The 144179-nt window shown below is 40.3% G+C and overlaps 1 protein-coding gene across 2 annotated transcripts; it reads right to left on the bottom strand.

Moving 5' to 3' along the window:
- Positions 1–40307: 40307 nt before the first annotated feature.
- Positions 40308–137443, bottom strand: Nectin3 (nectin cell adhesion molecule 3). 2 transcript variants are annotated; one of them, XM_052158675.1, is made up of 9 exons: positions 137054–137443; positions 109212–109553; positions 104913–105209; positions 103259–103376; positions 99695–99846; positions 84897–85035; positions 83310–83394; positions 42608–42670; positions 40308–41806 (listed from the first exon to the last, which is right to left on the bottom strand). In XM_052158675.1, exons 1-9 carry the CDS (start codon positions 137211–137213, stop codon positions 41627–41629), a joined length of 1536 nt encoding a protein of 511 aa, XP_052014635.1. In that variant the 5' UTR covers positions 137214–137443; the 3' UTR covers positions 40308–41626. The 2 variants fall into 2 exon arrangements, with proteins under 2 accessions (XP_052014635.1, XP_052014634.1); XM_052158674.1 differs by lacking the exons at positions 40308–41806; positions 42608–42670; positions 83310–83394; positions 84897–85035 and adding an exon at positions 92737–94222.
- Positions 137444–144179: the final 6736 nt, after the last annotated feature.

Genomic DNA, 144179 nt, shown 5'->3' with positions numbered 1-144179 from the left:
TAGGTGCAATGTGTGCTTTGAGCTTTAGTAAAGTTTCTTTTATGAATGAGGGTGACCTTGCATTTAGTGCATAGATGTTCAGAATTGAAAGTTCTTCTTGGTGGGTTTTTCCTTTGACCAGCAAGAAGTGTTCTTCCGTGTCTCTTTTGATGACTTTAGGTTGAAAATCAATTTTATCTGATATTAGAATGGCTACTTCAGCTCTTTTCCTGAGACGATTGGCTTGTAAAATTGTCTTCCAGCCTTTTATTCTTAGGTAGTTTTTGTCTTTGGTACTGAGGTGTGTCTCCTATATGCAGCAAAATGTAGGGTCCTGTTTCCTTATCCAGTCTGTTAGCCTATGTCTTTTTATTGGGGAGTTGAGTCCATTGATGTTAAGAGATATTAAGGAATAGTGATTATTACTTCTTGTCATTTTTGATGTTAATTTTTTATTTGAATGGTTATCTTCTTTTAGGTTTGAGATAACTATCTTGCTTTTTCCAGGATGTAGTTTCCCTCCTAATATTGGAGTTTTCATCCTGTTATTCTTTGTAGGGCTTGGTTTGTGGAAAGATATTGTATAAATTTGGTTTTGTCATGGAATATCTTGGTTTCTCCATCTATGGTGATTGAGAGTTTTGCTGGGTATAGTAGTTTTGGCTGACATTTGTGTTCTCTTAGAGTCTGCATGAGATCTGCCCAGGATCTTCTAGCTTTCATGGTCTCTGGTGAGAAGTCTGGTGTGATTCTGATAGGTCTTCCTTTATATGTTACTTGGCCTTTTTCTCTTGCTGCCTTTAATATTCTTTCTTTATTTAATACATTTGGGGTTTTGATTATTATGTGATGAGAGGTATTTCTGCTCAAGTCCAGTCTGTTTGGAGTTCTGTAGGCTTCTTGTATATTCATAGGCATCTTTCTCTTTAAGTTAGGAAAGTTTTCTTCCATAATTTTGTTGAAGATATTTGCTGGCCCTTTCAGTTGTAAATCTTCACTCTCATCTATACCTATAATCCTTAGGTTTGGTCTTCTCATTGTGTTCTGAATTTCCTGGATGTTCTGGGATACAAGCTTTTTCGCATTTTGCATTTTCTTTGACTGTTGAGTCAATGGTTTCTATGGTATCGTTGGCATCTGAGATTCTTTCTTCCATCTCTTGTATTCTGTTTGTTGATATTTGCATCTATGGCCCCTGATTTCTTCTCAAGGTTTTCTATCTCCAAAGTTGTCTCCTTTTGTGATTTCTTAGTTGTTTCTACTTCTGCTTTTAAATCCAGGATGGTTTTGCTCAGTTCCTTCATTTGTTTGTTTGTGTTTTTCTTTAATTCCTTAAGAGATTTTTGTGTTTCCTCCTTCATGACTTCTGCCATTTGACTCACTTTCTCCTGCATTTTTTTTTTTTTTTGCGTGTGTTTCTTCTTTATTGGCTTCTATCTATTGAGCCTTATTCTCCTGAATTTCTTTAAGTGATTTTTGTGTTTCCATTATACAGGTTTCTAGCTTATACATGTTCCCCTGTATTTCTCTAAGAGATTCATTTATGTCCTTTTTGTGTTCTTCTAGCAGCATCATGACCACCGATTTTAAATCCAATTCTTGTTTTTCTGGTGTGTTGGTGTAACCAGGACTTGCTGATGTTGGAGAGTTTGGTTCAGACACTGCCATATTGCCTAGATTTCTGTTAGTAGCGTTCCTGTGTTTGCCCTTTGCCATCTTGTTATCTCTGGTGTTAGTTGGTCTTGTCTCTGGCTAGTGTTTGAGCCTCCTGTGAGGCTGTAGGGCTATTTCAGTTAACACTGGATGGCTGGGTTTCCCCTGTCAGAGACTGCTGATGTACTGCCCTCCTCTTGGGTGCTGTTGGAGCCCTGGTGTGTCCTGATCCAAGCAATGTTATGCTTGGGTTGTCTCTGTGGACTGAACCTGGTACTGCCTGTCTGCTCTGTCAGAGAGTGAGGATGGCAGCGGAGATCCCTCAGGGCACTGGCCCCATGACTGGCTGGCACACAGAGGAACCACTGCTCTCCCAGTTCCTGGGCACAGGCGGCAGCCAGCAGCTCAGTTGCCTGCGTCCCCAGAGGTCTTGTCTCAGGATAGCTCAGTGCCTGGGGTGGCCTGCTAGTCTGGCTGGGGACAAAGATGGCGGCTCTGCCTTCTCCACAGGGCAGAGTACCTGCGTCAGGCTGGCCCTCAGAGTAACTGCTGCTCTCCCAGTTCCTAGGCACAGGCGGCAGCCCGTAGCTTGGTTTTCTGTGTCCCCCGAGGTCTTAAACTTGGGATAGCTCAGTACCTGGGGTGGCCTGTCTGGTCCAGCTGGGGACAAAGATGATGACTCCACCTTTTCCACAGGGCAGAGTACCCGCGTCAGGCTGGCCCTCAGAGGAACTGCTGCTCTCCCAGATCCTAGGTGCAGATGGCAACCCGCAGCTCAGTTGTCTGCCTCCCCCGAGGTCTTATACTCGGGATAGCTCAATACCTGAGGGGGCCTGTCTCCTGTGACTGGGGACAGAGATGGCGACTCTACCTTCTCTGCAGGGCAGGGTACCCGCTTCTGGAAGCCCACGGAGGTACTGCTGTTCTCCCAGATCCTAGGTGCAGGTGGCAGCCTTTTCCCCGAATTCTAAGGTTAGGTCTTTAAGTTTCTTTACTGGATGATAAGACGAAAGACTACCGTGTCCCACGTCCTATGTACCATGCAGTAGGTGCATTGGCCCATCTCTGTGCAGTTCTCCTGGAGTCTCAGCTTGCATATGCTTCCTTGTTAGCACACAGGTTGGGTTTCTTTCCACTTATTGAAACCTGAACTTGGACTTGTTCACCTTAAAAAAAAAAAAAAAAAAAAAAAAAAATTCGTTTTCTATATAGAGTCTCCAGGCAGAAAACATGGGTTTTCACATTTAGGAAAGGGATTGAATGTGCCACAGAAATTGCTTAATTACATCTGCAAAAGGTATAATACCCATCCCCCACCAAAGACCCCCCCCATATCCTAATACCTTAAAATTTGTAGAAATGTAACCTAGGAAGGAAAAAAAAGGACTGATGTGATTAAGTAACAATGTGTAGTGAGTAGATGACCCTGATTTTCAATAAGGTCTTCACCAGTGGGCTTTGGAGGCAAGGATGGAGTCAGGTTTGGTCATGTGACACTACTGGCCTGAAGTCAGAGAGCCCAGGTATGCCAGAAGCTGGCCTAAGCCTGAAAGGGCAGAAAATCTGATTTCACTAAAACCTGCAAACAAATGTTTCCCTGCTGATATCTAAAATTTAGCTCAGGGAGACCCATTTCAGGTTTGTGAACTCAAGACCTGTAAAATACTAAGTCGGAGTTCTTTTGAGCCAAGAAGTTGTAATAATTCGTTGCCCCAGGAACTGGCAGCTACTACAGAACTCAACTAAAAAGAAATATTGAATAATTACCCAATGAATTTATCCCTCACTTTCCTCTTTAAAGAGACGATTAATAGAAAAGAAAGACAACCCCAGAGCCTCTGTTGAACCCTCTACTGGTGGTTTCCAAGAAAGCAGTGGGGCAATGACCCCCCCAGGGATGAGCACACAGGTTCAGGCCACCCTCACTGTGCCAACTTGCGTTCCATGGAGCTACAGGAAGTCAGAACAATCATTTCCAATTATAGACCCCTTTTACTCTGAAAACCAAATCTCCAGCGTCTTTTTCTCCCCTCTCCAGATTATAACAAATTCAAATACCTCAGCAGTGCACAAAACAATGACATGGTCTAGTATATAATCTGGGAGGGGAGTTAATGATACATCTGTCTGTTTTGACAAAGCATACTCCTGAAGTATCTATTTAAAATCAAATCAGCAGATTGGCAGCGATTAAAAATGAAAGGCTATAAAAAGTTTAAGGGGAGAGAGCATTAAAGTCTAATGGCTCTTGGTTTATGTGCCAATGCGAGAGTAAATATTTCTAACACAAAATTTCTGTCCTGAAATCTAAGCATCCGCTACAGCAAGAAAGTACACCATTAAACTCATACTAAATATCCATCTTTTATAAAGATGAAGCAATGAGACCATATGGAGCCTAATTTTAATTTTTTCAGATCTTATTTTTAATGATGCCTCTTAAACACATTAATCTCCCTTGTAGCCCACCACCTACTAGAGGTAGTAGAAAACAAAAGGATACAGGGGCAGTGGACCTGATTAGAAAGGTTCTTTGGTGCAACTGCCATCTGTGTTGTCTGGAAATTGGCAGTTCAATTCATAGGTTAGCGGACAGCAGCGACTCAGTCCACTCGCAAACACTTCATGGTTACACCAGCAGTCCCATTCAGTAGAGTCTCATTAGCAACAGTGGTGGCATGACCTCACAGAGACAGCCAGACCTCAGTCTTGGCTTGGGTCAGCAGGAGGGACCAGCAGGAACACCAGGAGACATTCTCAGCTGTGCCTCTCTGAGGGAAGTGAAGATCAGCGAAGACTCGAGACCCACAAATGTACCAGGAAGCCAAGCTCTGTCTCCCTCACTCCATGGAGTCCTATTTACACCCTCCAAACATCGTGTGTCTTCCACGTGCCTTGCCTCAGCATGGCTCTTGAGTCCCAACAAATGGTGCTCAACTATGCAATGTAAGGTGGACCAATACATGTGTGTTTTTAGCAAAGAATCCTTCATCACATGTTTGCTTTAGCAGAACATCCTCTCTCCTGTGTCTGCTTCAGTGAAACATTCCTTCGGGAGTCTTCCTTAGTCTTTCACCTGCGTCTACTTCAGGAAATCACTCCTTCACCTTTGCCCCAGCAAAACACCGTGCAACACAACTGACTCTCCAAAGAATCCTTACGGTTTCCACTTCAGCCTGCTAAGACTGAGTGTATACAATACTTCAGGCTATTTTTCTGGACCTTGCTGAGTATCGTCTCTCAAACCTATAAGGTTGGCACCGTATGCTATTACTTTGCTTAAATTGTCTTGAAATCTTTCTGATGCTATGTTAATGCTATTTTGCCTGAACAATTTAGTAAGGGATTTGGGAAGATGGAGAGATCAGGTTGTTCAAAATGATCTCTTGGAAGAATATTTTCTAGCCATATCATATATTTATATGCTCTCCCAAAAACTTTGCTATAGTTTATACCATAAGCACTCTGTAGAGAGGAAAGGCAGTTACTATAGTATATAGATCTATAGTATAGATTTTTTAAGTAAACTTAGTGAGGAAGTTCCAGAATTGCCAGGAACTGAATGATACTTGTAGGGGCTCTAAGTTGCAAAACACCTACTGCTAATCCTGCATACTCATCCCCAACACTTACCCCTTGAACTGACTTCAGAGACTTGAATTGTAGTCGAATGGTCACCTCAGGCAAAACATATAATAAATCTTTCTCTACCTCTGGATCCAACCAGACTTTATGTCTCCCTAGGACCTCTGCTTTCTTCTCTAAGCGTGCTTAATGAAGTTTTGTTTTGTTTTGTCTTGTCTTGTCTCTGTCCCTCTTTGTGCCTCTCTGTCTCTGTCTCTGTCTCTGTCTCTGTCTCTGTCTCTCTCTCATATATATAGTGTGTCTGTACTAACATAAACTTTCTTACATGAGTTCCCTAGGCTTACACTCAGTATCTCCCAAAAATAACTAATGAGGACTTCAAGAGAGTCATATAGTTTATATAACTGCATGATTTGTGGCTTAAAAAAATATAGGTCATTGGTATCTATAGAACCATAGCTGCAGTTGTTTCAGTATCCTCCCCAAGATGGAAACACAGGCAGTAGAGAGAATAACAAAAGAAATTATGAGGATGAATTTATTCAATGTGCTGTACACATACTCCATGCCACTATTATAATGCATACTGAAAACACAGTGGAGATAAAATGCTCCTCTTCCTTATAGTCTAAAGTGACTTCTAGAGTTCCACTCATTATAATTTGTGCATTGCAAGCAATAAGGTATTGAGAAAAATAAAGAAGGGATGTCTTTTCCTTTGAAGAGAGTAGTTGCCTTAACTATCATCTAAAAAGCCATTGTCCAAAACTTATCACATATTTATAATAAATTGCAAGGGAGTAGTAAAAAATAGACTTTTGGCTGTGCAATCTGCACTCACTTCAAACACAGCTCCTATAGGTTAATATATTTCAATGCTTAGTGTCTTAGTTAGGGTTTTATTACTGTGAACAGACACCATGACAAAGCAAGTCTTATAGAGACAACATTTGTGGCCTGTTTACAGGTTCAGAGGTTCAGTCCATTATCATCAAGATAGGAACATGGCAGCTTCTAGGCAGGCATGGTGCAGGAGGAACTGAGAGTTCTACATCCTCATCTGAAGGCTATTAGCACAATACTGGTTTCCATGTCACTAGGATGAGGGTCTTATTGCCCACACCCACAGTGACACACCTATTCCAACAGGGGCCACACCTTCTCATTGTGCTACTCCCTAGGCCAAGCATATGCAAACTATCACACTTTGTCATCAGGGACGGGCACTATTTGGGAAGGATTAGGAGGTGTGGCCTTGTTGGAGGAAGTGTGTCACTAGGGTTGGGCTTTGAGGTTTAAGAAGCCCAAGCCAGGTGCAGAGGCTTTTTCTCTCTCCCTGCTTTCTGGTGATCCAGATGTAAAATGTCTGCCTGGGTGCCACCACGCCCCCCTCTTCATAGCAATGGAATACTGACTGAGACACATAGTTTCTTTACTTGCTTTGTTGTCAACAGCAGATAGTTGTCTTCGAGCCTAGAAAACACTCTAGTTTGTATAATCATTGTGATAATCTTTGAAATAGCTCTGTAATTTACAAATTGCCACATTAACGTAAAGTATTGTTGTTGAAAATTTAAAAATCTATTATATGGTACTTAAGAAATGTGGTACTTTCAAAGAGGCTCTGAAAGGTGTACAGGGAAGGACCTCTATGAACCTTAATCTCTTTTCTGCTAAATTAAATTGTTCCCTTTTCTGATTTCTGTGGTTGTTAATTTTTGTGGAGTTATTTTTAACAATAGAATGTTTTTCTTTGTTAAGTATTGTTGTTACATAAAGCCTCTCACCTTGGGGATTTCTTTCCAGAATAGTTTCCATACTCTCATTTAAAAAAATTATTCAAAAATGAACTCATTCATTTATGTATTCAATACACATTCATTGAATGGCCACTGTGTGTGAGACTCTATTTTAAGATCCATAATTATACAGCATTCAATACTATATCTCTGTATGTATATAATATATACTGTATTTTATAGCTATAGTATATAATGACATGTACACACATATGCACAGTTTAAGATTTATTTATTATTTATTTATTTATGTAGTTCATGTATATGAGTGTTTTGTTTGCATGCACATCTGTACACCAGAAGGGTATTGGCTCCCCTGGGAACCACAGTTACAGATGCTGCAAGCCTTTGGAGATCCTTTCTTCCCAAGTTTACATTCAAGTCATCAACATAGTTTCTTGGAGTTGGAGAAAATTGGAATATTTACATTAAAGAAATTGGCAAAAGCTACAAACCAGGTTTTTAAACATTTACCAGCACTGTATCACTTTTATATCTACTAATGTGAAAATAGTTATGCAAGAAACATCTGGGACAAGGCAATAAAAAATAGCAATTTACTGACTCAATTCTACTGAAATTTTTGGCAAAATATTTTAGTAATTTGCTACTGGTTTAATGGCTTTCATAGAGAAAATGTTAAGGTTATTCTGGGAACAAACTGGTACATCATATATAAGTATCCTAGGACTCAGGACATTTTCAAGTCAGCTGGAATGAGATTTAACAAAAAGTATTTAAATATTGGAAGTCTACCCATGTGAATAAACAGCTCTGAGATGTAAGAAAGATAAGCATAAATAAAATGGTAAAGACTGGCAGACCTCAATGAGAACTTGAAGTGAGGTGAATTATGAAAGGGGTGTGGACATTTATTTTATTATTGTAAGTAGTATCTCATATTGCCAATGGGGATGTAACATTGCACAGTACTCTGGGAAAGAGTATAGAGGTTAGTTACACTATTAAGCAAGCACTTATAAGAAAATCCAGGAACTGTAGTACTCTTAAGTGTTTATCCCAGAGAAAACTTGTACCCAGTTCGTGGCATCTTTATTAATAATAATCTCAGACAGAGAATAGGCCCTATCTTTTTAAATCATTTACTCTTTCACAGAAAAAGGAAATCAGTAAACTGTAGGCCTGCTTTTCTGTGAAACACAACATAGCTAGGTCTTCAGAGAATTATGTTCAACCAAAAAAAAAAAAAAAACTGAAAAGATTACAGATCACAGTCTTCACGTTCACACATTACAAACTGCAAAAGGATGCTACTTTTATAGCTTTCTTGAAATAGTAAAAGATGGAGCTGTAGAACAGATTAGAAGTTATCAAGGACTTGGGATGGGAAAGGAGAGAACTGGCTTCGGCCATAAGGAGAGCATGAGGGATCCTTCTGAGAAACTCTTCTGCACTCGACTGTGGTAGTCACACAAATCTACAAACATGGCAGAAAATTTGCGTCCAGCTAAATGCAAACATACCTAAATGAATGCAAACAAAACTCCAGTCTTGACACAATGCACTAAAGAGCCCATGAATCTTGCTGAGGTAAGCCCTTTGAAACAACATCATATCACTGCTTTTCAAGATGTCCCCAGTGGAGAATGTTAATGAAAGGCATGTGGGGAATCCCGTGTATTGTTTTCTCTAATTGTAGGTAGTTATCTCAAAATAAAATGTTTGCCAAAAATAGTCATCGCATAATGGTAAGCAAGAAAGAGAAAACTGTCTCCAGGATGCCTGCCACAATGCCACCACAATAATTTCTCTTCCATTCCTGGGTGGGAATGGGTGGGTAAACAGAAGGGGTGGTTAGTAAAAGATTTCTTAGAAAATTTCAAGTGTATGACTTTTCTGAGACAAAAATTTTAATCGTAATTTCTGAAAGTGTGAAATACTGAAGTGCAACAAGAAAATCATACAGAATTCTGTGGTACTAACTTAGTTTCCATTTTTATTCATCCTATTCCTGTTTTGATCAGGACTTGATCTTGCTTCTATTTTGTCTGCCTCCCCTGAGAAAAATGGTACTTAGGCTAATATCTATACCAGCAGACAACCATTTAGGACAAATGCCTCTTTTTCTACCTTTTCTTTGCTCTTTAAGATAACACTGATGACCAGACATTCTAGAGTAGTACAAATTCCAAACTACTGGTCTGTGGTATTTTTTTCACTAGGTAAGTTGTAAAAGCCTATCAGTAATTTGTGTGATTGGCTATAAATCAGAATTGTGAAGGTGGGCTTTTTACACCATACCCCAGTACAGACCTAAAATATGTGTATCTTCAGTTTTTATAATAACGGAACATAAAAAATTACGCAGAAATCACTGGTGAAATTGTGCTACAAGTTTGATATTTGAATGCTCTCTTCTGTTGAGAGCCCCAGGTACCATCCAAAAGCCACAACTTAATTGGGGACCAAGAGTGGAAAGGTTTATAGCCAGTTATTCAAACAAACACATGTTGCTGTGAAATACCACCCTGACTGGACCATCTGTCTATCTGGGAAATTTTAGTCAGTACACAGAGCCAATGGATAAATCAGCTGCTTCTTGGCAGATCAGGCACCTGCATCAGAGCCAAAGTCTGCAGTTTGGTTTCTGCTCATCACAAGTGAAGCAAGAAGTCCCAATCAGAGGAGTGGCCAGTGTCCGACAGAAGGCAGGCAGTTGTATCTGCTTTGGAAACTTCTTCCTGAGGGCCTTCAAAGTTGGACTGGCTGTTTACCAATTGTATTTGAGTCTCCACTGCTTACAGTTGTTTGTGCAACCCAACTAGATATTTGTTGAGATGTTGCAGTATTTATACCTTCAGGTTTTTTTTATGTGACCCTTTCAATGTGAACTTGATTAAAATCTCAGATCAAAAGACAGTAAGTAGAGTTGACTGAATGATACTGTGTTTTTCTATAACCATCTTGTGTGGTAAGTTACATAAATATATTTTAAACAAAATTTATAAAGAAACCTCAAACCTGAGCTTTGTCAGTTGATTGTCTTCATAGTACAGCAGCACAGAGAAGACATATCTGAGACCACAGAGACGTGTTCAGTCCTACTCTGTCTCCAGAAGAATCCTGGATGCCAGGATTTGCAATGAAAGATCAAAAAACCCAAAGTCTAACATTTATTTGTAAGGAACAAATCTCAAAATCACAAGCTTGAAAGATTAAAATTGTGAATGTTGAAACTTAAAAAGCCAAAAATCTCAAAAAAATCCCAATTCTGATTAAAAGAACAAAAGAGAAAGAGAGAGAGACAAACAAAGAGAGAGAGAGAGAGAGAGAGAGAGAGAGAGACAGAGACAGAGACAGAGACAGAGACAGACAGAGAGACAGAGAGATGGGGCTTTATAAAAGGCTCAGAAAGCCTCTGGATCAGGGATTAGCAATATTTGTAGGAAACACAGGATAACTGCAACAATACCTACCACAGTATGATTTGTCCCCGCACATGCCACATTCGTTCATTCACTGTGTCACTCACAATGACAGCAACATTGACAGCATAAACAGTGTCTCATCCCAACAAGCACATAGGTGATTTTGAGTTACCACTAACTTCACTGGTTTCTTCAGACAAATGCGATTCTAGTTTACAGAGAAAACCTTGGATTTTACTTACTTCAGTGTTCTCAACCTTCCAAATGCTTAGGCCTTTAATATGGTTCCCCATATTTTGGTAGCCCCCAAACATAAAATCATTTCATTACTACCCCATAATGCTAGTTTTGCTTCTGTTGTGAATTGTAACTATCTGAAATGCAGGATACCTGATATCTAATCCCACACCTGAAGTACAATCGTGACCCACAGGTTGAGAACCACTGATCTACTGGAAGGAAAGCTAATGCATTCCTATTGTGTTGGAAGGTAAAATTCTTCAAATGGAACTGTAGCATACATTTTTCCCTCGCTATGGAACCAACCCATGCATACATTAATCAGTTTGATTGGTTGTAAATCAGAATCACAAAGGTTGAGTGTTCAATAATGTTCTCTCCTTACACATATTCCAAGCGTGTGTGCTTTACTCCGTCAATGGCTCATACTTGAACAGAGTCCTCTTTAGTGCTCTGTCACGTGACTAGCTAGTCATCTGAGCTTTCCCTCTAATGCACTGGACCAATAGGAGGACCTTGTAATTTTCTGTTGGTAGCCTTGATCCCACTTCACTCCAAATCTGCCACAGTTTGGAGGATTCCTGTGAATTCTGTTGTTGTTATTGTTGTTTTATTTTGCTTTCTATATTACTCCAAATCCTTGGAGAAGCAAGTATGTAATATGTGCTGTTTACAGCTGTCACTAAAAATGAGTATGGGCAAGCATTAGAATTTTCAGATCCAGTAGATCACAAAGCATACAATTAGAGAAAGTAAAAACATTTTTTAAATCCATCAGCAAATGTCAAGTGGGTTTTTTTTTGTCATATTTAGTAAAAGAAGTCTTTATCTTTGACAGCCACATGATTATGCAAAGATGGCTTCTCATTTCCTAGAGCCTTATAACAAGAGAGGAGCCTCCCAATGAACAACTGCCTAAAGTCCAAAAGCCCCTGAGCTAGCACAGTTCTTTTTAATGCTAAGAGTGTCTTCCAACAGTACTTATGGCATAGATATAGATATAGATATAGATATAGATATAGATATAGATATAGATATAGATATAGATATAGATAGATCGAGATCGAGATCGAGATAGAGATAGATAGAAATAGATAGAGATAGATAGAGATAGATAGAGATAGATATATAAAGGCATGGCCAAAGTGTCTGCCTTTGCAGAGGGGAAGGTGGCTCTGCTACTTCCCCACTGGGTTCAGTGCACTATAGTTGAGGCACACAGCTTCCTGAGCCTTTTTAGGTTGGGACACAAATTCTTCACATTAGCCAGTTCATGCCACCATCCAGTCCTGAGTTATTCGTGACAGCCATGTTCATTGTCACCAGGTCAAACCAGTATGTGTCTCTCTCTCTCTCTCTCTCCCTCTCCCTCTCTCTCTTTCTTTCTTTCTTTCTTCTCTCTCTCTCTCTCTCTCTCTCTCTCTCTCTCTCTCTCTCACACACACACACACACACACACACATACACGCACGCACGCACGCACGCACGCATGTACTCACTCACCTGCGCGCGCTCACGCACACACACACACATGCACGCATGCACGCATGTACTCACTCACCTGTGCACACACACATGCACACACACACACACACACCTCTTTTAGCAGACTAGCAGACTATCCAAATCACAGCCTTCAGGTCTCCCTCACCTGGCCTAGGGCACACGGGCTAAAGCAGCAACACACAAACTTATAAAGTTACCATAACCATCAGGGGATTGTTATCTTGATTTCTTTATTATTTGGTTATTTTAAAGTCAATTGCACAGTTCTTAAGTGTGAACTTTGAAGACTCAATGTCAATGTTGACTTACAATGTCAAAAAGTTGGACACCCTGTAGTTACCCACTCGCGATTCCAGCTGCCAAGTTCACGCTGGAATCGCGAGTGGGTTGAAGGGATTCCTTGGAAGCCCTAACTGCGTCTCTAGGGCATCTCAGGGATACTGAGTCTTCGTGCAAGTGGCCAGCAAAGAGTCTTTGAAAGAAGACTCTGAGGCACACTTCTCTATAAGGAAAATGTGTGCATTCTCACAGTCTCACTAAAATACCCATGAGGTATTTGAATGCTAATGAAGTTCATGGCCAACAGAGAGAGACCCATTTCAGTTTGAGATCTCAGAGGTTAAATCAGATCTTATATTGAAGAGGGGCAGGTCTACCCAGCAAGAGCATTTGCCACTGTTAAAAGACCCTTGAAGTTGGTTTTTATGTTGTTGTTGTTTTGTTTTTTGTTTTGTTTTGGGGGTTTGTTTGTTTGTTTGTTTTTGTCTTTTTTGTCTCTGTTTATCCCTTCGTTGGAAATGGCTATTTAAATATTGGCCACACAAGCAGTATTTAATTTGAGATAAACTCCCTGTCTTTGGTTGACCTTTTAAAAATATGAAACTTCCACTGAAAAACCAGAAGAGGACGGGTGTTACATTTTAAACCCTCATTAGATACATGGAATCTTTGCAAAGCTGAGGTGTCCGGGAGCAGCCAGAGCAGCAGCAGCACCGTTGGGAGGAGGCTTAGAGCTGGGAAGCTGCTGAGCTGTGGACTCCTAAGTGGCTAAGCGATTAAGTGCGAGGTTCCCACCAGAGAGGAAAAAAACAGCTGTCAGGCGAGAACAGCTGCCAAGTTCACGCTGGAATCGCGAGTGGGTTGAAGGGATTCCTTGGAAGCCCTGACTGCGTCTCTAGGGCATCTCAGGGATACTGAGTCTTCGTGCCGTGACCAGCAAACTGTAAAACCTTAACTTCACACAACTTTTTCCTTACTAAATATAACTAAAATATGATGTAATTTTTATACTGCAAAGGCTTTTTCAAGACAAATTGAGAGAAAGTGTCCTTCTCCCACGTGCTCTGGTTTGAGGTTAGGAAAATACAGCCTTAACAGTCAGGAATGCTTAAGTCAGAACTGGAGCACTCGGTGCTGATGAGAACCGAAGCGAAGCCAGCGCCGGAGAACCAAGGCCAGCACATCCCTCGCCCACAAGGAGCCCAGGGAAGATTGGCAAGGAGTGTGGAAGCTGTCCACAGGCCTTCAGTGAGGAGGGCTCGTTGGAAGGGGGTTGGCAGGCGGCATGCAGAAGCAATGGCTTACACCACAGCTGCGCTGTGGCTCTGGGAAGCAATACCACATGTGTCCCAGCCCAGGAAGGCGTCTGAGGTTTGCCTTGTTCTTTGTTGCCTGCCTGACTCCTACAGCCAGCCATCTCCCTCACACAAAAGGCTCCAGGGACAAAGTTTCTCTAGGAAGTTTCTCAAAGCCTGTAAAATGATTCTGAAACAGTCTGAAGACACTCCGTGCTCTTAGAGGTCACAAGAAGAAAGGAGGAGTGGCCCCTTGTTCTGGAAAGTCTCAGTGAAGCAGTATAGGGCAAAACCAGAACGGGGAAGTGGGAAGGGGTGGGTGGGAGGACAGGGGGAGAGAAGGGGGCTTATGGGACTTTCGGGGAGTGGGGGGCTAGAAAAGGGGAAATCATTTGAAATGTAAATAAAACATTATATCGAATAAAAAAAGAAAAAAGATAAAGAAAAAAAAATAAATCCCTGCATGTGGAAAAAAAAAAAAAGAGGTCACAATGGCTTTGAAATGTCCTGCAGGCATCTTGTGTTCTCTGCCATCCCTTCAAAAGGGAGGCGCCACACTCTGCCCTCTGTACCTGCTTCTCAACGGATAAGGGCAGTGGGCCTCACTGTCCCGCCACCTGTGGGATTCTGACACGAGTCCCAGGAACTGGAGAATGAGAGCTGGTTGTTCTGTTTATTTCTGACAGTTTTGTTGTACGACGTGTATCTCAGCAAAGGCGACTTACAGTATTATGATTGAGCATGAGAAAATAAGATTCGTGTATGTATACATGAGGAAGCTGGAAGGTGCGCTCTCTCAAGAGAGACATCAATATAGCAGGGAAGCCATCTGAGAGGAAGATATGCTTCTCTATTCAATTCCCCCTCTCATCCCATCCCTCAACAGATCTAGAAGCCGAAAAGCACGTTAAACCACAGCCTAGCTATTTTCATGTTTTTAATGTCATTTTTGAGACTGTAAGAAGCAGTCTATGCTTATCATGGAAAAAATCTGAGAAAACACAGGAACAAAATACAATTATTCTAGCCCCAGAACAGTTAGTGCTGTTAACATTTTAACAGTTTTATTCCATTCCTATTTACACAACACACACACACAGAGAACACATGTTCACACCATGACATGTGACATGACATCACAGAATACAGTAGTTTACATCCTACTGTTTCCATTTACAATGCATTATTTCCCCACATTAAAATACTTTTAAAAAAATCTCAGTAGCTCCATGATGTGACAGCATAAGTTACATTCTATGTTAGCTTTCTTTTATTGGTGACATTTTGTCTCACAGTGTTTGCTGTTTTAAATACAGCTAGCCTTCCATATTCACGGTTTTCACAGCACAAATAACCAACTGCAGATCCAAAACATCTGCATGGAACATTCATGGACATTATTTTCTTATCATTATCCCATAGACAGTGTATCATAGCAACTATTGACCCAACATTTATACTGTGTTAGCTATTACGAAATAATTCAGAGATGTTAGCAAGCACAGGAGAAGATTGCACTATGAAGATGAAATCTCAGGGCACTGCACTGCCAGGGCTTGAGCATCTGGAGGATTTTGGTTGAGAGCCCACAGATCTCAGGGAACCAATCCTCTATGATGCAATATAATAATTTAATAAATGTATTCATACATGAGTCTTTGTCTGATTATTTTACTGTGTCCATGAAAGACACATTAAAGGTTTCTCCTTTGAGCCCGGTTGAGAATTTGTAGCTGGAATGCTAGAGGCCCTAGCAGAGAACCTGCCACTACTGTGATAATAAGACACGGTACCAAACTGTCTTACAGTTTTCTTTATAGCCACAGATTAGAGTAGCTGTCAGCCCTCATCAAAGAAGCACCATCTTGCATGGACAGTGGTTAGCAGAGACTCAAAACTGGTCAAAAGCACAGAGAGTGACTGTGGGTGCTCAGCACTAGGGGAAATTATGGAAGATGGCGAAGAATAGGTCTCAGAACTAGAAGTCAGGGAGGTCGGCTGCTGCACGGTCTAAGTCAGTCGGAGCTGGGACCCTCGTGAGCATGCAGCAGCTGTGTCTGCCTGCACAAGGCCAGTGTAGGATTAGGCCAGACAAAAGTCCAGCCGAGATGGGAAGAAGCTCAAGAAGCCGTAACTGAGGAGCTATTGGCAACTGAAGTGCGGTGGAAAGGAAGGTCAGTTTTCTCTAGTTCAATCCATGGTGGTAGGTTGCCTGTGCACATAAAGACAGCAATTATAGGACTTAACAGGTTATTTTTTTACAATGAAGAGGACATGAATTAAAAAGGGAATTGAAAGAAAGACATGGAGATTTAGGGGAAGAATGAGAGGAGGATATGAACAAAATGTATTATATGCACATATGGGATTCTCAAAATTTAAACTAAACAATGCCACCTAAATGTTATGTATTTGTTTCTGTTCCTACAAGCAGGATACGGATTACTTGATTTCCTTGTATAGTATTTAAAGCTACATGTTGTAACTTAAAATGATTTATTACTATAAGCATTGAAATGACCATTTAATTGCAGTTTAGAATATCATAGCTACTAATGTTTAATTTTTCTAGAACAGAAGGAGGATAACTAAGAGAATGGCATCTTTTGATCATCTCCAGGGAATCTGTCCAGAAGGTCGTTCTTAACTATCACGGCTCCATGTTATGGTAATGAAAACTGACACAGACTTCGGGGGAAAATGAAAAGATCCTTGAGGGTTGTCTTTGCAGAATAATATACCAGAATCCTGACTGCACACAGCTGAGGAGGAAGGGGCATCATCAAACCCAACCACCACGGCAGGCAACAGGCACAGATCGGATCAGCTCTGTCTTGGGCAGAAGGGTTTGGGATGAGAAGGCACCAGCTAACGGAACAGAACTTATGAGCTAATGATGGAATTGAAACAAACACTAGAATGGTTTGGCTTACCATTATAGTGTTTAGTCTATATGGTTAGTGTTTAATCTATATTATATTACCATTGGCTTACAGGGGATGTTCTTATTGAGAAGAAAACTTAGAGACTGAAATAGGAAGAAACCATTAAATGCTCTACTAGAACTGGGTACCTGAATGAGATGCCAGCTAGAAAAGAATCAGGTCAGATGTACCAAGGGTGAGGCTTCCTGTCAAGAAGCAATGCTAAACAGATGCTCGTCTAGGAAGGCAGAGTAAGCCATCCAGTGGGCATGTGGCACCGTTTACCCAAGGATCTGTTTGGGATTGGCAAGTTCCTGGACTGATCCTTGCTAGTTGTTTTTGGCCCTTAACTGTGTAAAGGTCTGAGCACACTGCTGCTCAAACATGAGGCTAAATGAGACTCTCTCTGTGTATGAAGAATGTGGCGCTGAACTCTTAGCTGTCGATCAGGAGAACAACACACAAGGGCAAGGAAAACTTGCAATATACTGAGGAGCAGCACAACTCATTAAATGAGGTTTTAGGACCAAGGCGTCAATAAAGCCAGTTATTAGTATTTGCTTATAGGGTCTAGAGTGGAAAATATTCTCAAGACCTGAAATAAACACACTTCTCCACTAATGACATAGATTCTCTTGAAAAGGCTTGTGATTGGCCACTCAACCTGTTCGTGGATAGGTGTGAGACCTCTCATCGATGATACTGACCACTGCTGCAACAGTAAAGAGCAAAAAGAAAAATCATAAGAACAAACAAGTCAGAAAGCTGACTTGGCAGGCACCAACCCTGAACCAAGCCCACAGCATCACATTCCCTGGGCCCTATTCAAGATCATTAGCAGTCAAAACCTTCAAATGACAACTTGCAAAAGACATATAGGTAAGAGAGCCAGTATTCCAGCATTCCAAGAGGTCCAGTAGAAAATGAACACAAACTGCAGCTACTCAGGAGGAAGTGAGTAAGAGAACAGCTAAGTTTAGATGTGTTTTGCTACCATCGAGTGGGGCTAGGAAGCAGGGGAAAGCCTCGTAGGGACACATTTTTTTTAAAGGCTGCTAGTAAATCAAGAGCATGCGACTTTAAAATGACTAAGGTACTAAAGTGATTTCCTTAATCTGTCTTTAATAAGAGAAATGGAACCAAGCAGTCATTTCAATTAGGTGTTAATATAGAGCTTGCAAAAATGTCCGCGACTGGCAAGAAAAAAAAAACAAACTGGATACCATATAGATATGCAGCTCAGCAAGTCTGGAATGAGATCTGTCCTTAAATGTGACGATTGCAAAGAAGCCACACGATGCAGGAAGTGGAGTGGGGTGCAGGTGAGGTCTGGGGAGAAACTGCAGAATGGGTAAGAGCGGGCAGTGCTGGAAAGAGTGAATTTTGTATGCTGGGGGAGATAGGCTTTGTGGGAGGTATTCAAGGTACCATCACTACAGTTCTGGGAAGCACACAGAGGCTTGTGAACCCTTCAGTAAGTATGTTTTAGGAAGGATAGTTAGAATCATGAGTCAGGCTTGCCAACACGTCTTTTACTTGGTCCAGGCAGCTCCCCAGATCATCGTGCAAAGCCTAACTTAATTTATTAATTTTTATGTGTTAATTTAATTTTTATGTGAACATACAAAATGGTGGGGTTCATAATGGCATCCTTATGCATGTGTGTAATTATATTCTGATCTGCTTTATTGTCCTAAGCTTACTTAGTTTTAAAGCCCATAGGTTCGACTCTGTCAGTCCAGCAAAGATTATTTGATAGACCTATGTTTGATCGACATGCATTATCTTCCTCATCTGTGTTGCAGGGATGCATGTCTTACAAATATATACTTTATTCAGTCTCTGTCTTTGTGGAGTCTATGACCTTGGTGAGGCAGCAAAACGTCAATTAGAAAATAGTGCAAAATAGTGTAAGCTAAGCTGTCAGTGGATGAAGCTCGGATTTTGAGGGACACTGAGAGACTAGCGGTGCTAACATGGACATTAAATGCAAAGAAAAATGGCATTGGGGAGGTGGAATGTAAATATAAGGCTTAAAGATGGGAAGGCCCAGGCAAGGAGTAGACATGGACTCTGGTTAGAGAATTGGGAGCATGCTCAGTGCGTGCATCAGGGAAGATGGTCATGCAAGCCAGCTAGCATAGATAGCTTTGGTGGGGATATAAGTGATATAATAGAGCATGGGGGAAGGCCACCAGATACAAAGGGTTAGAGGGCTCGAAAACAAGCAGGACATGGTTAAGTGGGCAAGGACTGGTTATGAACTTAAGCAAGAGGGTGGCATAAGGGGATTAGCTTTTGTCTACTACAAAGAGCACAGGCTGGATCAGAGCACAGAGTGTGCCTCTAAAATGATGATCCCTTTATCCGCTGACATTGTGAGCTAAGCGTCTAGATAAAGTTCTCAGATCAATCATTTCTCTTATCGGATGCTCTGCTGAATGTGGCTCCCTCGGTCCGACTTCTACAGGGAAAACAGAGAGAACCTGTAAGGTTGTAATTAGACTAGACCACTCTCTTTTGGAAACCCTTGCGTAGTTCATGAAGACTTACTATCGCTGTGGCAAGATACCTGGCAGAATCAATGTGAGGGAGAAGGGGTCGGCTTGGGCTTAAGGTTTCAGAAGGTATGACTCATTGTAGTGGAGAAGAGAGCATGGAACAATTCCCATGGCAGCAAAGTACAGTGCAAAGACTTGTTCACAGTATGTCCCCAGATCAGACAGCAGTGAGAAGAACTGACAAGAGGAAGACTCCTAGTCAGCTACCCCAGTCACCCAGGCTCTGCCTCCTAAAAGTTCTTCACACCTGAATGTCACAAAACAAGTCACAAACCAAACATTCAAAACATGAGCCTGTGGAGGACATTTCAGAACAAAACCATGGCATTCCACCCGTGACTCCCAAAGTTTCACAGCTAGCTCATAAGGAAAAAGGCATTCAGTCTAACTTCAGAAGTTCCCTGGGTCTAGAGACTCAGCACTGTTCAGAAGTCCAGACTCTCTTCTGAGGCTCAAGGACAAGTGTTATTATGTAGGCCTATAAAAAAATGATCATAACATAACCAGCCAAATAACTCCAATATATAATTCCATAGGAAGCATTCCCATTCCAGAGAGGAATGAAGATATAGAGGGAAAAAAGACTGTACAAGATCATTTACAAAGGATTAGGGCAAATATTAACTCCTACAATCCCTTATCTGGCATCCAAGTGATAGAAAGCATGATGTGAAATCCGACCGGTCCAGGCTTAGGTAATCTTATTCTGGCCTTGTCGTTTGCAGCACACGTGGCCTCTCTTTTAGAATGGCTCCATTTGGTACCTGTAGATTTTCTTGGTGATCGCCATGTTCCTGTCACCTTCAACATCCTCGTGTTTCAACTGTAGCTGGGGCTCCAGGTTTGTAATGTGCAGCATTGACTTCCCAGGAATTCTCTACAGGAAATGGGAGCCTGTCACACTCTTGTTTACCTCAATGGCTTCTCTCTCTCTCTCTCTCTCTCTCTCTCTCTCTCTCTCTCTCTCTCTCTCTCTCTCTCTCCCTCCCTCCCTCATTCCCTCCCCCCCCCTTGAACCTAGGTGCAAGCATTCACGAGCTTATCACACTTCTATTCTGTATGCTTACAGAAACAGCATCACAGGGATGATCTGTCGCCGGAGAGGTGGCCAGGCCCCCTTGGCTGCAGAGCCTCTGAGTACATGGGAAGCTGAGGCCAGAAAAATATTTCCCTAAACAGTTATTTTAGAGCAGAAAGTTCCCACAGCTCTACCTTTTTACATGCAATCCTTCAAAGGAAAGTTGTCCATGTAGGACTGTGTTTTCGAATCTTGGAGTTTTCAGTGGGTCAGGGTCTAACCTTCTAGCTGCATTTCCTGCTATCTCATTGGAAAGTATACAGTGTCTAATTTGAGGAATTTGTTTAGCAACTATCAGCTTTCGTCAACAGTTCTTAATTTGTTAAAACCTTGAAGGCATTAAAAGTTCCTTTACTCGCCAAACAGCATATTTTGAGCCACCACAGTGACTCACTTGGTAAGGGTGCTTGCTTCCAAGATCGATGACTTGTGTTTGATACCCAGAGTCCATGTGGTAGAAGGAGAAAACTGATGCCTCTAAGTTGTCCTCTGCCCTCCACAAGTATGCTGTGGAACCCCCACATTCACACACACACACACACACACACACACACTGAAACAAAAGAATGTCAAAAAAGCATACATTTTCATGTCATCCTGCTCAACATTTTTGCTCTGAATTCTCATTATAAACACATTAAAATCAGCAGGCTACAACAATGCCACCTCCTGAGCATTGTACAGCTCTAAAATTTCCCCTACCAAAGCATTAAGTTAATTTTGAATTCAGCATCCCTGAAATTTTCAGGATATGGAACAAATGTGATATGGTATGACCTACCTGAGTCTTTGTTACCAGGTGGCACACCTCCACGGCAAAAGTCACTGGTTGGATTTGCATTGGAGTTCGTTTTTTTGGCTTCCCACCAGGATGGTCCATTCAGCTCCTTATGATAGCAATCTTTGGCTTCCTGAGCTTGCGGCTCCAAACTTTTTCACCCCCACACCACAAACCAGTTCTAACAGCCTAAGAAGTGCATGGTCAGGTGTGATCCTGCAGCAATGATCCAGTTTTCCATAGCAACCACTTTCCTTCTCATTGTAACAAAGTATCTGATAGAAGCATCTTAAGGCAGGAGCCGTTCCTTTGCCTCAGCATTTCAGTCAGCCCAGTCCCTCACTGGCCTGGGCAGCACAGCCGCACAGAAAGGTTCTGAAGTCCATGGTGGCCGCTCACAAGGTAGAGGTTTGTTTGTGTCATGCCCACAGACCAGGAGGCAGAGAAGCACGGGGAACCTAAAAGTATAACCTTCAAAGGCCCGTTCCCTAAGGGCCTACTTCAACCAACCACATCCCGTCCCTCCATTCTCAAGCATTAGTCCTCAATCTGTGGGGGTTTAAATGACCTTTACACAGGGTGCCCTAAGATCATCTGCATATCCTATATTTATGCTCTGACTCATAACAGCAGCCAAATTGCAGCTATGATGTAGCAACAAAAGTCGCTTTATGGTTGGGGGGAGGGGCTCACCACGACATGAGGAACTGTACTAATGGGTCACAGCATTAGGAAGTTTGAAAACTACTGTTCTATGACTCCCAAGGCCTTCAGCATAATACCACAAGTACAAAATTATAGCATCCAGCGTTGAAACCATGAGCCTTTGGAAGACACTTCACATTCGAGTCTTTGCTGTCTTTTTCTGCCCACCAACCCTTTCTGCTTCCTTTCTTCCTTTGCTATTCATGTATCATTATTATTATTATCACGTTAATATCAATGTGTTAAATTCTTTATTTTCCTTTTCTCTCCAACTGTCCTCATGCCGTGGGAATGTGGAAATTTTGAGTTGTCCTGTTTATTTCCATGTTCTCAAGCATATTGAGGTTTGAAGAAAGTTTATTGTGCTTGTTCAGTGGAAACAGGAGTGAGTGACTGTCACAGAAACGTGAGGACGAAGGATGAGAAGTGGACGAAAGCTATGAGGATAAGAAAAGGGGAGAAGCACAGAGGGACTCTGAAATATCCCGGGGCCTTTGAATGATTAGCAGGAATGGTTGAAGAAAGTCAGAGCCTCGCACAAAGCCCTGCAGTCAGTTAGCATGTCTTAAACATGGACTGATGAGATCATGGTTTCCCGAAGGAGAAGCATCTTGGAACTAAGTAAACATAAATCAGATTCATTAAATAGCCCTCGCCACGAATAAACCTCCACATCCTTTTTCCATTTATTTTCAATGAGGTTGAGAAATGAACATTTTTCTATTTCTATTTTTAATGACGTTTGGTAATCACTGCAAGAGGATTGTTTTAATTTAGTCAGAACACTAACATCAGCATGACACAGTCCTTCAAGAGCTCATTTTTTTTTGAAACGGCATTTTGAAATTTCTATGAAAAATATTGCGACATGTTGCTTTACAATTAAAAATCCCAAAGAGGCCCAAATATGTTGGACCTGGGAGGAAAAAGATACAATGAAAGCGACGTGAAAGAAAAGCAACTGAAGGTGGGAAGGAAAACCCTGAGGATAAAACAAAAACAGTAATAGGGTGGGTTATTTTTCCTAAAGTGAGGCTATAAATAACATGCTTGGAACAAGAAATGAGATCAGATTAATGTAAGAAATAGCAAACAGGATGGGCGTGGAGGAGGCCTTTCCTGCTGCTGACCTCAGAGGGACAAGCAGGTGCAGGAAGGCAGTTTTGCAGAAAATGCTTACCCTACTGTCAGCATCCATCTGGAAAAAAGGGGTCCAGATGGCCAGAGACAGGGAAGGAAGTGAGGAAGGAGGAGGTGCACCCTGGATTCCTTTACAGGGAAGACACAGCTAGAATCGGCCCATACACTTTAATAGATTTGACCCTTTTGCACCACTGATTTCTTCCCATAAGCCACTTCAAAGCCTTGCCCAACTCCTTCCAGGTGATCTAGAAATGTGCAGCTCCTCTTATAGCTGACACCACCTCCTTACCATTTTGATTTTAAAGTTGTGGCAAAGGTGCAAGGTCTCACCAAACACCAATGTGCTATCATATTGTTCTGATACCTGTCAAGCCAGGCCGTGTGTCCCCACAGTTGTGTGTGCCCACAAGTGAGCAACTTCGTGGTTGGAAACACAGGGCATTTGCACATTCTATATGTACCTTCTTGGACTCCTGGTTTCTTAGTTAGGGTTTTATAGCCGTAAACAGACACCGTGACCGAGGCAACTCTTTTAAGTGTAACATTTAATTGAAGCTGGCTTACAGGTTTAGAGGTTCAATCCATTATCATCAAGGTGGGAGCATGGTAGCATCCAGACAGGCATGGTACAGGAGGAGCTGAGAGTTCAACATCTTGTTCCGAAGGCAAACTGAAGAAGACTGGCTTCCAGGCAGCTAGGATGAGGGTCTTAAAGCCCACAGTAACACACTTTTTCCAGCAAGGCCACACCTACCCTACTAGAACAAGGCCATACCTCCAAATAGTGCCACTCCCTGGGCCAAGTCTATTCAAACCACCATACCAGGTCTCTCTCCTCTCCCCTCCCCCTCCTCCTCTCCTTCCTTTCTCTGTCTCCCTCTGTTTCTCTGTCACTCTCTGTCTCTCTGATATATATATATATATATATATATATATATATATATATATATATATATTTCTTTTAGAACTTTCCATTGTGGAGCATCTTTAGCTTGGATAGAATTCCCTCCTATTCAAACTATTCTCAAAACAACAGATTTAAATGTCCAGAAAAAAAGTCCAGAAAGGAGCAGAGTAAATTTCCCTTGGTATGAAGAAATAGATGAAATCACTACCCCTTGAGTGGAAAAAAAAACATAAAAGAAAACGTAAATATTATTTTGCCATTTACAGACTGGTTTTAGATTGTAAAGCAATTGATAATCACTTATTAGAATGAAAACAACTCTACAGTTCTCCAATTCGTCTCTGATTGTGGCAGGTGAGAAAATACACGCCAATTTCTCCTCCAAGGCAGGACCAGCTTCTCCAGTTCCCAAGCCCCATGTTCGAGCCACAGTAGAGGGCCACCTCTCTCAAGGGCATCCCTTTCTCAGGGTAGTATATATCCAATGACTGAGAGAAGCAGAGGTGAAAAAGCCAGCCATGCCAGCCCAACATGAAGATAGCATGAATAGACTACATATTTTATGCATTTTAAACCCATTTTCCCACAGACATTCATTCCTGATGGACACCATGCTAAATCCAATTACCCATGTTTGCTATAGAACCCATCTTGAAAGTTTGTTTGGGAATGGTCCTAGAAGGAGGCTAATCTAATGGAATTATGGAGTTAAATCCCTGATACTAAAGGGACAATATGAACTCAACTCAGATAATATAGACCATGAAGAGCTGGGCATAGTAGCTCATGCCTGAGATCCCAGCACTTGGGAGACTGAGTAAGAGAACTGTTCAAAACTCAGGGACAGCTTGGGATATATAGGGATCTGCAAACCAGCCTGTAGTAGAGTAACCTATCAATCCTCCACCCCTCCACAAAGCAATGCCCCTCAAAGCAATGCCCCTGTGGTGACATGAAATGCTTTAGTCATGGAAGAGAACACACTGGCTGATGAGGTCTATGGTAAGTGCAGGGAAATAGAAATGGCACCAGTGGAGTTATGTGAATATTGCTGAGAACAACTACTGATATTCTAAAGACAAAGGGCAACTATGTGGTGTCTCTAGGCAACTGAAAGCCAGGTATGAAAACCAGAGGATGTCCCCAATCTGTCATTAAGAAGCTCTCACATCACTGAAACTCAAGCTCTGTGCAAAACCTATCACTGATTTTCTGAGGTGATTTTCTGAGGGAAGACTTGCTCTTCAAACCTGGTTGGGGTAAAAAATGGAACCCCAAAGAAAGAACATCTAGAAAGATACCTCTGTAAAACCCAAGTCTTCCTAATTATAGTGTCTTGACAAATGTTTATGGTTTTCCTGGGATGTTAATATTTCAATATTCAGTTCCTGGTTACAAACCAGGTATGCTGTCAACTCTGCAATACCTCAGAGCCTGTAACATCTCTCCCCAGTTAGAGCTTGTAGTTCCTTCTTATCTAAAAACCTGAAATCTCTCTCTTTTAAGATGCAACTCATAACCCCGATCTTTCACCTTGGCCTCAAGGTCTTTAGGTAGGATTAAATTATCAGTAGAGCATAAGAGAATAACAGAACTCTATTCCAAAGAAGCTGTGAGTTCTGCTAATACATACTGGCTGATGACAGGAATGAACCAGAAGTCACAAATTTGGCTTGGTCAAATAAAGTTGAGTGATGACTTTGTATGAGGAAGAGTTCATGGATTTTCATACCTTTCCCAAAGCTGATAGGATTTGCACTCAGCCCTGTAACAGTCTCAACTATAGCCATGTGGGGTCCACAGTCTGCTCCTTCCCTCTGCGGCATCAGACCTCACCACTGTGCACCAGACTAAAGAGAGTGAAGCAGAGTCTGGGGTCCAAGGTCCAACGATAAGTGTATTCAGGGAGAGAACCATCCCCAAGTGTTACAGTGCAGGAAAAGCAGTCTCAGGCGATCCTTGGTGAAATAACTGTGTGCTTTGGGGAGTAGGATGTGATTTGAGGGATAAATGCTTTCTATTGGCTGAGGCTAAGATGCTGGGGATGCTCTATTTGCATAGGGAAGAATTCCAGGAGCTGTACTATGTGACTGGTGTCCCATGATCACCTAGTTGGGGTGGGTGGGCTGTGCCTCAAAACATGGAGACAGGGAGGGAGTTAGCATTTCTGCTGTCTTCTCAAACTCTGAGACTTCTAGGATTTGAGCATGCCCTATCTCACCAGTCCCAGACCTTCCTTTAGTGGCACAGTACCTGTGTCCTGCATTAGTGAGACTATGAATAGAGCTTTGGACATAATCTCATAGCAAACTCCCTGATTCTCTGGCTCTTACAATCTTTCTAGCCCCTCTTATGTAATATTTTCTGATTCTTGGATGCAGGAGTGTTTTGTAGACCCATCTATTGGGACTGGGCTTTAAAACTCTGTGTTTTGATTGCTTGTAGTTTTTTGTAATAGTCTCTATTGCTAAAAGAGGGAAAGAAGAATACATTTATCTTTGTGTCTAAGGATTGTTGTTAGAGACTGCGCTGGTATACTAAATGAGTGGTTATAGATTCTTCAATAACCGCGATTTCACTAGCTATGAGTAGTTATCTATGCTTCTAGTACCAGGTATCAAATCCCTCTTGCTGAGTGGGTCTTAAGCCACAGTTAAAGCTGATGGTTACCATCAAGGTATATGTACCATTTCTGTACACTTATGTTTACTCTGCCATGCTGGTCATTGGTAAGACAGGGTCTCCATTCAGTCTGGCTGTAGTAATTGTCATACACCTGAGACTGGTCTTGAACTTATGATCATCCTGTGTCCATGTCCTGAGCACTGGGATAACAAGTATGAACAACCACACATATCTAATGTTAAACTTTTAAACCAGAATTGTATTAATTATCCTTCCTTCTGTCTAAATGTAGGAAACAATACTTAGAGTCTGAATATACCACAGGGAATTTCATTTACCCACTACCCTAGTATTATGCTTAAGGAGCTGGCCAAGCAAGACATTGGCAGGCTATTGGCCATGTCCGGTAATATGGATTCAAAAAATAAGTTCTATATTAATTCTCAGATGTGAAATTCCAAGTGGAGTAGAGTGTAGTGGTGCGCACTTTAATCCCAGCACTCAGGGGGTAGAAGCAGATAGGCAGATCTCTGTGGGTTCTATGACAGCCAGATCTACATGGTAAGACTCTGTTTCAAAAGACAAAACAAAAAATAAAAACAACAACAAACAAACAAAACCCAAAAAGGAATTACAAGTTTATTTTAAATATGCCAGTAAATCGTTTAAACCACTAGTTGTTGAAAGTAGCTAATTTTTTTCTTTTAAATATTGATCTTCCACCATAAAGATGAAGTAAAAGGCTGATGTCTTCTCTTTGTGTTCTAAAGACTGGAGTTTCCACATCCTGCTGTGGCGCATATTTGGTTGCACAAGGCACATTTCACCTCTGAGTGAGACTCCTGGCAAAAGAGAAAAGAGGGGTCTCTAGCACATCCAGATCAAGCCCCTGTTGGGGAAAAATGCTTTGTGAACCTTACTGAAGGTTTCAGTGTAGAAATCATAGCAGAGCCCCTAAAGGCCAGAAGAGTGTGGGACTTTTCCATCAAATAATTAGGACTTTAAAAAAATTCCAAGCTATTCTTAACATGGCAGAGATGGCACAAGTCATCGTGGGACACCAGCAACTCGGAGTTCTCCTCGAGTGCTGTGTCTTCCCAGAACTCACCAGCTCATGGCCCAGCAGCAGGAGGCCATTTTCAGATGACGTTCTTTGTGATTGAGCAGGAGCAAGACGCACAAGCCATACCGCACATAGTCCATTCATCTCTTCCACTGTTACACTTGTGCCTTTCTCTCAGATCAGTACTGGGCTCATATTGGGGGGACTTTTACAACTGTTTTCAAGAGGATCTTTGTTTAGGGAGGTTCCCTGGGGTGCACGCTTGTACATCCTTACCTCACATTGAAATTGAATAGTCAATGTAATAGTATTAACAAGGGAAGTAGATGGGCTGAAGTTACCATAAAAGCTGAATTTGACAGCTTCTTGCCCTCTTAAGCACCTTTGGTTTCTTCTATGAGGTGGTACATCGTGAAGGCAGGCGGAGACAGGCATTATGAATGGGGCCAGCAGTATTCACTGTCATACTAAGGACTTCTAAACTACTGCTGCCATTCAGTGTCCAACCTGCCAGAATCAAAGAGCAAGTCTGAGTCTCCTGCACAGCAAAGAAATCAACACGCAAACTACCTTGGCACTAGCTTGGGAATAAATGGACACATCCTGTGTATTGATTTGCCTTTCCTTTCTGTAAGGCTTCAGCAAACATTGCAATTTGAGTACTTAGGGAGTATGTGGCTCTCTGACATGGTCCCATACATGTCACAACATTGACTCACACACAGGGGTCCTTTACAGTGAAGAAAGTGAATTCAGGTCCAACAGTGTGGGATTCACTGGGCATTTCACATAAGGTGGTAATTAGAAATGGTTACAAATCACTGTTGCTGCCGATTGAAGTGGGGATTGGTGTGCCATCTTAAGCTCTAATCTACAGAGATGAGTACTCTCCTCCAGGAAAAGACATGCACACTGAGTTAAAGATCTTTGCATGAGACTGTGTTTGTAATAGAAAGACAACATGGGAGCAAAATCAAGTGTGGGAACAGGAGTGTGCCCCTGTACCAGCACTCTCTGATTCATGGAAAACGTTGAGACCTTTCTTTCTGTTTCTGAGATTTGAGCTCTGTGGGTCCTCTCCCAAGAGGACACACACACTTTGAACAGTGAACATTCCAGTCAAGTATAAGCTATGCCTGTCTCAAAACTAATTAGAGTGATACCACCAACTTGACAGAGCAAAATTATCCTGATCTGTAAGAAAGTTCAGGATGCTGTGACCAGTGTGGAAAGAAAAATGTCTACCCTCCGTGTCTAGCTGGTGTCCCTTGATATCAATAAAAAGAGGGTACTTTTAGCCTTAGAAAGATGGGGTAATCGTGGGTGAGAATCAGCATTGTGTTTCTTGGACAACTACTACATCTATTCAACCATTTAGAATAAGGCAAATCTAAAATAAAGAAGGGAAATGGAGACGTGGCAGTCTTTGCCCCACAGCCAGGTGCATAAGTATGGTCCACCATGGAGGAGTTACCCTGAAGTAGATCCCCAAAATGAATCAGTCAGCATTAAGAGTGTACTGAGGCAGACCTGAAGTTCTACCACAGGGCTCCCCTTCAAAGGAAGGCTTGCAAAGCCAGCTGCCAGTCCTGCCAGGGCTATAGATGGCTGCATTGCCTTCTGGAGTGTCCTATATTCAACATTGATTGAGACAGAGACATGTTAGCCTATTTGGCCTGGCTGATATGCTGTGCATGTCACAGCTGCCACAGTGACACATGCAGTGAGGCCACTTTGAGTCTTCCCTTGCCTGATCCTACTTCCTGCTTTATATTCCAGAGCTACAGATGCCTAATATTTATCCTACATCCCAGAATTCTTTTATATTGTTTGCTGTCTGAAAACACCATCTGCATGCACACATGCACGAACACCCTCTTGAGTGTACAGGTGCATACCACTCCCACTGCAGACCACTGGTCCTGGTGAGCTGCAGTTCTACTGTCCCTTCTGGCCTTTTGATGAGGGATATCTTGTTCTCCTGTTCTGGAATCCTCTGCACAGCAAAGCATCCCTGCCTTGCTGTTCTGACATCTTATATTGCATCTTTAGAAACAGGCAGCTGGCTGGTTGTGGTGGTGCACACTGCTAGGATTTGCCGAAGGAGGCAGAGGCAGGAGGATCACGAGTTCGAGGCCAGTCTAGGCTACACATTGGGCTGGAGAGATGGCTCAGTGGTTAAGAGCACTGACTCTTCTTCCAAAGGTCCTGAGTTCAATTGCCAGCAACTGCATGGTGTCTCATCTGTAATGGGATCTGATTCCCTCTTATGGTGTGTCTGAAGACAGTGGCAGTAGTGTACTCTTACACATAAAATAAAATCTTTTAAAAGAAATAAAAACAAGAAACAGGCAGCTGCAATGGTGTTCTTCGTGTTCACAGCAGAGAACAGAACAGTGGCACAATTTCTTACACCCTGCTGAAGACAGGATAGGCTGAAATTCGAGGAGGATGGGCTGAAGCATGGGGCCCCTGACCCCACAGTCTCTGCTTTCACCTGTACTGTCTCAAGCACTGATGCTTGAATTAGGGCAAAGGGCACAGACCTCTGGGTATTGAACCCACTGTAGTGGTACTCCATCTGAGAGGTTCCTATGGGGATAACCACGCTTATTTTGGAATAAAGGACTATTCCAGAAAAATCTTGGGAGTCTGTTGGATCACAGCAGAGGACATCTGCGTCAGGACATCTTTTGCATGTAAGGAAAGACTCTGCCTTTCATTTAGCCAGGAAAAGAAGGCGCAGAGCTGTTTCTCCAAGCTCACCACTAGTCACAGCATGCTTAGGGCCCAATCTCTTTACATGCCTGTGTGGGAATTCTCTCGTTGTTGACCTGGCAATGGGGAGTTTTCAGTATTCATATGTCGCTCTGAAAGAAAGGCCAGGCCAGTCCATACAAAGGGAGCTATTGCATTCTCTGCTTCACTTGGTGCATGCATATGCCTGGACTAAGGAGGGAAACCTTCACTCAACTCTGCACCATACTAGCAGGAGGGAAAGTATTTAGAGAAGACAGGAGCCCAGGAGACTGTGGACAAAAAGGCGTGGTTGTACTTAAATACACTACACAGAGCAATGCCAACTGGGAACATTAAACTAGAATTGCCGAGGGCTATTTAAAGTCCGAGGTATGAACTGCTTATTTTCTGGGTGATTCACCATCTAATTTCTCCAGAGTGTTTTGCAACAATTTCAGAAGACATAGAAGGGTTTCCCACCCGACCTCCACCCCCACCCTGGGGCTGCCCTTTGCATTTTGGTGGAAAGAGAAATCTAAACTTGAGGCTTTTCTTGGCATCTCTGGTGCAAAGCAACAGAGAGGCCAAACATCTGATCAGGCATTGCATGCATATCTAACCACTGAGACAAGTTCTTGGAATTTCTGTTGTCGTTTTACTCTCAAGCTTTAAACTATTGCTCAAGGGATCCATGTACGTGGGGCATGTCTGTGTTTGGGTTTGTAGGATCATCCCCCACCCATGTAACCTCCAGCTGAACGTGCTTTCAGGGAACTTAGGTAGGTGGTCAGAGTGTTTCTTTTTGCTCTTATTCTGTGTCAGAGATTTGTCTGTTCCTTGTTTGTACATTTTGGGGACTACAAACGTCCATGTGATTAAACAATACTAACCAACCAACCAACCAACCAAACAGAAATCAAAAACAAGCCTTTGGCTAGCTGGCTGATGGTAAGAAGAACTGACAGAAAAGAGTTGTGATGTGGTAATGATACAATGAAAGGGGCAAATGTTCCCCTTCTCTTTGGGCATGTGTAAAAGATCTAGACTAGTCATGATTTAGATATTAATTGTATTTACTGGCCCATGGGGCACAGAGGCGGGTGAGGGGGAGGATTGACATCAGGGATTTGGAGGCATCGGACTCCAGCTCCCAGTGCTGGCTCAGTAGCATCCCCTTGGAAGCAATTGAAGGAATCTGCAATTGAATCAACCCTATGGGTTTTTCCCCCCCTTCAAGTAGGTCATTTTTTTTTCTTTTGGACCAAAAAGTTTGTGTAGCCAAGGCTGGCCTTGAACTTGATATGGAGCCGAGGATAACTGAAATCCTGATACTCCTGCTCTCACCATCCAAGTGCTGGGACTATGGGCCAGTATGTGGTGAGGCAATTTGTTGAGTCTGTCGTACATATTTTCTCCGGTTTTCCATGTCTCGTATGGTCTCATACTTTCCTCTGTGCTCTTTAGTAAGCACAATGTTTACAATGTTTGTTTGGATGCATTTGTCCCCTTCGTGTGGGTGGAGTATAGTCTGTAGCCTGTATTTACACTGCTTTCGAGAAAGGAATGGATTAGTGGGTTGTCTTCCTTAAGGAGCTAGAGTATATAAGTAAATACCTCAAGGCAGCAGGAAAATCCCAGCAACACATATGCAATAGTAGGGTTGCTATCATCACTAAGACTAAAAGGAACCTGCTGGCGAGACTGATGCAGCAACTTTGAAAAAGCCAAGAGCATACATCACACAACCTGTAGGTCCATTCCTAGGTATGTGTGCAAGAGAAGCTGTCATTCCACATGGAAACTGTACATATATATTTTAGTCTCCAGTGCTGTGAAGAGACCCCATGATCATGGTGGCTCTTATAAAGTAAGACATTTAATTGAGGCCGGCTTATAGTTTCAGAGGTTTCGTCCACTATTGTTGTAGGGCCTAGATAAAACATTAAGATCCAAATGGAATGTTAAGGTTGAGGTAAAATGTTAAGGCTTGGATAAAATTTTATGGCCTAGGAAATAGTTACCTGGCTAGCCTGCCATTATAAGGAAACTTTCTCATGTCTTTCTGCTAGCAAATTTACTAATGTCAAGATAGAGTACATATTCTGTTATATTCTGTGCCCTTGGAAACTAATCTTGATAGAAGATAGTAGAACTGTTTGTGTAGTAACCCACAATAAGCTTGAACCCCAAACAACCACCCGACAGCAATTTCTGCACCTATGTATAAGCTTTTATGGTATAAGTTGTCCTTGGGGTGGACCCCAATAGACATCTGCACCAATATAAGAAACTATTTAAACAAGACTTCCATTTTGAGTAGTGGTCAAAGTGAGTAAAGTTTAAGTTCCCAAGACTTCCCTGGGAACTGACATTCTCCTCTGCAGAAAGAGGCATGTACATGGGTGACTGAAATCCTGGCTGGCAAGTTAAGACATGAATGGTAGACAAGTCCCATCCTGCTAGACAAGTTAAGACATGAATCTTTGACAAGTCCCCTGCCACAGTTGAATACCACAACCAATGGGAGCAGGAGAAGTGTACAACAAAGACATGTTTCTAAGGAAATCTCCTATCCCTAATTCCTGATTGGTAAAATAACTTTGCTCATATGTTTGTAGATTTAAGGGTTAAAACCCTGTAGGATCTTAATTTTGGGTCATGGTTCAATTCCAAAATCTAGACCATGGCCCTGGTTTATCAGTCCTGGGGCATATGTTCAATAAACTATCCCTGTCTGATTAAGACTGGTGTTCTTGTGTTTGTGAGGTGATTCCTAGACTCCCTGAAATCATCACAGCAAGAAGACAAGGTGTTGGAGGAGCTGAAAGTTCTACATCTTGATTCATGGACAGCAAGGAGAGACTGTCCCACTGGATATGTCAAACATGAGCGTATCTGAGACTTCGAAGTCCATCTCCACAGTACCACACTTCTTCCCACAAGGCCACAGCTATTCCAACAAGGCCACACCTAACAGTGCCACATGAGTCTATGGGGACATACCTACTTAAACCACCAGTGTTGATAGCTGGTTCATTCATAATCCCTAATTACTTCCCAAAGGCAAATGTCCCAAGTGTCCAATGCTAATGAGGACAGCCTGTTATGAAGAGCCAACTTTAGCATTGAGGGAAGTGCATGAGTAAGGTCAACTTGGGAAGCCTGGGACAAATGAAAGACTGGGTCTCCAAGGACTACTTATTGCATATTGCCAAATACATACTATGCCTAGAACAAGCAGGTTACAGAAGAATGTGGCTTCTCACGGACCAAGTCAGGGCCTTCTTAGAAGGAAATGTGCATTAGTTTATTTTGGAGGTAATGAACAAAATTGAAATTTTATTGTGGCAATGACTTTACAACCCTATAAATATACAAAAAGCTATGAGACTTGACACTTTTTATAAGGATAAGTTAATGTTTTTTAGTTTATCTCAATAATAAAATGTTTTTAAAACATGGCTTCTAGATTTTGAGATCTCAGAGGCATTGACAGGAAAAGTCTGGACTCCACCATAGTTGTCCATGTTTTCATTTGCTTTTGATGCATAGCAGTGTTTAATAACCACTTACAGTAGCACTGATGTGATTTACTCAGAGGAAGGTGTTTTTTTTTACCAATTAAAGGAATAAGGGAATGATGAACAATTTGGTAACTGAAATAAATGTAGCTGTGTTTAAAAGGTATTTCTGGGGCCAGGATGGATGGCTCAGTGGTTAGGAGAACCTGAGTTTGAATCCTACCTCCCACATCAGGGGGCCTAAAGCTCTAGCTCCAGGGCAAGCTGATGCCTCTCATCCCTGGGGCACCTGCACTCACATGCACACAACCACGCTACACATAGACCCTTGAGTACAAATAAATCTGTATTATGGAGTTTTTATAAGTAGCTAGAAAACTTCCTACTTTTTGTACTGTTTGAAGCACACATCACTCCTGTCACGACTTTTAAAATCTTCTAGGAAGGCCCCAAACACAGAAGTATTTCAGATTGTTTATAGTTTGTGCATTCCATGGGCATGTTGTTAGGGTTAGTGATTTCATATGCACTTTAATAACTGATTTATTGATAACAGAAATAGAAATTAGATGATAAAAGACTTTATTCAAAATATCTAGAGCCATATAGTTCAAAATGCAAAAATAAAAGATAATTTCTGGAAACTTAAGGTGTCTAAAATCCACCAAATTAACATCTAGTATTTAAAATATAATACCAAAATCTAAGCTGATCTTTGTGTTCATTTTTGTGTTTCAAAACATCTGAGATAGAATTTAATTTACCCAACTACCCTACTAACTGTTTCAGTTCTAATGTTTAAATTTATAACTTGGGTCTTTTCTCACAAGCACAAATACATAGCATTGAATGCTTTCTATACAACAAAATGCAAATAATTCAAAAAACAAGCAATGGATTTCTACTATAAAAAGACAGCAAGGTATGCTACATTTGCAAACAGTGAGGATGAAAGGATTCCAAATCGAGCTAGACTCACTTCTACTTGAAGGCTGTCTACATTACCCATTGTCCATTAGTGAAGCACAAGCTGTGTGCAAAGCACTTCTGCCACCCAGTACCCAGGATTCAACATCCAGGTAAGTAAAGCAACTATATTAGCCTCAGTTTAGATTTCAAGAAACAAGGCTTGCTGGGAGACCTGGACAGAGCCAGTGTGGGCCTCACTGGTTCTCTAGGGAAACAGCTAGAGTTTCCTCCATAGAAGATACTACTATTTTTAAATAGAAGTACAAGAGTTGGGATTCCCACTGAGAGACTTAGTTTTGGGTCAGAGCAGGAAGTTCAGACATAAGGTGGAGCTTTCCAGGTGAGAGGGTTAATAGGGAGAGAGTTAAAACCAGGAGAAAGCCTCTTTCCAGACAGAGATCATGTTTCAGAAGTAAAAATAGCAAAACAAGAATAGAAAAATATAATAGCTAAGAGATTCTCATTCCTAAGCCCAGGGGCTTTTGTAAAAACCACTTTGAAAGAAGGATCTCGCTCGAAGCTAGCCCTTAGACATCGTATTCCCCACTAACCCTGATGCAGCCCTGTGAGAGAGCACTGGCTTGAAGGGACAGAGCTGCCAAGAAGACATGTTAAAAGGCGAGGACCACATAAAGAGCAAGCAAATGGTCTGGAGATGGTATGTCCTATAGCACTGGCCTAGAGCTCGAGGCAGAAGAGAGAGGAACAAAAGGAAGACAAATGGAATAATTTGGGGATCTAGTGGCAATACCTGCCACTTAATATAGGTTCTTTATAGAGAATTGAGATTTCTAGTATACAGTGAAACCAAAGATGCTGGACAGTCTGGGCACTGACGCACTCCATTTAAGGGAATTTTGCACTTACGTCTAGAGTATGTAAGGATACAGAGGTGTGACTGAACCGGAGTGTGCACTGGTGTAAACTAATACTTGCAGAACATATCTCTGCTGACTCTAGTTAAAACATAGTGAATACTGGGGATGCTTGTAAGATTTCAGAGAGGGATTTAATTTAGTTTGATCAATACACTTGACTGGATTTAAAATCCTTATTGTTTCTGAAAGTTGTACTGAATAACAAAACAATGGTGTACATTCACTTGAAAAATCATGCGTAACCCTGGGCTTCATAGATCTACTGAGTGCTATTAAGAGAAATTAATCTCTGAGGAAGAAAAAGAATTTGTCTCTTCATGGCTGTCAGATGCATCTGGGTTAGGACAGAGCTCAGTCCTAAGTCACTGTAGCAAATCTGATGTTACGGATTCCCAGGGAGGATTTCCCTCGGGGTCTCCTCTAATCACCTTCCACTGCCAAATTCCATGAGATACACTCAATCCAGTGTAGGTCACAAAATCAGCCATTGTGTGGCAACCATGAGATCTGATCCTAGAAATGTTTTGGGAAAATCCATGAAGAAGCGTCTGTGTAGCCTCCCACCTTGGACTGGCAGGAGACTGGCCTATCTCAGCAAGACCCCTTTGTTTATTGAAGACTGTTTGCAATAGTCATTAGACCCTGAAAGACCAGGCACAGCTCTCTTCATATCTAAGTGACCCGCCCCCCCTATGTAGTGTTTCCTTGTGACAACTGCGATAGCTTCACTGTGGAATTGTAGCCCAAGAGGATAGATGCCTGTCAGTTGGTTGTCAATTTAGATATTTTCCTCTTTCCCATCAATCTGCATAGCACTAACAGCGCAACCCAAGATAACACTTGTTACTATGGATAAATGTCAATAACTCTTCAACAGGTTCTTGACTTCAGAGCAGTGAATGGCCCCACCCTCACCCTAGTACGAGGCCAGAACAACCTGAGAAATCTTTACCAAATTCTGTTACACTGGATTTCACTTTTGAAATTATTTCCAAACATGCTCATCAGTTAGTATGCCTCTAGGGATGGTGAGCTATTACCTGATGCATCCTAATCAGGAGTGCACATCTTCCAGGGGCCATCATCATTTGCGGAGTTGTCTTCACTCCAGAGACTGGTAGCACATGCTTTATTTGTAGCCCGACCCTTAAGGCTGTTAATCCAGTGAGCGACTATTTTCTATGGTCAATTTGGTGGTATTAATGGTTTAATGACTCAAATCATGAAGGGCCAGTCCTCCCATGAACAAGCCCAACAGACTGAGATATCTGATTTAGTTTCTGTGTAGAAATCAAAGAGAACAGGAGTCTAGCTCACTGAATCAGGAAGAACTGCTGGCCTTAACTTCTGATCGCTCCTGCCAATAGGCATGGGATGCTGTCGGGTTGCCTGGAAGGGCAGAATCAGGGCTCTCAACTTTATAGAAGACTGGTGGAGTGTTCTGCAGCTTCCTGGCTTTTAAGTCTATGTAATGTAGCCCTTGTGCTAAAGACTAATTCCAGTGTAGAGTATCACCTGGTGAGGTTAGGTTGGAGGCACGTAGCTCTTACCTATCTAGCTACCAAAGGCTGCCAAAACAGCCTGAACAGCTGACAAAGCCCAGAGTATATTCCTGAATGGAAGAAACCCACCTATTTCATCTGCAGTAACACGATTACTATAGTAACATTTTATAGCTCATTTGGGTTTGCAAACATTAGCTTTTGGTTTACTATAGGTAAAAGTCCTGGATTCTCTTTAGTCTTCAGGCGGTGACCTTGGCATCTCGAGGTTTCACCCTTTCTACCCTTCTCTGGCTTCTTTCCAGCTATGAATGCAGGCGCCTTGGGAGCTAATCTTTACTGAACAGAGACAAACAGCAAGAGGCATGTCAAATTAAGACTAAGGAAGAATGTTAGGAGTCAGTGCCCTGTAAAACCACACCGATTGGTACAGACTGCTTTATCTGATTTCCTTGGCTGCCCTTAGGTTAAGACCTAATGGACAGAAGAGTGTGTCTGAATATTCACAGGGAAAAAGTGTGCCCGTGCCCTTGCTTTCTGCTTGTCACATTTCTTACAGTTTTCTGTGCAGGCTATTAGCCTGCCCTAAAAAGAAAACAAGACAACTGCATTCCCCAGCAAACAAAGCAGGTTTGGAGGGAACAGCTGACTGGTGATCCACATGACCTACGACGACTGGGTGGCGTAGGAGTAGGAACCTGTCGGTTCCCGTGGGAACTCTGGAAAGAGGACAAAAACAGGGGTGTGAGCCTATATGATGATTCATGTAAGATGCTGGCTCTAGAACCTGGGCCATCCCCAACTCTAAAACTAATTATTAATATGATTTGTAAAACAGGAGCAACCACAAATTCTAATATGTCTCTTCCATCCTACCTAAAGCCTGACAGAGGTGCCTTTTAATAATATTTAATAATAATATTATTATTGCATGTGCATGAGGTGTGTGAGCTCATGGTAGGAGGGCCATGTTGTTATCCTTGTCTCTCCTCTACTTCTATGGCATCACCAGGGACTGAGCTCAGGGCCCCCGGCTTACATGGCAAGTGCCTTTACCCGAGGATCCATGTCAATGGCCCACATGTGAAGTACTTTATGGAATAAATGCTTATTATAATAATGGTATGTCTGTACTTTCCAATTGGTTATATCAAACTGAAATTGCCACAATGCTGACGGCTCTCCCTGGAATATTCCAGTACTCAAAATGCAGGCAAAGGCACCGGAAAGCTTATGTTCAATATCCAACACTGGAGTCCTGGATACTTGACAGTTTGGAGAGAAGTTATAGTTTCTCACCCACCATTCCCTAGTTTCATTCTTACCACAGTTCTGATTTGTGGGCGGGGACAACCGATACCTGAGACACTTTAACTTATTCTCCAAAGATTTCACAGTAGGGGTTAAAGCTGGGTATAGACCTGTTCGGTTGACTCTGAGAACAACGGGGCATCCTGTCATTTCAAGGCAGGCCCTACAGTACAGTAAGCACTGCGCCAGGAGGAGAGTGAGTGCAAGAAAGGAGAAGCAGCAACAACGCAATCCTTGAAACTTAGTCTTCTATGAAAGACAACTTGGAGTGAAGGACTTGGTCCTGTTTAGCAGTGACTAGGACACAGAATAATGATGATGGCAAGAACCAGGTCACTTAATGGGTATTTCTTTGTCTGTCTGTCTCCACCCCCATGTGTGTGTGTGTGTGTGTGTGTGTGTGTGTGTGTATGTGTAGTTATATAGATGCCTAAAGGATGTCATATACTCCAAAGCATGTTGATAACTTCACATTTAGCCCATACGAAATTCCAGGCCTGGAGGGAACCCTCCTGGAGGACACATCACTGCTGCTTGCATTCTTATCCCATTAAGTCAGGCTGATCCTAGACAGTACAGATGCTCGGGTAAACTGAGATGTAAGGGGTCTGGCGGTCCACTACTGTAGCCACAATGCTGGCAGGTAAAACAGGCAAAGGGGGCTGTGGTGAGGGTAGGCATGCCCCCCTGCCTCCTTGGAGAACTGTGATGTGGATTTACTCTGTCCCAGTGAACTTTAATAAGGCAGTTGACCAGCTGTGGGTATGTCCCGCAACCTCACTTTCTGACCTTTACAGTCTAACTTACAAATTTAAATGGCGCCATCAAGCGCTCCAAGCTCAGAGGTCAGCAGACTAATTTTGGATGGCATTCTTCAGTTGAGGGAACTGGTTAATCAAACCCTTTTAAAGCCATTCTGTATTTAGCTAACTTTTTCTTTTTAAATAGAGGACAGGAGGCGCTAGAATAGACTATTATGAAGCCTACGTGACCCATGTTTGGGGCCAGCAACTATCAAATAGAGCAGTTTGCCCAAGGACTTTCATAGCTGATAGAGACACAGACGAGAGTGAACTTGCTGGCAGCAGACAGTACCCACGCCCTAAAATAACTTTTTCAAAACAATACTAAGAATCTTTGAAAGGTAGAGTGTGGGTTCCTCCTGGGATGGAGCTAAGGACAGGACAAAAGGCTTCCAAGCCCTTTTCTCTGGCACGAACGAAGACATCCCACCCCTCTCCCTGCCTCCACGGTGTGCTTTTGTGGCATGGATTCTACAACCTGCCTCCCAGCAGGGCATTAGAAACTGTCTTCAGTATCAAGATATTTTTAAAGCCTCCTGAAGAAAGGGGTGCTGCACTCTGGGCCCTCGAATCTAGGTATTCTGAAATGCTTCAGTGTCAAAGAAAACTCTCAGTGCAACCCTAACTATTGGAAAACAATCACAGGGAAGCCTGTAACATTAGTTACATTGGCTTAGTAATGGCATTCTGAGCAATGAAGGTGGCCATCATCTTCGCTTTAAAGGCAATAAACCAAATCCAAAGTACTGCTGTGATGGTGCAGAGGACCAGTGCAACTCGAGGTGCTCTGGAGTCGTATCCTCTGAAAATGCTAATCCTACCAAAGACATATGATGGAATTTGAGCGTACTTGCTCTTAGAAGTGCCCATCACCCAGGGAATGGCATGGGTGGGTATCCGTTACTGCAGAACCACATCTATGACTGAGTCCACAAAGTCTGATAAACAAACAAACAAAAAAACAAGGAAGCAGAGGAGAACCCAGGCTAGCATAGTGTGTATAAGGTATCTTTGGCATGTCACTATAGATCTGATAATGTTCTCATTTTCTCTTGACGTATAGGATGGAAATGTATACTATTTATTTTGCTGTTTATAGTGCTCTCTTTTTAAAAAATATGTAACAAGTACACAGTGACACACTCTGACCTTTCCAGGATACACAGGAAAGCGACACTATTCTCAAGGCGTATCAAGGATCGTTTTGCCTTTCCGTTTCCCTCTGCGACCTCCACTGTCAGTCTCGTGATGGACAGCTGGGAGAGGGGGTGGGGAAGGCTCAGCGCTCCAGGCGGACAGGACAACAGGCCTGGCAGCTTCAGTGCGGCTGGCTCTGTAGCTGTTTCCCCTGGGAGAGGGGCTACTGGAACCCACTGTGTTGCATCTCTTTAGGCTCTTTGACCAGGTGACGTGGGGAGGAGAACAGAGGATGTGCACATTTAGCAAGCATGTCATATTAAAATGGCTTTACAAAAAAAATAGTTTTCAAATTTTCCGCTGGGCTTTTAAGAGTGGGGGTTATTTTGTGTTGATCTCCAATAGGCGTTCCTTCCCCCTCCCCCCTCTCTCTGAGGTAGATATGTAAGAAGAGTAAAGAATGAAGAAGAGTAGCCAACTAAAGCCTGTGTGGTGAGCCGGCCTTGAAAGCTTTCAGAGGTGGGCACTGAGCTTGTCCTGTGCAAGCAAAAAGAGACAAGGACCGCATCCCATTTCGGCAGGGATTTTTGAGGACTGAAGAGGTGGGAAACGGGCTAAGCGGGCCAGTGGAACACAAGGCTGCAGCGACAGGGACAAAGTCGACACAGTTGGTCACTAGGGGACAGCGGACAGACAGCTCCATGGAGCCCTTGGAGCCTACTGACCAGGAAGGGCACAGGGCACTAACACTGGTTCACGAGCACGCGGAGGCTTGCCGCTTCCGCTTGCCTTCGCCAGCGTTTGGATACAGCAATCCGCTTCTTTCCACTGGCCTCTGTACATGGGTATTGCTATCGTATTGAGATGCCAGGGAAATCTAAAGCTCAGCTTAATAATTAGCGAACTGGATTTGGAGCTCCTCTTCCCACCTGTTTAAATTACAGACAAGCAGTGCCTGAGACCCAAGCACTGGTTGCCAGCGGCCGGTGCCTTTCCTTTTCAAATGAGCACACGGCTGCAGGCCGGGTGTTAGTAGCTAAACTGCAGAGTTACAGTGAAGCGAAGCTACAGGCGAGCTCACACTCATGACTGGTGATTGAGGAACCCTTATTGAAGAAGGTAAGCAATCTACTCTTAGCTCTGATTCATTCGTCAAGCGTTCCAACACACTTAAGACAGAAGTCGTTTAGTGCCTCATTTTCTCTCTCAGGTCTAAGAATAAACATTTGTTAGAACACCCTTTATAAGGAGGAAAAATCACACATAATGCTCTCGTGGATTGATGTAGAGTCTCTCGGGGTTGCGTGGGTGATGTCTGTGAGGGCTCCGGTCTTGGTGGCACATCTGGTTATAAAGGGGGCACATCTGCTGAGTCGTCCCATCTTCTTGCATTGTGCTCTCCTCCTCATAGTCAAATCTCCTGCTAATTGGTCCATTCTAGAAATTCAAACATTGCTTACATTAGCAGAGACACTGTTTACACTCTTCTAGCACACTGGTGAAAACAAGCAAAAGTCGAAATCACTTGAGCCCATGACCTTGCCCCTACCCCACAAGGAATTAGATGGCAAGACGAAGTTTAGCATGGTGCAAGTCATCTGTTGCCCACAGCACCTGAGTAGGAGGAGTGGTGCCTTGTAACTATAAACTGTAACTGTAAACTATAAACAGGGAGGAATTTTAGGATTTGAGATTTGGAATTGGTTCCCACCAAGATCAGCTAGGGGGAAGACATGGTTGTGAATGTCAGGAGCCTCTCAAAAAGTGTTCTGGCTTGGAAGGAATTTATGAGATAGAGTTAAATCAAACAAAACAAAAATAAATATCAAGATTCAGCATTGGGGGATTAGGGAATGGACATGGCAAAAGAACTGGCATTTGCCCATATGTCTGATCAAAGGGAGATTTTAAAACACTGCCCAAAATAGCCTCCCTCTTGACCTTTCATTCTGACTTGACCTTGAGCCACAGCTGACACTTAACTCTAGAATGAATTCCCTCTGATGCTCTCTGGTATTTCTGAAACCGCCCCTTCTGCCTTGGGTTTCACACAAAAGACAGCTGCTTCTGAGATTACTTAGCAGTGTTCTTTAGGTTACTTGCAAGAAGAAGCCAGTTTGAGGCCTTTATCAAATGATGTACAGACATTTAAACAGGGAGCAATGGATAAAATGAACGTTTATGAACATCTGACAGACGGTCGAGGAGACCTGCATGAGGACAGCGTGACTTACTTACAGAGGGCTGAAGACCACCAGCTCCTTTCTCTTTGAACTGAGTCTGCAAAGGCAAGTGTTCAGTCTGGAAGACATTAAAAACACACTGTGAAGGATCCGCACATCAACCAGTATCAGGCAGCCTCTGTGTACAAGGAGCCAATCCTGCCTTGCTAAACGGCTACCAATGAAGTGAAATATTCTCCAGGAGGATGGAAACAAAACAAACAAACAAACAAAAAACCCAAAGACAGCTATATATTATCTCCCCTCACCCCATCTCTCCTAGCTTTCTCAGGGAGAAAATATCCAGAACATATGACCCAAGAGTTGGGCAAAGTGCAAATATATAACTTGAGCGTTTGAGCACCAAAGGTCTTCTGTCTTTTCCCCAGTGGAACCACCTGGCACTCTGAATCATGTAAGAGTGGACTGAACTGGCAGTGACAAGCCTTTACCTATGGTCATCCACGTGGTCATTCTTTTCTCCCCGATTCCTACATCATTACTTTGAACATCACCTCAGCTGCAAAGGATTTTTCTCAGCCCCGCTCTGCCTGATACACACAGTGCCACATCATGTCAGGCCTGTATCAGCCTCGGGTGGAGGCAGCCATCAGAGTGTATAACAGCACTACTGTTTCCTCGCCAGTCTCCTGAACAAGGCAGAGTGCTGGAGGGAGTCTCATAAGCACACTAATACTCATCCAATCCACAGTCAGAGAGATCACCGCACATGTGGTAAAGATTCTACAATGCCAATCTCTAACTTCCTGACACGGAGAATGAAAATGTTACAGACCAAAGCCAAATCCTCTACTTTTAGTCATGTTGAAAGCCATTCAGAGTTGAGCCCTATCTGACTTTTAACATCCTGGTGACTATCAAGAACTTTAAAATACATTCTTAGCAGACCATTAGCTTCTCCTAATCCAAGGGCTAAGGACTGTCATCAAACAGCATCTAAGAACACATACATGTGGCACTCATCCATGTATCTGGCAAATATCTGGATTTAGAATTTTCTTCTGTAACTAACAAAAATCTCAAGTTCCCGCTTCCACGATGTTTGGGGGAATCTGAAGCTAAGTTTCTGGGCCATCATCAGTCATATCTGACTCCACGTTAAGTCATCTCTTACTCGCTTTGAAGCACAGTGTTTTTCTAACAATATTTTATATGTGACTAAATCTGGGCTCAGCATGATTACGGTGTCCCGTCTCACAGGTGTCAGTAGACTGCTACTCAAGCGTAGCTGATTCTAAGTTTCTGAGGCTTACGTCCCTTGCTTCTAGATCCACGCCTACAGGTGATGGTCTGCAAACACAGTAGGAGGAAGGCTGAATGCCCTGCGTGGCTCTACCTACCAACATGTCATTGCTCTGCTGTCCCTTTGGTCTGGAAGGTTTACATGTTCTCTCCCCTTACTCCATCTCTCCTGGCTTCTTCAGGGAGAAAATATCCAGAAAATGTGATACACAAGAGTTGGGGCAAACTGGCAGTTGAAATCCTCTCCCTATATGGTGGCCTGATTAACCTTGGGCTTCTCCTTCCACAGGGCCTTTCGGTTCCCAGTCAATCCCTTCACTCAGCTCACCCCACTGTTTTCTGTGCATCTATTATGCCTCGCCTCATAATTTGCCTTCTTTTATAATCTTGAACATTTGCAATTTTCAACTCCCGTTGAAATACTGAACGTGTCTGGTCTGCTGCTCTGCTGCTCCTCCCCCAAGTCCATTTGCTGAGACCCAATTTGGAATGTGATGGTACCAGGAGGTGGGTGGCTGGGAGCTGTGAAGCCATGGGGGTCTCATGAATGTGGTTAGTGCTGCCTTATAAGGTACTGAAGAGACTACAGAGTTCTCTTCTAATATATGACGTTACAGAGAGATGGCTGGATCAGGAGGAGGGGTTTCCCCAGGCACCAGATCTTGGAAGACTCAACCCCCCAGAACTAGGTGACATTTCTGTTTGTTGTGAGTTCCCTTTTATGGCTTGTTTTTATAGCAGCTCAAACTGATAAGATTCTTCATTCATCCCTGTATCCTACTCTGTCTTCTGTAATATGTCAATAGTTAATGAACTGATTAGAAGCTGAACTCTCATTGGTTCTTGGTCTCCTGGGTCAAGGTTATCCATATTATAAATTATCTCTAATAAGCTACCTCCCCCTAAAGCCATCTGCAGCGTGATGCTAGGGTGCTTTTTCACATGACCAGATGACATTAACAACGTAATACATATTGGTAATAAATCCCAGGTAGGTCATCTTAATGGACCTGTGACCAGTCATGTGGAACCCTTGAAATTCAATACTATGTAGCTGTCATATTTGATTTCTTAATTTTACAGTAAATGTGTATCTGGTAACTGGCTTAAGGCAAAGCAGCATGCTTAGGGATAAGGACCTGGGGTGCCTGGGCATCCTGCCTTCTAGTGCTTGGATTTAGCTGACTCTTGGATATCACTCCCATCTCCTAGTGCCCAGGTCTCTCTCACCTTGTAGACCATTTGGCAATCCCTTCTACCCTGAAAGGAGACAGCGCTGGCTTAGGAAAAGCCAGTGTCAGAAGTGTGTGCCCTTCTAGCACCATACAATTTGGCAGGTCCCCAGAGGCCAAGGTCTCAGCAAGTGCAAGAGTCTTACTCAAGCCAAACTGGGTATTTAGCATCACCGCCACAATCTTCACAAATTATTTTCTTGCTCATGGTCCAAGGAAAAGAGACCTGAAAACTAATTCCTTAAAGTAAAATTAGTATTTTCCTTAGCTTCTTTGCTTTTCTAGAGGATCTCTATATCTGTTTCCTATTTTTTATACAGACAATTAGGAAATTGTTCTGTGTCACTCATAACAAAGTATACTTTGATATGATGGTAGGAACAGCTCTCCAGAGAGGGCAAGCATAGATTTTCTAAATCACTTAGGTCAATTAATCATTTCTGAAGAGGTATCTGGATGTCTTATTTATAACTTCATTTGTTTGTCTTCCAGTATCCTCTATGTTACAATAAAACCTAGACCTATCTATGTTGATTTTTAGAAAAATAAGTCAGTAAAAGCCTTCCCAATGTACAGCATCTTTTATCAGCACCAAGGGACCTCTGACAAAGTCCTGCTACAGTCCGCCCACACTGTCGTCTACAGCAGTGTCGCCTGTCTAATAGTCTGATTCAGTTTTTACATCTAATGCTCTCAGAGGACGGAAAAGGGATTTGGTGATGGACTAAGCTGCCCTATCTTCTGGAAAGGGATAAATCTACTCAAGTAAAGGCAAGCAGCAGTGTCTGGAGGTTGCTCCTCGTCTGTATAAAAGAGCACAATCATGGAAAAATGAGAAGAGAAAAAGTGTAAGAAAACCTTTAGGTTTTCCGGTGAGATGGGTACCAGATGCCACCCACCCAGAGTCTGCCTGCTCCTCCTACTGGGGGCAGAGTGTGGAGAGGGGAGCTGCCACCATCTCCGGAAGAGACACATTCTACAAAAACAGTATGGCTGCTAGCGTTTACGGGGGTGTGTTGGGAAGATATGCTGCTCCGGTTTACTCTACAGAATTCCAGACGGTGACTTTCACCTGACCAGGAAACCTGTTATCACCACTGTCTTTGTAACACGATGCTAACCCTCTCCCTTGTATCACCAGTGACACACAGGAATGACGCCCTGGAAGCCAGAGCTAGGGCCAGCAACAATGTCTGCATTAAGCTCGCCAGGGCAAGGGAACTGCAGAGGCTAAAATGACTTTATGACTAATATAGAATTGCTACCTTTTCCTATGGTAGGAGATAGGAAATTAGCCAAACATTTAACAACACAGACCTGACCCCAAAAGGAAGTACCTAGACTCTATCCCATATTTGAAGTATTCATCAAATCATATATGTTAGAGGATCCATGAGTCTGCAATGCTGAAATTGGGTTCATAAACTGGTTTTTCATGGTTCAGTTTTATGTGTCTACGAAAGTTGGTTGGGAAATATAGTTTTCACATACCTCTCCTGTCCCCTCCATATGCAGGTTTGAACCCCAGCTCCAGGATAACTTCCGGCCTCACTGTGGCTCATCTGTTACTTTTGCACACACTCTTTACTTCAGAAGTCTGTGGCAGTTCACCTTATTTGGTTGTTAGCAAGTGCCCAATGGTATAGATGTATCGCTCTAGCATCATACATAGAATAGTGTGTCATGCCAACTCCCCTGTCCGTCTGCTTCCTTTTATACAGCTGTGAGCTACTGTGTGGGTGCCGGGAATCAAACCCATGTCGTCTAGAAGAGCAGCCAGCACTCTTAACTACTGAGCCATCTCTCCAGCCTCAAAAGTGTCTTTTCAAAGCCACACTCCTGTCTTCTCAGGCTTCCCTCTATCATGCTCTAACTACTAGCCACCACATCACCACTGCCACTACCACCACCACGCCTACCGCCACCACTGCTGCCACCACCACCACCACCACCACCACGCCTACCGCCACCACTGCCGCCACCACCACCACCACCACGCCCACCATCACATACCCTTTCTGGCATTGCTGAGAACCCAGATTGGCCTGCCACCCCATTGCCCATGATCACATTAATCTTCTGACTGGGGCCTGGCCTCCTAGGTCCATGCCTTCTGTCCTCTGTAATACCATCAATTTTTGTGTTTCTGTTATCTGTGTAGTTTCAGTGCTGACAACAGAAATTGTGCCTCTTTCTCTGATGAGCTTCAGGTTAATACCTAAGATAATCTGTAAATGTACTTTTCAATGGACTTCCAATAAACGGACAATTCTAGGAGCACAGAAACCCTAGCCATCTTTCTGAGGTGGATGCTTGCTGCAGGACTCTCTTGGGTTGCTCTCCACATGGTTCCACATGTCTGCTGGCATCCTGTCTCCTCCCATTGTGTCACATCAGTAAAAGGACTTCAATTCTATTCAAATAGCTTGCTTTAGTACTTTTTCTATAGATAGACCACCAAGATAGTCTCCAGTTATGATGCTTTATACCATAAACTGTGAATCAAGACCATAAAACAAGGGTTTCAAACATTAGACAATTGTGTTGCATAAAGGGGAAATTCCTGAGAATAAGAGCGTAAACAGAAGCAGACACATGTGCATGTACCCCCCCCCCCCACACACACACACACACACAGGTTCTAAGCAGCTCAAGCAGACCGCTTCCCTCTCAACATGATACTGAAGCACTCCATTTTGGTTACTGCCTCAAGGAAAGAGGCTTCCACTGGCTCCACATCCTGTGGGCATACGTGAGGGGCTGCAGCTAACGTCGGTCTTCTTGCTAATAGAGGCTGAGACAACACAGGGAATCACACAGCGAGGGACAGGGTGTGCACACATGGCATGTCTGGCTTCCCTCTTCCCATAAAGCCACCACTAAAAGGATTTAGTTATGGGATCCTTTTTAATGGCCTTATCTAATCGTAATCATATCTCAAAAGCTACCTTTTAGCTGCACTGAGTTCCCATCCTCTTAATACAGTGAGGATTAAATTTCACTTCACAGATATGGAACACTTAAAGAGACAAGAATCTGTCTTCCTCAGAGGTAAGGATAAGCGTCTAGGACAAACCTAAGCTTCTAGAAGATGAAGTTGATTTTTTAGTTGCCAGAAAAATAACACAATTCTTATTAAGGAATAACAGAAAAATTATGTAAATTGATGTAACATTTATGATGCTCAGTGCATGACTGACAATCTAATGACTATGAAAAAAGTAGAAAAAGTAAATTAAAAAAATTAACCTGGAAATGACAGATGAACTTTAATATGTCTACCATATGCTAGACATGATGTCTCATGCCTGTAATTCCAGCACCCAAGATATCAAAGCAGGAAGAGGGTTAGTTTCATTCCAGCCAGACTACACAGCAAAGAGGATCACAAAAACGCTATTATCCATACATTTTCAGAGAAACTGTGAGCATTAATAAAGATAAAACAGAATGAAAGAAAATTCAAAAGCCGAAGTGGAAAACCTTTCTAGATGTCCTCATAGTCAATTAGACACTGATGTATACAGGTCTACATGAGTGTCTGTGTGCATACAGAAGCTATCAATGCAAACAACAGAGCAGAAAGAGAAAGCTAGCAAAAATTTAGGTTTTGGTAAAAAAAAAAAAGTCTGTATTTCTAAAAGGTCAATGCATCCTAAAAAAAAAAGAATTAAAATATGTAATATTACCCAAACATATTTCAGAATCCAATTGCTGAAAAATCAATATTAAAGACATAATCAAAGACATATGTGGAAGAAAAATGGGATATGAGATATGCAAGAATTATCCCTCGCTTTTTATCATTAATAGTGGAAAACATGGGAGACAAGAGACAGTGCAAATTCAATTCTAATGTGTGTGGTAAAAAAAAAAAAAAGAAGCTGGATACCAACTGTAAGCCCCACAGAAATGTTAAATAAAGACAGTGAAATGAAGAAATTTCGAGACAAACAGAAGCTGAGGCGCTTTGTGCTCAGATCATCTCTATCACAGAAGGGTTACAGAAGGATTCTCCACGGTGAAGAAAACTGACTCCAGTAGGAACTCTGACATTTCAAAATTATATATTATGGTTTAAGAAATAGTTCAGTAAGAATGGATTACTGAGTTTTATATATATATATATATATATATATATATATATATAAAACACATGAAAAACAAACTAAATTATTATTCGATTATTCTAAGAATACAAAGGGAAGCAGGGAGGCAGAAGTGAAGTTCCTGTATTATAAAGTTGTGTGATAGTATGTTAAATGCAGAGCACAGTATTCCTATTTTTGGCCAGCTTGACACAGGTCAGTGTTGGTATGAGAGAACCATAATGAAGTCAATGCCTTCTTCAGATGGGTCTGTAGGAAGCTTGTAGGGTGCGCTCTTCATCAGTGACTGATGTGAACTCATGCCGGGTACTGCACTTTCTCAGTCCACAGTGGGGAGAGCCGCCCGTGCGAGCGGTTACAAGAAAGCAGGCAGAGCAAGCCCTGTGGAGCAGGCAGTCAGCTGCACGCCTCCACGGCCTCTGCTTCAGTTTCTGTCTCCAAGTTCCTATCTTGAGTGCCTGCCCCACCTTCCCTCAGTGGTGGGGCAGTGTGACTGAGAACTGTGAACTGACATAAACCCTTTCCTCTCCAAGTTGCTTTTGGTGATGTTTATCATAGAAACAGGAACCCTAACTAGGACAGTAATTAAAAGTAAGCTTGCTGAATGCTTGAGAATCACCAAAAATAAATAAATAAATAAATAAATAAATAAATAAATAAAATTTAAAAAAAGTAAAAATAAAAATATGTAACTAATAAATTCAGCAAAGAAGCTAATACCAAATAACTCACCGAGTATGGGAGAGAGGGAAAGGATAGGGGATAAAGAGTCAACAGAACAAATTTAAAAAATAAGACTGTGAAGTTAAACCCAACAACAGGAGTAAGAATGGAGTACTTATAGAAATAAAAGATGAGAATTTTTAGAATGACTACAGCTCATACAACTGACATGATTTATAGAAAATTCATTTGTGATACCAACAGAATATCAAAAAAGCAAAGGAAGCACTGTGTGACAGTTGACATGCAATCCCAGCACTTGAGAGGCAGAGACAGGACTAATCCAAATTCAAGGGCTAGCCTGGGCTATAAAATGTTACTTCACACCTCCCCTTCCTTCCTCAAAACAAGGAAAAGCCATACCACGAAAACATAAGCCATTAGAGAAACATTCGATGTGTTTAAAAACTGGAGCAACCATACAATACCAGGCCAAGTGACTTCAGGTCATGGAAATTACTAGAAATAAAAGACAAGTTTTCAAACATGCCTGAGGGATCGGTATATCATAGAAATATCACTCCCCACAAGAAGCCACAGTTTATTAAACAAGAAGCGGGGTGCCTACCCCACACGTTGTTGGTCAGAGGTCCCAGAGACTCCTAAGCCAATGTGAGGTTTTGCCATTTCTTTTGTTTCTACACTAGCACTTGATGGAAGAGCCTGTTGTTGAAGACACTACTGGAAATGAGCTGGGAGCTCACTCTTCTTAGCTGGCTTTCACCAGCTGGATGGTTCGCTCTACAGGAGGGAACGCAGGCCCAGTGCTGTAACCCGGGGAGAACCTCCTTCTACCGCTTTGCTGACTCGACACGACACAGGCTCAAACTGCCTTCTAAATACTTTCTATTCACAGACGAGTGGAGCCCTCAGCTTCACCACAGAAGCTTCTTTTTTAGACAACTAGTGACTGTGAAGTGCTCAGCCCTTTGTGTCACCCTGCCCTCATTCCCAAGGTGCGGGGAACACCATGGGAAAGAGGGCAGAAAGGAGGGCCAGAGGTTGGGGAGGATTGCTGCAAAACAGCATGCACAGAATTGCTATAGCATTGGTTACCAGACCAAGATCATGCACTGCACATTTCACCACGGGTGTGGGCAAGACTCCGGAGGCTCTACCTTGTGGGCCAGTGGACATGCCAGGAAACTTGGCAAGGTCGAGTGGGCTCAGACACCCCAGCACCAACTGAGGACGGTAGGTGTTCCACTACTCCTGACTAGATCCCTGGCAGGAACACATCCCACAACTCCCCACATTAAGAGCACGCCCACTAGTCAAGTGGTACAGGACACAGTTCTCTGTGCTAATGAGGGATCTAGATGGGCCCAGAGGGTTTAGCCAATAGGCTTCCCTTCTTGGGACATTTCTCACTCCCTGAGCTGTCTATCTGCACTTCCTGTAAGCCCAACACCTGACGGCAGCGTAGGGTGAAATGGAGCCAAGCTTTCCGTGTTTCATCTGCCTGAGCAGAGTTCCCCAGTGGCTAGACAGACCGTGGAGCCATGCCACCTTACCCATGAGGCGTCACCTCCAGGAGAAGAATGTTCTCCTTTGGGCTTAGGACCTCCCCAGCCATGGGTTCTTAGCCAAGTTTACAGTACCAGGCAGGCATGAGTTCCCTGCTGGGGACTGAACCCTCTGGTACCACAAAAGCAAACCAGTACAGAGTGATTGCAAGACTCATAAAGTCCCGCTCCCTGTGAGACCCCACACAGGTAATGGCAGTCAGGAGAAGGGGTGTCAGTGCTTTAGTCCATCAGGAATTACGTGTGCTTCAGAGAAGTATCCCCCATGCCATGCTCATGCAGGCAGCCCTATTTCAACTGAGTCATACAGACACAAAGAGTCAGGGAAGGAGGAGAAGGGTTTCAGCAGGAAAGGTAGTGGGGACAGGAGAGGGTATGAGGGTGTGTGTGAAAAGCACTGAAATTATTATACACATGTAAGAAACTGTCAGATAATAAATTTTAAAAAGGGAGCACGGTATAAAGAAGAGATGGCAAAACAGTCTTCAATTCATGCGCACCCACCAAACAGAATTACAAAAATGCATGAATAACTTACTGGCGAAGCTAAAACAATTCACAGATATACTCCCATCTCTATCACCCACCTTGACCTAACTGACATTGGTAGAAGATTCCATCCATCCACAGCACAATGATAATTACAACAATGCACTGAGACAGACCATGTGCTGGGGTTTATAGTCTCAACATGGAGGTGCTAAAATTCTATAGTCATTTTTATAGACATTAATGATCACTAAAGATAGGTATGCATATAATACTAGAGGCTAATATTTTAAATTTACATTAACTTTCATAATTTATTAATTTACAAACATTTTTAAATGACTGATTGAAGAAGACAAGAGAAACAAGAAAATACATTTCAGCGTGCGCTTATTTACAGATTCATTTGCTGAGATACATGAATGTGCATGGGTATTTGGAGGCCAGAAGTCATCCTCAGATGTAGAGACACCCTCTACATTCTCTAATAAAGTTGCTAATTGGCATGAAGGTCATCTATTAGGCCAGGGTGGCTAACCAGGGAGGCTCAGAGATCTGGGGATTAAACCTAGGACTTGCCAATTCCCCACCTCATATTCTGAATTTAATGTAATAAAACTGATTTCAAACAAGGAATTACTTGTACTTTGAGTGTTCAAACTAGAATATTGCTGCTTTTAAATTAAACCTAAAAGGAGGAAAGAAATAATAATGGGAAATGAGAAAAAATGGATAAACTCTTAGACAACTTATAAAACTATAAACTGCCTCTTTGAAAAATTAGTAAAATTGGAAACTACCAGCAAATAAAAAAATAAAACTTCCAGCAAATAAATAAAACACTAGAAATGAAATTGAAAACAATTTGCATTGCTAAACTCACCCCATTAAATTAGGATAAAATAATGTTACAATTTGATGCTAAATTTCAACAATCTAGATGAAAGAGACAAATGTCTTCAAGATACAAAGGAAATCCTTCGCATAAGAAACTCCTAATGAAATGGCCTTACTGTTAAGTCCTAGCAAACATTCAAAGACAGGCTAATACCAGTCTGAGCTTCATTCTCAAATGAATGGGGACAAAGAGGACATGTTGAATCCTCTTTTGAGACTGGCATCGAAAATCAGCTAATAAACTATTCACAGTATTCCCAAATTTTAAGTCAGTGCAATCTTCAACAACGAAATGATTTTAAAGTACACACACACACACACACACACACACACACACAAAACTCAGCAATAATATATATTCCTTCAATGCGAATGAATCTCAAACACATGTTGATCAAGAGTATTGGATCCATGAGAGCATGCGGATTCCTTTCACATGTGGGTCCTGACAAAAGGCACACCTAAGGTACTGCAGGAGAAATCACATCAGTGTCTGCTTGAGAGAAGTGTGTGTGGGAGGGGGTGGGCCGGGCGTCGATGAGGGACACCATGAGACAAATGCTTCTGGTCACCAAGTGGTCACGGGTGGGGCAGGGGTTATAGAATTCATATGTCTGGCGGTGTTCATCAAAGTTTACACTTAGAATACAGCATTGCTGCATTGCTACATTAGCTATACTTCAATGAGGTTGACTTTTAAAAGGTCATAATTCCATTTTATCATAGTTATTCCATTTTGGAGGAACTCAATGGAAGAAATGACATAAACCAGGAAGCCATTCACATAGTGTGGCATCTGCCACAATAAGGCAAATTCTCAATTACAGCCCTGTCTCTGACAGAAACTTCTCTGGTAATGTACCCAGGTATGGACTTGTGCTCTAATGATGGAGCTGCTAATCTTTGCAGATGTTTTCTCTGTGCTAATAGAGAAATACAAAAGAACTGGCTATCATACATAATTAAAAATGTACAGACTCTTCAAAATATCAATGGCATCCTCCTACATCTTAAGTGCCTTTCTGAAATAAGACAAAACCTTTTTGGGTGTGGTGGAGGATATCTTTAATCTCAGCTACTTGGGAAAGTGAGGCAGGAGAATGACGTGAGCTGAGGAATTAAGGTCAGCTTGGACATCACAGAGAGACCCTGCTTCAAAGCAGCAAAAATCTAAATGAAAGTGCTAGCCAAAGCCCGATTCCTCTCACTACTGTCAGTTGTTATGTGAGAGGCTGATCACGCAGGAGCAGCACCTGCAACGATGGGGTTCTAGGCAGCATTGGCATCCATCAGGTACCCGTGTAACAAGGTTAGTGATCGCTATGCTCTCACGACCGTGGCGACTCACCCACACAGACCGTCTCCTCTTATTCCAACAGACCCTCAGCATCTCGGAGACTGAGTGGCATCCGTCACCACTGCTCATGGGTGATCATAAGAGGCCCATGACAGATGATTTTGTACTTTTATAAAGATAAAATGGAATCAAGACCAGAGACATTTTCTTGATGGGACTTATTTAACCAGCTGCCAAGCTCAGGAACCACTCAATAGCTACCCTTTGCTTTTATTTTCAACCCGACATACCATTTTTATAAAAATACAGAGGTATTTAGGAATGCAGGGCTTTTGGAAAAAATTGTATGGAATGTCTTCTGAATGCTTGGGGGAGGTGAAATGTCGCTACATTTGACTTTTCCCCTTATTTCTTTTTTTAAAATTAATTCATGGTCCCTGGTCTATGCAATGAAGCACGCTCACTGTGGGCTTTGATCTCACATTACACACAATAACTGTGTAAAGTCTGTGGGACTAGACTCTCAAATACTTGAGATTTCTTTGCATATTACCCTTCTTTCTTCAATGCGTGACAGTTTACTCTCTGCAAGTTCTCATCCATCAGTGCTCTCCTTAGTTTTGTAAGGGACTGGCAGAGGCTCTCTGAAGCCTTGCATGGAGCTGTCAAGGGGCAGGGCTCAACAAAGCCTTGCAGAGGTGCTTCTGACACAGAGACCTGCTCTCTGACCTATGCTCTGTAAGGGATCCCCACAGATGAGTTGGATACTACATGGAGGCCAGGATACAGACCTTAATTTCTGAACTGCTTCCTGCAAGGAGGAGGAGAGACAGCTGTGAAAAGGGAAGAAACTCCATAGAAGTAGACTCTCAATCCATGGTATTCTAGAGTGTTAAAATCAAAACCAGAAAAGGCGCTTGCAGCCCCACAGAAAGAACAACAGTATGAACCAACTTGTACTCCCAGAGTTCCCAGGGTCTAACATGGAGGGACCCATGGCTCCAGCTGCAGATGTAGCAGAGGATAGCCTTGCTGGACATCAAAGGGAGGTGAGGCCCTTTGTCCTGAGAAGGCGTGATGCCCCAGTATAGGGGAATGCCAGGTCAGGGAAGCAGGAGTGGGTAGGTTGGTGAGCAGTGGAAGAGAGGATGGGATGGGGGTTTTTGGAAGGGAAACCTGAAAGGGGATAACATTTGAAATTTAAATAAAAATGTATTTAATTAAAAAATTAAACTAAAATAATAAAAAGTAAAACTAGGAGAGAAAGAGAAGACAAAGGCTGGTCCAAGGATGTCCCTTGGTCAAGAGAGATGGCACCACCAGCCATGTCTGTGGGAAAAAACACCTGGAATGTGTGAGAAATGCAAAGGACTCTTCCTTTACTCCGCTGCCATGCCAACGCAACTCATGACTAAAGGTTTTAAAGTTCCATACAAACGTTAATGTGCGTGCTTTCCCAAAAGAACACGTACAACAAGAGTTATGCTCAGACAGGCGTTGACAAAGACAATGTAGATGTCGTATGTTTTTATATCCTAGGCAATATAATTATTGTTCTCATGCTATATTTGAAGAAACTGAGGCAGTGTCCACATTGGTAGAGTTAAAATTTAAATTAATGTTGATGTACTATCACATTGGTGTGTGTCTTCAACCACCATTGGAAACTGCCTGTCTCAACAGGATCCAGTCTTCCCAATTTGACTCAGAAAACCAGAGCACCAACAGTGAGATGGCAGAGTGTCCAGGGACAGATCCCAGTGCTCAGTCCTTGCCAGCATCCCATGCCTACAGCCATCTTTAGCTCTTCAGATAGAAGGTACGGCATGAGTGACACACCACCTACCTGGGCTCCAGTCTCTGGAAGGGAGACAGTGATAAGCAAGCATGAGACCTCTCCTGGGGGAAGCGCAGAGTGCACATCTGCTCCAGGAGAATGCTCTAAAATGGCGCTTCTCAGCCTTCCTAAGGTGGCGGCCCTTTAATGTAACAGTTCCTCGTAGCTGCAATTTTGCTGCTGTTATAAATTGTAATGTAAATCCTTTTAGAGACAGAGGTTTAACAAAAGTATCAACCCAGAGGTTGAGAACCACTGCTGGGTCTCTCTCTCTCCCCCCTCCCCCCCCTCAGATTGTTTGCTTATCCCTTGAAGAGAGAGAATTATTAAAGTTCAATATCCAATTCCCTAATTCAGGATATTACAGACTATAATGAAAGAATTAAGAAAGAAAAAAAATGACCACTTGGCGATATTTTTAAATATAGGCTTAAATCATTAGTCATTTTCAAGACAGAAGAGTGTACACATTATCACACTTGGCAGCATGAGACTTTTCTGAAGTTGTACTGGGACTCTAGGAGCTTTGTTGTTGCAAATATGGAAGGAAGGGTGTGCTCCCTCTTCTCAGGGATAAACAAATGCATGACTTCTGCTGAGTAGACACACTGGATTTTAATTTTTAAAGTGAAACTTGATAAGACATATTTTAATGAAATTTCTTATCTCGGGGTATAGTTTCAATTCTCATATTAAAATATACAAGATAGCAAAAGTTCACTTAAGTTGCAATATGTATGCAAAGCAAAGTATCTAATTAAAGTGTACAGATGACAAAAAGAGATAGAAAATTATTTACAAGCAATAAATAGTCACCTCCTCCCATGAATCCTAACCACTCCCAGGGAACAAATCAAGGGGTTATGCATGCCCATGGTCTCGTTCTCACAATCAATGCATTATTACATTTATATCAGAACACAACACTATGGAATCCATGCTTGGGTTACTTAGTTCTTCGTCCTCGTATTCTAATCTTAATCTGGATGAAGCACTCACAGCACTTCATCTCTAGATACTCACACAAACTAAACTTTCATTTCCAAGGCCTACCTATCACATGTAATTACATCCATGCATGCAAACACTCTCAAGAAAAATGAAAACTGTACTGTCTGCATCAAGCACAGTACTGTATCTCATGCCAGTAAAAGCACAAGTACTTCTTACATAAACAACATACCACCTTGTGAAAGCATACACTATCAGGATACATGCCTCAAGCTAGCCCAGAAATGGCTTTATGCAGAATGGTAAAATTCTCTAACCTAAGAGGGAGGGCTCGATGCTCCAGTGTAGCGGAATGCAAGGGTACGGAGGTGGGAGTGGGTGGGTAGGGGAACACCCTCTTAGAAGCAGGGAGGGGAATGGAGGGGAGGGGAGTTCCTAGGGGAGGGGACTGGGAAAGGGGATAACATTTGAAATATAAAGAAAATATCCAATAAAAAAAGGAACAAAGAACGGAAATTCCTCTCTAGAAGCCATTAACTCATTAATATGAGCCTCACACTAAACCCCATATGCACTCTACTAAGTGAGCACACCCGTGGGCCTGAGCCAATAGGTGGTGCACTAGAGCAGACCTCACATTCTCAGGGCTCCTCCTACTGAAAGGTTATGCAGCCCAAGAGTCTTGTCACTCACCAATGATATACTCATTTACTGAGGGCGCAATAAAGTTAGAAGTGAGAATGAGGAGAGAGAGAGAGAGATGGAGGGGAGGGGAGGGGAGGGGAGGGGAGGGGAGAGGAGAGGATAGGAGAGGAGACCATTTACTTCATGTCAGTCAGGAAGCGAGAGGGAGTAAGGAGGAGCCAAACCAAACATCTCAGTATCCCCGAAGGCTACCCCTCCACGGACCTAATTTCCTACTGCCAGGTTCCACCTCCTCCAAGTTTCACCACAGGCTGGAGACCAAGCTTTTAGCATCTGAGTCCCCAAAGGACACTTTAAATATGAAGTAAGATAGTAGAACACTCGCGATTTAAAAACTACAAACTCTGAGGGACACCACATAGAAGATTCTTAAGGAGGGGGCAGTTTTGTTCAAATCAGACAAGTCCCTGCAATGCTGGCTTTGCAGGGTGTGGCCCACCAGCACTGACACTTGGGTGATGAGCTCAAAGGTACCCAGGGCTGGCCGCTGGCTCCTGAGTTAAGTACTAGCAGCCAGGAACACTGCATGAGAAGCCATACACTGGTGGTTGAGGAGAAAAGTGAATCAGGTGATACCAAGGAGAGAAATTCTTCACTACTGCTGCCTAGTAACAACAGGAGTGAGTCACGTGGTTTTCTTGTCTGCACTTCATCCTACTTCATACTTACATACATAACAAGTATTCGTACTTGTTACACAATGGCACTACTTTGTTAGATGTTATTCTTGCTGAGGCAAGAAATCCTGCATGCCAAGAATAAATGACAGCTAAAAAGCCTTTTCATGCATACATAATTCATGACCAGAGTTGGAGTATCTGACGATTGGCTCCTAAAATAGGCTTACACTACAAATGAGATCATGTACGTAGTCTGAGACTGGTAAACGCCACTGCAAGGAGGCAGTGCATTACTGGGGAGGAAAGGACTCAGTCTGCTGAGACATAAGCATTTCCATTAAACAGAAAACTAAATGCACTTCTGGACAGCAGCTCAAAAATACTTATTTGAGCCAGACTATGGTGGCATACTCCTTTAATACCAGTACCGGGGAGAGAGAGGCAGACAGATCCTAGGGAATACTCACCCAGCAATTAAATGCACCCCACTCCCATGACAAGCTGCAATAGCCCTAGGCAGCAGGTGACTCTGATTAGTATTAGCCATACCGTGAGGCCTCCTTGGATAACATTAGGAACCTTGAAGCACAGAGAGCCTGTCTCTAAGTATAAAACAGTATAAAAATGTTGGGGTATTGGCTTGAACTAGGATATAAATGTTCTGTTACCTGTGAAAAGCCATGCAAGGGGAGTAGCCTGGAAACTCAGAGTCAGCTGCCTACAAAGCCTCACATCTGTAACTCTCTACCAAGGGTGTTGAAAAGAACTCATGGGCCTTTGCTCTTCAGGAATTTATTAATCTGTTTCATGTGGGCCTTCTTTTCAATAGTTAACAAAGAAAGGCACGTTGGAAGCCGGGGCTGCATGTGTTCTGCTTTTCCTCCTCCGCCTTCACCACAGTCCTCAGAACACTGGAGGCCATCTGAGAGGCCATCTGAGACTATAAGGACCATGGGACATGTGCATGAGATGATCACATTAAGGTCATCAGTCTCTCCTTGAATCACAGCCTTCAAACTATCCAAGTTTATAGCTATTTTGAGACATTAATACAGTTTTACAAGCTAGTTACTGTGTTCTTCTATAGGAGACTAGAACTCATGCTTAGCAAGCTGCATTTTGGTACCTTCTTTCTGACTCTAATAGATCAACTTAGAGTCTATGTGAGATGCTAGGCTGTAGCATTTGTCTTTCTGTTTCTGGCTTTCTTCTCTTAACGCCATCAGTTAAGCAGAGGTGGATGTTGACCAGTATTAGCAAGGACCTAGTGGTGGAAAAAGTGGGGTCACATGGGGGGCACTGGAAGCACCTGACTAGGTGTAGTGGGGTCAGATCACACACAGAGAGAGGTGTCTAAGCCCCCAAATCACCCCAAATACATAATTCATGACCAGAGTTGGAGTATCTTACGATTGGCTCCTAAAACAGGCTTATACTACAAATGAGATCCTGAACTTAGTCTGAGACTGGTAAACGCCACTGCAAGGAGGCAGTGCATTACTTGGTCAGAACAATTAATAGGACCCAAGAGACACTACTCTAACTAATGGTGACAGTGATGATGATGGTGATAGCAAAGATGAAGATGGATGTGGTGATAGTAACAGAAATGACTAGGTTCCCATCATCCCTCAGAATGCAGGGTTTGATCACTAACAGCTGGGGCCAAAGAAAGAAAAATTAGAGAAAGTAAACACTACTGATCGATGGATTTAAACCAAAACGTAGTGACACAGGCAGGCTTTGCCTTCTATTGCATAAAGGTTTGCAGGACCGACATGTATATCTGTGTGAGAGTATCAGAGCTGTTACTACAGATGAGCTTCCTCAGAGCAAGTTGGATCAAGTTCCTTCTGTCCAGGAACAAAAAAGGTGCAAAGGGAGGAGGAAGGCGGCCTGCTCGGCCGGAAGAGGTCCTGGGGCATGGCTGCTGGGGAAATGACTGTGTGAGATCCCGGGCTTGTGTTTTAGACACTGCTCTGAAAGAAGCAGCGAGGCTTTACGGGGCCCACAGAAAACCCTCATGGAAAAGTCCAAGAATGATTACAAGCGAAGGAAAGGCCCTGGAGGAATAAGTGCCTACAGCCTGAGATCTGACAAGATGTCAGCAAGGGAGAGGGCCTAAGTGTTATCACATGAGGAGCCTGTTAATGCGCAGACAAGGGAACAGATTCAGGTTCAGAAATCAAATTTCCTTCGTAATGGGGAAAAGCATCGTGAACCAGAGCGGGTGACACATCAAAGAGAATGAGCTCGCTGAGGACCAAGGACGTAATGGTTCGCTCTGGACAGTATCTCTGCAGCCCCTCCCCCAAAGAGTATGGGATTGGTATGCAAGCTGTTTGGGGGAAGAGGACGAAAAGATCGTGCTCAATGTCAGAAGCTTTGAAAGCTACAAAAATTGTCACCTTTCTCTGAAAATGGCTTGGAGAAGTTTGCTGAAACCATGCTTTGGGGAGTTTGAGAAGCTCAGTACTACAAGGACTCAGAAAGAGTAGTACAGAATTCCACTCTGGAATTCACAGAAAACACGGGCTGCAGACCTGTCCACAGCAGGCCAGGTCAACAGCACAGGAGAAGTGTCCACCTGATAATAAGTGGGTGGAGATTGTGCTAATATTACAGGGCTATTAAGAATGACGTTAAGTAATCTAAATATCTCTCATGTAGAAAGAAATCCAGTCTAACTTTAGACTGTGTTTTAATGTGTAAACATGGATAGAACAGATTTTATTTTTATTTCTAATCTTCTTCATGCAAAATTTAAGTATATTTTCGGTATTTCACATGCATTTTAACTTAACATGTAGGATTCTGCACCAGTTATGAGGTGCCTGCACGGTGTTTAACGTGTCCATGTGAGCACATCTGTGTGTTCCGCAGAAGGGTTGAGAGCCTGTGTATCATGTGTGAACATGCCTTGAGGAGCTCAGAAACCCCATGAAGATATCCATCAGATATGCTGGAACTGGAGTTTCGAGCAGTTGGAACACCACCCGTGAGGGTCCTGAAAATTCCTAATAGTTGAATCTTCTCTCTGGCCCCATCAATTTATTTTAAAATATTTTAGTTGACCTGTATTCAGTTCAAAGGACGAGAGCGCAGACAATATTTAAGAATGACTAAACTAGAAAATGCCTGAATGTTTGCTGATTTTTGTGAAGTATTATTTAAAAAGTATTTCACTACAAAATCTGTTTAATAGATCTTTACCAGGGCAAGGTAAATGATCATGTGAATTGTTCTATGAAAATATGTGCCTTTAAATTTTAGTATTGTTACTCTGTTCCAGATGTCATAGACAAGACATACCTACATACACTAAGTGCTTTTATCCACATGCATACACATCAGTGGTTTTTAAGAATATTTTTCCTTAGGAAGGTCCAGCCATGTGAAGAACAGGGTCACATGATATGCTTGTACAAACAGCTTTCCAGTGCCAAGACACATGTATGCATGGGGCTGTGTCCCACACAGATGTCCTTATACATGGCAGAAGGACACACAGTAGGCTGCAGCTGCTGAATGTCTTGTAGACACAAACCTGGAAGGTGTGGGACACAGAGCAGCAGGTTCAAGGCGCCCTCGTCTGACCAATCAGAAGGTGCTCGGTTGCTCTGAGGTTTTCATCTCAGGAATTCTAAAACACCAGCGCCAGAACTTCAAGACTTGCCTGGCAATGCCCTCAGCAATTTTCGAGAAGCAAATGTCCTCTCTTCTATATGCAAACAGAGGTCCTGAGAGGTAAGAACATTTTGGTCGGTTGGGTTTACCTGTGGAAAGTGAAGCGTGAATCTAAACCCATATATAGTCCTCGACTCACAACCCGAGATCACAGTGTGGGTTGCACGTGGGCTCTCCTCCCACCCCTCCAGGTGCTGACACTGGAGAGGGGGTGGGACTCAAGAGCTTGCACATCTCAACACAGCAGTCTGCCATACAAGGCCGGTGTGAGGATTATGAGTTAATAAGACGGAAAGCACTTAGAACCATGCCTTTTGTTTTAAAATGCAAAGTAGGCAGAAGCTATAATTAGAATTAACATGTGTTCTCGGTTTGTAGGTAGTGAGGACGAGAAAAGCCGGAGCTCAGGAGCGCTTAGAGATGGCCTTGAGAAAACTGACCCCACAGACCCAGCCTGACTACACTTCCATCTGCTTTCTGAACCGTATCCTGGGTTCCTTTGTGCATGGCCTACAATATCCAGTTCCCCCATCCTTTCTAAGATAGCCAGGCAAAATGCATCACAGGCTAATGCCGTGGTCCTCATGTGGGTCATGATGCCTTTGGGGTTGCATATCAGATATTCACATTACCATTCATATCACGATTACATTGGCAAAGGTGGCAAAATACAGTTATAAAGTAGCACTGTAGTAATTTAATGGGCGGGGGTCGCCACAGCATGAGGGTCATAGCACTGGGAGGGTGAGAACCACTGCTCTGGGTGGGTTCTTCGCCCTCCCCACCAAGTGACATCTGATGCATCATCACCCAGGCCTGAATCCAGCAAGAACCTTCTTAGGTCAGCTCGGCCCTTGTTTCCTCGCAGTACTTTTCCATCCACTGACCCCAGCTTGTCCCTTCCTGTGAGTCCCACTTACCCTACTGTATTCCTAGCTAAGGGACACCCCGCTGGGCCCTTTGCACATCTGAGGGGCTGTATGCACCTTCCCACCCATGCTTGCTTTAGCATCTATTGTTGAACAGCTTTCCTGAACAATCTCCAAAGTCTCAGCTTCCTTTCTGATAGGAAGACAGTTAATTCCAACCTGAGTGACTGCAATGATAACATGGCTTATGCAAAGCACTAAAAGCAGTAACTTCCATCTAATTAATATGCAGTATGTAAAACTGCCAACAATAAAGTAACTTGAGAAAAACTTTTAACTTTAATTTTTTTGTTTGAGAATTTCACATAAATATAGAATGTGCTTTGATCAGGTCCATCCATTCCACCACCACCCCCTCCAATTTTTCCCTTCTCACCAACACCATTGTTTCCTCCTAATTCCAAGTGCTTTTTGTTTCTTTTTTAGCATTGAGTTCATTTAGTGAGGCAAGTTTGTGCCCGATTGTAGTCACGTAGGGGCAACAAAAAGAGGATAGCAGAATAGTAAATGTTTGTACTTCTTAACAACCTACCTTCACTGGGACCCTCTACCTTCCACCATTCCCATGCCAAATGAAGAACAGGATGCCTCTTAAGGATACCAAAGGTTTTCAGATAAAATCAAAGTCGGGTTGATACCAAAAAACAGCAAGGCAGGCAATTACAAGCACAGCTTAGCAAACTGGAACTTTACTTGGTTTAGGTTATGCACACATTAAATAACAGAGCTACCAAGAGCGGAGACACACATCAAACTGCAGGTATTTCCCACTTTAACTGATGGAGTAAGTTACCTCTTTCTGGCAGCCTTTTAACTCCCCTCTCCCACCAGTTTCAACTCAAATGTATCCAAAACATGAGGATACGGGAGGCGGGAAACTCATTTTGCCTGAAGTGGTTCTGGATACATTCACAATAAGGCAAAAACTGTCCTCCTAGTGAACTTTCAAGAAAAAGCCCCTGCTAACCATCTTATGCCTGTAGATAATCTGGCATGCATATAATTAACATCAGGTGCATTGTGGGAAGGGACATGCTCAGTAAACAAATTATCACACAACGCAAGCCTGCCGCGCAAACAGACCCGTCCACACCACACACCCTGAACAACCAGTTTTTCTTGTGAATCCTTAAAAAGGAAGCCCAAACAAGGACTGGTGCCTTCGAGAGCTTAGCTCATTTGTTATGCCTGACCTGTACTCTCAGGTTATTTAATAAACATTACCTGACAGTTTATAATGTATGTGATTCTTGAGCAAGACATGAAAACCTGAAAATAACTGTTAACCAGGATAGAAATCTCCAGTAACACACACTAGTGTATTATGTAAGAGAGGGACTTTCCTTGCCTTAATTCCAGTTTGGAAAAATGGCTGCAGTGGATCTATTCTAGTCAGATGAGATCCTTCTAAATCTCCTATGCAGGGCATGGGTAGGTAACCTGTTCTGAGTCCAGTTTGGAGAAAACTCAACGAGTTGGCTGGCTGTTCCGTTTGCTCCTCATGGACAATTACAAGGAAATGGACAAGGATCTGCAAAGGGGCCTGGTAGCCATGTGTCCTTTGCTGACCTGTAGGTCCCTTCTCTTTCTAAGGAGTTTGTATTACAGTCTCATACTCTTGGAGTTATGTGATGGCCATGAACCACTCAAGCAGGTAAAGAGAAACTACATCGGGTCATGGGGCAAAGTCCTCACAGCTGTGGGCTTGCCTCCAGGGGCTGCAGTATGCCCTGAAGCCGAGAAAGCTGCCGTGGGTGACTGCGGAGTATGGTAGCAGACCCCGGGCACAGCAATAAACCGTTGTCTTCAATCAGCTCCTAAAATCATGGACAGCTGGTTTGGCTGGGATAATCAAGCTTACGCCGAATGCTGAGGGAGTCAGGAAGGGTCTGCCATGTGCGGCAGCTTGGGAAGAATTTCTTGGAAGGGTGAGTTCAGGTTACTGCTTTCTGAGTTACCAGTGAAATCCAATTATCTGTACTATACTGTCTCCTCACTATGGACAGCAAAAAGCTTGCTACTGTAGTAAATAAAATTGGAGCACTTAAAATGCTTTATAACATTTAAAAGTCTACATAAAGATAAGCAAATAAATATATTTAACGATATTATATACATTGTACATATGCAAGTTTGTTTCAGAAGAGACTTTATCATTGCTTTATTCAACACATTTGGTTGTAATAAAACCCAGGTAATTTCCCAAATATTGATCTAGAAAAATAATTGGAGTGCACCACTGTGCATGAGGTAATTCTTATGCAAAATAGCCACATTCATTACCTACATGTGACGTATAAAGTATCTAAGTTGGTTTTAAGGGGGGGGGTGGTTTCCCTTGCTCTCTGATGCTGTCAGGTAATTCAGGGTTGGGAGTATTTTGTTAATGATTTTGATTATACCATGACAACTACTAAACTACATTTTGATAGGGAACGCACAGAAGGAAGATATGTTACATTATATAAGGTGCGGACAAAAAGGAACATTCAGGTTTAAAAAAATGGCAAAAGTCAGTCAGAGGACTTTAAACATTTGGTAAGATATAAAACAGTATCTGAAGGGCGGTGTAAGCACTTAAGGTATGTACTAACTGCATATAGATAAACAGCATATACATGCTCTTGATGATTGCAGCTTGAAATGCTGAAGAGAATACGGGCACTTCAAAGATTCCAACAGACTCAAACGAGGAGGAGGGGCTCAGGATGTCGCTTAGAGCTTACCTAGCATGCAAGACGCCATGAGTTTGATCCCCAACACCACAAAAATTAAGTGTGGTGGTGCATGTTTATGATTCTAGTACCTTCCTGAGGCTTCAAGAACCTAAGGATAAGTCATAAAAGTCCCTGTCTCAAAAACAAGAAAGAAAAAAAAAGAAAACTAGATTTCTAGTTTTCTGGAAACTTTCTTTCTATACACTGATATTTTACTTACATGCATGTCTGTGAATCATGTGGGTGCCTCATGCCCATGGTAGCCAATAAAGGGTATCAGATCCCTTGAAAGTCAAGTTACCAGCACTTGCATGGTGCCATGCTGGGGCTGGGAACTGAATTCGGATTAAGAGTCAGCACTCTTAACCACTGAACCATCTCTCCAGCCCACAACTTTCAATATGAATAACAGAATGGAATGTATTGGGAGGTAATATATTATTCTATGTGTTTTAAGTTAAGGCAGAGTGACTAGCTTTTAAGGTGCGACACTGTTAAAGAGATTTTTTACCTAGCGTAAAAAGACTGAGCAAGAGATCTCAAGGGGTATCTGACTCAAGCTTACAGTTTAAAAATGCCTTATGCTCTAAGCCTTTCCTCTGGCAAATCAGATAACAATTATATCACAACTGGACTGTGAGTAGTTAGTTAATTTTAGGAAACTACCATGAGGTACTGGTTTACTCAGTAGTAGAGAACAGAGTCACGGTGCGGAGCCCCAGGCCTTGAATGTTACAGACTTTTGATATAAGAACCCCCGTGTGAGTTATTTTACTCTGTCTAACAAAGGTACGCAGAGGGAGAATTTACCTGGGCTTATGGTTTTAGGGGATCAAGTTCATTATGGGGGAAGCAGAACCATGAAGTGACAGAGAGGACAGGGAAGAGGTGACTGCTGGTGTTCTCCTTTAGTTACTGAAGCCCAGTCCCTGGGACAGTGCCACTCACGTTCGGGGAAGACTTCAGTTATATGTACTAAGACCAATACTGACAGGTGGGCTTCCTGTTACATGCACTTCTCTGATAGAATAGAAAATAAAGTATACACATACACATACACACACACACACACACACACACACACACACTCATATACATATACTTCGCTAATAATGGATATCAAGTACAAATTGTTTTCTGTAAGCTAAATGAATGAGAATAAACTTACAAACTGTAAATCAGGAGTCACTGTTGTCATAGTAACCCCTGATCTGGTCACTCAAGCTAGCCTTTGTCAATCTAACTGGTCCACAGTGACATAGACAACCATTTCAAGCAGCTGGCTTTTGATTTAATTCATATGTCTCTGCTGACTGGTGATCCTGAATATATCAGTATTTATTAGATGCTATGAACACATTTAGCTGATAAAAATAGCTCCATAAGTCTTCTCTCCATTTCTTTAAAAAAAAAAAACAAACAAAAAAATACCCTTTTTCCGTTACTGAGTTATACAACTTCTTATAATTCTTTTGATATAGTTATAATTCCTATATAATTATTTTCTTCCTAGTCTGTGGTTTACTTTCGTTTTCTTAGGGGTGTGCTTTAAAATACTAGTTTTTTATTTTAATTAAGCCCAACTTCACACTTTATATATTCCATATTTTTTATTTTATCTGGGGCAATTTATTAATTTGGTGGATGCAAACACACACCCTTCATGCAGTCACATCTCAGTAGAAAGGAACACTGGGAGCTTATTCAGCTACCTTTTCTTGAATATAGCTTGTGATAGCTCAGCTTCCACAGACAAACAAAGCTATTATTTTACATGAATTTTCCTAAGGAACTTGCAAGCAAATTGATTTACATGCCATTTCTTTAAAAAGGGTGGCAGCCTAAAAAGAACAGTGCCCATTACAAACCTTAGATGGGACCGTTACCGTCTGTAAAGTGCCCCTAACTTAAAGCAGCCACTACTGCAATGCCAAGTACTTTCTTTAGAAGACTTTTCCCTATCCACACCCTTCAACACATACTGCAAGTAACAGTGTGCATCGAGCAGCTTTTATACTTTAATATTCACCTTCATTAAAGCTGCTGCCAAGATATTCAATATGGATTTTCAGCTCTTGCTATCTATACGAACAGAACTTATAAATTGTAATGGTTTGAATGAGACAGGCCCCGTATGCTCACATGTTCAAGTACTCAGGCTCCTGTTGGTGGAACTTTTGGGGAAGGATTAGGAGGTGTGGCCTTGTTGGAGGTGTGCCACTGAGGGCGGGCTTTCAGAATCTAAAAGCCCCCAGCTTCCCATCATTACAGTTAGCTCCCTCTCTACCTCATGCTGGAGGATCAGATCCAAGCTCTCAGCTACGATTCCAGTACCTGCCTACTTGCCGCCATACTCTTGATCAAGATGGTCATGACTCTTATCTTTTGAAACTATAAGCAAGCTCCCAATAAACTCTTTAGCCTTAAAACACAACTTTACAACTAAAGAGATAGCTTGGGAGTTACATTGCCCTGATCAAGGTGCTTTTTCCATAGCAGTAGAAAAGTAACCAGGCACAGACCAGTGCATAAATAACATTGTAAGGAGAAAATTCTTTTGTTCTTGAAATACAAAAAGCAAAACAAACAAACAAAAAAATACAACAAAAAACAACAACAAAGAAACCAAGTTGCTGAAGTAACATTTGTGTGTCCAGATAGCACTGGGTCATCTACAGCAGCTCTTGAAATTGCGCAGAGTGAAACCATGTGTAGAGTAGCTAGGAGCCCATGTGTTGGAGGACTGATCCCTAGCGAGGTGCTTTAGGGAGGTGGCAGCCCAAAGGAAGGAAGTTAGCTGAACATCTCTGGAGTTGATGAGACCTTGAGCTCTTCCTTTTCTTCTCTCCTTTGCTTCCTGTCCATGAAAACAAAAGATGTTCCCTGCTACCCTCTCCACTGCTGGAGTGCCATGGAAACCATCAACAGTCAAGGACCCAAATCTCCACAACAGTGAGCCAAAATTAACGTTTTGTCTTGGTAACTTAGTTTTTCTAGCATATGAGAAAGACTGTATTATTTCCTCACAGGAGAAAATATTTGGAAGTTAGTCGGGAAAGCGCCTTAAAACATACCTCTAGGGCTAAAGAGATGCCCTAGCAATTAATTAAAAACAAAAAAAATACAACAAAAAACAACAAAGAATTAGGAGCACTGGCTTCTTTTCCATAGGACCTGGCCTTTGTTTCCTAGCAACCACATGAAGGCTAACAACTATCTAACTCCAGTTCCAGGAGACCCACCACCCTCTTCTGGGCTCTGCATTCATGTGATACACTTACGCTTCCTATATACATAAATAAAAATTAAGTGAATTAATAATTTATTCTCAAGACAGAAGTGGATCTTTTTACCTGTTAAGGTTTCAAACATCAACAAAGTCACTTTTTATGGGATCCATCGCCCCATTCTCAAACAGACATTAGAAAATCTTCTATAAAGGGAGTACTTATGGAATCTCCCCTCCTGCATCTTCACTATCAGGTCTTAACCCCATGTACCAGGTATTGTAACAATTATACTCAGCAAACCAAGGGAATACTGTCAAGAGTTTACCTCTATAGGAAAAGACAGGTAAACAATATGCCATTCTTCAAAATGTTAAAAGAAATCAAGTCGGGTTTCTTAGAAAGTTACAGAACTAGAGCTAAAATAATCTGATAGAAACTTTTAAGTTACTGTTCAGTCTAGAAGCTTGGAATACCCACGACACAATCCACATATCAAATGATGTACAAGAAGAAGGAAGGAGTGGCCCCTGGTTCTGGAAAGGCTCAGTGCAGCAGTGTAGGGGAATACCAGGACAGGGAAGTGGGAAGGGGTGGTTGGGGAAACGGGGAGGGAAGAGGGCTTATGGGACTTTCAGGGAGGGGGGATCCAGGAAAGGGGAAATCATTTGAAATGTAAATAAATATATTGAATTAAAAAAAGTTACAAATTAAAAAAAGTTACTGTTCAGTTGCCATGGAAACCTTCACAGGGGATAATCCTGATGCAATTGTGTTACATATGTATTTGGTAGAGTGACACAAAAGAATGGCAAAGTGTTACATTTTGAAAGACTTTAAGTCATCCAATGGTTTATGAAAGTATTTGTAAATCACCACCAATGACTCAAAAGTAAGGAATCACTCCTTTGCCCACCTCCAAGTAGTTATTAATTCATCAAGGATAAAATGATGTTAATCTGAATTATAAAATTAATGTTTGAGGGCCAGAAAGATAAGACTTGCTATCAAGCCTGATGGCCTTGGTTTGATCCATAGAGGATGGTAAGAACTAACTCCTCCAATTTGGCCTTGGCATATGACCTCTCATGAATAATAAAAACGCAATTTAAATTTATTTTAATCAGCTTGGCTATAGAAACGTGAGGGTTACTTGTGGCCTAATTTATTCTCAAAATAAATTCAGAAGAATAAAATTTGACTTACTGATAAGACTAATTTACTGATGTGCTTGCTCTGAACACACTTGCAATTCAGCAAATTAAAAACTAGTACATCAAGTAAACTACTGTATGTGAGAGTGAACAGATGAACATCTTGGTTTATCAATGACACAACAAATTAGTTTTCAAATGTAACCAGAGGTGAGAAACATATCCCTGAGACTCAGTGACCATAATAACTATGTCTAACACCATGACTTAAAGCAGGATATTTGTACGATGCTAGCTTAGAAACTATGGAAATTCATTTGACAGTTGCCAAGGCAGCTGGGTGGAAGTTTCCCAAACCCATTTAAGAAAATAGAAAAATTGTGTTCGTAGATGAAATAACTAAGGGGAACTTACCCAGATATAAACTGTGGTCATGCCCAGTATACCCTAAACAAATGTTTCTTTGTTGTATTTTTAGCTATTTTTTTCTAGCTATTCAATTATCTTTAAAGTTTTCTTACATTTTGGTGTTTAAATGATTTCTCAACCAATATATCAAAATTAATTAAGAATAGTTAGTTCCCACCGGGCAGTGGTGGCGCACGCCTGTAATCCCAGCACTCTGGGAGGCAGAGGCAGGCGGATTTCTGAGTTCGAGGCCAGCCTGGTCTACAGAGTGAGTTCCAGGACAGCCAGAGCTATACAGAGAAACCCTGTCTCGAAAAAACCAAATCCAAAAAACCAAAAAAAAAAAAAAAAAAAAAGAATAGTTAGTTCCCTTTTAGCCACAGGCTTCACATTCACAGACTCAACAAACTGGCTAAAATGCTAAAAGAATTTCAAACATACAAGTTTGTATACATGCCTCAACAAACATGTTGATTTCGTCTTACTGTTCCAAACGCTGCAGTAAAAGATACTTATAAGCATTTCTGTCACACTAAGCAAACGGAAGATGGCTTCGTGTGTTGACATTCAGACTCGGTGCTGTGCTCTAGGAACATGCTGAGCATGCTGAGAGGCACCCAGTGCCACTGTAGCATGCAGTCTGTGTGTCACAGGTGGGACATACATGATGTAAAGTATTTGGAGGATCTGCAAAATCCTGTGTCTTAAATTTCATGTAAGGATTCCAAGCATACCTGTATCTGTAGAGTCAGGGACTCACTGACATCTTTCTTTCTTATTTCTAACTACAGCTTTGTTGAAAATTATGAACCATGTTTTAATCAGTGGAATATTTTTACATGTATTTATGGAATGGGGCATGATAGTTTCCTAGTATGTGAGCAGAGGCAAAAGGACAACTTGTTAGTTCAAAAAAAAGAAAAAAAACCTCAATACAACAACTTGCCTACAATAAGCCAAGTATAAATAAATGACCACATTACAAATAAAATTATATTGGTAATATAAGCATAAAATTTCATTTAGAGAAGTCTATTTTTTTAAACAAATAAACAAACAAAAAACCTCGGCAAAAAGGGTCAGTGGGTACAGGTGCTAACTTTACTGTAAGGCTGAGGACCTAAGTTTGATCTCTGGGATCCATTGGCAGAAGGAGAGTACTGGCTCCACCAGTGTTGTCCTTTGACCTCCACACACATACTGGAACACATTCAAGAACTTGCATGTATGCACATACATAAAAATAAAAGAGTAAATCAAATAAAGCTAGCCCATTTCTGTGTTCAGACATTCCTGAACTTGAAATAAAACATTCCACTTAAAAAGATCCTGAGTCTGGTTTTTCAATAAGAAAAGGTATTAGGTTCTTCGAAACCCAGGAAGAAATCCCACCATATGTAGCTTCTAGTATGCAACTTCAGTTTCTTACTGCTACTTACCAAATCAAGTCACCTCTAATTAAAACTTACAATGTCCTAATGGGAGTGTGAATTTAACACAAGACTAAAATAAACTACACAAATCTAATGCTCTTATTTTATTCCAAGCAAAAATAGTCTAAATTTAATTCCTTAAAAGTTAAAACCACAACCTTACTAATATTTGGTTCAGATAATACCTCTTTCTAAGAGTTCTCAAGCAGCAGTGGGTCATTAAAGGTTTCTGCTTGTTTTCAGAGTATCTGACAGAATTGCCTGCCTTGTGCTGGATCCTTAGAACCACATACAGCCAGGGCCTGCGGTGTACACCTGTAACCCCAGCACTTGGAACACGAAGGCTGGAGGATCAGAAGATCAAGGTCTTTCTCAACCACACAGCAAGTTCCAGACCAGCTGCTGAGAGCAGTGAGACCCTGTCTCAAAACACCCTCCACCTTGAAAAAAAACTAGTCATATTAAAAATTACAGATCAATATGTACTTATGAGTTGACGATGATAAAAGTTTTGAAGTTGAAAAACCTAAAAACTGGCACCTATTCCAAAAGTTATCAGCTCAAAAACCACACATTATACAATTTTCTAACTGATTAGAAATCAATTACACAGGTAGAAATACAACATGATACTGTAAATATATATTCAAGAACTGCCTGCCTCCATCCCAAACCTTTATCACGTTCAGCTGGACTGAGTAACTGATTTTATGAACAATTAACTTCTCTATCCCTGTAAGGATATCCCTGCAGCAACTGTAGAATTATCCCTGTACACAGCAGTTAATAGATATGAAGTAAAGCTACAAGGGAAGAAAGAGCCGCAGTTGCCTCTGTAGCCCTAATTAGGCCAGAGTACAGGAAAAGAAAATTCCAAATAATAATCCAAATCCAGAATACAGGAAAAGAATAATCCAAATCCAAACAAAACAAACCACAAACAAACAAACACCAAACCCATTCCTATAACTCAGCCCTAAAATTCAAAAGGGAGAAGGAAGCTGCAAGGTTTATAGTGTAGACAGACAGAAGCATGTGAAACTAGACTTAGGAGCCATATGAAAAAGTGAATTAGATGCTCTCTCTGAGTTGTTCAGAACAAACTTTAAAAGCTGATTTTCAATGCTTTGCTTTTAATCATCCACTTCATTCTGATATTGAATACTGGTGGCTAGAGAGAAGCCAGAGCTTTTTTAATCATTACATTACACAAGTATAATTCAACCAGCATTAGACACAGTTCTGAAGAAATCATTACAAAACCCAACATTTTCTTTCTTAAAATAGTACCAACTAACACTCATAAACAACCCAGCTAAAGGACAGAAATAGGAGAGATTGGTAGAAGACTTCGACCCCCACTGCTAGTGCTGCCGCACAGATCAGTATTATATACAGGGTCCCAGGTTCAAACCCCAGCACCAAAACCAGAACTGAACTGATCTCAGCTCCCGAGAAGCCACGTACTCGCTATGCCAACCCTGACAGTATTTGTGTTACCACACCAATAAAACACTGGAAAATCAACAAATCTGCAACCTCTGCCAGGAAGCACCACCCTAGGCTCCACAGATGAGTGAATTCGGTCAGAGCAGTTCCTCGCTGTCAGCAGGTAAGGTGACTAAGTACGGGTCTGGACTGTGATTAGCTTCAGGGATCCTGTGTAACTCTAGGGTCACCATCATGACTCGCAAGTGTCGCTCCTTCACCGATGCAGACTTAACTTCCTTTCCTCAATTTTCGCTAAGCTTACACTAATGGTTTTGTACCTTACAGAGAAATAAGTACAACACGTAACAGGTAAGGTTTACTTCCTTCCTTAAGCCACATAGAGCAGACTAAATAGTAGTTGAGGAGGCTAAATCTCTTTAATGTCTACGGAGCTCAGGTAAGAAATCTTAATATTTAATGTCTCCTGAGAATAGGAGAAACTAAGGATTTTTGGTGGCTCGACAAAACTGGCATGTCTGATTAATTCACTGAATTTCCTAACTGGTGAGAATATTCACAAAGGGAAAATTAACCATAATGGTGTATCATAAACTGTATTAACCACAGTTTTAATGAAGATTCTCCACACCTTCAACTCAAGGGAACCTTCGCGCTTCAAAAGTTACTGCTAAGAAAATGAGAAGAAATATTTACAAACTGTTGAGAAAGTAATTCCAGGCAAAACTCATGAAGAATGTTCAAATTCAACAGTAAGAACGAATCCAAAAGAGAGAAGGAAGACAGGGAAGGGAAAGGAGAAGGAAGTGTGGGTGTGTAGGTGGGGGAGGGGATACAAAAAGGAAAGTAATCCAAGAAAATCTGAGCACCTCTGAACATGCTCTTCACCGAAGAAGACAATCAGGCACTTCAACACAAAAAGACTACATGGGAACTAGAAAAAATGCAAATTAAAACCAAGACAAAATATAAGCACACACTTAGTAGGGAGGGCATCTACATATTTAGCAGTGACCCTAAGAACTGCTGGGAAGCAGCTCCTATACTGTCTGCAGAAACAGAAATGATTAAAACACAGGGTGACAGTTTTGCATTTCCTTACAAATGAAAAAATGCCTACCCCATCACTTAGTCATTAACTCCAAGAGAAATGAGATCACATATTTACACTATTTACACAAAGGTATGCACGGAAAGGCTCCCTGCAATTCTGGTCTACCACAAGCCCACACCAGATTCAAGAAAAACATTTACCAACAGGTACTTGACCAAAAATATGTTGTGTATGTGCAAGAAATACTATCAAAGAGATGATGTACACTGATCAGAAAGGAATCTCAAAACTATCGAGAGAGTGAAGGAAGGAAGGTAAAAAATCAGAAAGGAATCTCAAAACAAACTAGAGAGTGAAGGAAGGAAGGTACAAAGGATGGTGTCCTGTGAGAACGCACTGAGTGCCACTCGGTAGATCAGCTCCATACCCGTGTGGTCTGAGAAGCTGCTAACTCCTCCATGAGGGACTGCATTCATAACATTACTAATATTGCTGGAACCGTTTTATTTTGTTAGTAGCTAACTTTTGTTCTCTTATCATAGCTAATTTATAAATAAAACTACCAGAGATAGCTGTATAAAAACTTTGCAAAACCTACATCCAAAGATGACTTGGGTTAGATCTCAGTAAGAATTAGGAGCTATTGCTGAATAAACTGACAGAAAGCAGAGAGATCAGGGGTACCTGGGAATATGGAAAAGTATGCCGGGAACCATTTGGGCACAATGAATTAAACTACTCTAAAACCTACCAGTCCTGCAGAGAATGGAACTATTCCAATCAAATGTGACTAGGATGCAAGGAGACACTAATGTAGTATCCAACAACAACAACAATAGACATGCTACAGTGAACAGGGAGGAGGCACGAGCCCTCATTCCTACGAAGAACTGCAGGCAACTAAGAAATGCTGGGAGCAGGAGAAATACTCTTTCCCAGAGACGAGCACATCCAATACCAGATGGTCAGCCCTGAAAACACACACACACACACACACACATACGAATAACATTATGCAGACTAAGCAGGGTATATGTAGGAACATATATGTATAAACACATAAATATATGCATGTATCAATGGTTAATTTAAAAACCATTTCTCTTGCAAAATGTCTTTGAAAGAGAGCAGAGGATGGTATATAGAAAGGATTAAAGGGAGGAAAGGGAAAGGAGAAACAAAGGGAATTATAATCTTGAAGCAAAAGTGGAAATGTATGACATGTCAATGATAATTTTAAAAAACTGTATTATGAATATAAAACAGATGCTATTTTAATTTCAAGCACCGATAAAATTATAATAAAGCAGAAATAATTTCCAAAAGAAATAATTTTCAAAAGAAATACCCTGAGTCTAAATGAGTCAGAGGCAGCATTTTCCCCTTACTCACACAGTCTGCTGCTCTGATGTCTTTAGTCTTTTTCCTGGGAGGTGACAGCAAGCAGAGTGGACAATGCGAGCAGCTGGGCTTTAGGACTGCTGCATAGATGACGAGTCCACACAGCCATTCATCTCAAAGGCGGCTCACGGTGTGCTCATGTTTGGTGGCCAGCCCTTGTAAGCTTAAAGTCCCGGAAGTTTTACCTCAGGTCAACCAGAGTACCCTTAACAAATTCCTTCACCTTCAAATCTTAGTTGTGGCTTTGAAAAGCTCTCCTCACATAGTTAGCATATGAATATTATATCATCGAAGACTAACTGACCACGAAACTTTCTTCTTCTCGTGCTTCAATGAAACCCTGTGGTTATTTCACAATTATTTCAATGGCCTCTAGTTAGAGAAATGGCTGACTTGACACAACCTAGAATCACAGAGAAGAGAGTTTCAGTGAAGGACAGACTACATGGGATGGAGCTGTGGCCATGCTTGCGGGAGAGTGTCTCAATTATGATGTGGAAAGCCCCAGCCCACCGTGGGAACACCATTCCTTATGTGGGCGGGGTTCCGACACTGTTGCTGAGTAGAGCATGTCTCGGGAGAGAGCACCCATGCCCATATTCTCTCTGCTCCTGACTGATGCACTGTGAGGAGCAGGTTCCGGCTCAGGCCACTGCCAACCCACCACAGCAATGAGCCTGAGGAGGAATGGTCAGCTGAAATGAACCCTTTCTCTCTCAAGTTTTTTTGGTTTGTTTTTTGGTCAAGGTATTCTATCAAAGCAACAGAAATGAAAGGAGGACAATGTGGGGAACTTTTCTTATGAGAGCAAACTCATGCCTGAAATCCTCAGGAATTATTTTTATGCATGCTCCAGTAAGTAAGTAAGTGATACTTTCCTGTAATTTGGGGGGGGGGAGTGTTTACTATTTTATCATCATCTTTCTTCTTTTACTATTTTATCATCATCTTTCCTCTTTTACTATTTTATCATCATCTTTCTTCTTTTCCTCCAATACCAAAGTTCTAACTGTTGGTGGTATATAGAAACATCTTAACATCTTCCAGTCTTAGAAAAGACTGTCAATGATATCAACAGAATGATTATCAACAGTTGTAGCCTACCTGAAAATACAGGGTGAGAGCAATGTGGTGGAGATCAACCTGGGGAAGACAATGGCAGAAATCTACGAAGGAAACCGTGAAGGGCAGGGTGGAGAGGATCAAGAAGAGTAACTGAAGCTAAGACACACTGTAGACGCGCTTCAACTCTCACTCACGTAACTAACTTCTGAGCTCCATCTCCAGCCGTTCTGCATTTCTTTTATAACATAAATCAATGGTAATAGAACATTCATTTTTTTGTTAACTAAAAAAAATTGAACTGAAAGATCACTACCATAATTTCCCAACTTGTTTTCTCCCTCCCACCTTTCCCCATGTAACCCCTTACTAATTCATGCTCCCTTTAATTATTATAGATGTGTGTGCATGTACACATATATTCCTAAATCTATAAGGATAACTTAGTCTGTAGAATGTTACTTATACATATATGATTTCAGGGCTTACTGTGTGGTAACAAACTGTGGGGCTCTTCTCTGAGGAACACTATTTGAAAAATACTTATTTTTCTGTGTTTTATGTTATGAGTGTTTGTCTGGTGCTTGCAGAGGTCAGAAGACAGCAAGAGATTCTCTGGAACTGGAGATAGAGACGGTGGGAGCTGCTCTGAAGGGGTTGGAAATGCGAGCCAGGCCCTTTGTGAGAACAGCACATGCTTATAGCCACTGAACCACCTCTCTAGCCCCAAGAACATTCACCTTCCCAATGTTTCCTTACCACAAATTTTGATATGAAGTATGCCAAGGTTCATGCCAAGGTTAAAATAAAAGCCAATCACGGCTGCTATAAAATATATAAATGCTCACAATAATCATATCCAAATAAATAAGGAGAAGAAAAAGTGATAGTCTATAGAAATAGAATTTTGAACACTTGAAAAGATACTATTACTAAAAAAAATATCAAAACTACAATTATTTTTATTTTATAATAGTATATATTTATAATATACAAAATATAGATATGCCATTTCTGGTAAACTAGGATTAGTTAAGAAGACATGTTCTATTAGAGTGCTTGTGAATAAACTGACACTTTAATACATTATCAGTAGTTGTATGATATATATATATATATATATGTGTGTATATATATGTGTGTGTGTGTGTATGTGTGTGTATAAAAAACTTAAAGATGACGATTCACTAATATCAACCATCAACCAATATACCTGCTCTTTGATTGAACAAACTTATCCTAACAGTTATACTGAAGATACAAAATAAGATACACACACAAAGCTATCTGTTGTAGCATTGTTAAAAAATCCTTTGTAATTGAAATATGTAATAGAAACATATACATTAAAATACCATGTACCAATTAAAACAAATAAGAGAAGTCTCCATCCCAACCATGAACCATCCCCAGAATTTTCTAGCAGGAAGGGAAAAAAATATAGCAGTATAACAAGGTACTATTTGTATTAAACAATGGTGCAAAACATTGACATGCATGTTTATATGAATATGCATTTTCTTGTCTGTGCTTAAAGAAAGAGTAAGGAGGCAAACCACTGGAGATAGAGAAAGTAAATTGGAACTAAACTTTAGAAAGTACTCATTTACACTGTTTTGTATTAAATGCTGAAATGTAAGTGGACAGTCTTCCAAAAAAAAAAAAATCCTACCGTGAACGCTCAAGGGCATTTAGTAAGGGATGTAATATACTATGGTGAATTACTGGGAAAAACCCATCAGTCTTGCCAGACAGTGAGTCCCGGGGAAGCCCTGAAGAATCAGCATGGTCAACCTGTAGCCTACAGTTTTGCTACAGGTTTTCCACAGGTATAATTCATCCTATTCTGAAGCCACTAACAGAGAAGCCACGACAGAACTCAACTTTACAGAAAAGTAGAACATTCAAATATGACTTGTTGAGAATTATCTTCAAATATAAGTATAGTCATTGCTAACACTTAAGGATCCTTCTGGTCTCTTTTTCAGTATTTTCTTTTCATACATGATATGTATATATTTACATTATATATTACATATATTTACAATATGCATACTGAAGTATTAATATGCATATATATCACAGAATAAGTGAAGGAGTAAGCAAAATACAATGAAGAGTGTGATTCATTCAAAAAATGTTATCAAATGTATAAGGTATTATAAACATCAACTTCCTTGATTTGTTTCACAAGGACTGCATACATCAAGTCATCAGTTTAAATCATAAATAACACAAGGTATTTATGTCAAATCAGAAGGCTTGAGCCCCTTGCCTCCCGGAATCTGCATACCCAACAAGCTTAGCCCTAGACCTGGCCCCTGAATCTTTTCTGTTTGTGAGCCACCTTTGCAGATTAAGTGGCTTCTTCCCTTTCCAATTACTTCCCTGATCTTCTCCTGACAACTCACATGCATACGCCTACCTTCATACCTGCAAGCTGAGAAGCAGGTCTATTTGTGAGCTGCCTGTGCCTGGCCAGTCAGGTCCTCCCTTTCCCATTCCTCACGCCACATGTTGCTATGACCACACCCACAAAGCCCCAGTTCCATGGCTTTTATGTGAGGCACCTGACTGGGGAGATACTCTTAGAGAAACCTTAGAATTGAAATTTTACATCTAATGGACCTTAGAAACACCTACAGAATATTCTACCTAAACTACATTCTACTCAGCAATACATGGAACCTTCTTGGAAATAGACCACATGCTGGAAAACAAAGCAAACAAATACAAAAAACTGAAATAATACCATGTATACTATACAACCATTATGCAATTGAACTTAAAATCAAGAACAAAAACAGAGTGAACTCATGGAGAGTAAACAACTCATTACTGATTGATGAATGGGTCAAAGAAGAAATCCAAATGTTCCTGAAACCACATAAAAGCAAAACTTGGAGACACGTGCAAAGCTTCCCTAAAGGGCTACCCCTAAGAGCCTAGAAAGGGAGTGGATCTGGATGGGAGGGGATGGGAGGAGGAACTAGGAGAAAAAGAAAAAAGAAACCAAAAAAAAAAAATTAAAAGAAATGAAGAAAGGGAGGGAGGGAGAGAGGGAGAGAGGGAGGGAGGGAGGGAGGGAGGGAAGACACTCAAACTCCAAACTTGTTCTATGAAGCTGGTCTTAGTCTAGTACCCAAACCAGGTAAAGAATCAACAAAAAAATCAAAACTACAGACCAATATCCCTGATACTGTCATTGATGCAAAACTCTTCAATAATATACCATCAAACCAAATATAGAAACAGATCAAGATTATCCACTATGAAAAAGTTAGCTTTATCTCTGAAATTCCAGGATGGTTGGTTCAACATATACAAGTTAATAAATGCAATAAACCACATAAATGGACTTAGATACAATGCACATGATTATCTCAATAGATTCAGAAAAAGTGTTCTATTAAATCCAGTGTGCTTTATAATAATAAATCTTCAATAGCAGCATTGTCTAAGGGAAGAAGTGGGATCTTTAAGGATGGTGAAGCAAAAGCATATTTGCACATTTGATCTTTATAAGTTTCTGTAAGATTGTAATTTATATTTTGTATATTTGTATATCACGCATACAGAAAAGCCTAACCATCACAAAGTGATAAGACCCAGTGCAGTGTTTCAACCCTGCATGTTTCATCAATGAAGGTCGCTGCTGTCAGCTCTTCACCTACAGAGAGGACACACTGTGGACCTAAGTGCTCTTTGCCTTCAGACAAGACAGCGTTTCTGATTTCCTAAGGATGTGCACCACCACTTCAGACATGTCTGTAGGAAGACACTTGCTGCTCAAGAAGAGTGTCTCTTCACAAGACCACGCTTTGTTTTCCTCTCAGGGATTAAGGCAGGTACTACCACCAAGTAACTCCTCCTCATCGCAAACAAGGATATATGGGTGGGAATCGCTTCTTTCTATAGTTTTTTTTTTTAAGGAAACCCACCAATGAAAAGGTCAGGACAAATTGCCATGCCATGATTAAGAGGCACACTCATCACAACAATCCCACAATGCTAACTGATGGATCAGAACTCAATGGCTGAAATATTGATCTGAAGTCAAATTATCATATCTATCTTAGTCCCCTTCACAGCCACTTCTGTGCTAGACTTGGTATTCTTATGTCCGTCTGCTCAGTGTTCTTGTAATTCACTAGCATCACAGACCACTAGTTTCCACCAACTCTAAAGGTATGCCCACCACTGCACAGCCTGTGGTACCTGCAGTTGGGATGTCTACTGTAGCCTACCTTATGTTTCTACCAATGCATTTGAAAACGTGCCTAAATGTAAGTCTTCTGTTTGTTCTAGACCTTGATTCTACATTGGGCATGTCATTTGAGACTACTCTGTTCCTGAGTTGTGGGCACTTATCTTTGGCTCAAGAATAAACTATCTCTTACTGCCTTTGAGGAGAGAATGGTGTTTATGTTGACAACAGGCTCTTCCTTAAAGCCGGATCGGCCTTCTGGGAATATGAGAACTTTTGGTACTGGGCCTACAACTAAATAGTGATTTCAAGTAGAAATTAATGAATTTAAAATTCTGAAGTTATCTTTTGAATCAGAGCATGGCCATTACAAACTTACAGATCCCTTAGTAAGTAAGAAACCCTTATAAGCTTTGCATTTTGATATAAGATAGACTCAAAAATATCCATACAATTAGTGTATCTTGTAATGTGTGAGATAATAAATTCTTTCTAAAGCTTTAACTATTTCTAAAAGCATTTTTAAAGAATAAAAAATATGTCTGATTTCATGACTAACCCAAATTCTGACTCTTCTAGGCAAGATTTAGCTTTATAATTAGAAGAAAACATTGCTGACTAATGCTTTTGACAAGAAAAGGGAAATTATGATGCTAACTGGTTGCTTACTTCATAAGGACCAACGCTGCTCTATGTTTACAAGGTGTTTTCCCAGCAAGCTTCCTTCAACAAAAGGTTTTTTCTACTATGCAGTGTCATTCTTCACTTCTGTTCAGGATTATTCTTGTTACTAAACTTACTACAATCAAATTACTCTAATTATCTGAGTAATTTATCTCCTAGTTCCCAAACTGAGCCACCCTGAAAGCTTTCTGAAATAATACTTTCCTTTTGTTTGCATACAGTATCATAGAGTGTATATGTAAAAACAGCTATAAAACCCAACACACTTGACCTGAACCATTTTTTTTTTATTCAGGCTTCTATAAACAATCATCTTGAAAATACAAAGGATAAATTATATGCAAACTGATTTTCATCACAAGATTTAAATCGCATTCAATTAATCTTCTGGTAAAGAAGATGAGATTAATATCCTGAACAAAATTCTTAAAACTAAGTTTGGACACCCACAGATTAAGGCAGGAACCCTCTCTAGCATTTAGCCGCTCTGATAAAGGGGTCTGTAGGCATTTCACTCTGTTTCCCTGGTTTAATTTATTTGCCAAAGGCACAAATGTACTTTGTTCTGAAAAAGAACAAAAAAAGAAGTACATGGCAGGGTGCTTCACACTCCTGCCTGCCCCATCCCTGCTTAGCAGCAGACTGACTATAAGGTCAGCAAAGGAGCAGAAGCTGAGAGTATCTCCACAAAACCATTCCTTTCCAGGTTCCTGACCAAATAATGTATTCTCTGTATTCAAACTAAATACATGGTAAAGATTAAAGGCGTATCTTTTAAGGAAAATACACTATTCCATGGGCTAATCCCAGATACAGTGAGAAATGGCAGTAGGACAAACTAAGACAGTAAACAACAACAACAAAAACTATAATTGAGATTAAAAGAAGTCAAGTGCTCGGCCTTATCTCACACACCAAGATGGAGTAGGCACCAGATGACAGCAGATACTTGCACATGAGCTATTGCATACTGACTCCAACATAAAAGCTAAAAGTCACACAAACTTAACATGACGATCCAATACTCATTTTCGGGAGTTTAAACTGGAATATATACCTCCTGTCACCGAGTAAAGGAATGCTGAAATGTAGACCGCCTTCATACTGGAAAGAACCAACAGTGAAGCGCAGTGCTCAGAGAGCCAGGTCCGCAGCTTTCCAAAGGTACTCAAGCTCTCTACACATCATCCACATATAAGATGCCCGTTTGTATAATAGATCTTCAGGTCAATACAACTGCATCTGTAGTCAGTCTCTATCCACAGCTCCTAGTGAACGGCCACTGGAGGACTGATTCTCTTATTCACAGTAGCCATCACTTTTCTTACTACCTTGTACACAAAGTCTGATTGGTCACATTTTAGAGGAATACTTGAACAAGATAAGAATCTAACACTGTTACAAAGGATCATAACAATGCTTTGAAAAATTAATACAAATGGCATAAGATTTTTAAAAAATTTATTCACTTCAAATTTTGCAATGGGGACCCCAGTAGCCCAGGCAGGTCTCGAACTCAGTGTAGCCAAGGCTGACTTTAAGCTCCTGGTCCTGCTCCGACCTCTCAGGTACTGGGTTTGCAGATGTGTACCACAACAGCTGGGCAGATTTTTAGAAGCTAGTTCAGGTGATTTTAAGTGTCTTCGAGAACACGTACCTGGCACAGAAGGTCTTTCTGAGGGAGAGAAGGAATTCGTTCTTCATATACAGGGGGTGGCTTATGTGTAGGTGGAAGGTCGATTCTGTGTTCAAAATAGTAAAGAGAGATGGGGGAACATCAGGGAGAAAAAAAAAACCTTCGTATGCTTATTAAGTTATGTTGTTAATATGTCAGGAAATTAAAGTCAGCACTATTTCTAATACTTAACACAAAACTAACTTATTCACATTGAAGAAGCAATTCAAATACAAGCACTGAAAATTATTATTAAACAAGTCATCTTGTGCATGATCCATCTTCATAAGTCCACTACATTTTTACCTTTGATTATGCAGACAAATACTTTAAAGATAGTCTTTTGAAGGTTTTAATTTTTGTATATTATATGTCTGCCACATGTAAGCAGATACTCACAAGTCATAAAACCACCAATTATAAAAGAACTCCAGTATTACATTTCACCAAATTAAAGCAGCATTTTACCATCTTTTATTCATAAAAGATAACTTTCCGCTAATGAAAATTGTAAAAATGTATAGCACCATTTAGCTAAGGAAACAAGGGCTTATGGGAGCAATAGCATGCTCGTGGAAACAGTACCAACTATATTATAACAGGGTCTACAAGCTAGAAAGATCAGTGCAGTGACTATGAGGGGTTAGAGAAGTGTTTGGTTTCTGAGACATGGTTTTCTCTGTGTAACTCTCTGCTTGTCCTGGAATTCCCTCTGTAGACCAGGCTGGCCTCCAACTCCGAAGACTCATCTGTCTCTGCCTTTTGAATGCATCAGATTAAATGCATGCAGCAGCAGCACCCAGCACCCCAAATCATGTTAGAGGAATGTATCATTTCAATACCGATGCCAAGCCCTCATGGAACAACAGACTGCACAGGAAAACCCACTACTCTGTTCCAAATACAACCATGCAAAGTATCAGAGTTATCATCTAGCTAAACAACTGAGAGATAATGACAAGATTAAAATGAAACGACATAATGTGACTAATGGTCATTCTAGTCTACAACAAGGTACAATATTACCAGTTATAATTCAATCTCAGTGATTAGGCCAAAAACTATTTTTTAAATGAAAAATATGCTTATTTTATAATTTACTGAACGAAGCATTTTTCTTAAGGAAAAAAAGCTTTAAAATGGGAGTCTTTAAAAAAAAATAAATCGATAATTTATCCATAGTTAATATATGGACAGTTTTATCCATATATAAGACAAATAATCAATTAGGTTGAAGATGTTTTTAATATTGAAACCAGTTCCTATTAATGGCCTGAATTCTATTCCGGTTGGACAACATAAGCTATCATTACAGTGCGTTTGGAAAGATGCCCAATGCCTGTGGACGAGAAGCAGCCTAACACATCTCCGGCAAGCAGCCCGGTCAGGATCCTCATTTACCCGGATGCTGCTTAAGATGTTCTGATGAAACCACAGCCAACTAACAGGGGGCCATCACTACCCTTTTTGCCATCTGTTGAACACTGGATGTAAGTAATGTAAACACAGACATAAAGGAAGATGAAAAATGCATGGTCACAGTGAAACACAAGCAAAACTGTAACCTACACTTTGTCAAGATAGGATGGTCTCTTTTTCCGCGGTGTCAGCAACACAGTCACAAAGACAGCGATGATGAAGAGGGCCAGGACAGCGCCAATCACAGCTCCAGCCACTGCTATAGATGAGGTCTGCTTAAGCGGGATGTCTGTTAAGTAATAAAAATGCTTTTCAAACAACTTTGAAGAGTTCTTAAAGCTACATGCTTGAATTTTTACAATGCTCAATGGTTAGGTTATTTATGATATGCAGTAATTAGTTTAGAGGACTCCGAACCTGACTCATCAATTTTAGGAGTATTATGTTAATACCCTTCTATCTTCCTCCAGCACCCCAGCTGTGCTTTACTCAATTTATGTAAACTATCTCCAGTCAGGCATTATTGAGTGAATCTATCCTCAACGCTCAAAGGTTGCCTAAAGAAAAAACCATAAATAATGACGATAATTTTAAGTTCTCATTCTAACAGGTGATAAAAATATTCAGTTGATTATTAATAGCCACACTTACCATTTTTATTCTATTAAGATGAAAAGGAAACATTATTAAGATAATGTACTAAAGCCATGCAGTGGTGCTGCATGCCTTTAATCTCAGCACTTGGGAGGCAGAGGCAGGCGGATCTCCGAGTTTGAGGCCAGCCTGTCCTACAGAGCAAGTTCCAAGAGTGTCAAGACTACACAGAGAAACCCTGTTCCAAAGTGGGGGTGGGGTGGGGTGGGTAAGAATATTCAAGGGCTAAACAAAAAATAATACAAATAAATGATAAAATGTGATAGTGGATATTGTATTGAACTTAAAAAAAAGTTTTAAAGTAGAATATTTCAAAATAGTACACACATCAACAGTGGCAATTCTTTCCTATGACTAAAGGCTACACACACACACACACACATACACACACAAAACTTGTGAATATATTTCTCATATTAAAGCATGCATTCCGTTAAGGACTTAATATATAAGCATCTCACACAATTCTTAAAAAGGTGCTAACATTCATAAACTCAGAAATAATGGAATCACTGTGACTCAAATGTAAGTAATACCATTATGTTTTACTTTACTCTAGAAAGCCAGCCACCCAATTTTGTGGAGTGATTCTTAAATGTCTTCAGACGAATTTTCTGTTCTCATGTTTGTTTTTTGAGAGAAGTTACCATGTATCTCAGGATAATCTGGTACTTGCTGTGTAGCCAAGGATAACTATTAGCTCATGATCCTAAAGGTGAGAGGGGCCTTGGAGTGGGGGATTGGATCATCTGTTGCCACTCCCAGTTTCTGTGTTGCTGGGGAACCAACCCAGTCCTGCGCATGCTAAGTATGTACTGTGCCAAATCCACCACACTCTCCCCCTATTAACTTGATCTTGGTTTACTCTTTTACCCAGTAAGGTAGATAGCAAAAATGCCACTTTATAAATAAAGACAAAGCCCTAAGGCATGTTTAAACCTAAGCCAGTGACCTGAAGAAACATCTTATCACCAAGGGAGATGGTGTACAATACTCAAATGTTTTAAGTGACAGAAAGTAAGTGTTAGCATTTTACCATGAAAGTGTGGTACGGGGCTTTCTCAAAACCACAGGTCGCTGCTTTCACAGAAGTTTTATGATCTCGTATTTGCCGCAAACTTACTCCCTCACCCAGAAAGAAAAATGAGCATCGCCTATACATCAAAAATATACATCCATAATTAAAGATACCAAGGGCACATCTTCTCAGACAAATGTTCAAAAGCCAACCAACCAATACATACTGAACTCAAGAAAAACATGCATATATTAAACATCATAGATATCAAATATGATTAGTTTTGGTTTTTTAATTGTTTACTTACTCTCATACTATACCGAACTGTTAATACCAACTTTTCCCATAAATGATCTTTCAGGTTTCAGTGCTGAGGATCCAGTCCTCACACATGCCCAGCCTGTGATCTCCCTCTGTGCTACACTGCCAGTCAGTCATTCTGCAGTTTTCAACAGCTCCTTTGTGTCCTCGCCATGATCCCCAAGCTTGTAGCTATACAACATTTCATCTCACCATTCTTCTAAGTATCACATTTAGCTCAGGTCAGTTTCAGCTGTTGATTTAATGAATACCAGACATCTATCTGGTACCACCTCTAGGAATACAAAGGTAAACCATAATACTACTCCTCACAAGAAAGAGAAACAGTGCCAAGATGAGGTTATAGAATTCATACAATAGGCAGAGTCCAATAAAGTACAAGATTAGCACTTATATTTAAAACATATTTAATAGAGCTAGAGATAAATATCAGTGGTGGTGCCTGTCTAGAGTAAGGAGCTATACTCCCCATTCATTATTAGCAAATTACTACCTACCCCCTCCAAGGAAAAGCAAAGAAAGCAACGTTTGTTAAAAACGGAAACAAATCCTAACTTGCATATAATACTTGAGCTGGCATTGTCAGCCTGTTATGATCCAAGCCTGATATGATCACTTGCTCACCCAACACTTGGGGCCTCACATGGGGAGCAAGGAATGGAATACTTCCCGAATGAATGTGAACTGCAGTACTTCTTCAAGCCCTTCACTTGTGTGTTCCTTATTAGTATAATCAACATGTATAATTATACTTATTAGTATAATCAACATGTCAGTTGGGAGGTAGGCCAACTAACCTGGTAATCGTTTTTAACACTAAAAGTGCAAGGGAGGATTTTCCTGGGTAATCCATGTACCAACTGAGCACCTATCCAAATGAGATTACCAGAACTCATCTGTGATATACTCGCATTACACCTAAAATATGCGTTCCTGTGAAAGAAGCAGCATAATGAAGGTATCCCACAGTAGATAAAAGCACACCAGTATCTTACTCAAAATACAACTTCTACCAATTAGCTATAATATTAAAAAAAAACCATGACAACCTAGTGAGCTGGGATGAACCAACCAAAAACAATTCAGGTGCCTCAAGAGACCAAATAAATATGCTTACATTTTCTTAGTATTAATTATACTCATAAGCTTGCAAACTAGCCATTGTGAACAAATCATTCATGTTTTCAGTGATCCATTCCTTCCATGTGAGCTGAGTTGCCTTTGAGAACACCGCATTAAGCCGAGTATCAAAAGATATGAACCGGAGAAGAAGGGTGGGTGGGTTTATTTTTGCAAATTATTGAATCAAAAAGTCTAAAAACCAAGATTTTAAAAATGAAGCACATTTAATCATTTTTAAATATCATTTTTTGAGAAAAGGTTAACTTTTCAAATGAAGCACATTATGTATCCCAAATAGTGACAATTACAATGACATTTAAAAGTATTATTTATCACTTAGAATGTCCAGTTCAGACTATTTTAAAATACATACAACTGAGTTGCTCTAGAAGCACAAATATACTTGGAATACATACTAATTTTAGCTCATGTTACAATCAAAGAGTTTTCACTGATCTACAAGATAGACAAAAAATAATTAAATATAAATCTGGGATACATACAAGATGACAGAAAAGACCATTTGTTAATTCTGTTGAAGTACCATAAATCTCCTATTTGAGACACACTTCTATGGACTGGTTTGCAGGGTGGAACGGGGAAGCATGGACAGAATTATTCATGTATCAGGCACGCTGCAAAGGGAAAGCAGTTAATCTATCTAAACATGAGCAGGCCCTCTGTTACTGTTGTCTCTGCATTGAGGACCAAATGGTTGCCAGTGTCAGAGCAGAAAGCAAGTATTATGAGCCTCTTAGTGGACGAATGCATCATCTCCTACGAAGCAACCCTGCACACACAATGAATCTTGAACGCAAGCAAGGTTCTAGACCTTATGAACAACTTATAAAAATGCAGAGGATGCATTTCAGGGTGCAATGGAACAATCAACACAAGAAAACTAAGAAAATAAAGCCATTTTTAGAATAAAAAGACAGATGGAAAAAACTTGTTATGTTGGCCAGAACACATGAAAGGTATTTCTAAAATTACAATATACAGATCATACTTGGATCCTAATCAAAACTCCTAAAAGTAACAGAAATGTGAATACTTACTGCTTGAAATTAGAGAAATACTCATTTTTGGTATAGTAAAGATACCATGGAAACTTGGTTTTAAGAAGAATCTTTATCTCTTAGAATGGATAAGGATTTACTGCCAATGAGGTAATGACAGAAAGAATGATGGGCTTAAAATGCAACATCAGTGACAGTGACCTGGTAATAACTATGTGGTGGCTTTGAAACAAACAAATCTACAAGTAGGTTTTCCCTGAGACATTTCTGGTAACTAAAATGGAATAATTTCTGTATTGATGTATCTATACAGAAGTATCATGCATGTAAGGAAATAAGGCTTTAGATTGCGATCAAGAATTAAGAATGACTTCTGCAGCAGGTTAGCATTCTAATGCTCGCTGCCTCTGTCATCATGGTGTGCAGCTACAACAGAAGAATGCTTCTTTCTTCCCACAATGAAGTAAGCTTTACGCTCTTTCCAAACTGTAACCAGTCTGACCTACTGCCAAACTCCAATAACATGCATACAGTGCAACCTTTTGTAAAACTACGCTGAGTCTCACTACTCATTCTCATACTTCAAAAATCTCCATGTACCATAATAGAAGAAAACAGATATATGTAGGCAAAGACATGTTTAACACTTTAAAGTTGGGATATGCTGACACTATTATGAAGGTGCGCTCATTAATGAATTCTTAACATGTATGCCATGAAGGGAACAAAACAAAGTGTATGCTACTTGAAGAAATGGCTGCTTATTCAAAAACTGCTTAGAAAAATATAGACCATTATTAAAAATAACAGCAAACTGGAAATTGATTATAAAGTGTTATTTCTATTCAAAACAGTTCATAAGCAGTAAGTAAACACCACTAAATGACAAGCTAATTATCTTTCAAAATGAGCTGATTTCAAAATAAAAACCGACTGATCTCTATACACAATGGTTCCAGGATTCCAAAATGTAAAATTACAGTGATGTTTAAATCCTCAGCAATCTTCTAGATGAACATAATCTGTACATATCCTCCTACAGACTTTTATCTTCAGATCACTTAACATGCGTAATAAATTGTAAATTCTGTGTAACTGTTGTATGTAGTGCTTAAGGAGAGGTGAGATAAACTCATTGGGTGCTGGATGCAGATGTAATTTTTCAAATATTTCTGAATATCATTGATGATGAATATACAAATAGCTACCGAATACATGTTAAAACCAAACTACACAATGGTTAACATGTCCATGTGGCTAACATGTCTACTATAGGCACTGTCAAAGTTTACTTAACTCTATCTTTAACCTGATATTAGTTGCTTGTGAAGAGAAATGAAGTAGATCCTAAGTCCTGTGATTCTGAATGGCATTTTAATTGTTAGTTGAAATGAAAGTGGGTTATGCATATATGAAATAAAACACAGGCACAGAAGCGCATATGAGAAATGAAAGTAATACAGAATTTAGTTTTACTTTAGAAGTATACCACTGAAAGGCTTTGTCTGAAAGTCTATTTCATGATTTATTGCATGGCAATGAGGGCCATCACCTAGCAAGTAACTTGGGAAAAAAACAAGGAAGAAAAAAAGTACTACTGGTTACATTAAAACTGAAGAAAACTAAACCCAGTCTCAAAAGTCATCGGAGAAATACACCCCCTTTCTGACAGGTCATTTCCAATAAACAAGTAGGGGGAAAATCTGTTTATAGTCTAGATTCTAGGTTAAAAATTCAGTATGTGTGCCATGTTTTCCTCTCTCATATTTTATGTTATTACTTCCACATATGACCTACTATATTTATCAAAATCACATCAAATATTTTTGCATATGACATGGCTACATTGTTGTCAAATTTGCACTTATTCTAAGTCCTATATTCCCTTAATGTAAAACATGTAGCTATAGTTTCTTCCTAAACTTTTAACATATGGATGACTATTAGAAGCAGCAGTTACTACTAAAAAACTTAATGGTTTCTTTATACATAGACAGCCGTGTGTGTGGCAGGGGAGGGACACACACAGAGCTCTTATCAGGCACATGGTTAAATACTAAATGTTTAAGTATAATCAAGTACTATTTCATAGTTTACTTGTAGCTTATGGAAGTTTTAGTGTATTTTAATAAACTTTTATAGGAAAAAATCAATTTGTATTATTGAAATATGTTAACCAGTAGGAAAGAAACCATGAAGTAAAAATATAAAAATGTAAAAACAGTTCAAAACATATAAGTAACAAAAGTAAACATGGCCTCTATAGAGTAAAAATTATCTTCCAAATTTTCTAAGGAGCTGTGATTCTTATATACCTGACAATCAGCCATGCACATCACCAGTGTTTATGTGAATATAGGTGTCCACAGATAACCCCCTATGTACAATGTACATATATAAAGCTTTAATGAACAAGAGTGCAATGCTTCCACAAGCCTTAAGCACCAGTGTTAAGATTCCAGAACCTACCGAGCCTCTAGCACACCAAATGATCCAGACTATGGCGACTAGACTGCATCAAATCCTTTACAGGTTTTGAGATTGCCTTTGCCCACAAATCAAACCAAATGCCTAGAACATGAAGGGGGTTTATCATCAGGAGCTATCTGTGCTTCAGTAACTTAGTTCTTAAGATAGTGTTGCTAATTTCTTTTAGATTAAATATTCAAATTGAGATTGATATAGAAGCCTAAATGTGATCATTCTGCTTGGACTCATACAACACATCAAAACCCTACTTAAGATAAAATCTTCGATCAAAAAATCAATAAATTCTTATCTTTCACGGAAAGAAATTTTAGACCTATTTTTCTTGTGGCTTTTATCATTACTGATAATTAAAGTTAGTTTTGTCACAGTGTATTACTAAAAAGTGTACTTCCAAATGACCTGAACTAAGGTGTCTGTATATTAAGTGATTAAACATATTAAAACATATTAAAAATGATTTATTGGCGAACTTACTGTACTTCTTAATCTTCTATTATTGCCTTATAATACATGTTGGGGTAGAGCTAACTTTAACACTGCTAAAGAAAAATAGTGTCTAATCATTCAGAATAAAGCTTTTACTACTTGCAACAGTTTAGGAATATGCCACAATTCTGTCTTCTCTATGAAACATATAGTAAAAATCTATTTTATATATATATATGTATATATAATTCACACATATATATGAATGAAAGAGGATTGGGAGTAGGTGCTTGGTGGAGTTAAGTGTACCTAATATGTTTTTTATTAAAAATAATTTTTCTATTATGATTCATTTAATAACATCTTCAATGTCCTGGCAAGACACTGGTTCTACACAATCCTTTTCCCCAATCAAATGATAGAAAAACATTCTTCAGGCCTTAAAGCAGTTTCCATTGTTACAATTTTAAGAACTCTACTGCAGAATTAATTTACCATCCAAAGAATATTAACATATGAAGATTTATATACCATCTCCTCAGAAGTTACATAATACTGGAAAGAATATAGTTAATGAGCTATGTGAAACAAATGAACAAAACAAACCCCCAAAAATCTCATGATATGTTTCCAGTTTTAATTTGAAAAAAACAAACAAAAAAAGCGTGAAACATATACATACATTTAGGAGAAAATGAAGAAAAAAGGGAGGGATTGCCAATATTCATCATCAAGTGTTATCAATGACTGGTTCTCTAATGCAGATTTCCCTAATGAAACCTCAAGCTTCAAAGTTTATTTTAATATTGTTTTGTACACGTACCCGTTTGAACAAACCGACATTAAATAACTAAAACAAGATCTAGAAAACTCTTTGTTTAGGTTCCTGGCTGGAACAGCTCATGTCTAACTCTGGCACACAAGCAGTCTGACTGTCTGACTGTCTGACTGTCTGTAGTCCTGTACCGCGCTTTCATCACTATTCGTCGGCTTAGCAAATAAAGTATTAAGATAAGGTTAATGCTTCGTGTACCAAAATCATGTTCACAAAACAACTGAAGAACTTTCTTCCAGAGATGAAAAAAATTAGTGATTATTATGTCAGGAGGCATATATTTTATTACTCTTGCAAATTATTTTAGACAAAAATATTGAACAGCTACTTATGCTCTTCCACACATCATATTCACTTAGTTTATGGCCACAGTTTTAGTGCAACAAAATATCTTTGAAAAGCCACTCTACAGTCATTATGGCAAGGCTCATTTAAATGCAGAGGTAACAATCCTATCTATATAGAAACTTAGAAAATAATGTTTGAGGATGAAAAGATACTCCATCAGGATGAGTGATTTTAGTATACTAAAAATATATAAGCATTTCTTGAATGAGTTTTACTGTCAATTTTGATGGAGTATTCTTAGTGGTGATAAGTTTTGAGAGGTATATGTTACACAATCATTATACTTGAGATTATAGTCTTAGGTAAATATTTAATACACAATGCCAAGGTAGTTTCATTTTTTTCTGTTTTTAATTTTTGTACCAAAAACGTCATACATTTAACGCTGACATCTTTCTTACCTGTGTGCCTCAGACCAATAAAGTACTCTGCATTAGAATTTAAATCTTGAGACAGTAGTATAGCAGTGAAAAAACTGTAAAGCAGCTCAGATACATTGAACCCAGGTTTTACATTTTCATTTGTCAGATCAGAATATAAAAAGTAAGCTCGAAATCAACTTGAAAAAGCTTATTCTTCCTCAAGAAAAAGTATGAACAATCTGAAAATGATCAACTAGTATGAAGGAAACATTGTACATAGTGAAGTCACGTCAGTGGTTGTTAAACATACCACTCCCTCCTGGAAATTACGGAGCCATCTACATGGGAAACTAAACCATCTTCGCTTTCATTGTAGCGTTCATCAGTGACGAACTTCATTCCCATTTTTAGGTCTTCATAGTAATCCATTGGTCTTTCAAACCTAGTGAGAGTCTCTACATTATTCCACTGAGTTTTCTCAGGCTCCTCTAAGTAGTCTTTACGTATAAGGTTGTTCACTGGGTTTTTGTTTTCCTTTTTTACACTGTCTGGGTAAGAATCAAGCTCATCCTGTTGAAGAACATCAATTTGCGATTCTTTTTGCATGTCTGATGGTGGAATGTAGTTTTTGGCAAAGTAGTCTCCACGAAACGTCCGTCGTCTCCTATAGCAGAATATCCCAGCCAAAATGCTCACGAGCACTACGAAGAGAGCCCCACCCACTACACTAGCAATGATGGTGCCAATTGTGTCATCCTTAAGTGTTGCCAAAGTTGACAATGGAAAGGGCAATTTTTTATGTTCTGTTGCTACCTCCTCGACGTCAGCAGTTGAGGAATGCCACTGAACTGTAGGCTGAAGGGTGGTGGTAGTAGGAGGATCTAATGGAAACAGTAAAGATAGACAAGACACAGAAAGGCACACAACGTCAATGAGGCTGATTCAGCAGCAGGGGAACAGGCAGCACAGTTAATACATGTTCCAATAACAATAGTTTTTCATTCTTAAGATTAAAAAAGTAGTATTAGTTAACAAATACTTTTAAAAAAATCCTGACATGTTATAATCTGTTACCAGTGAAGTGAGGCCCAGGAAGCCAGGGGTGTGTGTCGGAAGCCACTCGGTCCACACTTGGAGTACTGCTGTGTTCACTCTAAGGCATGGGTGACTGTTTCAATGTCGAGTATTACCTAAGTGGTCTATGCATGGCTGGCTTAGGAATTATCATACAAAATTTCAATTAAATCAAAAATTTCAAATGTGTAGCTTCTTAGCCAGTACCAAAAGGAAATAAAAATAAATATTGACAATAAAATATTTTCTTAATATGCATGTTTACTTAATATGCAAGAGTAGAACTTATCCTTTAAAAGAATGAAAAACCATAGTCTTGTTAAGTGGACATACTATATAAACTGTGGGTTTAATAATTCTCTCAAAAATATTTTTCTTAATAAAAAGTACTATAACTTTTTATGAAAAATATATAATAGTAAAGAGCATTATTTGGTAATTTTAAAAATAAAAAAACAGGTATGTAAAACTGTATCAATCAAATGTGCTATTATTAAATGAGAATAACATATACAAAGTGAAAATATAATAATCGCCTCTAGTAATCAAAGATAATATTCTGAACATTTGTAAAATTAGGAATTTCAACTGTATTTGTATAATTCCATGCTATTATTTTAGGATAGACTATAAAAGAGAATAGCTAATATTTTAGAGAGAACATTCTAATAATATTTAAGTATTAGATGCAAATGGATCATTTATTGACATATTACAGAGTAGCCATTAATATTAAAAAGCAACTAAACATAAACAGTAAAAATTAAAGATTGGTTAATTGTCCATTAAGTAGTATCTGTAGGCCATGTTATATATAGTTCTAGAGTTTAAAGATGAGTTTAAAATGTTGAGTTTTTCATAGATAAAAATAAATAACCCAAATGGCAATCTCCTAAAATTAATTTTTATGTGAGTGGTTCTGACAGAGCTTTTAAAAATGATTGTTAGAAAAGTACTAAATCTACATGGGGGGTAAGTTATTCTAACATCACAAGCTAAAGAAATATACTTACTGAGACAGGATGCATCACGGAATGCCGTATGTATAGAATGTAGTAAAAATTTAGCAAGTACAGCATTAAAAAAAAAAAAAACACCAAATACTGGTAACCTCTTTCTCTATGGTTTTAAGCTACTGTAACGGGTAATACTGATGGGTTCTGCCAAGTGTCACATGTATGTGAATCTGGAAAGACTTTATGAGACAATCTTCCCTAGCTGGGCAATTTCATTTTGAAGAAATTATGCAAATGTGAAACTGAAGGATTCTTTTAGCATTAAAGGAGTAAAGCTTCGTATAATACAGCTTCAAGGAATCAAGGTGCTAAAGACGTCAGACAAAAGTCCAAGGTCTTTTATGATACAATATATGTATTATTTTAGGGTAGTAACAGGGCAGTCAACTTACTAAATGATAATATGTAATGATTACAAGGGGAAAATGTTCTAGCACATTGAAATAAAAACAGAAATTGCCTACATTAATTATTTTAAACGTATCCATTTCAACCTATCTGTATACATGGAGATGTTCAAAGCTTAGGACAACCCTGGTTTTCTTCGAGTGATGTATACCCCTAAGCTCCTACCAACTAGACAATACAAAACTCAACAGTATTGCAATATATTGACCCAAAATTTGAACTTTATTTCCATTTGCAAAGTTCTTTATACATACACAAATGGATATATACTGTTTTTTCTTATTTAACAAAAGAACGATTTCAGAAAAGTTTAACAAAAATATTTAAAACTTAGTTAGACTGATTAGTGACCCTGGTAATTTTTCAATTCACTATTCTCCTTAACTAGTGTTAAAAATAGCATAACCACAATATCAGTACTACAGGGGTGAACACTTCAGTTTACAGCTTAAACAACGGGCATATGGTAATTTCATTTTAACCTAGAATGAATCTTGGTTCATGCATGGAATCAAAAGTTTTAATAAATATCAATAGCTATTTATCTATAGTGATTTAAAAATCACATCATCACTCCTTATTGTTTCAACCAGACATTTATATATTCTTTGCTAAATATATGACATATGAAAAGATGACAGATATAAAAGTTGCAGTTGATTCTGAGATCTCTACCAAAGGAAAGGTCTTTTCAGTCTGTTTTCAACTACCTAATGAACAAAGAGTATATTAAGGAATATTCTTGTAGTTGTAAGGCAAAATTCAATCTATTAATAAATATGTTAAAATTAAATATATTGACCTTATTTTTTACATATTGGTTGTTTAAATTTTAAAAATTTTATATCTTAAAATTAGAAATTACCATTTATAGATTCTTGAATTTATGCCTGGATCCCAAAATGAATAATATGAAAATTCTACTGTGCAAAAGAGTAAGAATGTTAGGCTTTGGGGTACTGATGTGAAATGTTGTAATTTGATATTCTACTTTCAGAGAAGCAATGAATTAGTTATGGGAAGGGACAAGCAAACAGCAAACCAGAAAACCACAATGGCCAGCAGGCAGCTGGTCGTGGGCTGAGCCACGAGAGGGGCACTGCTCGAGTCCAGGGCAGCAACCTAAACTGAACCCTGTAATCAGGAGCCCGAGGCCTTCTGTCTAAAACCCAATGGCCATGAATGTGAGAAAACTAAGATGTTAAGAAGCTCACTCACAGCTACTCAGTCCAGTTTTCTAAGTAAAACTCTTGACATAAGATTATATATTTTTAAAAGTAAAGCTAACACTGAGATGACGTCTTACGGTGTCAGTTACAGCCTCTTATCCTGGCAAAAGTCCAGTAGGTTAATGAAAAAGCACCAGCACATCGAGGATACTTAATAATGAACACACAGCAGTGGAGAAGGCAACTACAGCTGGCAGAGACCACAGTACCACAGGCTCTGCATAGGAAGAAGATCCACTCTAGGTTGCTTCATAGGCACTACCCCACACAAACTTATCCTCTTGAGCAGTACTCTGAGTAATTAAACTGGTGTCTCATATTTACTCAAAGTTGTCTCCATACTTTATTACACTTAATAATTTTGATTTTTTTTTAAAAAGTTAATCATCAGTTCCTTAAACAAAGAAAATAGGGTTATTTCTTTCCTAAATCTAACTTTTTTTCATGTGTGCAACAAAAGTGTATGGGATACCTACTGTGTGTCACAGAATATTATACATGGCAGCAACATAGCCATGATTAAAGTAGACAGAAATCCTTGACCTCTTCAGTGTTAACTCCTAGAGGGGATAAGGACAGAGGACAGGGCGACAGCCTGGTATAGAGAATCACAGAGGTGAGACTGTTGGAAAATGTGACAGCTTGGAAAGGGACGTAAGCACAGAGCGCCGAGGATGCCTCCAGACTCTGAAAACAGAAGTGCTAACTGAGCCAGACACATCCTGCCATGTTCAATGACAAAGGCAGACCCAGTGAGCAGACACAGAAGATGACAGCTCCCCTGAGTGCACAGAGGGCCTGGCTATTCCCTGAAGATCTACTTTTAACCCCAGTAAATGGAAGTTCACAGAAGGTTTTAAGGAGGTATGGCATAATCTAATGAACTCTTAATTTAAAAGATTGGCCGCTTGTGAATATAGATTGAAGGGTGACAGCTTCAAAACAGCTCAAGTAAAACATTCTGATCTTGATCAAAGCAGTAACAACAGCAGAAAAGGTATAGAGTGGATTAATATTCCACATAACATGCAAAAAGGCTAATACTGGTTTAGAGGTGCACCGTGCAGAGTGTAGAAGAAACAGTGAAAAGAAGGTGGATTTTAAAGGGCTGTGTCTTGAGTGAATGAAGTGACAGAACTCACAAGCAAGTCAAGGGAGAAGAAAGTGACAGAGTCTGCATCGAGGTGCAGGAGAAGTCAGGACAGACCTTGATTTTGAACAAGGAGAGTTGTAAATGTCTAGTCAATTCTTACATATAATTCATGATTCTAAATAGGCAACTGCAAACAAAGAGAATTCTTCAAAACAAAACAAATTATAACCCTGGAATCTAGCAAGTGTAAAGCTTGGTTATCACCAGTGGAACCACACATACGGAAGAGACCAACTTAAACCTGGACATGTAAAGATGATAGAACAATAACATTTGGACCTAAGATCAAATACCTCATGGGAAGCTGTGTAAAAGGAACAAAATGTAAGAACTCCCCAGGAAACTTAAATTTAAGTTTTCAATATAATTTAAATATACTCTGCCTATGGTTGTCTTTCAATAGACAACCATAATACTAACCCCAATACTTTAGTCAACTTCCCACCGAAATGCTGTTACTACGGAGCTCTGTATGGACAGACATGACTTTATGTTCCCTGTGATTATCTCACAGGAAACTGGAACCTCTGCTGTACGCCAGGCACTAATCCATTGCTTGTCCTGAGGACAGGTGAGCATCTACGCAAGCATGTCACTAGCCTGTAGTGACACTGGAGGCATACACAGGGTCACACAGAACTGAGAACACAAGCATAATGCTTTCTAATATCTGTAACATTCTTACATTTGAAGAGACTTAGAACCACAACTATTCATTCCGTAGTAGAAAACTTCATCTGAAGGTCCTTCTTTTTCTCATCCTCATTGTATATGACTTAGATGTGCTACTAGTAATCAAATCCTTCTGATCATTAAGAATTATTCAAATAATTTAATTATTTTTTCTGTTTCAGTACTGTATAGGTAATTGATAGCTATTGATAAAAAATGTGGGTTTTATTCTTGCATTTTGTAAATGCTCAAATTTATACTGAATTAAACTAGCAAAACTTTCACATTGAAACAGTATGTGAAAAATACATTTTGAGGGCTTAAAAACTTAGAAAAAATATCAAATTTTACATTATTAAAACTCAGTAGTTACTTCACTTCTCATTGCCCTAAAATGGCAGTCTCATCTCCAATGACAAGCGATGTTATTTCCAAAGCCAAAATAAAAGTTAATAGCCCATTTTACTTATCAGACAATTACATGCAGAGCAACAAATAAAGAAGAAAAACAAAACAAAACAAAGTTCATTGTTTAACCACAACTTAGATAGGCATGCTACAGTCAAAGATATAAAGAATGTGCTGACTACACATTTTGACATCTCCTTAAAGAACTGCTGCTTTATACAAACATCTGCTTTATACAGAGTAAGATGTTCTTACTCTGTGATTTCCCCTTTATGTTCTCTTTTAAATTTCCTAGCAATGAACCTAAACTATAATGAGGAAAAGTACTGCACTGTATTACCTTACAATTATTATGACTACTTTATCTCACCTCAGAAAGAGGCAATAGCTTACCTGAAATGTAGATGACCTTTTGATCACTTCTTTGACCAAGGGAATTTGTCACTTTACAGACATAAACGCCAGAAAAATTGACAGTCAATGGATAGACAAAATGAAGAGTATTGTCTGATGCCAATAAACCATCGGGCCACTGCCCATCCAACCTAGATGTTTAAAAAGTATAGCATTATTTTAAGTAGCTTCAAATAGCAAACCCTTACAATTATTTAAACTGTTACACTTTTAGGATACAAAAAAACCTCTGTGTCCTTTACCTATAATTAGTTATGAAAGCATATAATTTTTATTTCACTTTCAAATAAAGCATATAACTTTATTTGTAAAGTTGAACTATATAAGTCCATTAAATACATCCATTCTTTGGAAAATTAATCCATGTATGTTACATATGTCAGCATAATGAGAGAGAAGCTTTTCAAGGCTTTTATTAAATTTCATCAATTACAGATATTTTGTATCCTGATGATTATCACCCTCCTCCACTGCTGAAGCTCCACACCCCTCTGCAAAGCCCACCCTACTCACCTCTTCTTTATGATGCACTAAATTTAACCAGAACTACTGGTATGACCATGTATTTGGATCTGGCGGATCGTGGGCTCATACGTGGGCACCTAACTGAAAACAATGTATTTCTTCCCGTTCCCCAGAATATAGGAATAGCTAATAGTTTGGAGCAGAGATGGGTCCTATCAGTCTCTTCTTGACTAGTGACAGGTTGAGTCTGATCCAGAGCTACTGCCACAGACTGCCACGGCTACTGTTAACATCACAACTTCAATGATTGTGTCAAGCACAAAAGACAGCATTTCACAGCTCTTCCCCGCCCCCATCTTCCTGCTTTCTATTTCCTACTCACCCTTCACAATATTTCTCTAGCCTTTCATGGAGTGGTAGAAATGTCCTATTTAGGATTGAGCATTCAGCTATCACTGAAGACTCAGGGCCCTGAGCAGCTATAAAGTTCTGGATCCAATACCATTTACGGTAGAGGGAAACTAAATCTGTACATCTCACCTGGCACAAAAAAATCAACTCTCAATGGATGGAAGACCTCAACATAAAACTACAAATTCTGAAACTGTTAGAAGAAAAGGAAGGCAATGTGCTACAAGATGCAGTCATAGGTAAGGGTTTTTAAACAGGACTTTATGTACTCAGAAAACAAAGCCAGCAATCAGCAAACTAGACCTCATGAAAGTAAATAGCTGTGTATAGCAATGAAAAGCCTAAACAGTCAAAGAAAAATCTTTGCCAGCTACATAGCTACAGAGTTAATCTACAGAATGAATATACACACACAAGAAAATAAAACAAAGCTGGACAGTGGTGGCCCACGCCTTTAATCCCAACACTTAGGAGGCAGAGGCAGGCGGATCTCTGAGTTCGAGGCCAGCCTGGCCCACAGAGTGAGTTCCAGGACAGCCAGAGAAACCCTGTCAAAAGAAAAGAAATGATTGGGGGGGGGGGAGAGGAAAGGGGGGAGGGGAAGAGGAAGGGGGAGGAGGAGAGGGAAGGGGAGGGAAGAAGAGGGGGGAGGGAAGAAGAGGGGGGAGGAAAGGGAGGAGGAGGGGGGAGAAAAGAGAAAAGAGAAAAGAAAAAAGAAAACTCTTAACAAAATAATCTAATTTTACAAAAACAGGCTATGGAGTTGAGTTCTAGTTTGCTTTGAGGTCAGTCTGATACTGCTTTGAGTCACATGATATGGGAATCTCTATTGAAGGATTTCCCAGATCAGACTTTACTATGGGTAGGCTTGGGGAAAAGTTTGACTATTAACTGATAAAGGAAGGCACAGTCCTCTGTGGGCACCAAATCCCTACATAAAATGGCACTGGGCTATACACAAAAGCTAGTTTAGCATGTTAAGGAGCCAACCAGCACTGCTCAGTAGTTTCATTTAATGATGTGATTTTCCCTAATAATGAACTATGACCTGTAAATGGGCACAAACCATTTCCTCCCCCAAGTTGCTTTCGTCAGAGTGTTTAACCACATCAATAGAGATCAAAGTAACAATCTAAATAGATAATTCTCAATGATGATGATGATAGACATTTTTAAAATTTAGACATTGTTAGCAATGAAGGAAATAAAAATTAAAACGACTTTGAGAGCTGATTTCACCCATTAGAAATCAAAGGAGGAGCTGGAGATATGGCTCGGCAGTTAAAAGCGTTTGCTGGTACTGAACCAAGACCTGTGCTTGCTTCCTAGCACCCATATGGCGCCTCACAATGGTCTCTTCACAGATCCAGGGGATCTAATAACCTTTGCCACCTCCATGAGCTTCAATGTGAACATTCATAGGCAAGCAAATACACGTAAAAATAAAGTATAAAAAAGAATCAATTAACAACAAATGCTGTCAAGGCTGTAGACAATGAAGAACCTGTAGTCACTGTATGGAAATCAGTTCTTCAAAAGACTAAAAATAGAACTATCACCCAGCTTTCCCACTGTTAGGGATATACCCAAAGGACTCTATATCCTACTAGAGAGATATTTGTTCAACCATATTCAATGCTGCTCTATTCATGACAGTTAAGAAATGAAATCAGCTTAGATGTTCTTCAATTGGTGAATGGATGATTAAAAATGTAGATAGATATAATTTTATTCAGCTGTCAAGAAAAAAATGAGATATTGAATTTGATAATTAAGTGGAACTGGAAAAAATTATGAGGTAACCCAAGCCCAGAAACAAAGCATACCATGTTCTTTCTCATATATAGACCTTAGTGCTGCATCTTTAGATTTGTGTTTAACTTCAAGTACCCGTAGAAGCGAGGAAAGTAAAAGAAAAACGGCCATTGAGGGTTGGGTATGCAATAAAGAGGGGGTGCAGTACAACATGGGTGATGTGGTGATACACAAAAGGGGACAGAAGGAACAGTATGCATTGCAGAGTGTAAGGTTTGGGGTAGGGGAGATGGGGAGATTTCAGGGCACAGGATAATCAATGAAGGAAGTCTACCTGGAAAGGCCATATAGAGACTAACATAAATGTAAACTAAAAACAAGAGTGAGAGCTAAGAGCTATTCTGCAGATCTCGGTTAGTGCTGCTCCTAAAAGCCCTGGATTAGTAAACAGAAATCCTAGCACTAGATATGAGATGCATCTTTATTAGCTAAGCCGAGAGACTCCAGCAAGAGAGCCTCTTGCCATTTCTCAAGACTGCCCAGCAGAATTTAGATAAGATTCTAATGCTGAAGATATTGCACACCTGAAATCCAAGACCCAGAGAAACCAAGCTGAACCTCAAGTGGGAGCTTCCTCACTGCAGGCTAGCTATCATCAGATCCATGACAGTAATTATAGGGAAAAGGGACAAAAAGCTAAAATCTCTAACACTGCTGCCAGTATGCAGGGACAGAAATACCAGGACAGGATGGTAAGAGAGAACAGGGTAGAAAATATTGAGAAACTTCTCATTTGTTTAATTCTTTACCTATTAATCTAATTATGCACTGATTAAATTCAGCCTTAGTGCATTTAAGAATACATTTCTCTTTTAAACAGTTGGTTACTCTCTGAGTTTAACTCTGTATTACCTGCTCCACACGGACTTGAAGGGTGGAGGATTTGCATCAGCATTACACTTGAGGTTAACACCTTTTCTTCCCACAAACCAATTTCCGTCATATCCTGTTACTGAAACTTCAGGAGCATCTATAAAAATCAATGTATGCAGGATACAATTATTTTTTGTCAGGAATAAATACACTATACAATGAAAAAACTAATGCAATAGATAAACTATAGAAGAATGGAAATTATTTTTCTTTACTTTCAGCATAACCACTAGGGAAGGCAATATTCAGAAAAAAGTACTTGACTAAGACAATGAATAAATTGATGAACAGATGAATGGAATTCAGAGACCAGATAAACAAAAATCACCCACAACTCTATTTAGTATGGATGCTGAATGTTAGATTCCATAAACCCTATTAAGAAAGACACAGACATACAAACAAAAAAATACACTATGGTACTTAATGAGACATGGCATTTAGGAACTGCCTTAGCTTTAGTACCAAGTACCTTATAAAAATGTCTTGAAAAGGATGTTTATCTAAGAGAAAGAAGATTCATACATTAAAATTAAGTAAGATTCAGTTCACATGGAGAGCTGTGGCACACACTTTTGAGACTCTAAGCACAGTAAATATCTAGAGCTGACTGCTAGAGTAATACAGCAAGCCATTCGCTCACCGCAGCCAAGGGTCCACAGTCCACGCACGGCATAAATGAATTTACTCAAGTGCAAAGTTTGTGATCTAATGTCCAAAGCACGGCATGCCAACAAGTAACAACAGAAACAACTTCAAAACCCCATGTAGTGACATTCACCTCTTTACTAAAATGATAGCAGACATACACACTTGCTAATCACATCTCCAATCTGCCTAAAGTTAGTCACCCTTGCTAAAAGATAGAAACAACCACTTTTTAAGTCAAAAAATTAAAATGCCAAACAAATTACAATGTATCAAAACAGAAATTACTGAAAAGTGAAATGCAGATACACATGACAATATGAAAAGGCCCGAGAGAGCACTCCTCTAACTTCCAAGTACAGGCAGCTTTGACTCTTGTATGTAGTTTTTACTATCTCAAAATATATCTTTAAGATACATTTAACTACATAAAAAAAATTGTATATTTTTGGGAGGTTCAGCTTAGAAGAATACCAGACAAAGACAGACTTTAAAATTGTTAAAATGTATCTAGAAACTAAAGAGAATTTTTGTTTTGTTTTGTGTTTTGTTTTTTGAGACAGGATTTCTCTGTGTAGCCCTGGCTATGGTAGAACTCGCTCTGTAGACCAGGCTGGCCTTGAACTTACAGAAATACTCCTCATGAGTGCTAGGATTAAAAACAAGAGTGGCCACCAGTACCTGGCTAAGGAAAAGCTTCTTACTGAAAACAGTAAGATGCAGGGCTGGGTCAGCAGCCCAGTGAGAGACAATGGAGTTGTTTGTCTTTTAAGACGTACACATCTGAAGTACAAGTTTCCACAGCTTCCTTAAAGCTAGCCTATTTTAAAGTCCCAAAACAACAAAATTAAGCACATATAATTTGAGTAACTTCGATGTAGGAATATCTGCATACTAAGTATTCAGACCAAAAGCAATGACCTTTGTCAGCAGAGGACACAATATGTGACACTTAAGTTAAAAGCAAATGCTAGCACATACTCACACTGTATATCTAGTATGAAAGAGTATCGAATGTCCTTTTCTAAGGCTGGATGTTTTACAACACAAGTAATTCGCCTTCCTCTAGCAAATCTTGTGGGAAACAGCTTGTATTGGCTGACAATTGTTGCTGTTTCATTGGGAAAAGAAGTTGTAGTAGATTCCATTTCGCCAAGATCGCCTTCCCAGTCAATACGTGCCACTGGCTTTCCTGTGGCTGCTACACAAACTGCTGCTACTGTCTCATTCCCTCCATCAATTAACGAGTCCGGCCCTTTTATCAGGCTCACCGTGGGTTCAACTGTTGAAGAGAAAAGAAGGCATCTCAATTAAGATATAATAACTTATAATTTGTTCTAGCAGGATCTAGAAATATTTCATAATCTTAGGGACAAATACAAATAAAATAATGTAAGTATTTTTTTAAGTAATGTCAATATCAACTACATTTCTGGAACACAAGGACAAATTTTAAATTATCACCACAAAGACGGGTGCCCCTGATAAAGTTTCATATTCAGAGATGAATGAACTATAACCCAACTAAACATTTCTGTGACCTTGATCATAATTTTCTTTATGATATTAAAACCATTACTTTTTGGAACGTTTATACTTGTGTGTATGTGTGTGTGTATGTGCGCACGTGTGCATGTGTTTAAAGCAAATAAACTGAAACTAAGTTACTAGTTTTGCTCTTCCTCTAATCCATACATATTTATGTTTTTCCTTACATATATCCTGAGAAACAAAGAAAAGGAAGGAAGCATAGGTAACGAATAAGTTTATAGCAAATAGCCAGGCATCTAGCAGCACCAGAACTAAGAACAGCAGTTCCTTGTGTCTCTCCTCATCTTACCTTATGTTCTTTAATGTAGAGCCAGAGTGCTAACTTGGTAAATGAACTTTTAAATATCTTCTCATTAAAATCAGTAAGGCATATCCAAACCAGACAGCCTTACTTTACCTGTGCTTGAAGTACATAAAAGAACTGCTATACATTACATGTGCAGGTTTTCTTTTATTCACTTATTTAGCTTTATTTTTAAATTCACTTCAATTATTTATTTTTCCATGATTTAGATCCAAGTGGAATTTTAACTATTGTAGAATTTATTAATACAGTAAGTAATTTATTTATACCAGAATTTATCACTGGTATATACTAGGGTTGTTCCCTGTTTTTCCTAAATAGTTCTATAACCATCACTGATGCTCATATCATGGTATATTTATAATAATTTTTTCTGATTTGTACCAAATATTAGACCTCCTTCTATAATATTTATTTTCAGTTTCATCTAAACTTACTCAATGTGCCAATTAACTTGCAATTTTCAAGATATGGATCTATATCACTAGTTATGTCACTAGGCCATTCAGTATTCACCAATCTCATATATGACATGGCACAGCATTAAACTTTATATTTCTCAGGTTATGAATAAGCATAGAGACCACCATCACATGTTTGAGGGTCATTTTCAACTTCTTTTTCTACCAAATGTATATTAAAGATAGGTTTTTTAACTGTTGTGTAAAGGTTATACATAAACCATAGAAAAAGTGTTTCTTCTAAATTATATGTAGCACAGATTATTTTCTATCAGTTTGCCATTCTACAGTTCTGGAGTTTTTTGTTTTGTTTTTGTTTTCTTGGTTTGGCTTGGCATACATGGGAACTGAACCAAGATGTTGTGGGTGCTAGACACTTGTATCACTGAATTGTATTCCTAGTCCTTTTTGAAAAAGTTAATTCAACTTTACTGAGTAATCTGTTATTTTGATGGTTGACTATGTACTAAGAAATAGTCTACGCCAAACTGAGGCTAACTATGTGACTTTTGTTTGTTTCTAGTGCTTTCCATAGATAAAGACTGATGCATTTCCCCAAATGGTACAAGCAATACTGTTCTAAAGCCTGTCTGTTTAGATCCATTTGGGTGTTTTTAAGGCAATCCTGTTCTTCTCCCAAGGCTAGACTCAAACTAACTCTGGAGCCTGCTGGGACCGTGAGCTTGTGTTTCAGCTGACTTGACATGAGGATGCAGGGATTAAAAGAATGTACCCCATGCTGTGGTCAGTTCTGCAGCAGTGGACAGGTACAACCCAGCCACGTGCAGGATGCTCTACCACGAGCCATATCTGCTGCCACAAGGTTGTTTCCGTCGTTTTGTTTGTACAGGGTATTGAATATAAACTGTCCTTACTTGTAAGACAAATGGAGGACAGACCTGAATTTGAATTATTAATGTAGAAATACTTTCAGACTAGAGACCATTCTCTCCAGAAAAGATCTTTCTTCCTTTATACCAAGCTCCTATAAGCTAACCAGGCCGGGACTTAAGTTCAGCCTACTGAAAAGTAATACATATACCAGGTCTATGACTATTCAAGCACGATTTGCTTTGAGTTTACTGTTACTCAGAGTGCAAATCTTTGAGAAACAAAGCAAATAAGGTTAGACATTCCACACTGGACAGAAATGCACTTAGACTTTGCCTCTTGTTTCACCGGATCTCAGCTCCCTTCCATAGGCCTCCCATCTCATCTCAGCATCATGACTTTCTTCCTAATTACCCCGTGTCTCCTGGTTGGCTTGGCTTTCAGTGAAGTCATCTCCTAAAATTAATGCAATCATAGTTCTCAGGATACACTTTGAGGTTCCAAATGCCTCAGTTGAAGCACTGGCTCATGTAACTTACACACTCACTAAAGCTTCTTTTCCTCTTCAAGAAACACTCATATTGCTTGTCTCCAACGGGTTTTACCACTTTAGTTGATGTCTGTGTACAGATGGCCTCTGCTAAGCAGTCTTCCTCGTCCGCCCCCTTGGACCCCTTATGAGCTCACTAAACCTAGAGGATACTATTCAGTCAGACATAAGGGCCCTAAATGCACACTTGCAAGTGAACCACAGCTGCAGCACTATAAACTCTAAGCAGCAAGGTCTTGAGAGCAGATGAGGCAGCAGTACATGGTCATGTTGATAGAGGAAATATCCAATTTTCCATTCAATCAATTTATCTTCATATGCTCCAGACTTGAAATTTCTTATATTTCATATGAATCCTTTGATCAACTGATGAACTACTTTATCAGTGGTCCCCTGGCAACCATTCAATCTGTCAATCCTATATACTTCCTCAGGACACCTGTCTGGTCACAGATATTCATCACAATGAGGAAGTAAGTGTTACTGGCATTTGATGGGTTGGAGCCCATGAATCTCCATAGCAGTCTATGACAAATAGGACAGAATCCACAACAACAACAACAACAAAATCTAGCTCCCAGATTCCACAATTGAGAAATTAAACAAAAAGAAAAAAAAAAAAAAACAAACTTTGGTCTAAAGATCTCTTAGACTTGGCTGTCTGTCAATGTTGCCCTAATTTCTTTCCATGTGCCAACCCACACTACCCATTACTTCAGGATTCACAATCATTCCTTTTATACTGTATTTCTCAACTGCTGTGTTCACTAGTTCATTCCTGTATCTTACTCAGGAACTCTTACTGGCCTTAGGGAAGATGGGCTCCTGGAACTGAGCACTAAAGCTTTGTGAAGGAGATCAGCATTACTCTCCTTGTTAGCTATGGATGGCCATCACCCCTCCTCCCCAATCTCGACCACTACAGTATGCATCTGCATTTCCTGTCTGCTTTTCAGTTCACTGCAGGGAGTTACCACAAAGTAACAGGTTTATTCAAACTTTCACCAACAATTCAGGTAAGAAAGTAAGCCTACTTTTTTTGTGGAAAACAGTGTATGATTCAAATAGGCATACAAATCTTCAGCGGCGGGAACAAAAGTCAATGGAAAAAACAAACACAACGTGACTAAAGACTCCTCAAGCCCAATGCAAGTCATTGGGACAAAAACAAAACAGGAAAAACTTAACTAAAAATGTGACTCAAGCTTTGAAAGTGAAGTAATAAAAATGTTATAGAGAGCTCCAATTTTTTTAAGAACAGGATCTCACTCTATAGCCCCATCTGACATGAAATTTGTGGCAATAATCCTGCCTCAGCCTTTCAAGAGCCAGAATGACAGGTGTGAGTCACTATGCCCAGATGAGATCCCATCCACTGTTAAAGTGCTCCCTAGTAGGAAAAACTACACGGCATTACAGACAAGTTTACGCAGAATTCGCTCACATTGAGAGTCTAAAACACAACTTTAAGACAGAATTTGAAAATGTATATTTAAGCCAACTTTTACAGATATCCTCATTTTATATTCTTGGAAGCATCTTTTAATATTTTTTCATAACAATCAGACCCAAGTCAAGCGCACTTACCTAACACTGTCACGGTTGTAGAGGACTGGGCATTTCCAAGCGGGAACGTAACAGCTTTGCATATGTATTTCCCAGAATCTGAGAAGCCTATGTTATGCAGAGTAATTGTTGCATCGTTAAGTGAATAGTTTTTAAACAAGACTCTTCCCTGATAATCTCCTTGAACAGAGAATCCATACTGTGGATGATGAACTGCAACAGTTTGTGTACTTTTGCCATGAATCTTCTCCCATGAGATCTGTGTTATAGTTTCATTCACTTCAATTAAACACTTCAATGAAACATTCTTTCCCCACACTGCTGTGACATGTGGCTCCACAATAATTGATCCAGCTAAGGCACCTATTGGGAAAACACAAAACACACAGAGTTTTGACCATGGAAAAATTATGTTCACATATAGTCACTCTCCCTTTCTCTACACACATTCACCTCCCCCCAGCCCACCCACACACACCTGAATAAGAGACTGAAAAGAGCTGAGATCTGGATTCAGTTAAAAGTCATATCCAAAGTGACTATCAAATCATTTAGCAATGAGCTAAGAAGTAAACTACACTTTAATATGCAAGCTTGGAGCAGATCCTCCCCCACCAAGACCACACAGGAGATTTCAGTCCTAGCTGATACCTTGACTACAGCATTATGAGAAGGTAAAGTAGGATACTACTGAACCATGGGTGGATACCCTTGCCACAGAACCTAAGGTGAGTGGGTGTTACTTCAAAGTTACCAAGTTTTAAGGTATTTATTAATACTTATTTGTGTAAGTACACTTATTTGTGTAAGATCTTTGAAGTCAAATATATGATTCAAGTACTTTCTTATGGAATCCTTCCATATTAAAATTTTCTATTAAAAAACTTATCTTTTAAGAGATAAAGATAGATATCATTATCTTTCAAGATAGACCAAATTCCAGAAAACACCGATGAAGAAATGTTATATGAATATAAAATTGGTATTTTTCAACTGAGTGAAGCAAACTTTCACAATCAAGTTTAAAATGAAATATGAAACGTGTCCATTTCTTTCCTAAAAGCTATAGACAAGCATGATCGTTCTAAAGGAGACTAATACTAACTACACTAGTTCATAAATACTTTATGACAGAGATAAACTGCCTTTAGAGTGCTCGCAACACATGCCACCTAATAAACAAAGACTATGAAGCCAGAACTTGTAAAAACATCTTTACAACTTAATTTTATATCTAGCATTTTAAAATGAGTAAAAATATATACTCATTATATATAGAGAAGGAATGAAAAATAATTTTTAAATGTGTTCCCTTTTATTCACTGTTTCTTCTTCCTTTTGTTTTGCTTGACAGAGTCTGGCTATATAAGCTGGCCTTCAACCTCCTGACTCCTCTACAGCCCCACACTGATTTACAGGCTGGTGCCACCACACCCAGCATTCTTCAGTCCTAGACAACAATGTTAAACAGTAGGGATGAAATAGTAAAAAATCCATTAGGTGGAAAAACCATACCTTCTCACCGATGACTAAGGATATCATAAGAAGGTATTGATCATTTATAACACTATATTTAACAGCCTTGAAAGAAAAATGTTTTCGTGTTCTTTACACCATTGTTCATTATCAAGCCCCTCGGTTTTCTATTAACCACTATCCATTCCAAATGTTGATATAACTAACTCAAGCTGTATGGTGTGCAATATTCTAGGATATTTTAGCACAAAGAGAGGTAGAGTCAGGCATTAAGCCAGAAATCATGGACACACTCATTAAAACATGTCATGATTGTTATTGGGGAACAGGACAGGGCAATCAGATGGGAGGGGAGGCAGAGGAGGATGAGGGAGGGAGCACAGTGAGGGCTAGGTAAAGCCAAGGGCCAGGCAAGGCCATGTGGAAGTCTGCTGCAGCAGAAGCTTCCTAAATACACATATACATAACTGAAGGTGATCTAAGCGCAACTGCTAAATAACGGGGAGGCATAGCCCCAGCTAAAAATTCCTCATCACCAAACCAAGTTTCCAGTTCTGGGAATGGAGTTACTGGAAGATGGTGAGGTTCTACTGCTGAAGACCACATCTACACAACTCAGTGAACACAGAAGTAGAATTAGTTAGAATTACCTTAGAGCTTCCACCTCTATGGACTAACAGTCATAATACTGGAAGGTATTTTGCAAGCTACCAAAGGAGAAAGGTAAACAACACGCCAACTACAAACCTTTGATCTACATTGATGTCCTGCCTGCAAGATGCACTAGTGCAATAGTAGAACCAATATCTGATTCTACTTAAGGCCCACTGTATGAGATGGAATCTATCCCCAACACTACTCAGAATGCCATGAACTTGATACCAGATAGGCCAGAGACCTAGGGTAAAACCAAATACAACTGTTCTACTAAAGAAACATAGCAATAAAATGACTCCTAAGAACAGTCTAGTACACTCATAGATCAGGGTCTTGCTCAGCCATCATCAGAGAAGTTTCCTTTTGTAACAGATGGGAACAAATATGCAACAGGACACCAGAGAGTGAATACAGAGTAAGAAACCTTGGAACACTCAGTCCTAAATGGATCTCCATTAATGCCTTCCCCCAAGGCTCAGAGAACCCTAAGGAAGAGAAGATGTAAAGACTGTAAGAGTCAGAAGGGATGGAGGATGTGAAGGAAACAAGGCCTTCTAAAAACAGCACGACTAAATATATATGAACTCACAGAGTGTGGCAGCATGCACAGGGCCTGCTGAGGTCTGGGTTTGCATAGTGGGGGCCCAACATTGAGGAGGAAGTGGACACAAGCCCCCATCCCTAATTCAGAAGCTATCAACAATTGATAACTAGTCACAAATGAAAACTTACTTTTCCCCAATAGTCTCTCACTGGGTAAACAACCCACTCTTAAGACCAGGCCCCATGCCCAGCAATACATAGCCAACATAAAACGAATTCACAGAATTTTTGAAGGTTCTTTATCTCATAATACTTTGTCAGGGATTTTTGGTTTGGTCTTGTTTCACTTTTCTTTACAGGTCCATTTCAAATCTATTATGGCTTCTGGTTTGTGTTTTTATTGAACTACTGTGTGTGGGAACCTGTGTCTTTATGTGTTTCCTAAGCTTTTCCTTTATCTCTTTTTCTTTTGGTTTGTTTTATACTACACTCTGGATTGTTTTTATCTAATTTTATTTTATCATGTCTCTTTAGATTCCTGTTTCATCCTATTGAGAGAACAAGTGTGGATTTGAGTGTGTGGAGAAATAGGGAGGATCTGGGAGGAGATAGGGAGAGGAAAATCATAATCAGAATATATTGATTTTCAATAAATCATGTTCAGTAAGTTGCTTTTGCAATAAAATGTACAAATTATCACATAAAACCCAGCTCTACATTTACACTAATTAAGCTCTGCATCTTACACATTATGCTAGGTCACATGAATTATTCCAAGAATATGCAGATACTATGATCAATAATATCCTCAGTTGATATGAAAAAAGAATTTAGTAATAATTGTTAGGTTGTAAGAGTTTTAGGTTGTGATCTTTTACTAAAGAAAAGAGGAGCATATAAAGAAACAAGACCTCTCAATAATAATACAGACTTTGCCAAACAGTACCATTATCACACAAAAATTATAAAAACAAGTGAAGTCCTTAAAGATGGTCTGCTATTACTGTCCACATGTAAAATGAACTGTTAATTCAAATAAGTACAATAAGGCAAGAAAAGGGAAACTGAAGACACATATTTATAAAGCACAGTTACTATATGAATATCCTATTATTTGAAAAAAATCAAGAACATGAAGCGACAGGGTAGGAGAACAAATAATCTGGTTGCTCACATAATGACGTATATAAATCATAGTTATGCATTATGATTGATGTAACATGTATAAATTTACTGTGGAAAAAGTTAGAGTTACTATCCAATAAATCAAATAATAAAATAGATGAGTTTATAAACCTAACTTACACACTCAGCAGTGTTCTGGCACTTGTATCGTGGGACATCCCAAGCCTTTCAACAGTGAGAAATAACCCCTATGCTATGTAATCCACTTGGTGTATCCTGTGTTACAGCAGCTGAAGCCGGCAGTATACAGATAGTATCAGAATAAGCTTGGCAGGCTCCTACTGACTGTATATCCTAATGACCCACAAGAACTAAAGCCTGATGGGTCACCATCACTAAAGGAGTAGTTGTACAGTAGTAAGCCAGGAGGGAGGAATGTGAAAAGCAGAGAGAAAATGACTAATCCATTCATTTAAAATGTGTTTTTAAAAGCCAGCAGTATTTAAATAACAGTTTGACAATAGAGATAAGTAAGAGACCAAGGAGAAGTCTGATATACTGTAATATACTTGGTAAGCGAAAATAATACTCAGGCAAATGCAATTTTAAACCTCTATTTGTATGCGTTTCTTAATGGTTCACTGGTCAAGAACAAGTTACACACATTGCAGACTACAAACACAGGAGACAATGTAATAGACTCTCTTGAGGAAATGAATAGGGGTTTTCATGACAAACATGACCAATTTTGGTGTTTGTCTGTTTAAAGCCTTAAACCTCTACACAAGGTTTAGCACTACCCATCAAACATCGATGCTTTAGTTGTTCTCACACTCTATGTGTTTAAAATGATAGTATTTTTGTGAACAGGATTTTTGCTTTCTTCCAACATGTTTCCATTTTCGGATTAAACAGGTTATAAACCACTTCTGAATAAGATTTTCCCATTTGGAATCTGGGAACTATAGAAGAAGAGATTTTCTGTTACAATTCTTAAGCCAGTATGAGAAGACCTTGTCTCCTGGGACCTTCCCCTGCTACACAGTAAGCCCAATTTGCCCCTACTTTCTCATGTGAAGCCAGATTTAACTAAAAGAACAAAGGAGCCCTTGATATGTGCAAATGCTTATTGTAAGATACCTCAACTGCATAAAATTTACCATTACTTTAAGTTTAGAATCTAAAGAGTCTAAGGAAGAGGGAACAATCACTTTTTCCTACCAAGAACACTAGTTTTATCCTAGGCGCCTCTGGCAGAAAACCCATGCTAAATCATGCTGTTTCTGTTCTGTATCTCTGCGAGATTTACCAGTTAAGGTTTGTACCATTATCTACTTAACTAACTTGAATGTATTATCACCTCCGACAGGAGCGAACCCGTTCATTGATGAAAGAACTACAACCACAAAAAACTAACTCTGGCATCGTCCAGTCAGTCAGTCAGTCAGTCAGTCCTCGGTGTCCCCAGAAGACAAGGCATCTGGGAACCAAGAGCTGAAGAGAATATGAAATACCACACAGCATGACTATTATGAACTATTATGAACTAATAATGACTGATTAGTTCTTCAGAAGCATGTACTGAGGAGCACACGACAGTGCCAGGTGGAAGCACAGAGACCGCGCTTCTCTTGTTTTCCTCCCTTTGCCTCAACAAGGAAAGGAATTTTTCACAAACTTGATTATAGCTACTTAAATACTATCTTGTATCATATCTCTTCTTTTTTACTTCTCACCTACGACTAATTTACACATTTCAGGTCCCAATTTCTTTTAAATGTCAATATTTAAGTATGAGTCTATAAATAAAATGTTTATTTATAACTAATTATATAATTCCAATTAAATAACTCTAAATATCATTAAAAAATAAATTCTACTAAGAATTCCAAGAATTTAGAATAATTTTAAAAGCTTTTCTGAAATTTGTGTGTCTTATCAACTTCAAGAAACACATTTTGAATACTCCAAATTGTATAAAAATAATGTCATATCAAATTCAAAAACTTAAGGGAAAAAAAAGGCTTTTTAAGATCTCCAACTACTTAAACAGAAATATTAGAACAGTAATATGAAATAAATCATTATTTATATACTATAATCTCAAATATTCTTCAAATATGAATCTTTTTCTCATGCCATCACTACAAAAGATGGACTCTGAGGTTATATTCTATATTCTTTTTTTTTTTTTTTTTTTTTTGGTTTTTTTGGATTTGGTTTTTTCGAGACAGGGTTTCTCTGTGTAGCCCTGACTGTCCTGGAACTCACTCTGTAGACCAGGTTGGCCTCGAACTCAGAAATCCACCTACCTCTGCCTTCCAGAGTGCTGGGATTCCAGGCGTGTGCCACCACCGCCCGGCTATATTCTATATTCTTAGGAAAAACTGTATCACATAAAAATTGAGAACTAAGCATTGTTTCATTCATCAATACGTGTGAAGCATGTATTTTTGCCTGACATATTTCTAGGTGGTAGCCACTACTGAGTCTACTCTGGTGCAGATATAATTAAGGACACACATGGAAGAAAAGGAAGCATGGCAAGGAGGGTCACCGTAGGCACGTGTGACAGATACAAGAGTGATAAACAGAGGCCTCCTTACTGAGAATGTCGCAAGGACTTTCAAGGAACAATTCAAGCTCACTGGGATACAGTGAGGACAGGGTGACAGGAGATGAGAAAAGCCACAAGGGAGCAGCAGGACCAGATCAGCTGGCTTTTGTCCTGAGTGAGGTGGGAACCATGAAGTGGGGATTCCTAGCAGAGATGAGCAAGAGTGTGAAAGAAGCAGATAGGGCAGAGTTACTCCATGACTTCTGGTCAGCACAAGCGGAATGACAGGTCTATCTACCAAAGACAACTAGCAAGTGCAATTCTTTGAACAGCAAAAAGACAAGAGTTACCAAACGCAGTTTTAGACTTATGTTTGAGATGTCTATTTCATAAGGAACAATATATATATAACTCAATTTCTACATATTAACAATGAAAAGTCAGAAAATAAGCATTTTAAATACTACTGGTATTTAAATACTAGTGGTAGGACCAGAAGAAGAGACAGGAATAAAGCTCTGCACACCGGAAACCCAAATAGGATGCTAAGAGGAATGTAAAGCCTAAATACAGAGATGAACTCCATCCATGAGTCAGAGACTGGATAATGAGGCATTATATCTCCTTAAATTGATTTGTACACTTAATGCAATAAAAAGTCTTATTGGGATTTTAGGAGCAATGAACAAGTCTTATTGGGATTTTAGGAGCAATGAACAAGATGTTTGTAAAATTCAAATAGAACTGCAAAAGTGATCTTGGCTAGGTAACAATCTCTTGGCTATGTCACCACAAGATTATTCAGTAAACTTCAATAAATTTCTGCTCCTAAAGACATTCTTGGACAAGCCACTGACTAACTGTACACAGTAATTTAATACAAACAGATCCAAACTGGAAATAGTTCCATTGTTCGTCAACGAGTAAACAACCTGTATTACATTACACAGTAAAATATTACTTCACAATAAGAGGAGCATCCCTCTCAGTTATTAATAAGCAGGAGCTTCTCAACTCGAAAATGGGAATCTACAAAACAAAACTATATAGACGTGGACATACCTTGTTGGTATCTAACAAAATGAAGCTTTCACTGGAGCTGCATTGCATATATATGTCAATTTGTGAAGAATAAACATTTTAACAATATCATGTCTTCCTAACCACAAATGTAAGAAGTCACTTCTTTAGTTCTTTGCTTTTATCAGGACTTTAATAGTTTTCTACATAAGTTTTGTACATGAAAGCTTTATTAGATTCTTATATGAACATTTCATTTTCAAGGTGTTCATGTAAATGGTCCAATTTTTTTGAAAATCATTTTTCTTCATAAGAGTATATTCTCACCTGGTTTCCCTCCCCAGCTCCTTCCCAACCTCCCCATCCGTTTACCTCCATGATTTATTTCTGTCCTCAACAAACAGATTTTACATGCTCGTTATAACCTAGATGTTGTTAAGTACAATTTTAACAAAAGAATTTGAAAGATGAAACTGCATTGCTTGAAAATCCTGTTCCTAGGAACTGTGTGTTAATACTTACAAACATGACATCTCTATAAGACAACTGTGGTTTGGGGAAGCCCTAATGCACCCAAAACAATACAGGTTGACATTTCCCTTGGTTGCCCACCAGAACTAGATGATAAAATCCTATTGCTGATGACACAACATACCTTGGATGTAAGATACAAAGAAACTAAACAAGATCAGCATTCAGTGCTTCTTCCTTTCTGTCCAGCTTTCATAATGGTGCAAGTTGTTACACAGGCTGGTGGTAGAGAAGAGGCACCAATGGTCATATGTGGCTAGGAATCCTACAAATGTAATATCAACTATCCCAATTAGATGAATCTACTTGTGCAGCAGAGGCATGACTGTGAATATCCTATACCTCTGAGAGGATTTAACATCTGTTCCATAAAAAGAAATCAATACATAGCACAATACACTGGTTAAAAACTCATGTCTAGAAAATCACAGGTCCCTAGTGGGGGGAGGCACTTTCTGCTACTGTTTAGCTAAACTGGCATAGCATTAAACTATCTTCTTATGTTTACACACAGACCAACTGCTACCATTAGCTTTAATCAGACAGCCTCTTTCCAGTGAATGGAAGTGAATGTAGAAACTCATGGGTGCTTGAAGTGCTGAGAGGAAGTGGGGTTGCTGAGTGCTCAGCCCCAAACAGAAAACATGTACCATTCACTCTCATGAATGTTTGGGTTAACACTGTTGAAGAGAGGCTGGAAAAAATGTAAGAATCAAAGGGAGTGAAACAGGAATCTTAGGGCATGTCCAGCCACTGTAAGCATGAACTCAATAGCAGCGACAAAGGGCTACCTCCCCTGCGCCTCCCCAACAAATGGCCAGTAAATAGTCAAACATGAGCAGGCCTTATTCCTTTCGTTGCTAAAATGTTGGTTACTGGGAGATTCTGGGAGGAGAAGAATCACTGTCTTCAGCTGTGTACCTACTTGGATAATCCCATGCCCATAATCACACATGTGGCCCTAGTTAAACTCAGTGGTTAACAAAAAGACATGAATCTTGGAAAGAGACTACTGTGGCTTTCATAGGAGAGAAAGGAGTGAGGGAGGGGAGGGATGAGTAATTAGAATGCACTGTGTGCGTATGTACAAGTGTGTGTGTGTGGGGGGGGGGTATGTATTAAACCACCAAAAAAAAAAAACAAATTTAATTAACAATCATAAAAAAATAACCACATAGAGGATTGAAGTAGATGAAAATAAATCCACCACCTTATCAAGCTAGATGAAAACTAGCAAACTAGATGAAAAGATCAACAACGTTTAGGAGAAATTTAAAACTATGGAGAAAAAACATGTCAGCAAGGACAATAAGATGCTGAGAAAAAAGCAAATAAACACAGTGAATGCATAAACCCAAGATTAATTATAAGAAAAAAGTATAAAGAATAAAGTCAAGACAATATTAATCAGAAATTTACAAACAAGCAAATAACCAAACCTAACAAGATCAAACCTAACAAGAAACCAAACCTAATATGTAGGTATAAGTGTTGATATAAAACACAGAGACACAGATTCTACTAAAATTTCCCAAATCTAAACTGACACCACCCCCAAAAAAGAACAAGACATGAGCACCGAAGAGTCACTCCACAACAGTGTAGTGAAAAAATCCAAAACCATCTATGCATAAGAGAAAAAAGTCAATTCAGTTACAAAAGCAAATCGTGTAGTAAAGAGAGCTTCCAAAACCATAAAACACCTAGAACCATCCTAACCAAAGAATGAAGGACCCTCACAATAAACATTTCAAAATAAAGAAGAAACTTAGATGTTTACATTGTAAAGACTCCCATGCTCATGGATTGGCAGAATTAATATTATAAAATAGCTGTTACTGAAAACTATTTTCAAAGCTTTCGCTAACAAAAGTCGAGTGATGATATTTGTACACAACTGCAAAAACCATGCTAAAAATCCCATGGAAAAATAAGACAGCAAATAGGCAAAGCAACAAGAGCAACCCTGTGGTATTGGAGTATCTGACATCAGACTGTCTCACAAAACAGCATGACAGGGGCACACAAGTTAGAACAATGGTGTAGAGCAGAGGACTCACAAATTAACACAGTCATAATCTTACACCACGCATGCACACACGCGCACACAGACACCAGCAAAGTAGAAAGGAGACTAGAGACTGTCTAGAGAGAAAAAGATTTAAACAAAGAGCCATGTGATACTTGTGACATGAAAGACAAGGGACTGACAGAGAAAGGAAAAGAACCTATCAGATGGCTGAGGAAGAGAGCTGTATGAGAACTGCAGGTGCTGGAGAGATGGCTCCATAGTTAAGAGCACTGACTGCTCTTCCAGAGGTCCTGAGTTTAATTTCCTCCAAGAACATGGTGGCTCACTCACATCCATCTATAATGGGATCCCATGCCCTCCTCTGGTGTGTCTGAAGACAGCTGCAATGTACTTGTATACATAAAATAAATAAATTTTTTAAAAAAAAGAATAGTAATATTTATTTATATAGTAACATTTACTTATAAAATAATGAAATCAATTCCTTACTATGGTAAATTAGAAAAATGAAAGTATAAAACCTAGATATTAACTCCTTCCTAAATTATAAGCCTTCAGAGTATAAATATGTTTAGTCATGAGCTAACACTTAAGGCTTCCACTTCATTAACACTAACTGGAAGATTGAAAAGCAATTACCGAAAGTATTTAAACTACTGAAATTATTTCACCTTCTGATGCCTGAGCTATAGAAACACTCTCATTTTCCTCTGATATTTCTGTATATTCCTACTACCCAAGTACTTGATTTGTCACAAAATTTAGAACAGTTCATGATATGCCTAAATAAATTTGTTTCTTAAAAAAAAAAAACATGCAAACTGCAAATATCAAAAAGGAATTTTGCAGGGCATCTGACCTCCCTTATTCTACAGTTGAGTAGGGGGTTCTTTCCATATGGCTAGTTTATAACAAAAGCACAGAAAGCAGCTTCCTAGATTTGAAAGGACATTTTCCCACCCTTGACATGTTGTGCACACTACATATAAGAAAGCTTTGAAAGTTTTGCAAAAAGAGAAACTGGATTATTTATCCAGTCTTTCCAAACTTTGGTGACTTCAAAACACCAAGGCAGAGAAAGGTTCTGGTTCACAAATGAGCATTACATCTACCAGAGGCAAATGGCCTAAGAGTTTTATAGTAATTACCAAGACTCTTCCCTTCTGATGCCTTAGATAGTTAGTATTATCAATTTGACAGGCTGTAGACTCATCAAGGAAACAAGTTTATAGGCATGTCTATGAGGAATCACCTAATCACTAATCTAGATTCGGCAAGTTGAAGTGGGAAGACTCTCATAATGCCAATGGTACCATTCCCTTGGGTGGGCTGTGGTTCCAACCGTGCAAGGGGAAGATAACTGAGAACAGCATCATCTCTGCTTTCTGACGGAAATGGGACAAGCTTCCCTGAGGCCCTGCTGCCATGACTCATGTGATGGTCTGTACTCAGGACTTAGAGCCAGAGCATGCCTCTCCTTCCTTAAGCTGCATGTCAAAATATTTTGTCATAGTATTGCTATGTTTAAATAATAAAATTAGCTAAAAACTTTAAATTGTACCCACAACAAAATTTGTATTCCACAATATTTTAGTGATTAATTATATTATAACTAAGCAATTTTCACCCAAGTGACTATTTTTAACCCACTCCTGACTTCCTCCCTTTGGTCCTGTGTTTCTGACCTTAAATGTGCATTGGATAAAAGGAAACAGGAATGCACAAGAAGGCAATAACCATCTCGTAAGCCCCAGACCAACAGAGCTAGTGCTTTCAAGATACTAATTTATATCAAGTTTTTATGTTGATTAGATACAAAATTTTACATACAAGTTAACATGAATGAATAATCCAGAGCTCTCACTAAAGTGTTAAGGACAGAATTCCCACAGAAGTGCATAGAGCTCAAGGTCAGTGGTGTACTTTTCAGATAAAAAATTGAGATGTAAAACTATGCACGGGGGTCAGCAAAATGAGCCCCAGTGGGTAACGGTACTTCCCACCAAGCCTATGGCCTGAGCTGGACTTCAGAGGGCACATGGTGAAGAGAACCAATTTCGCAGTCTTCTGACTTCCACATATGCCTGCTATAGAAGACGGGTACATACATGCACACACCACACTCCTGTTCCCCCCTCCATAAATAAATATAGAATGTTGAAAGTGTAAGTAAGAGGGTAGAAATATGAAAACATAACTTTGAACCAAACTCCATTGTATTCAAGAACACACAAATTCTCTAAATTATCCCTAGCAACACACTGGGTACATAAGTCTATCTTACCCCTTAAAAGATGCCAATGTCACCACCTAACAAAGACTCAACAAAACTTAAAACACTCAAACACAAGAATGAGTACTAACTAAGCACCAAGAAGAATTAGTAAATTGAGGTTCACATAAAACTAGGCAGATTCTCCAGTGAACTGACCTGCTTTCCTTCTGAGCCTGGAACATGGGCATCTACTAAGCAAGGAAGCATGCAGGATAACTCCTGGGCACTGAGTCTCAAACAAGCTTCAACGGTTAGTGAGTGACATTTCATATCTGCCATCACAGCTTCTCCTGGGACACTTAAGTGCATCCTGTGGGACTCTGGGAAAGTACTCTGGAAGCTTGAGCCTGGTTTTCCCCCAGGCTGCCTGATGACCCCTTGCTAATAATAATAATGTTTGTTCTGTGTAGTCTTGCTGTAATAACTTGCAGCCTGAAGAATGAGTATGCTGAGTTGTAAAGAATTCCTGAATAACCTAACAAACCTTTTAAGAAACTAAGCATCTGGTTGTGGGCAGAGGGAGGTGACTCTAGCTGAGAGTTCCAGCAGTGGGAGGGTATGGATCCTGAAGTAGCCACTTCCTGTAGTCAGGCAGGACTCCCAGGGGGAAGGATAAGGACATGTAACCCACCCACAAAAAACTTTGATGCAAAATCTATCTTGCCTACAAGATGTGCAGGGACAAAGACAGAGCAGAAATGGAAAGAACAGCAACCAATGATGGCCCCAAACTGAGACCCATTCCATGGGCAAGAACCAACCCCTGACACTATTAATGATACTCTGTTATGCTTGCAGGCAAGAACCTAGCATAACTATAACTATCTTCTGAGAGGCTCTACCCAGCAGCCAATGAAAACAAACCAGAGACCCACAGCCAAACATTAAATGGAGCTCAGGGAGTCTTGTGGAAGAATTGGGGGAAGGATTGGGGGAACCAAAGGGACAAGGACTCCACAGGAAGACCAACAGAGTCAACTAACCTAAACCCTGGGGGCTCTCAGAGACTGAACCAACAACCAAAGAGCAAACATGGGCTGGACCTAGGCCTCTGCAGATATGTAGCACTAAGTGCAACTTGGTCTTTCTGTCTTAGAGGAAGGGCTGTCCCTGAATCTGATGCCTACATATGGAACCAGTTCCCCTAACTGGGCCACCTTGTCTGGCCTCAGTGGAAGAGGATGCACCTAGCCCTCAGTGACTACTAGGGGTGGGGAGGGGGAGTGGGGAATGGGAGGAAGATCTATATGAGGAGTAAGTAAGAAGAGAGGGGGGCTGATATTTGGATGCAACACAGATTAGTTACTAAAAAAAAAAGGAAAATAAGCACTAACTGGTATACTCTTCCCTGGGCCTGAAAACATATACATACAAGTAACATCATACAGGTCAAACAGGTTGTGTTCATTTAGGGTATATAATATGTATTTAGAATGGCGCACGCCTGTAATCCCAGCACTCTGGGAGGCAGGGGCAGGCAGATTTCTGAGTTCGAGGCCAGCCTGGTCTACAGAGTGAGTTCCAGGACAGCCAGGACTATACAGAGAAACCCTGTCTCGAAAAAACCAAACCCCAAAATCAAATATATATATATATATATATATGTATTTAGAAATGTACATACATGTATGTAATGAATATTAAAAAGAAGCCATGAATTTGAAGAGAACGGTACATGGTGGGAAAGAAAAGAGGGAATGAGGAAATGTATCAAAACTAAAAAATACTCAAAAAATTAAATCATCAAGAAAAATTTTAAAGCACTGAAACAAAAAACATGGTGTATACAGACATAAAGTAACAAAAAGAAGTTACTAACGTGAAGAAATACTAGGAAAATCTTAAACAGGTTTAACTTGAATTTTGCTCTATATAAATTCACAAAAGTATTTTTTTAAGTATGCTTATGGGTAAAATATTCATAAAGGTAAAACTTACTAAGCTCATATACACATGTGTATGTGCATAGTGATAATAAAATATCACAATTGTTTACCTGCCTAATAAAATAGTAAAATAAACACATCCTGAGCAAGTAGACTGATCATCCCACAACAGGGCAGCAGCGACAGTGCATAGCCAACAGAAAATGAACACACAGCCTAGTACACATCATGGCAGAAGTAAATCCCCCATGTATGATAGTGTATCAGAGAAAAATGTTGGCTTTGATGACCTGAGCAAACATTAAAGTACTTCCACTTAGAAACACTTCAATAAGTGAAAAGCACAGAACAGATCTGTAATATATAAAGCTAAGATACATACAAGAGCTCAAATCTAACAAAGTCTAAAAAGACAACCCAATATATTAAATCGGGGAAAAAACTCAACACACATTTCACAAAACAGGTAGTCATATGGTCCACAATCCTGAAACCAGAGCCATTAGGGAAACACAAATTGAGCTAATGTATTGCTCAATAGTCAGAATGACTAATGAAGGAAAAGTCTGCTATCACAGAGGTAAGTCTTACACTCTACTGGTAAGAGTATATGTACTGCTATAAGCTATTTCTGTGCGAGACATGGTTATGTGTTCCCAGAAATTCTACTGCCAAGACAGGGGCTATGGATGCTCACACCAGCACTACTCATGACAGCTTCAAAATGAAGACAACTCAAAGTAATATCAGAAACCTAACAAATTTTGCAGTAGTTAGAATGAAAAATACTATACCGTGGTTCTAAAAAGCTGCTATGTATAATAACGCGGTTCAACCTACTAGTATCAGAAAAGATGAAAAGTTTGTGTTAACAAACAATTGTGGTTATTTCTGGAGGCTTAGAATAGAAAAGGAAAAGTTAGAAGGACCTCTAGCATGCTGCTAATGACTTATTTCTTGGCCAGAGTTGTGGTTTCCTGCATATATTAATTCTATAGTGATTCAACAGCACATTACATATTTAAGTTTTGACACTGCACTCATCTGTCTGAACATCTGCCCAGGACAGCTCACACTTAGCATCTTCCAAATGCTGTATTTATTTGGCACTTTCACTTGAACCAAGCCCCAAATAGTACTTCATATTATCAAAACAAAAAACATCACACCTTTGTCAGGAATTCAATTATGTACAGAAAAAGATGTGTTGAAGACCAAAGGCCTGATACCTGTAAATGTAACTTTATTTGAAAGTAGGATTATGTGCACATGTAATTAACATGTGGTCATACTAAATTAGGGTATGCTTTAGTACAATAGACTTGTCCAAAACTCCTATGACATATGTACAGAAAGAGTAACATAATCACAGAGGCAGTCACTATACTGACATAGCTACAAACAACAAAGACTGACAACAGCCAGAGGAACTAGTTTACAAGGAAAGATTCTATTCTAAGAACACTGGTTCTGACGTCAAGATTCTACAACACCTGTGTAACTTAGTATGTGGGTGGCAACCATAGGAATCTAATATAGCCTTCTAAATAATTTCTGATTCTTACCTCAGCCTCCCATTCAGCAAGTGCTACACTACTTTCTTAATGTAGTCAATTCAAAACCCCCAAACCACTCATTTCCCTGCATTTTTAACACCTGGGATCATCATGACTTATTTTCTTCTAAAAATCTCTTATTTTAAACCTTTCACTTCCATTTTTACCATTATTATTCTAATTCAGAATACACTTATGATAATTCATATTACTTTCCTTACATAATTTCTCTCTTCCCAAACTGTTATATATCAGTTTATATTATTTCTCTCATCCTAAACTGTCAGACATTCCATTACATGATACTCAAAAGGTATGCAGTATTTGGGCACTATATCCTACATCCTATAATAAGTATAGTAGTAAATAATCAACTTCTTTTATCCCTTATTAGCTAGCTTTTATTTTTTTCAAGGTACCTAAAATAATCTCTGGGAGACTCAGTATTAAGTATCTGTATGCACCAACATAAAATTATTACTACCACCCCATCATTTACATTTCACAACTTCAGCTTCTGTCAACAAGTGCCTTCACAGCTGATTCATAATTTATTCTTCACTTTTACTTCATTTCTTCCAACTATCATTCACACTGATTTATCTTCAAAATATATCACTAAAATCACAAAAGATCAAATCCTTCCCTATCTATAACTTTCCTCCGTTCCTATGATTTTATTTCCTTCAACAAGAATCCATCTCCTAAAGGTCCCATAGCCACTAACAGCAACTCGAGTCTGGGACAATTGTTCAAATACATGAGTCAGGGTAGGGCACATTTCTCAACAAAGCCACCACATTAAGCCCTTGCCCCTGCCCACAGGATCATGGCCATATCATAATGCCAAATGCATTTAGTCAAACTTCAAAAGTCTCCATAGTCTTTAAGTCTCAATACTGTTCAAACATCCAATGTCCAAAATCTCTTTTGAGAATTAAGGCAGTCTCTTACTTATGATCCCATTATATCAAAAATAAATCATATACTCAACACACAATGGTGATGAATACACATTACTGTTCCAAAAAAGAGGAATAGAAACACAGTGAAAAAAAGGATGGACCAAAACGAGCCTGGAGTCCTAAAAGGGCAGACGCTGATCTCTAACTGCAGATGTGGCCTCTGGGCTTCACTGTTCCCTCCAGCTTTATACATCTTTCTCTCAGGCTGCTTTGCCCCTGTACAATCTTCTCCTTGACTGCTCTGGCATCTTCAACATCTTGGGGTGTCCACCACAACCCAGGCTTCACCTTCATAGATTCGCAGGGCCTGTTCTTGAGAATTCTAACCGTGTCAGACATTGTTTGGACTCAATGGCTCTCTGAAACTGCAGAGGAAGAATCCACTACCCTTTCAGTCTTTCATCTTTCTTGTTTCCAAAAACAGCAGGCTGTGGACGACACTGCCGAGGTCAGTTCTGCTGCCAACTTGAGATGGAGCCTGCCCTACCTGGACCACAATTACAGACGTTTTGTCCAGCTATCTTTTCTTCTCCTTTGTTTTCCCCCTGCTTGCTTTTGCAAACGTAGACTTTCCCCAAAGAATTCATTAGTAATCATGTCAACAGACTCAATACCAAACATCAACTATCATCGAATCTTCTCTACTGAAGAAATTATTTATTTAATTTAGCTTCAGGCAAGTTCTCTGGAGAAGGGCATAATGAAATCAGATTATTTCACAGAACATCATACAAGTGGCCTCTTTGTTCTACCTCTGAAGTTTCACAAGCCAAGTCTCCCCTGTACACATTACTCCCAGAACTTTCTTGGGGGTTCCTATAACAATGCCTTGTTGGCTCTGTTTACAGCATTCAACAGTTTCGCTAGTGCAGACTTCCAGATCTCTCCATGTTCCTTCAAAAACCAATGTGCCTAGGTTTTTCACAGCAACACTCCATTTTATTTTCTTTTGCTATTAAAAAGCAACTTAAGAAACTGCTTTACGTGGGTGTTGGCGTCAGAGGAAAGTCCATAATGGCAGGGAAGGACAGGCATGGAAGCAGGAGTAGGAAGTGAGCATGACCATTCCCAAGCGCGCGCACACACACAACGTGGAGGGAGGGAGGGCTCAGGAGCTGATGCATTCCCTCCAGGAAGGCCTCACTCCCAACACTGCCATTACCTCCCCAAATAGCATCCACTGAAGACCATGTGGTCAATTACATAAGCCCACAGGAAAAATTTCTCATTCAAACCACTATGCTCCTGTTACCCCACCATCTAATGTTAGCTAAGAAAAACACTCACTTGTCTCCATAAAGGTCCTATTTGAATGCCACAGAAATACTAATTCCTTTTAGAATACTTGTCCCAGTGGTCTTTTCAATGTACTATCTTCTATTTCATCAGATTCCCTCATAATGGCAAATGTAAATATTTCATTCACAATCCAGCCAAAAATGTTTGATTCCTCCCCTCAAGTCTTTCTCCATCAGTAGTAAAAGATATTCTTCCAATAATCCTACAAGCAACTTTTAATTTACTTTTCTGGTACCGGAGAGAAGACAAGGTCTCATGCAAGATAGGCTTGTGCTCTACCACTGGGCTATATGCTCAGATCTCTTGTTACTCTCTACTTCAACGTCTCATATGCTGCTAGGCTCATGTTCTTCAACTTCCAACTAAAATCCTCCTGTCTCAGCCCTGTAGGTAGCTGAGACGACAGACCTGCATCACTAGGTCCTATTCCACAACACTTTACACTTGCTTTGTTGTAGATCTAGAGTACCACTTAATTTCCACAGCAATTTTGTGAATGAAGTATCATTTAGAGGCAGAAAGTAATTAAATTCTCTTCTTTTCTCTCTTCTCTTCTCTTCTCTCTCTCTCTCTCTCTCTCTCTCTCTCTCTCTCTCTCTCTCTCTCTCTCTCTCTCACACACACACACACACACACATTCAGTGCAGATCTGACACTGAACTTTATACTTCTCAGGTGGAGGCCATAGCTCAGTGGGAGACTGTTTGCCTAGCATGTTCAAGGCCTAAAGTTTGGTCCCAGGCACAGTAAAAAGAAATGCACTGTACATGTCTTAAGGCCCAGTATTCCAAAGGGATGTTCTTTGTTTAATAAAAGGTGGGGAAGTCTCCTTCCTATTTGAAATAACAATTTTACTCAGCTGAACTCTATTTGTGTCTCTTTTAAGCTTTCTTTAGTATATGTGCTGCCGAAGCGAGCACTCTTTTAAGCTTTCTTGATCATCATTCCTGAAAGTACCATGGCACAGACTCTGGTATCATGGTCTGATTAATAGTCAATGACCAGCATCTCTCTCCAGATGCAATTTCTAAGTCCTTTAATTTCTGTATAACAGGATCAAGTGTTATGATTATATAAACTTTATCATATTTAAACTATAATTGTTATTCAGCCCACTCTTTAAACTTAAACTTCACAAATCAACCAGTACTCTAACCGTCTGATAGGAAAAGCAGCTATTGACACAAACAGAGGCACTATTCCTGACGACTGTAGAGGGCAGCAAAGCAACACAAGTATCCTCAGAGAAAACCTTGATCTTAAAATACATCAACATTAAAGCTTTGGAGGACAAGACGCTTATGGAATGTTATAAACACTTTTGCAGAGCAAACATACACACACAAACACACACACATATATATAAATATTATCCATGCATTTAAGTGTGTTTATATATAAACAAAGTTTAAGAAACAATGCATGGCCTCAAAATAGGCACCATAATTACTAATTACTTGCAGTCTTAAATTGAAAAGGTTTTCTCACTAAAACTAATAATCTGTTTTTACTTTTCAACTATATCTTCTCATATACAAAAATAAAATACCATACTTTAACCAAGCAGATGTATTTTTCTAAAACACACGTGTTCATTACTATTGCCAACCCTAGACTTTATATACCCTTTTTTGTCATTTTAAAACCAGTCAGGTACAGGGTCTATGGCAACTTATAAAACAGAGAACCCTTTGACATTACACTAATATACAATAAACTTAAGAAAACACTAATATACAATAAAGAAAAGAAAAGAAACTCTTTACTGGCATTTTATGTTGAATCTCATTCTGTTTAAATGTTGTTTGTGAATGAAGAAGCTAACATAAAAATCGATATTCAATACAAATGTATTACTGGCATGTTTTTAGAGTCTTATGCTAGTTATTTGTTTATCTCTTTCAAGTTTTACAAGAATTGCAAGAATTCAGAGTAGCTATGTCAGCTATTAACATAAGCACACTTCCAACTTCGTGAGAAACTGCTGATGTAATAGCCTTGCACACTTAAACCAAGGTTCAAGTGTTTTCTGTGTGCATACCCCACCCCAGAGTCATAATCTCTTCAAAAACAATTAAAAGGCATTTTTAAAAAAAAACAATTTTTTCTAAGGATCTAACCAGTTAAAATCAGTTTACCCACTGCCTTAGCATTAAGTTGAACTTAGAGCCATAAACAATTATCTCTAATTTAAATCAAATTGGATCCACAATGACAAGACCATTATGAAATGAATTTTAACCATTATGAAATTAATTTTAATCTAACTCAGTGTAGCTATACTTAAGAAATTTTATTCTAAGTCTTCAAAAACAATGGTCCAAAATATTTTGTAAAGGCAATCATTTCTATCATGTCCAATTCACAGAATAATCTGTTTAAAGCTAATCTTGTCAGAGTGTTCCAGTGCTGCATTCATTATACTTTTGTTCTCTGAAGAGTGCAGCTCATTCTTAATTGTAATGTTCTCAGTTACTGACTTGAAGGGCTAGCTCTATGCACAACCTATTTTTAGGTTTTCTACTTGGTACTTTCATGTCTTCCCCAACAGCAGCTCTGGAATATTTGCATTATAAAATTAACATGCTACCAATCATAAGTTTACCCACTTCATGCACATCATAAAGATATTCCTCCACTGGAAGCCGTTTAAATTACATCCACACTACTTAAATAACGCATAACTGATTTTACAATACCATTGAAGAAAATTTACATTTCTCCAAAATGGCCATTTTAAACCTCTTCTAATTCAAAATGGGTGTAGCAATGAGAAACCAACAGATAAAGAAAAACAAAACACACCACAATGGGAAAGTACTGCAGGTAACAAAGCCCGGCCTATCAGTCTTCCCTAGTTTGCATCCCAAATTTAAAACACTTCTCAACAGTTCATATCTCCCTTAACATATTTTGTATAGTATAGCTTTTACAACTTAAGTGTTTCATAAAAAGAATAGTTAAAATACATTGCTTCACGAAGCAATCCTTAGACCATTAATAATCTAAGGCACACTGTGAACTTTTTGCGAGAGGTATTAATTATATAGTATATATTCCAATTCCCAAATACATTAATCATGGTATTTTCTTCCTCAGATGAATGGTCCATCAAAAACTCCTTCCAACACTATTCTGAACATAAAATCACAGGAAAATGGATTTGCATTCTCACTGTATGTAAGCAGTTGTGAGGGACGCCTTAATGGGGAAAGACATTCCTACAGCAAGTACTTCAGGTCATCAGTTGGTAGAACAATGCAATTTTAGGCCCAAGGAGGATAATGTACTTCAGAGACAATTTATAGTTTACTGCTTCAATGTCTGAAGGAGTAGCCATCAGCTACAATACATCTCACTACTAACTGCATTCAGTGTGGCTTATCCAAACTGAACCCATCTGTAAGTGTAAAATGCCAGGACTTCAAAAACTGAAACATAAAAATAAGTATTTACAATTTGAATATCAATTATAAGCTGAATGGTATTTGGTTATCTCATGTCATGTTTACTTTTTAAATCTTTAAATGTAATGATAGGAAAACAAAATTATGTGGGTTCTATTACACCATATTGTATGCATGTACACTTAAGACTAAACTTGATTTTGTTGCTAAACTTTTGAAGTAAGGAAACTTGAGTGTCCTCGCACCTCCCCCACACCACACCCTATGACAAGCACATGCAAATACAGAGCAGTGAAGAAGATGGTGCAGTGTGTCTCTTTCAGAGTCTGCTCACCTGGTCACGCGGAAAATAAAAAGGTTGCAACAAGTAGAACCATCTGGGAGAAGATTCTAAAATGTCTCTCAAACACCCTGAAACTCCATGCTCTCCAACTCACAACACATCAGCTCTTCTTGTCCCTAGTTATACCATTAGTAGAATGGACGGTAAGCAATCAATAAGCCCACAAGAAAATAAGCCTACACTAATTTAAACCTGTGAAATTCATAAGCATAAATTATCCTTTCTAAGGTAACCATAAAATATGCAATACAGAAGTAGCAAGACAAATGTGAGGCAATCCTCACTGAAATTTTAAGTTGATGGCTTGTAAGAGAGCCATTTAGGGGAAAAACAAAAACAAAAACAAAAAAACATCAAGTCCACCCTTACAAATGTTTGGTGGCGCACGCCTGTAATCCCAGCACTTGGGAGGCAGAAGCAGGTCTACAGAGTGAGTTCCAGGATAGTCAGGGCTACACAGAGAAACCCTGTCTCAAAACAACAACAACAACAAAAAAAAAAAAACCAAAAAAATAAAACCAAAAAAAAACAAAAAAAAAAAAATGTTTTCAACAAGCTTAAATGAATGAACTGTCAGACTTTGCTAAAAAGTAATAAAAATCGTATAGGAAAGGGAAAAGGCTCAGTCACTACAATGCTTTTCATGCAAATAAGAAAGAGTACTGGGGTTCAAATCCCCAGAAACCACACAAACTCTGGAAGGTTGTAACTGCAACCTTGGGAGGAACAGGCACCTCCAGGCTAGCCCAGTCCAGCCCAGCCCAGTCCAGTCTTCCAGCTCTGGGTTCAACTTTGCCTCAATGAATACTGTAGAGAATAGACAGAGACTGTCAATCCCTACCTCTGGCCTCCATGTACACATCCACGTACATGCACCTACATAAATATGTGCACCCACACATATGTAGACATGTAGACACATACATGCATACATACGAAGAAATAGAAAACCTGGGTGTGGTGTGGTGTGGTAACAAATGCTTTAATTCCAGCACCTGGAGGTTAGAAGCACACTGGAGCTCTCAAGTTCAAGGCCAACCTGGTCTACAGAGTGACTTCTAAGCTAGCAATATCTACATAGTGAGACTTTGTGTCCAAAAAACAAAGAAAATAAGTAATTTTTAAAAATTAAGATCATGAGCTTAATGAAATTCAGTTAAGTATATGAATTTAAGAATTAAAGGGCAATTTTAAGCAAAAATATATTTAAAAACCAAAGAATGACAAATTAATGATGTCTGGATTATTCAAAGTGTTTTCTGAATGCTTGGCACACAGAATACTTAAAATTCTATTATCTTAAGGATTATCTTTTACTCTAATTTACATATTAATAGTAATTATTAATTAAATGTTTTATCTTTTGAAAATCATATAGCTCTGTCAGTTTGTATGGAGACTAAGTTAACATGATAATCTATAGAAATACACGTGCAACTTTCAATAGGTAAGTTAAAGCACATCAAAACTCTGTTTTTAATAAGACCATCATAGCTAGCTTCTCTTCAATTAGTTTTTAATGACTAGCAATAACTAGAAAGTTTTATTTCTTTAACTATACAGATGCGAGTTATCAAAATTTGTAAGCTATCAAAATATATCTGTATAGGTGTGTGTGTAAATATGTGAGTAGATTGAACATCCATTATCCCAAAAGCTGAAATTCAAAAGGCTCCCAAATAAAAACCTTTGCACACAACACACGTAGAAAATACCATGCTATGCACAAAGTTACTAAAAACATCATATGAAAGTCCCTTCAGGTGAAGTGTATAAGGAATATAAGAAACTTGAACACGTTTAGATCAGTCCTATCAGGATGGCATCCATCCACAGCACCTAGATGTACACCCCAACACTCAAGTCTCAGGGCAAGAGAGATGTCTCAGCAGTAAAGAGCACTTGTTGCTCCTGTAAGGGATCAGAGTTCAGTTCCCAGCACCCACACGGTCGTTCACAAGTCTCATCTCCAGTTCCAGAGGATCTGAGTCCCTCTTCTGACCTTCATGAGCACCAGGCACATGTGAGATTCATAACAAGCAAGCAATTTATGGGAAATCTTTTTCACATAAATTAAATATTCTAGTATTTTTTATCTTAAATCTGAAACATACCCAATCCCAAACACTTCAAATTAAGAGTCTCGTGACATAAACAAGGCTGGCATAAACAGGGTGTGCCAATAAATATACAGTATAAAAACACACGCGTACAACTCAATAGCTATGCTTCTTTCTGATGCTGTAAAGAGAAGCGGTTTTAATTTATTTGCTTCTAAATTTGGCTGCCATTCCAATAACTCATAAGGACTCTAGCCTGATGTTATAGATACAGAGTAGTGTTGAAATTTTGTCTCCCTTCCCTTCTCCACCCCATATGTTCAATATAACCACTAATTTTCTAAGTGACCCTATGAAAACCTGCCAAATTTTAAAACATATTCAGCATGGCTAAGGGAGGATTCCAGTAGTTTCCACACTAATACACATTTAATTTGACTATACTCTAGTTTTCTGAAACAGCTACCTTTTTATTTATATAAAGTATATCTAATAAATATTTCTGGTTATACAGTCATATTGATGCAAAGCATCAATCAGTTAAAACTCTATTTGGGATTAAGAGTCACCTAATCTAGGTCTGACAGTTTATAATATACAATATAATAAAAGCTACCACACCATGTGCTCTAACTGTTTAGTTAATTCCTTCCTTTAATATCCTAAGAACTGTATTAGTAAAATGCCATGTAACCTGCCAATAATTAATTTTTAAGAAGTGGCAGTCTTCGTCAGAATCAGACTGGCGTTTTAGTGAGAGGATGTGCAAAGTGTGTAAGGAGAAACAGAGGGATGTATCACCAAACTGCCCAACTTCACCAAGGTCTGACTCAAGAGTCAGGCTGCAGTTCAGTTGTAAATGTACTTGCTTAGCGCATACAATTCCCTGGGTTCCATCCCTAGAGAAATACACACACATCCACACATACATACAACAACAAAGTGAGTTTTGCCTCCATCTAGGTCTGTTTCCCAAATGTCTGCTGTCCCCTTTAGACCAAACTTTTAGAGTCTCATACACATCTATAGAGAAACACTGCAAAGATGTTGTGGGCAACACACTGCCAACTATGCATTCCCAGGCACTTAGAAAGCCCCTACAGATATTCAAAGTCATTTTACAGATCTGTTACTATATGGTAGCTTATTTGCTACCACCTTCTAAACATTGGTCATAAAAACAAAGCCTCGGTCAAAAGGCAGAGCCGTGGTGGCGGAATCCCTAAGACAAATGGCCCTAGAAAAGGGGCAAGCTTCACCTTCTGACTCTTCAGTGACACACTCCTGCTAAAACAATGTTCTCAACCTCCAGGAACAATGTAGGAAGAACAAGAGAGGCATACAATAATCTATCATATGATAATTATGATCACAAAGGACTATGGAATTTCAGACTTAAAGAAATTAGGTTTGAGTCAGATGTCATAGAAACTTGGTCCCTTGGACCTTGTAACTAGAAATGGCTTAGACTTTAAAAAACTGGCAATTTATCCACTCACGGTGAAGGTGTCATTTAAAAACTTCAGCTTTCAAAGCACAAATATGATTGCACACTTACATAATCCCAGAATTTAGGAGGGTAACAGGTGGATCAGGAATTTCAGGCCAATGTCAACTGCACAGTGAGACCCCATCCCCAACCCCCATGAGAAAAGTTTAGCTGTTCAAATGAGATAGCGTACAGTCCTCAAACACCAACTCTGGCATTTACATATTTTTTTTCCAAACTATAAGGTCTACCAGTGGTGAGGGATATTTTTAGTAGTCAAATTGACATGATGATGTTAACCACACCAAATAATGCAATGCTAAATTTAAACAACTTATCAAAAAAAATGTTAAAACTTCAAATGATAAAAGAACATTCTGATTAACAATCAGATAGGGTCATCTTTTTCAAGTCTAAAAATCAACTCTATAACTGAGTGCATTCAATCATTCAAACTGAGTCACTCAAACAGTAGGCATGTGTCAAATTGTGTTGGTGCTGTGGAATGTTAATATTACTATCATTCATATATCAACAGGTTGTTAGCAAGGGAAATAAAAGCTGACAGGAAAATTCTATTTCTATGCTTACTAAATCAAGACAACTGTGTCCTATTCTTACTTTCTAAAATAGAGGCTGATTAAAAAAAAGTGTCATAAGAACTTGCAAATTAGGGTGTTATAACACAAGTTATAAAGGCAGCCCTTTAAATGAGCGGGACACAGTAACATGGCTATTATCCATATCTACAACGGCAAGAAGAGTTGACTCTAAAAACTCCCATACAGCCCTCCTCTAAATCAGTATGCTTTCCCCCATACTGCTTAGTTTATTGGGCTCTAAAATAACTGATCACCCTTCTCCCCTAGAGCACTACAAGAGATCTCTTTAAAATGTCTCTTCTATGTAAAACCTAATGTTTGCTCCCAGAAGTAATCAACAACTCATTGACACAGCCACGATAAAAATTACCAATGTAAACTCTATTTTCTGTATCAACTTTTGCATAACTTCAGTCTCCCCTTGGATTTTGTCTTTTGACAAAAGCCCTCTAGACCTACAAACAAACACTCCTTCAGTACTTGCAAACTAAGTCACCACAGTAAAATGCTTGTATCACCACACACACACACACACACACACACACACACACACTTCCAAGTATCCTCGAACTGAAATCATAAGGACCATCCAGGAGCCGCCTTAATGGCGGATAAGAACAGCATACAAATTCAATCTAGAATTTACTATTACCTTAAAAGGGGGCTAAAAGCTTAAAACTTAAAGGGCTAAACCTGTTGTCTCAGGACCAAACATCTGGGGAGTGGGGATATGGAAACTGCACTAGATAGCATGTCGTTTATCACAAAGCACTCCATGTAAATCAAAAACTTGCCTTACAGCACTGGAAATGTACTAAAATTCTCAGTCTGTAAGTGGCACTCAATCTCAACATAATTTCCTCTCCCTCTGAACCAACTACCCTGACTCACCTACCTGCAGCAGATTTTCTTTCTTCTGTAACATAGCACTAAGGAAATTTGTACACATCTCTCCCTTATATTAAATACTGGTAGAACATTAAGATTTCATATGCGCAGAGAACCATTGTCTAAATAATCTAAATCTAAGTTTTATTCCTCCATCTTTCCCGTCAGCAATCCTTAAATGAACAACACCTTGCGGCATTTTGATATTACCCAGACATTCAATCTCCTAAGGCTGGTAGCTTTATTTCACCAAATCAGTGCCGTCCACTGATTATCACGTCCACTCCTCTAGCATGAAAAGTAAATTTATCATCTTTTTTCATCTTCCTTAAAAAAGTAGGTCTCTAAACTAGTCTCAGATTCCGGGAACAGAACTTACAAAGAGATTAGCTCCTAAATCTGGAATAAAAAAAAAGGCACACCGGGTAAACCCGGGGCTACTTGTTTCAACAACCAGGGGACAGTAGATGCAATATGTATTCAAAAGGTAAATCTTGAGTCCCCGAAAACAACGTTTTCTTCTAAAATAACCAGAGGCTGCGTGAAGGACGTCCAACAACTGGAAGGCGGCGTGCGGGTACCATCTGGGATCAACCCAAAGAGCCAAAGGTTGCCAGGGCACAAATCGGGCTGGAAGGGGATGCTGGCGCAGGGTGGGTTTTTAAGATGGTGCCTTCTCCCGGAGGCCAGGAGGCGTGGACCCGAAGGCTTCAGTGCGCCGGGCTAGTGTCCACAGGGTTTCCGGACTTGCAGCTCAAGTTTCATCGGGGAGAGAGGAGGAGGCGGCAACATGCATCCCGGCATCCTAACCTCAGCCCAGAAGTCCGCGCTCTCCGCCTCGGCGCATACGCTCGGAAGTAACGGTTCCCGGGGCACGCGGGGCTCCGCGCACCGAGCTCTACCGCCAGCCCTGGGGGCCCAGCGCGACGACCCGCGCGGCCTCGGGGGAGGGAAGCCAGCGGTCGGCGCCCTGTTCGCTCTCCCTGCCCTTCCCGGGCCTCGCCCGGGGCGCGGCGAAAAGTTTCCAGGCAAAGTCCGCGGCGGCCGCTCGCGCAGCCAACCGCCCGGCACAACCGCCTCGCCTCGCCTCGCCTCCCGGACGAGCCGCCCGCGCCCGCCCCGCTCTGCCCCTCGCTCGCCCGCTTCACCTACCACAGAGCCGGGAGAAGAGAAGCAGGGGGATGAGCAGCAGCAGCAGCGGCGGCGGCGTCGGGGCCGGCAGCAGCAGTCCGGCCGCGGGGGGAGACGCCGAGGAAAGTTGTGCTTTGCCGCCTCCAGGACACAACGGGGCCGGGCCCGGGGTCCGCGCCATGCCCGCCTTGCCCTGGCCCACCCGCTCGCCCGCGCCCCGGCGCCTCAGGCTCTGGGTGGCGGCGGCGGCGGCGGCCGCGGCGCGGAAGGGCCAGCGCGCGTGTCCTCAACCCCCGGCTCCTGCGCCGTCGCCGCCCGCCGCCACTCGGCCGAGCGCTCGCGGCTGCCTCGACTCCGCCGTCGCCGACGCCACTGCCGAGGCTGAAGCGGGAGCCGCCCGCCGCCGCCGCCGCCGCCACTCCCCTCCCCGCGGTCCCCGCCCGCCGCGAACTCCTGGGAACTCGGAACGCACCACCCCGCCCTGCAGGAGGGGGAGCCGCCGCCGACCCTCAATACCGGGACGAGCCCGCCCTCCCCGCCGCCCGGCTGCCTGGGACGCCTCGCTGCCCCGCGAGTCCCCGCCCACCCTCTCTCCCCACACGCTCCTCCCACTTCAAAAAAAAAAAAAAAAACTTCATCCACTTGGAAAACCGGGCTTCTCCCGAGGCTAAGCGATCTGGACCCGGAAAGGCGGCCCCGCCCCTCGGCCCCGCCTCGTCTCCCCCCTCGCCAGCGCTGGAGATGGTCTCGCCCACTCCGCCCCTCGCGGGGCTGGGGCCGCCGGGGCACACCGAAGCGCTCCGAGGCGGAGGGCTGCGGGACTCCCTGTCCTGCCTTTCTCTGCTCCTGAGTGGCGTGGTTCCCCAGCGGGACCGGGGACAACCGGGGGGAGGAGGTGGAAGGGGAAGGAAAGCCAGCTGCGGGTATCGGCTCTCCGCTGGTGGAGCGGGAGGTGACTAATTTGGGAAGCTGGATGCCGCGGGGCTGGACCAGCCTTCTCCCTCCTCACCCAGGCGTAGGGACTGAAAGGAGACTCCACACTCCTCCCTCCTCGCCAGGAGCATCCTGGCTCTCCTCTGTCCCGGCCCCGCGCTAGCCCAGGCGTTTTAGCTTTTTTTTTTTCCCCCCTCTGGGAGGGATGCTTGTCGGAAGGGTCCGCGGAGCTGCCGGACGACAGGAGGGGCTCCGGAAGCTTTGCTCTCTAGCTCTTGCTTCTCTTGGGCTGCCCGGTTGTCCACTTTCCGCGCCAGGCGACCGGCAACAGGAGGCCATGGATTTTTCCCCTGCGAGCGCTTCGAGGGTGGTCTTGTTTTCTCTTTGATCGTTCGCATGTTCGCACGTGTACATTTTATTTTCTCGCTTGTTTCTCTTTGAGTTATTCTCAGAAAAGTGACCTCAGGAAGTATATAAACATTTACCCTTAAGTCTGTGATTCACCATAACCCTTCCTCAACCCCTAAAGCTTGTCTGCCCTGCCCTCCTCATCCACCCGCCACGCGCAGCCAGAGTGACTTGACCTTGAAGCCCCAGTTACAGTAGGGGGAAGGGGATGGACGATCAGTCTGGGCTGTCTGCGAGGGGGGGCGGTGGAAGCGGAGGACACTGTCCTAAGGCTGGACACCATTAATTTTATGTTGCCCCACCATCTCCACCAGATAGCTAAAGCTATGCTCCAATAAGAATAACATCGGCCACCCAGAGAGGAGCCTGTGGCGGCTAAAGTAAAGCTTGCCTGGTGCCCACGACAACGCTGTGCTCAAGACTGAATCACCGGGATCTCCTCATCTTAACGCACTGATTTAAGATGTTTTACTCACCTCCATAGCATCCTATCCAATTTCTCTTCTTTATTGCTCCTAGCACTGGGGCTGCTTCTGTCCATTACTTCCACCCCTTCCCCTTCTTTATCCCTCCATCTGCCTGCCCCAGTCTTCCTGCAATCGCTGCTTTCTATCGCCTACTCACCTATCCTCAAGATGCACTTAGGAATAACCCTTGCCCTGCATTGCTGGGGAGATTCCCCCGATGATGCTCATAATTGACAAAATGTAGCTATTGTGACATCCCCTCAGCTACGCTGACACCACTGTTTCCCTTGAGAACACTTCTTCCCCTATTTTCACATTCCCTAAATCTAATTTCATTGCTAAATTTAGACAGAGCCCACTGCTGCAACTACCAGCTAATTATCTGTTTGGATAGCACTTTAACACGTTGCTGCGATTCAGTTAAATGTTAACCAAAATTTTAATATTGTTAGCCAATTTCATTTCCCCAGCCTTCCCCCCTGATGGTTCCAGATTCCAGGAAAAATAATTTAGCTAACATTTTTAAAGGTGCCAAAGGCTTCATTTGGGGGCTACTGTGCAATCTGCTGTAAAGAATAAGGAATTAACAGGTTGAGGCTATCTCAAAAGGGTGATATGAGCTTTTAAGCAATCCTCCATATATGGAAACTGGCTAGTAGCTTGCTATGATTACATTCTCTCACATAAATGGAAAACGTGGAGAATGTACTTACAGATGATATAACGAATAAAAGAGCAATGTGCTGGTGTTTTATGTGAGTACATGCATTATGTGCTAATAATAATTTGTGTTGATATAGCATCTTCTGGCAGAGATGTCAAAGCAGTCGTTTGTATCACAGGGAAGGTGGCAATTACTATTATCACGACTTGACAGTTGGAGGAACCTAGGCACAGAGGTTAAGTGCTCTGCCAACCCTGCCTGCCATGTGCAGTTGGGTTTTTGTTTTTTCCCCCCTCCTCCCAGAATTTACTTCTTGTCTTCCTCTTACCATGGGATTTCCTTTTAAGTAAAAACTTTACTTAGGCAATATGATTTTCTGCTTTCCAAGTGTTTATTCTGAGATTACTTTTCCTGATGGATTTTATTTCTACACACAACAAAAAGATTTTCCATTCCATAGTAAAACTTCCCCCTCCCCCAAAGACTAGAATTATTGATTGTTTTAAAACCTTTAACATGAGAGAGAGAGAGAGCATTATTGGGCTTCATAAAAAAATTCATTTCTCTAACTTTACAGATAAATTCCCATAAATAATATGGTTGAATAAATGATTCCAGTTCATTATTGTTTTTATCCCATTGCATGTTGAGATATATATTTGCATGTTAGGAAAAAAAATCTGAAGAAGCAAAGCAAGCCTGATGCCAGCAAGAGTTTCATTTCAGGCTAAGCATCGATGGGGCTCCATCCCACTTTTAGTTTTAAAGACCTTTTGCCAATTATCAGAGTTCATTAACTCTTAACTATAAAACAGATTTTCTATTCACAGTGAAGTAATTATGGGGAATGCTGCGGATTTTAAATCTGTTCAAAGGTTTGAGACCAGTGAAATCCTCTGGCAAAACAAGTCCAATGTAAAACAGGTTGGACACTCTATGTCAACCAATTGTTCCTACCATCAATAACCACATTAAAGAACTATTCCCTTTCCCTAGTGGACGGACGAGGCAAACAATGGTTTATAGAATGTTTGAACTTTCGTAACATGTAGACGCTATAGGCGATAGCCACTTAGACTGCCGGGATTCTGAAAAAGAATTGCGCAAATGGCTACAAGCCAGGCACAAATTCACAAGTACAGTTCACCACTTTCAGAAGTTTCAACCTCATTTCAAATGCAATTCTTCTTATTGAGAAGATGATTAGATCTTTTATTGCACCACATCTGTCTCCCTAGGTGTTTGCCCAACTTTCACTTTATCATTGAGATTGTCAAGGATAAAGTGTGCAAGGCCCACCTCCATATGTTCTGTCCACTTAACTGAGTTCACCTTCTCCACACATGTAATGGGTAAAGTCTGAAAGTCCCACAAGAGCACACAGGTGCCTCTTATTTCTTCACTACTATTTGGGAAGCTCTTGGAAGAGTGGATGACCAAACAAACAGACACCAGACTGGATGATTAAATAAGCACTGTAGCAACATGGCATAACGTACTCAAATTCCTGCCTAATGGCTAAAAATATTATAAGTACACTAAAATTTTCAAGGCTTTATAACATGTATTGATCATGCTGTGTATTTCAGATAGAAAATGATTCTGACGATCGCTTAAGACTTTGATTTAATTGACATTAATGATTCTTTTAATTTTATTTCTCTCTGTCTCTGTCTCTCTGTCACTCTGTCTCTCTCTCTCTCTCTCTCTCTCTCTCTCTCTCTCTCTCTCTCTCTCTGTGTGTGTGTGTGTGTGTGTGTTATTTGGGGGATGCATATGTATGTGCAGTCACATGCACGTGAAGGCAGGAATCAATCTTGGATATCTTCCTCAATACTTCTTTTTTGAAACAAGAGTTTCAAAACAGGAACTAAACAGGAACTCATCAAATAAGCTAAACTTTCCTAACCAGGGAGATCTAGAGACCCTTCTGTGTCTGCATCTCTAGCACTGGGAAAACAGATTTGGTTCTGAGCTCCCTGGAGTTTGAGGATTGTTTTGAGCCCTTTGTATTCAGATGCTGATTGCTGTGGCCAGAGGTCAGATTACAGTAGGGACACTGTCATTGTCATTCTAACTGAAGCATCTCCTGTCTCAAAGACCTGTAAAGATTGTTTTCCATCACTTCTGATTCGTTAATAAAAAGCTGGTCAGCCAATTAGCTGGGCAAAAGACAATAATAGGGCAGGACTTCCAATCCCAGTCAGTGGTCTGAAGAAAAGAAGGGTGAGGGGAGGAGAAGATGGAGGAGAAGGACCTGGAAGATTCACAGTGAGGGAGAAGCCCCTGAGGACACCCATAGAGCAGAGTGAGTCAGAGGAACACTGTTGAAACAAGGCTGGCAAATAGGCCTGGCCAGCAGAGATCTAAACTCAGTTTCTCATATGCGTTCAGCAAGCACTTTACTGATCGAGCCAGCTCTGGTGCTGTTTTCAACTATTGTCTCTTGGCTGTATGCTCCCAGAATTTTGCACTGTAGTTTCCTAATGCTAGGGCAGCTATTCTGCAGTCTACAGACTGGCTTCCTGATAGGGTCTACCAATAGTCAATCAAACTGGCTTCCAGGACTTGTTTGTTTCCATTTGTTGCTTCCCAACCCCAATGGCACCCCCGCCCCCACCCGGGGATTCAATGTTATCTTGTCTTTAGGACTTATTTCCAGACTTTCAGACTCTTCTCAGCCTTTCAAAGCAATCCACCCCAGAGAAGCTCTTCTCATTCATTCCCCAGAAGAGTTTTCCCAAGCTTATCTCTTCTCTGAACTTCAGAGTCTGGATAATCCAAACTTTCCCCTCTGTTTCCAGAACTCTAAAGGCAATAACTTCCTTCCTACCAGATAAAGCCACATCTCTGGGAGATTTCATGTCTCTCTTCCTAACCTAGAAACTCCAACGCCTTTGCAACACTTTCCTCTGTGAATCTCTCAGTTTAATAGCTTGGACCTCCGTCATCAGAGCCCAAGCCATGCTCAGTTTTTCTGTGATCATTTCTTTACATCTTAACTTACAGATGTTGTTTTTCTCTATGCAAAACTGTTGAAACAGCATAGAGCCAACATTAACCCATCAATACGTGTAAATAAAAGCCCCACGTTAAAAGAGCAAAACTTTCCATTCCCTTGGCAGAACACAGCATTTAGCAAAGGTGATCTTGAAAGCATGAAATGACGTTGTTACTTTAATAATGTACACAGAGGTCTTAGTCGTTCTTTTTTATTTTTTAACCCAGATATTTTAAAAACCAAATACAAACTTCTCATTTTATGTGGCTTGGTAATTTATTTCATTTATACACGTTGACTGAACTTATGAGTCATTATAGGATTAATAGATTATTTGGAAACGAGTTGGACTCCTCAAGCCAACAGGGACAGCAGGCACACGTCATGCATCTAACTACTGGCAAAATGCAGTTTACCTCCCTACCCGTCTCTGGTAATGCCAGCATTCCAAAGAATGTAGTTTGAAAAGAATCCTATTCCAGCAGAAAGAAGAGCTATTCTACAAAGACTGAGTTGTTAAATAATAAAGTAAGTTGGATTAACAGATCTAACTGAACTAGCCCAAATACCAGTGATAGTATTCATTTAAAGATGCATACTGTAAAGGGAACAGAGAAAGGGGCAAAGTTTTACATTAAGAAGACTGGGAATGTTTTGAAGTAAAAACAACATTGGACAGTCTTAAAATGTGGCCAGGAGTTTTCCATAAGGATAAAAGAGAGAAAAAAGTGTCAAAAAAAAAAAAAAAACCCAGAAAGAAAGAAAGAGAAAAAGAAAGAAAGAAAGAGAAAAAGAAAGAAAGAAAGAAAGAAAGAGAAAAAGAAAGAAAGAAAGAGAGAAAGAGAAAGAAAGAAAGAAAGAGAGAAAGAAAGAAAGAAAGAAAGAGAAAGAAGAAAGAAGGAAGGAAAGTTGGAAGTTCTGGCCACATGACATGTCACTATATGCTCTGGAAACCACAAGCACATACACAAGAGGGTAGTGTACAAGGAATATAAGACTGAAAGGTAAAATGAACTCGGGTTGGCGGATGTGCTGGTGGTTTGTATATGCTTGGCCTGTGGGAAGAGGCACTATTAGGAGGCAGGGCTTTGTTGGAAAGGTCTAGCCTTGTTGAAGGAAGCTTGTCACTGGAGGTGGGTTTTGTAGTTTCCTAATGCTCAAGCTCCGCCTAGTGCAGAAGAGCCTCTCCTTCTAGCTCCTTCCATCAAGATGTAGAGCTCTCCGTTCTTTCTTCGACACCATGTCTCCCTGCAAGCTGCCACGCTTCCTGCCATGATGATAATGGACTGAACCTCTAATACTGTAAGCCAGCTCCAGTTAAACGTTTACCCTTTATAAGAGTTGCCTTAGTCACGGAATCTCTTCACAGCACTAAAACCCAAAGATTGCAGAAATTTCTGTTTGGGCTGTTGGGTTGGTTTGGCTTGGGGTTTTTCGAGAATAGGTGCATGCATAGTCTTGGACATCCTATGAAATAGAAACTTAAGGGTTCTTTGGAAAATCGTTTGGATGGTGTTTTGCTGGAGCAAACACGTGAGAAAGATCGATTAGCTGAAGTAGACACAGGTGAAAGACTAAGGCAGACTCCCTAGAACATTTAACTGAAGCAGACACAGGTGAAAGGATGTTCTGCTAGAGCGAGCTTGTGAACACATGATGAAGTATATATATATA

The sequence above is a fragment of the Apodemus sylvaticus genome, chromosome 15 (assembly GCF_947179515.1).
Source record: "Apodemus sylvaticus chromosome 15, mApoSyl1.1, whole genome shotgun sequence".
Lineage (NCBI taxonomy): Eukaryota > Metazoa > Chordata > Mammalia > Rodentia > Muridae > Apodemus > Apodemus sylvaticus.
This window is presented reverse-complemented; position numbering and strand designations above follow the sequence as displayed.

Bases quoted from the DNA above. Each gene is read 5' to 3' on its own strand.
- Nectin3 (XM_052158674.1), bottom strand. From the start codon at position 137,213: ATGGCGCGGACCCCGGGCCCGGCCCCGTTGTGTCCTGGAGGCGGCAAA. The intron at 103,377-104,912 runs GTGAGTATGTGC...TGATTTTTATAG, and splicing joins TTTCATACTAGATATACAGT to ATGCTCCTGAAGTTTCAGTA. The intron at 99,847-103,258 runs GTAATACAGAGT...TTAAACATCTAG, and splicing joins TTCAAGTCCGTGTGGAGCAG to GTTGGATGGGCAGTGGCCCG.